Raw genomic sequence first — 112500 nt, forward strand, 5'->3', positions numbered from 1 at the left:
GTGGTGTTAGAGTAAAAGTTGAAGCTTTGGAAGCTGATGTGTTTGAGCAGAGCGTACACACGAGAAGGTCAAAAAGACTAAAGCGCCGCTGCATCGCTCTCTCTCTCTAGGGCTCGAATGGCATTGTGGGTAACGTAGGAAACTGTTAATCAAAGTGAAAATAGACTAATGAAAGAAGTTTAACCTGAAAAAAAATTCATAATTTTACTCCACAATAAATCTTGTACGCAGTTGAACAACACGTGATCATTTTAAAGCTAAAGATGCGAGGTGATCAGGGTGGATTTTATTTATTATTTTTAAAAATTTTTATTTTATTTTTTTTCCCTCTTTTAAAAACAAAGCTTCTGTGATGGTTCATTAAGAGTTCAGGGCTGAAATGGAGAGAAATGAACCTTGAAACTGCAGATGAAAGTCTGTATTGGCCATCTTCAGTGTCTAAAGCTGATTAAAACAGACACAAACTCAGGTGATGACGTATAATACATGCGCAAACATTTCACTACTGTTATTATTATTACTTTTTTGTTAATCAAATTAAATGTACGTATTATTTAACTCTTCTGTTAAGACTTACCCTTTGTTTAATCTCCAGCTGTAATGTTTAAATCGTTTGTAGAAGTCCTGCTTCAAACAAAAACTTACGCGCATATCAACAGAGCCGGAACTTACTTCCGCAATCAGATTACGTCACACGGATACCGGAAGTAAATTCTTTAAAGAAGTGAACAAAATTTTATAGATGGACGCTGATTTATGGTTATAAACTATAGTAGTCTTTATGTACTGTACACTTTATTTGCGATATGTATTTTTTTAATTAAATTCTTTTAACCATATTCGCTGTATTATGTTTATCGCTGTGTGAAGAAAAAAACTACATTTCCCATAAGCCACCTGTTGAAAACTCTAGCTAGCGCGTGCCGGAGAGTCGCGAGCCAGTACCGTGCTGCTATGTTATTCTGCTAATATAACCAAATGTAGCTGTTTTATTGTGATGAAATCTTTATTTGCTAGAATGGATAAGTGTTTCGTTAATGTAGAATGTTTTGCTAAAGATTTTCTGCTATGCTAGCGATTAGCATCGAGTACATTGTTTACATTTAACGTCAAACTGTTCCCTGGAAACAACCGGGTCAAACACTTTGGTTCCGCACATCCGATCGATTTGATAAACGAACTTAATATTCTTAAAAGTTTGTGATTTAGATAGTTTTTTTAAAAGTCATTTATTTAGATACACAGAAACAACAAACTTGTAGCGTAGAACGGAGTACATTTTATTTTAAAAAAAGGACTGTTTGGATTTTCTCACGCTTTTCACATGCATGTGAATGGCCAGAGTTTACTTTAGTCAGTTAATAATCTATTAACAATTAATAATTTGTCAATAAGAAGCATTGTAACTAAATTATCATGTATTCAAGTAGGTTAAATGCTCCCGAATATGACTATGGGAGCGTGTATGTTCGTGAAAAAGGAGAACTGCGCTTTGTAAACCCCACAGGAAATGTGCCTCAGTACTCCAGACCTAAATCATCGTATAAATTATTCGATAAAGATTTTTCAGTCCGACTCTGTATTGACAGTTTCCCACCCGCCAAATGTAGAAAGAGAAACGATCACTTCGTCTTCACCTACAACCACGAAGGGAGTCTGCGCTACACGGCCAAATCGCTGCTCGATATATCGTTACTGTTTATCGCCGATAATATTGAACATGTCGATTCCCTGATCGGTTTCCCCGAGCAAATGGCTGACAAGTTGTTCACAGCGGCTGAGGCGAAACAGAAATTTGTAGAGCCTTCTACCTCTGCAAGGGGGTTACAGGTCTTTAGCGAGGCCTACGGAGAACTTGTGTTAAAGTCGCTGTGTTTGAGAGACAGGTGAGAACAACAACAAAAAAAACTTGCGACAGGAAGTTCACTTTATTTACAGTTTGTTAAACCAGGCATCATCGTTGCGCTTTCAGGTCTCTCTTGCTGTCAGAAAGGATGGAAGAGATTCGAATATTTCATTGTTTGGAAACTCTGGATCTTCACGGATGCAGGTTAGGAGACAGCCATGACTTTTTCAGTCACCTAACATCAGAGGCTTGTTCCAGGTGGGTTATAAAAAACTGTAAATCTGATAAATTTGTAAAAATAAATGAAAGTGTGAATGATTAGCCCTCTTGTACGTTTTTTTTTTCCTGACTGAAGGCTTGTAAAGTTGTTCTTGGGAGCAAACTGTCTGTCGGATAAAGGCCTGCAGAGACTGACGGCGCCGATCAGAGTGATGAAAAGAGGGCTGGAGAATCTGCAACACTTGGACCTGTCGAGTACGTTCAGCTTTCACACGGCTGAATTTCTCTCAGTCTGAGTCAAAACACTAATAACGCAGTACGGGAGAGCTGGCACCATCGCAACATGTTTATCATCTCCAAATTAATTCTATATAATGTACAAGTGCGTCACTGTATCTTGCAAAGAAAAACAGCTGGATTTGTTCACCTTTGCTGGAGATATTTGGGGGAAAAAAAAAAACATTTTGTGCAAGTAAAAAAGGAAACTGGAAAGTATTTTTTTCCTTCTATGAAACTGAATACTCGTTTTTACGTCATTATAGAACTGATGCTGAAATGAATCCAAAATGCGACGCCTGTCCAGATATCTTTCTGGGACATAAATGGAAACAGCTGTTTTTAAAATTATTTTTAATGTTGATAAAAATCTATCTCAGGATAAAAACTGAATATCAGCACATGTCCATACTCAAAACTGTCCAAAGACAAGACAGTAACTACAGCTATCTTACGCTGTCGGAGTGTTAAACATTTAAAACCACTTGTGCTGACTTAATTTTTCCCCAACAGGTAATCCACTGACGGAGAAAGGACTCGGATATTTAACATGTTTCCAGAAACTGCGTGAGCTGAACATCTCTGACACGAATGCCAAGGTGACCTCTTTCAGACTGCAGAAAGTCATGCAGATTTCAGTGCTGACTCTAAAAGGCTGGAACGCAGGATTCTGTAACCAGTCATCAGGTTCACTGCAAAAAAAAAAAAAAAAAAGGGTTGTGAGTCGTATGTTTTGAAGTTCAAGACAATTCGTGAGTCATAAACTTTGATGTTCGAATCAAATTGTCAATCAAATGCTTCGAAGTCTCATTCAATTACGAGTAATAAACCTCAAAGTCCCAGATGAGTCAGTCATGTGTTTTGGAGTCTGAGTCAAGCTATGAATCATAAGCTTTGAAGTCAGAATCGGGTTATGAGCTTGAAGTCTGAAGTCATTATCTTCGAAGTCCAAAAAACAAAGATATCTTTTTATCTATAGCAAGTGAAAATATCTTAAATAGGAGCATATTTATGTAATATTTCTTATTAAGACATTATTATAAATCTCAGGCTGTTTTACATTTTCTTATTCTATTGACAGATCATTTTGCTTCTTTCTAGAAATACATACTTAAAATTGCAACAACAAAAAAAATCTGCCAATCGTACAAGACTATTTCAAGCTGGACATTATGAAAAAATACTCTCAAAACAGATGTGGCCTGTGCTAATAATTCTACTGTAATGTTTAACACAATGTCGCTGTTTTACACAGTGTATAATGTGATAATATTAACCAGTGGAGTTTCAATCATGATGTAACTATAAATTTATTTTAAATATAGTTTTGACTGGAATATAATAGTAAATAATAATTCTCTTTCAGGTGGACACACTGCTGAAGAGTTTCTTCAGGAATAAGATGTCGATGGTCTTTTCAGCGTCACCGCTACAGACGTTCACACACTCGGAGTGTAAAACTGAGGGCTGGGCCGAGGAGGTAACGCTGAGGACGTCGAACTTTTCATTCAAAATGCCAGAATGAATTAATCCAGAAAGTCCCCAAACACTGAGTTCTGACAGAAGAATGTGTTATTCGAATGAATTCTAGCGAGTAACTTTGGGTTGATGGATGAAAATACAAAACTGTGCGGTTATGGAGGTGAACATGAACCAGGAGATGTTGAAAACGCTGATTAACACGCTGCATCTTCTGCTTTTCCACAAAATTAACTATATTCTGTCCGAACTTCACCATGTCTTCATAGCCCATGTTTCTGGAAATTGATTCCATTTAATTCCAGTGATTTGCTTTAAAACAAGATCTTGGCGGCCCGGAGTGTTTATAAACGAGCTCAAAACACATCGACCTGCAAACTTGCTTTTTCCACTCGCAACCTCCTTCCAAAACTAGATCCATTTTGCATAAAAACCGCAACCTTGGCAGCCCTGGTTAATCAGGACATCCATGATGATTGTGTTTGACCAATCGATGGACTGCATTATATTTAGCTCCGCCCACACATCCTGATTTGGCTTGCGTGGTACCTGAGAAAGAAGCATAACCAAATTCAGCACAGGTACATACGTATGGAAACAGCAATTATGGATTGGAATAGAGGATTATGGGTAATTTTTCCAAGCTGAATAAAAGGCTAAAAAGTGCTAATACAATAATTATAATATATAAATATAATAATTATAATTCTGCTCCTAAAATCACTAAAAACATCCCTCCTTTATGACATTTCACTCACATCCGTGGCCATTAAAACAGAAATGTTTTCTTTATTTGTTATTTCCTTGTGACTTTTTTATTGATTTGTTGCTCAGGTAATAAACCAGTGGGAAACAAAAGCTGCAGAATTGCCCAAGAAAAACCCAAAGCCAAGAACAAACGCACTCCAGTTCTGTGAGTCGAATCCGTTCCACTTTTTTATTTATTTACATCCTAGTTTTTTTCTCAATTTGTTTACACGGTAGCGGTTACTAGCCTGAAAATGTCCACACAGAAAGATTTTCTTTATTTTTACTATTTTTATTTTAGAATGACAGTGAAAAACTTGGAAATGCCCCTCTCTCTCTCTCTCTCTCTCTCTCTCTCTCTCTCTTTTTCTGATTTCTACCATTTTACTTCTTTAATAGTTTCTCTTTTTTCCTGATTTAAATATCATTTTACTGGCTTTATAGAGAATCATCACTTTTGCACTTTAAACAAAAAAATAAATAAATGTAAGCAAAAGTCCCTCTACCTCGTGCTCGGTGTCTAAACTTCATGTTCTACTGGAGTTTTAATGGAACTAACAAAATAACGGGAGATCTTTCAGATTTAAACTAAAGGTAAAGACTTCCTCTACTGTTCCTGCTGCAGATTTCTGGATTCTGATTGGTCGGAAGGTGTTGATTAATTTACTGCTATAATGTAGCCGATAATTGTTGATAAATCGCTGTGGTGTAAGAGGAATAAAACACTCAGGGGACGTGCTGTTAGTGGAAAATAATCAACTTCATCACAACACACTGTCACTCAGTGTTTTACTACTTATTTAACACCACACACACACACACACACACACACACACTATATGAAGTACATACTTTGTGCGTTGTACAGTAGATATATTGAATAAATATAAAGATTAACGTGATTGTTTTGATCTTTTCTCTCGCTAGACGGAAGGGAGAAGTTTGTGCGAGAGAGTTTACGCTCTGCGTGTAACGATTCCCAGCGTGAAGACAAGACGAGCGTCATCCACTTTCACAAGCTGGACCGTCACACTCCGTCTCAACACAGCACGGATACACACACACGCCTGAACACACCGTCTGGAAAGAAGAGGAAGTTCTCCACGGAAGAGGAGGAACACATGAACACACACTCGGCATCCAAGCGCTCTGCGTCTGTGTGTCCTTTATCAGCTGAGGACTTGGACCTTCTCAACAGTTACTGACCAGCGTCTCTGCATCAACACACACCGATACACAATGCAATACGTGAAACGGGACGACTGGAGTTTTATAAGTATAATAAATAAATGTTATAACTGTAATAAATGTCTGAGGTTCTCACTAGGGCTTGTTAGAGAGGTGATGTTAGTGGTGTCACTTTGCTTCCTGCTATCTTCTTCCACTTTAGACTCTGCTGCCATCAGAATGTTACGTCAGAGACACATCGCTGCTTTAAAATACGAACGATGCGGCGCGTAACGCTGAACATGGCGGCTCTCAAGACGTTTCTACAACACACAATGTTTATCACAATATATAGCTTTGCTCTCAAACTGAGCAAAACAGTAGTGTTACATTTTATTAAAAACAAAACAAACCTGTTTGAGGATTTATATAATGTCTACAAAATTAAGATTTTTTAAAAAATAGTTTTATTTATAGGAAACTTTAAAAACACTGAAAAGGAGAAAAATAAAAAAACAAATCTGTAACTTTTTAAAATAAAATTTTACAATTTTAAGTATTAAATATGCAAAAAATTACATAAAATCACCTGCTTCTACTCAGTTTTTAATTTAATTCATGAAAAAAATTAATCATAAAAAGATATCATAACTTAGAAAAGCATTTTATGACAATATCAATATTATAATCATTATATCATCCAGCGCTAAGCCCCGCCCCTTAGTCATGACAGCATCTCACATCCTTTTGCTAATGCTTTAAATAAAAAAATTATTTAATCATCTAAAAATGTATGAACTCTACCTAAATTATAAGATGCTAAAGCTTTGATTAATTGGAAGACTCAGTAACAATTATATGACATTGATTTAGCGATGCATTGTCTAATCGCCAATTGTCTAATGTTTCTATGATTTTTTAAACCAAACAGCTTTGAAGAACAGACATTTCTCGGATCAGGTCAAATCATCAACAGTCTGATCAGTAATCAGTTCAATCCTGCTAATGATGTAATTCACGTATGAAGAACGAGCCCCAGGTTCATCAACACCCCCTGGGGGCAATTTGGCTCTTTTGTTTGTCTCCCTATACTCTTCTAATAAATGGATTAAAATGGATTGTCCTGCAAATCTGGTCACATGACCTTTCAGGAATAACACAGACCAAGATTCTTTTTGGGTGGAGCAATTATTACAAATTTATTTGTATACGCCTTTATTACAAAAACGGCACGCAGGAATTGCTCGTTAAACTCGACCAATGCAAAAATGCAAAGTTTACTGCATAAAAATAATTACACCCCTGATGCTACATCTTAGTGTGCTACATAACGCGCTAGGTAACAACTGATGCGCTAGGTGGACAGCAGTACGATGGACGGTACCATATTATTGTTTAAGCAAAGTGGAACCATGACGTCACATGGCTAAGGTCAGAGCAAGTTTATCTAAAAGTATGCTTAGGATTTGCTTCAATGCAGAAGTGATAAAAAAACTAGCTGAGCTAACTCAAATGGTACTGTCGCTTGATAGAACATCATCCCAGAAGGTCGAGTCCTACGAGTTTAATTTCTCAGACGTTGTCTTTGTGCCAGAGCTCGAAACACTTTCTGGTCAGCTGGAGGCAAAGTGGGACGTCACACTCTTTCCACTTCCACAGAGTGCTTGACAACTTCTTGCCTAAATTCTTACTGCAAAGAATGCAGCTTCTGCGTCCGGACGTTGCTACCTCACTGATGTCCGAATTCAACATGGCCGCCACCGGAACAGGTTCGTGGTCGCAGCGTTCACGTTCTGTAGGAGGCTTCTGTGTCATACCACCACACAGCTGTGCGATCAGCTCCTCCATAAACGCTTTGTGGCTCATGGTGTTGTAACGCAAGCTCTTTGTGTAAGACGTAGGCATTGGAGGTTGCGATGTCCAGAAAATGCAGAAACATGTTGCAGTACCACTTGATCGTCTTGTGCTGCATCGTGTACTATTGGCTATACGGCTGGTCAGAAAGGTCCAAGTTTAAACTTGATTAAGGACGCTGAGATAGGGCCATAAAACACCTAATAATATATTTTCACAAGACTTTTGAGTACTGGATTATATAAACCAGAGTCTTTGTTACAACTTGTTGTGAAAACCATCCCATTCATTCATTCATTCATTCATTCACATAAAACAATACGTTTGTGTGACACATCTTGTTTTAGAAAGGCTGTATGCGAGGGAGCGTCAGTGGCCATGAATATTGATGTCTTTCACACCTGGGGAGATAACGACCCGCCCCTAATGAGTCCATCGAGGTGGAATTACACTGAGGACGTGAAACGAAAGAATTTGGGGAGACTAAAAGAAAGAATGTTTTTTAGGTTGTAGTTTATTTACAACATTGTGCACCATATAATCACAATATAAAAAATGACACCTTTCCTGGAAACGGTTCCTGGTTAATCCTCAACTGCTCGGTTGTATAAATGAGATAAATGGAAGTCACTCTGGATAAGGCCGTCTGCCAAACGCCGTAAATGTAAAATATAAATGTTTAGTTTTGTTTTTTGCAAAAAAATTTAGCAAGAATATAAAAGCAAAAATTTAGAAGTGGAAGAAAAATTTGTATATTTTTTAGAACCTTAAATAAAAACCAGACATGAAACTACACTTTCGACTCTCAAACAATCAAATCAAACAATCAAATATGATAAATATATTATAATAATATCTTAAATCTCTATTTTTCTTTTACCAAGATGACAATCAGGTCATTTTAAAACATTTTAATCAGAAAGGTTTTGCATTTAGGGCTCCTTTCCATCAGGATTTTCAAAATGATCAGTAAAAAGTGTACCTTTGGGGGATATAATAATAAATATCACAACTGTATTGCTAAAAAAATGAATTAGACAGTTTGGGACATAATGAGGAATAACATTAGGATCAGGATGCTTAGTGGGGTTTTAATTTTAGGTTTTGGGGCAGATGTATTCATCAGACCAGTCGAAGCAGTGCTGTCTTCCATCGTTACAGAAATGTCGAGGGACGCAGGTACAGAACTGAAATTCAGTGGGCACGCAGGACCACCAGTCTCCACCGCAGGGGGCGCAGCTCGCGTCTGCACAGGACACACCAGATTCCGGATAAATATACTGACTTTATCCTCAGTTTTAATAAATATTAATAATAAATCAGAGCTGCTAAAAGCAATAAGAATTACAGAAACTTACTATTACTCACTATTAGGCTTTATAATTAGGCCTACAGCTGTTCAAACATCGGTTCGATGATAATTTATTGTGTTAGAAATTAAACTAACACTGAAAAGGAGGAAAATTAAGTCAGTAATTTTTCCAGTTTTGGATTTTGTACAACAGTTGATTTTTGTAATTGTTACTAAACTGTTATATCTGTTGTGACGGCTTATCTCAAAAGCGTACTGAAATAATTTAGCACGTTATTGATATATATTACCCAACTCTATTTATTATGTGTATGTAAAGTTACAGCACACTCATCTGGATGGATGGATGGATGGATGGTGTACCATATTTTCTTCATTTCTGCATTTCAGTGTGAATGAAAGCAGCAGTTTCAAGGCTTTGTATGCAAACACACTTATGATGATCACAGTCACAGTAGATGATCCAGAATTAAAACCATTAACCATGTTACATGTACTTGTCAGAGTGATGAGGGCAGCGGAGAAGACCATCAGGACTTCTCTCTCCTGCATCACACACGTCTACAAGCAGCGATGCAGGACCAGGGCCAGGAGGATCGTAAAAAGCCTTTTAGCTTCTTTGCACCTTTTGCATCTTTTGCACAGTACGTCCTCAAAAAGCTGCCAAGATTCCTCTTTTCAAGCTGCTAAACACATTTTTACATATTTTTACATTTAACATCTATATTTTGTCTAATAGGGTGTATTTTATTTTTCTATTTTATTCATTGTATTCTATTTATTATATTCTGTTTTATGATGTATCACAGTTGCACTGTGGGACGAGGCACTAAGGAAAAACATTTTATACATTAATACATCACATGTATGTAACATAATGTATGTTACATACATAATAAAGAACCTTGAACCTTGCCAGGTTTAGGAATACAAATTCACTGAGTGTGTACCATCAGCTTAATGATTATGATGGACAAAGTTTCTAGCAGGAGGTTTCCGCCAGTTCCTGTTCTCTTTATTGTGCGTGAAACGAGCATTGTAACTGAGACTATTACCTTTTGTCTGTGATGGCTCTCGGTGCCTCTGCACCATTCTCTGAATTGGTGGCCATTGTTCATGATCATCAATACCTGAGGTGTGGCCTTTTCTTTATCTCTGTGATAATGAGGTGTCTGAGTGGTATAGTTATGGCTGCTGGCTGGATTAGAGCTGGTGAAACTCCAGAGTCTGGCGCGGTTTCCTATAACTGCGTACTTCCTTTGCATGCTTTGTTTAAGGTTGTCACCTGACCTGAGTGCTTTAGTCTCCACCTCTACGCACTGCCCCCTAAAATGCACATAAAACTATAACATACAGTGTACAGATCCCTTGTTTAGATTTGATGACTGCAGCGTCAGACAGCACGTTCTCAATAAAGAATCCTGCTGAAGATATACAGGTCTTCACTTCTGAGTTTCCACCACGTTAACAATCAATAACTATGAAACTAAACCACTGAAATAAACTTACAAACCCCGGTTTCGTCAGAGCAATCTCCACAGTCGTTCATGTTGTTGCATTTCTTGTCAGCGAAGATCCAGAAGCGAGGATTTCCACACCGAAAGATCAGGTGACTCGGAAGGTTGTTTGGTAGATCACCTGGAATGAGTGAGTCGGCTTTAAACACATCCATCCATCACTGCAAAAATAATCAACGTGACAGAAAAGGGTGGAGGTGAAGGTTTTAATTAAGTGGAAAGCTGCGTACTGCATGTGATTCTGTTCTCGTCGGCGCCGTCGGGACAGTTGGAGACACCGTTACACAGATCCGAAGGTGGGATGCAGGTCACTTTGTCATCACACAGAAATCCTGACGCGTTCTCAGCCGTCCTACAGTCACGAAGAGCTGAGGATGCACATGTTTATACAGAGTATTGAAGTAAGCAAAGTTCTTGAAAAGCAGCGTACAGGTTTTACACGCACATTAGGAACTCTAATTCTATTTAAATTTAAAACCCACTCTCACGACTACAACTCGACAGTCATAAACTCCTAACTCATAACTTACGACTCAGGATGATTTACACCAGAGTCTGTGATTGGTCAGAAGATGTTGATTAGTTTTCTATAACAGCAGCTCTGACAGTAGCGCAGGTTTATATTAACACGCTCATTTTAATACGTTATGGTTTCTATAGTAACAGCTCATTCACAGGGACGCGTACAGCGGACGCTCCGCTGATAATAAACAGATTTAAAATGTGTGTAATCGTTAATGTGGTGAAATTTTCTGTAAGTAGATGTTTATGTAACTGAGCTGGTCTCTACTTTCTCTACCTAGCACCTGTATATACATAAACATATCTATTTATAGACATATGGCTATTTGCATTTCTGGTTAGATGCTAAACAGCATTTCGTTAGCTCTGTACGCGTACTCTGTACAGTGACAATAAAGTTGAATCAAATCTAATGTAACATTTATGGAAGGAGTCTCCAGTGTCAGTGCTTTGTAACAGTCAGAGGTAAAGCTGTAGCTTTAAGTTTTCTGACATCTTCAGGACAGAGGAGATTACACTTATTTGCGGTTTCTCAGTAATGTGACAAGCTGCGTTTTTTTTTTGTCTTATTAACTTTTATAAAGCTATATATATATATATATATATATATATATATATATATATATATATATATATATATATATATATATATATATAAACATATTATAGCTGCTTAAGCGAGAACAGGAAGTAACTTGTTCCACGGACATTCCACATCATTAAATGGATAAAAAGTATCGTGTTGTTCATTAATAAATAAAAAAATTGTAATCTTTGTGCAAATCGCTGTGGTATAAGAGGAATAAAACACTTTGGGACTTGCTGTTATAGGAAATTAATCGACTTTAAGGTGGTAACAGGAACTGATTATTTTTCTTTAGCAGCACGGCACAGAGTTTTTTATTCGTTACTTACCGTACACTTTACTCACTAAACACATAAAAGGTAATAAAGTGCAGTAAGTGTTCAACGCTTTAATGAAACACGACACTGAAGATGACTTGTGAGGAGAATAACACACATGCAGGAGTTTTAGAGACGCTGAGCATTAAGGAGATGCCGACTCCGAGAGCGCCGAGGCCGATACAGCAGAGCAAAATGGCTGAAACGCACAGAGCTCTTCTGCTGCAGCATCGACGACCAGAACAACCTGAGGACATGAAAACCAATATCAACAGATACGCAAACTCTTCAGCAACTCTTCCTGCACTGAGACACCCCGATTTTACACAAGATTACACAAAACCGTGTGTTTCAACAGCAGGTGTGTATCTGTAACGTTTGCTAAAAGATTAGATAGCATGTGTTTGTGGAGGCGTGTCCAGTCTTGTGGATCTAAAAATGAAGATATTGTATATTAAATACACGAAATCTTAATTTTAGATCCACAAGACTGGACACACCTCCACAAACAGCTTTCAAAATACACCTCAGCTTTCAAAATGTTGTTAATAAGCTGTCTTTGTCAGTTTGCATTAAGTAAAATTAGCCTAAACTAGGTTAATTTTTAAAGAAGAAAATAACATAATGTGTAAATAAATAAAGTTAAGGCTAGCTTTTTATGTGCTATAAAAAGCTTAAAATAAAAATCAACCTTTCTCAGCAACTCTCTAGTAGTAGAGATTTGTATTAAATAAGAAATTATGAGGATAAACGTATACCAGAAAAAAAAATCCATTCAAATGTAAGAAAAAAAAAAGTGTGTTAGTATTAACACATATTAATATTAATAAACTGTATTTGTTATATTTATGCATATTTTATGTTTTGTATTCATGTTTCTTACCATTATTTGATATTTCAGATGACTCAAATGTACTAGAGCTGGCGTGTCCCTGAGATAAAATAATTATTATTAATAATGACCATAATTATCATTCAGCTTAAGTTGACATTATTCATCTTTATCATGCTAATTATATCCAAAACGGTTGCAGTTCCCACTCACCTGTGGATGCGTCCTGTTAAATTTCATATTCTATAAAGCGGATCAGATCAGCGGCTCATTTTCTGACACACAGAGTTGATAGAGCTCCTGTTTCTTGGTAACATCATTAGTGCTTTACTGTGGTTTCTCTGGCGCTGGCTCTGTTATGCCTACACAAATAAAAATCAGCACACCTAAATGTTACGCGCCACACAAACCAGCTGCCACTGAGACTGCACAGACACACACACACACACACACACACACACAAATAACAACTCGTACATGTAACACCGAACCCTAACCATCAGTACACCACAACCTTAACCATTACCTTACAGTTAAGGCTGCCTAGGTCGCTACGGTTTCTTGCACATCATCGATGTTGTTTCTAATCTGTTTTTACTTTTTGTGCCAGCAAGCAGTTCTGTAGATCTGAAAGATGTTAAACTAACAGTCTTTCTTCACATAATCATAAAATTGATACTCTATAAACTGATCTAGAGGCACATCAAGGCTCCATATCAACCTGGGAATTTCCGTCTGCCGCATCACCACTGCATTTTTGGACCTCAGGTTTTTAGACCTGAGCAAACAAGTTGCACGTGCACTATATGGCCAAAACTACAGCACTGTGCAAAAGTCTTTTTTAGTACAAACTTTGTTATAGATGTTTATTTTCTGACTTCTACATTATTGATTCAGTACAAAAACATTTTAGATTCCAAACATTAGTTTTCCAGCACAAAATGAAATGTTACAGAAAAATGTTTGTACGTCAGTAAAGAAAGCAGCAGATTCCATAAGAGACACTTTTCAGATAAAAACAGAATGAAGGCTGCTGGGTTTCGCTGCAGAAATAAGAAGCGAGTCGACAGTCAAAGTCTCCAGAAGAACTGTGGCTGCTTCTGCAAGATGCTCAGTAACACTTCCAGCTCATTTCCTTATAAAACTGCACACACTGCACCTCAGATACTGCTTTATTTATTTAAAGCGAAGGATCGTCACATTAAATACTGACTTTGTTTCATTTATTACTGTTTACTGCTCTTTATAGGATTTTTTTTATGTAAAAACATTTAATTTCATTATTTTTGAAGGCATTTTTGCTCTACAGCATTTCTTTGCATGTGAATTAGACTTTTGCACAGAACTGTATGTGCACTCCTGACCATCACACCCACAAATTCTTGTTGAACATCCCATTCCAGATTTATTCCCGCTTTCCACTAAGGCTGCACAATATACAGAAATGATCGAAATATCGCAAATGTAAATACCACGATATGCATATCGCAAGGGCTTGTGATAACAGAATGAATTTAATACTTTAAAAAGTTACGAAAAGTCAAAGTTTTAGGGCGACGCACATAGCAGAGAGTGCTTTCTTCTCCTCAAAAGAACATGAAATGTATGCTGATTGTCATTTTCAGTTTTTAAAATATAAATCTATATAAATTAAATTGATTTTACACCCTTCTAGCATTATTGTACCGCATTATATTATATATTATAATATTATATCACGTTATTTAAAAAGTTATTGCATTTTTCTTCCATATCATCAGCCCTATTTTCCACTAGATTTTGGAGCGTCGCTGTGAGGATTTGTCCATTCAAGGGAATATGCCGTACAAAAGGAATAATTTCCTATAAAATATACTTGTATATACATTTATATACAATAATGACAGATATAATGGTGCTATTATTATAACTATTTAAACAGAATCACAGTGAAAGAGTACATTCTTTTTCTTTATTTTTACCTTCAACATGAATTAAACAGCAATAGGTAAATATATAAACCGTACTTCAATGTTTTCCCAAATTAACACTGAACACTTTAGTGAAGATCATGTTTGTTGATTTAAAGTTAAAGTGTCACATGGAGATAGTTCCATGGTAGTGCACTTGTGCGCCTTAAACGGACCCAAGTAAGTGAATCTCCTTCTGCACTGCGAGCACTGATACGGCTTCTCTCCCGTGTGAATGCGCTGGTGTATTTTGAAAGCGCTCTGCTGCGTATAACTCTTCCCGCACTGTGAGCAGTGATACAGTTTCTCTCCGGTGTGAATGCGCTGGTGTATTTGGAGAGTACTCTTCTGAGTAAAAAACTTCCCGCACTCTGAGCACCGATACGGCTTCTCTCCTGTGTGAACACGCTGGTGCGTTTGGAGATAACTCTGGTAAGTAAAGGTCTTTCCGCACTGTGAGCAGTGATACGGTTTCTCTCCTGTGTGAATACGCTGGTGTTTTTGGAGAGTAGTCTGTCGAGTAAAACTCTTCCCGCACTGTGAGCAGCAAAATGGCTTCTCTCCTGTATGAGTGCTCTGGTGGAGCTGAAGGGCACGCTGTTGTGTGAAACTCCTCCCGCACTCTGAGCACTGATACGGCTTCTCTCCGGTGTGAATGCGCTGATGCTGTTGCAGAGTACTCAGGTGTGTAAAACTCTTTCTGCACTCTGAACACTGATACGGCTTCTCTCCTGTATGAATGCGCTTGTGTTGTTGGAGATCACTTAGGTTAGTAAAACTCTTCCCACACTCTGAGCAGTGGTACGGCTTCTCCCCCGTGTGAATGCGCTCATGTAGCTGGAGATTACTTTGTCGAGTAAAACTCTTCCCACACGCTGAGCACTGATACGGCTTCTCTCCTGTGTGAATGCGCTGATGCAGTTGGAAATTACTCTGTCGAGTAAAATCCTTTCCGCACTGTGAGCAGTGATACAGTTTCTCTCCTGTGTGAATGCGCTGATGTATTTGGAGATTAACGGGTCTTGTAAAACTCTTCCCACACTCCGAGCAGTGATACGGTCTCTCTCTCGTATGACTCTGCTGGTGCTGTAGGAGATAACTCGAATGAGAAAAACTCTTCCCACAGTCTGAGCAGTGATAGATTTCTTTCTGTATTTGTCCGGTGTCACTGCAGAGATTACCAGAGGACATTTGCGAGCTGCTGAGGCTTTTTGTTGACATTCGATTATCATATTTAACTTCTCCAGATTTCAGCAATCTTACATATTCTTCATAATGGCATCTTTTCATGTGTTTGTGGAGGTAAATTTGAGATGTGTAGGAAAATGGACACAAAGAGCAGGAAAAGACTTGCAAAGGGGCACTCTTCATTTCTGGAGAAGAAAATTAAAAGAAGTTTTAGATATCAATGGAACAAAATATGTGACACAACCAGTAATCATGCAGAAACAAGATGGTCCAATGGCAGAGACTGTTGGAATAAGGAAGGGAGGGGGACACAGTGTAATTCTAGCCTCATTCCTGTCACTATGATAAGTTACATAGCTGCCCGTGTGGTAAAAGGTTGGCCATGGAACATTTTTCTTTGCTCTCTCCACCATTATTTCCAGAGAGCCATAAGAAGCCTAAACTTTGAATAAGCTGTAAACACCAGTGCCTGAGAATGCAGAGGCACAAAGTCCAAAGGTCCAGTGAAAGAAGACCACTTCTTCTTACCCCTTGGAAAGAAGTTACTGCTCATAGAGAGGCAACAATGTGGAATGTGGATCACCAGTGCAAAGCCACTTCACAGATTCACAGAATACAGTCCCAGTCCAAACAGCAAACAAATACCAACCCTTTATGGTGTTACAGTGACACTTCCACACAGCTTTACTACCTAGACTGCTGTGGAGATCTCCTGTAGCTTTACTTGTTAACTCAGGAGGGAGTATCAATGCTCCTCGTGTCAGAGAACTGGATTAAATCAAGTTATAGTTCACCATGCTGGAGTTCTTAGGTTTGGTCTCCATGGGACATCATCATCGGCAGGCCATTGTTACACTGCTTACTTGGATGATGTTCTCCACTCAGAGTTCAAGGCTCTTCTAACTGGAGAGCTGCCAGCTTTTAGCCTCTGCTCGATTATTTGGCCATCAGAAAAGCTGTACTCGAGAAAGATGGTCTGTCCCTGGAAGGGTACCCCTTGGGGTACGGCTAGAAGGGGACAGACCATTAACCTTTAGCCTGAGGTTCTTTGACTCCTGTAGGTGCTGGCTGAGCCCTGAACCAAAGCAGCTACACACACCAAGAGAGCTGGACTGGTGCCTGGGCAGGTCTGCAGTGAATCAGACACTTCCGGCCAGACTGTCCCAGCAAGGAGGTGATCAATACTCTAGGAGATCTATATCAGGTCTTGATGGATTCAGGCTGCACGCAGACCCTGATGCATCAAAGCCTGATTCAAGACAAGGTATTGGAATCAACCCTGGATTTGATTAAGGACTATTGACAGATCCACTAGTTGCCAATGTCCAATGAAAAACATGACTCTGGGACACTGGCTATGTTTCAATGACAAATCGATTGTGTCCTACAGCCCCACAGTGCATATGTCGCTGATCATAATCTATAGTAATGACTATAAATGTGAAAGCAGTTGTAAAAGCATTAAGATGAGCTCAAGCTGATGATAAATTTGGCAATGTGTGAAATAGATAGGTGGAGGTACAGTATGTGGCCTTCCACTTGAGACATTGGCAAGTATGTCCCCAGATTGATAAGACTACTGTACTTCTGGCCTGCCGGCAACCTGAGATAAAAAACAAAAACACAGATACTGGGGCTGACAGGATATTACTGAAGGTTTGTGTCTAATTATTCAAACCTCATGAGCCCAGTGACTGATTTCACTAAAAAGGGAGTGGCAGATCCGCTGTAGATGTTGGAGAAGTGCCAGTAGATATTTTGTAAGTGTTAAAATGTCTCTCTTTGGGGGCCCCCTGCTTCACTCCCGACTTTTCTTTCCCTTATTTTTCACAGACCGATGTGTCGGCTGGGGGTCGTCCTGTCCCAAGTGGCAGAGGGGGAGCGCTGCCCTGTATTGTGCATCAGCTGGAAGCACTTTCTTACCAAATGCGTTAACAAATACACTATGTGGCCAAAGGTATGTGGACACCTGACCATCACACCCGTATATGCCCATTCCAATGCCCATTCCAATACCATGGGCATTAACACAGTTTTGGTTCCTCCATTGTTTCCACTCTTCTGGGAAGGCTTTCCACTAGACTTATCCCAAAGGTGTTCAGTGGGGTTGACGTCAGAGCCCGGGCCACTCCACAGTTCGTCCAGAGCAACCTTGGGAAACTATGTCTTTATGGACCGCGATTTGTGCACAAGTGCACTGTCATGATGAAACAGATTTGGGCCCTTTAGTTCCAGTGAAGGAAATCTTAATAGTTCAGCATGCAAAGACATTCTAGACAACTGTGCGCTTACAAAAACAGTCTAGGGAAGAACCACATATGAGCGTAATGGTCAGGTGTCCACAAACGTTTGGCAATATAGTGTAACGAGACTAAAACGATGCACTATATTCTGTGTACTATATATCTACAATACATAGTACGGTTAGGCCTTTAGGAAGGACCAGTATCAGAACATTCTCACAGGAATAAGAAATGATTTTAAGACCCAAAGTGTCCAGTCTAAATTCTGCTTCTAAACCGCTTCATGCAATGCACTGGTGTTGCACAGTGTGTCAGCTATTCACCAAAATTCAACCCACAGTGCCTGATGTCTTTTCCCTAATATCTGAAATCAAAATATCTTGGCCAAAACTGTTGGGTTTGTCCAGATCCCAGATATTTTGTGCAGCAAATCCATCTCTACATCCAGGTAAATATTAAAATAAACCAGATGTAGTATTCAGTGCTAGCCAAGGATACTACGCAGTGAAAATGAAATGATCACCATTTGTTGACTTTTTGTTCCAGAGGTAGTCAAATGTAAGGCTGAGATGTTTGGTGTACTCCTCTTCACACCACACCAAGAGCTCCTGCCCTGGTTTGATGGGTTTACAAGAACGATAAAGAATCCCCCCTTGATACTGGAACACAATGAGATTCTTCTCTTCACCACTACGAGCACAATTCACGTACCTGAACAGATGACGGGAGGATACAGTAAAGAAAAAGAGGAAGGGGACAGATCTATTAGTGGCAGGAGAAAGACCACAGTTTTCTAACAAAATAAAATCAATACCTAGACAAAGACCCAACCTCTGTATTGCTCACCTCATCCAGTTAGCGTGTGTCTCTTTCTTGGCATCTATGTATTCCTCACCCTGCCTCTTGTATATCTGAAAGAAATGTTAAGATACAATAAAGAATTATATAAAAACAACGAAGACACCTGAAATGCTAAGTGTCTTTAAATTTCACTGCCTTTTCAAATGCATGATGCACAGCGGTCTTGGTGTCAGAATCAGTGCTTTAAAATCTGTACATCTCAGTGAGGGATCAATGTTGCATCTGGGAAAAATACATGCTGTGCTTTCTTTGCATTAGTGGGAATGTTTTCATGAGTGTTGGAGGTGATGGAAGGCCAGAATTTGTACATCAAGGGCTCTCTGGATAAACACAGCTGTGTGGTTTACCTGTGCTGAAAGGACTGAAAGTTGAGGCCCTATCCCATACGCAATATTGATAATCAGTTTATAATTAACCATTGGAAAGTGTTACCATGTTGTGAAACTCACCACCCAAGAGTAGACACTGTTCATGGCTTCTTCTCGGGCTACCAGATCTCCCTGGTAGGGTCCAAAGTGCGCATCAGCTGGAACAGTCTCTCCTTTATTAAACACTCCCAGGCCAGCGTTAGGAATACCAGACTTCCGAATCTCTAGACCAGGAGGAAGGGTTTGTCTGGCTCTGTCATTGACCCCCATGGGAACAAGAGTATCATGGATGAACAGAGCTGGACCATGAACCTCACATTCACTGATGAAGAATGATCTGCAATCCTCACAGTCTGGAAGGAGAAGATGAAACTACGTCCATATCGATCAGATTTTAAAATGTAAGCAAAACTTGTTAAAGCACTAGTGCATATATGAGTGTTTCCTTTATTCCTAGGCTTCTAAAACTGTAATTACAAGGAAGAGTCACATTTCTTCATGACTTCCTAAGCTTCTCGTGATATGTCACCATATGGCAGGTACAGCAAAGTTTTATGCATAATTTGAGTCATCCGTGTGACACTTCTCCTTGATGCCAGTTTACTGTGATCACACTGTAGGCTACAAACTGGGTAGTGTGGACAGACAGGACTCTGTGACCAAGTTACTGATTCCTGTGCAATGCGGGAAGAATCAGGGGTTGGGCAGACATGAGATGGTGAGGCCAGTTGTGGACCAGTTCATCCTGCAGCATAAGGCTGTCCAGGTTCACCAAGGAGAACCACAATCAGCAATGCAGCATCAATGAAGAGGTCCATCTGCTCCCTGTCTAGCCTTTCTGAGAACCCACTTCTGGTTGTAGCTGCCACTCTTCTAAGCCTAGACAATTTGCTGCACCACTGTATAGCCTTTGCAAGTGAGTCACTTTTAAAGAGGCTAACCATGAATGGGCCAACATGAGGAGCTTCCATGCAAGGTGAGTCTGATGACTGATACAGTATATCCTTCATGTTATCCAGAGCAGACCAACAGATCCTGATGTCTCACAACCAGGCTGATAACCCACATCTAAGAAGCTCATATTTCCACCAAACCCATGAGGATTACTGCTGCAGCTTCAAGCAACAATACTAGGAATCAGAACCACACATAACGGCCTGGTTGGATCTGACTGCCATGCTTAATAACACTTGGTACATGTTGGGGTGAGAGGGTGACTAGCATTTTTAATGAATTTAGCATAAATTTAAATAACTGTCATTGGAAGGAAAACCTTAAAAATGGTGTTTGACAGTATTGCTAATATTATATCATACTTCACTTTACAACTTATGTCTCAGCATGGGTGTGTTTGTGCACTCCTGACAGGGGTGAAACGGAAAAAATAATACTCTGAGACCTTCTGAGAAAGGGAGAGATGTGGTCTGGGTCTGCTTCCACGTGCAATGCAATTGCAGTGACAAAGCAATTCAACTCTGAATCGAATCAACTACAGGAAGTGAAACAAAAAATGATGTGCATTTTGGGAAGCATTTTTTTAAACAAGCTCCTAAACCGACCCACAAGCTGCAAAAACTGAACCTAAGGACAGTTTGAAGCGTTCAGGATATCTTGAGCTGATTTCAGTAATTTCTACTCACACTTGCCTTTTTCATGGCTGTTTTTCTGAGTAATAACTAAGACTCCACAAGTATTCAACCCTATCCTTCCCATTCGCCCCCTCAGCAAATGTTTTTGGCATGTTTAATTATTGTGAAAGCAAATTAAATAATAAACAAAACATACATGATTAATTTCACTCTAATTTTGACTTGGCAAATGGAGTAATGTATGTAAAAACACCCTTAGGGTCTTCTTGGGTTCAGATTGGACTCTAATGTATCCCTGTTGTCTTACAAAGATAGTCGTCATCTTCAGGTTCTTCATCTTTTATTACAGGCTGCTTGTGTTCGTCCGTAATGATGACCCGTCTCACAGAGCTCGATGTTTCTCCACCTGAAAATTCATAATCAGAATTTAAATCCAGGCACATCAAGAAAAGTTTTGAAACACAAAATGTAAAAAACGAGGGGGAAGAGACTATTTTGGGACTGACCCTGTCACATTTAAGCCTGATCAGACCGGTGGGATTGAGACACGAAACTTACAGAGGTACTCATCTTCTTCAGGTTCTTCATCTTCTTCTTCTTTTACAGGCTTCAGGAGTTCTTCATCCTGTTGATCCACAGGACTGATGTGTGTTACAGATTGTGATGTTTCTCCACTTGGCGTTTTATTCGAATTAAACACTGTCGAGTAAAAAAAAAAAATAACAAAAAAAAGAGGAAAAGTGACTGTGAGTAAAAGTTTTCCAGTCAGAAATCAAGCCTAGTAACACTGAAAGGTGGACTCTAATGCGCCTTGTTTTCTTACAGAGAAAGTCTTCATCTTCAAGTTCCTCTTTCTTTACAAACTTCTGTTGGTCCATGTTGATGGCGTGTCCCCCAGAGCTTAATGTCCCTCCAGAGGAAATTGTCCAAGTCTCTGTTTGCACATCGTCACATAGCTAATGACCAAAAAAAACCCAAAAAAACAAAAAACAAAAACTATTAACTAATATTACTTAGCAAATTCAGCAAACAGTGTCAGCAAAGAGACTGAAAACAGACTCGAAGTATGCACTGGCTTTTTCTATCTTTTATCTTTTCTCTGCTTTGTAAAGTAGGTGTGTGTTTTATAAAGTACTATCCACTTTGGACTCTCATAATTCATCAGCTGTCATGTGCATCAGATCCCTTAATCCATTTTAACATCCATCTATTTGTACAGGAAGACGAGAGTGAAATGTAAACACAATAATAGCCTCACGCAATACTGCTTCGCCCATACTCACAATTTTTAATTTTAAAATATTGAGGTAAACAATTTAAGCTTCCAGAACATAAAAAAGTAATAAGCATTTCCAACATTTCAGGTTTAAGGAGAGAAGGAGAGGAAGAAATAATCTCACCAGTCGTGCAGTCAGAAACTGCAGCAATCACAAAAACTCAGACAGACAGTGGATAAACTATAAAATAATAATTTTATATTTAATAAACTATTAAACTGCACATAACATAGCAGTACATTTTCAATGTGATCTATAAACAAATTGGTTGTCTAATGTTCACACTGCAAATATTTTCTCTGATCTGCAGTGACTGGTGCAGGAGAGCACCGGAGAGTGCCATAAACAAACAAACAAACAAACAAATACTTCATGATCATCATTAACATTAGTTATAAAGTGTTATATCAGACACTTACTTTGCTTTCTTTCTCTTTTTTTTTGCTTTCACCTGAAACCAAAAAAAAGTTGTTTGAAGCTGAAATTTCTTCAGTGGCTTCTCTAATAAATATAATTAAATGATGTTTACTAAATATTTGTCTAATGTTAGCTAAATCAAACACATATTTTCAACCAACAGAGTTTTTTTTTTTAAATAACTGTGAATTGATGTTATTAATTAACAACTAATATTATTAATTATTGTACTAACATCTTTTTATCATTTTACACTGTGACTGTTTTGTTTTTAATGTTAATTTTTTCTTTTATATATTCCTTTTTTTTTTATTTCTTCTATTCTTATTCAACTGTTTTACTCCTTGTCTAGGTTTTACACTTCTAATTTTTTAAAATTACATATGTGTATTTGATTTGCACCCCAAGTGGACAGATATTTATTTGTTTATGTCAAAATTAAACATTTCATTCAACTCAAACCCCTGAATGCAGTAGAGTAATTTAAACTGAATTTAACAATAATGATTAAAATGATTTTGGGGGAAAATGAATAAAATTAGCTGGTGATGGAGTTGGGACACCATTTTCCCCCCCAAATTCTTGAACAATCTGCTTTTCTAGTTTAATTTATAATACTGACAACTGTTTTATTATTATTATTATTATTAAAACATATACTATCCAAAATAAACCAATTCATTATTAAATAATTAGGCTTAGCAAATGATAGCTAACAATTCAGGTTTCTAATTATAAGCAATTATTAATGATCTACTCAAACAGTAGGAAAAAACAAAAAACAAAAACTAAGTTATGAAAGAAGTGAATTCACTAGAAATCAGTATTAATTGACTGTAACGTTCCAAGGCTGAATCCCAAACGGCTTCCCATTGGCTAGTCAAGTGCACTTAAAATGGCGGCGATGCCGTTACGTCATACCCTACGTAGTGCACTTCATAGGGAAGCGGAACTCCGTTTAGGATTCAGCCACCGATTGTTAGCCGAGCAGCTCAGCTAGCGCAGTCCGGTTCAAACTCACCTGGATTTTTTAAAGCAGAACTCAAACATTAACTAATTTATAGATTTAAATCGATCACATCTTCTGTGAAATGCTTTTAGAAATATTTTCATGCATAAATGAGCAGCATTAGCTGTAACAAAAAGCAGCTTGCTAATAGAGAAACAGCAGCGCTGCTTCTACGCGGTTGCGTTTATGGTGCACTACCGCCACCTACTGTACTGGAGGGTGGAGAGAGTGGCAATACAAATACACAAATAAATAAACAAAATAAAATAAAATAAAACCATCTACTGTACTGGAGTGTGAAGACAGTGGAAAAACAAATAACTAAATAAATTTAAAAAATAAAATAAAATAATACAATCTACTGTACTGGAGGGTGGAGAGAGTGGAAAAACAAATAACTAAATAAATTTTAAAAATAAAATAAAACAATCTACTGTACTGGAGGGTGGAGAGAGTGGAAAAACAAATAACTAAATAAATTTTAAAAATAAAATAAAACAATCTACTGTACTGGAGGGTGGAGAGAGTGGAAAAACAAACTAAAAAAAAATAAATGTTAAAAAATAAAATAATACCATCTACTGAACTGGAGGGCAGAGAGAGTGGAAAAAACAAACAAATAAATAAATAAATAAAAATAAATAAAAAATAATAATAATAATAATACCATCTACTGTACTGGAATGTGGAGAGAATGGAAAAACAAACTAAAAAAAAATAAATGTAAAAAATAAAATAAAATAATACCATCTACTGTACTGTAGGGCAGAGAGAGTGGAAAAACAAATATATAAATAAATTTTAAAAATAAAATAAAATAATACCATCTACTGTACTGTAGGGCAGAGAGAGTGGAAAAAACAAACAAATAAATAAATTAAAAAATAATAATAATAATACCATCTACTGTACTGGAATGTGGAGAGAATGGAAAAACAAATAAACAAATTAAAAAAATAAAATAAAATAAAAATACCATCTACTGTACTGTAGTGTGGAGAGAGTGAAATAAAATAAAATAAATAAATTTACCTACTGTGCTGGAGTGTGGACAGCGTGAAAAACAAATAATAATAATAATAATAATAATAATAATAATAATAATAAAAATTCTGCCTCTAAATCTATGCTATGAATTACTGTTCAAAACATTTTCATCCACAATAGCTTTTATTACAGTGTTTGTATGTTTTGTCTTGAATTTTTCCTAAAATCCTGCCTCCACTCTGTGTGCGTGGAGTCTGCATGTTCTCCCCAGGCTTCGGGGGTTTCCTCAGGGTACTCCAGTTTCCTCACCCAGTCCAAAGACGTGCGCTGGAGGCTGACTGGCATTTCCAAATTGTCCATAGTGTGTGTGTGTGTGTGTGTGTGTGTGTGTGTGATTGTGCCCTGTGATGGGTTGACACCCCGTCCAGAGTGTCCTCTGGGATACACTCCAGGCTCGCTGCGACCCTGTGTAGGATAAGCAGTACGGAAAATGGATGGATAGATGGAATGAATCTTATGAAAAAGAGCATTTTTCAAATTTTCTTTTTCAGATTAGTTCCTGATTTATTTCTGTAGGATAAGCGGATAAGCTGTATGGAAAATGAACGGATGGATGGATGGATGTTGACGCATTCAGCTGACACATTCCTACTCCCACATGATATTGTTCATTTCTATATCCATTTCCAGAGAAGCTGAACACATAAATGTCACTCGTAGCATTTTTTTTTATTTAAAGAATATTATTTTCTTACCTTCTGACCAGCTACCACCTTCCAAAAAACAAGCCGATAGACCATCTTTTGCCAGCTGGAAAGTGCCAATAGAAATGGAACCATTTCCAAATTATCACTACTAATGCTGCATCATAGACATTATTATTAAAAACAAGCAAACAAGAAAATATACTGATCCATTAGGCAAGTCTAACAAAAGGAAGTTGGAAAATAAGTGTTTTCACAATTGGGTCCTCTTTAAAAGAACCGAACTCAGACCCCTTGAAGTGGACCAAGTGAAGAAGGATCCAGTTCTCTTTACGTTCACATTGTCCCTGAAAGAGGACTCGGATCCTTTTTTTGGTCCACTTAAGCAGACCTCTGTGTGTTCATACTGTTGCTTTTTGGGTCCTAGTCCTCCTGCAATGCTGTGCAATGCAGAAATATTGTGCAAGATGGCTGACCCAAAACATAATATTGCTGTACAACATGATTTTAAAGTGACAAAAGACAAATAGAGAACACAATTAAAAAAAAAAAAGACAAAGAAATCAAGCCATATACAGTTGAGGTCAAAAGTTTACATCCTCCTTTCAGAATCTGCAAAATGTTTATTATTTTACCAAAATAAGAGGATCATACAAAATGCATGTTATTGTTTATTTAGTGCTGACCTGAATAAGATATTTCACATAAAAGATGTTTACATATCGTCCACAAGAACATCACTGATGCTCCAGAAGGAAAAAACATGCATTAAGAGCCGGGGGGTGAAAACTTTTTGAATTTGAAGATCAGGGTAAATTTAACTTATTTTGTCTTCTGGGAAACATGTAACTATCTTCTGTAGCCTCTGAAGGGCAGTACTAAATGAGAAAAATACGATATTTAGGCAAAATAAGAAAAATGTACACATCTCCATTCTGTTCAAAAGTTTTCACCCCCCGGCTCTTAATGCATGTTTTTTCCTTCTGGAGCATCAGTGAGCGTTTGAACCTTCTGTAATAGTTGCATATGAGTCCCTCAGTTGTCCTCAGTGTGAAAAGATGGATCTCAAAATCATACAGTCATTGATGGAAAGGGTTCAAATACACAAAAAATGCTGGAAAAGCAAAGAATTTGTGGGACCTGAAGGATTTTTCTGAAGAACAGCAGGCAGTTTAACTGTTCAGGACAAACAAGAGACTCTTGAACAACTATCAGTAAACAAAAAAACACAGCTGTGGATCATTCAGGTAACAACACAGTATTAAGAATCAAGGGGATGTAAACGTTTGAACGGAGTCATTTTTATAAATTCAGCTATTATTTTCTCTTGTGGACTTTATGTAAACATCTTTTATGTGAAATATCTTATTCAGGTCAGCACTAAATAAACAATAACATGCATTTTGTATGATCCCTCTTATTTTGGTAAAATAATAAACATTTTGCAGATTCTGAAAGGGGGGATGTAAACTTTTGACCTCAACTGTATTTCTGGCGTAATTTTTTTCACTTTAACCCCGCACTGCAAGGTGTTCCTTTTAAATCCTCTGTCATTCAGTTTTGCTGAAAACTGAAGAAACAGGTCTGAATTTCTGTGGGTGGTTGACAGTTGTTCTTAATATAGTCCTCCTTCTAAATTTGGAGAAGTGCAGCCATTTCCTCATCTGTCCATAACATCTCTCTTCCAGCAGAAGCAGCCATGTCCAATAGCGAGATTTGTACGGAGGCCTGTATGAGAATTTGTGAATGGACAAATCAAGTGAGCCCGGAGTGATTTGGGTTCACAATGCATGTTTTTAGCGAACCGTACTCAGACCACATCCCAAGATGATCTCGGTTCTGTTTATAAGGGTCTGAGATCGTTTGAAGTGTACATACATGGGTCAAAAATCCAGCGAACCGCGCTCAGACCCCTGAAAAGGGACCAAGTGTGAAAACACACCAACTTATCAGCTGGCAAAGATGGTCTACCAGACCTGTGAGCTGACAGCTGGTCAGACTAAGCTGGATTTTCTGCAGGGCTAGCATTTATGCAGCTTTTAAATATTCACTTTCTTATCATTGTGAGATTAAAGAATGAATAATGTTGACAAAATAAGTGGTGGAAAAAAAAAAAAATCAGTGCAGTATTCAAATTACAGAGGATCTGAGAGGAGCTGCCAAGCGCCTTTGAAAAAACAATTAGTAGAAATAAGAAATTTTCTCATTTAACAATTATTTTTACTCTAGCAATGGTTTATACAATATTTAAAAAAAGCTAACTGAACAACAGAAAGCATCTCTCAATGCATGTCTTTTTGAGTTCAGCTATAATCCCGCAGAAGAGACCTCTACAAGGCAAAACCTCAGATTAGGTCAGAAGTATAAGCGAAAACAAAAAAGTGGAACTGCAAACACACAGGAATGGAGAAGGGAAACGATTAAATGGTCATCAGCATTCAGAAACCTGTTAACTAGCTAATTCTTTGCTACAACAAGCTATCGTATCTCGTAGTTAGCAAATATTAACTGTCTATTAATATTAACCTGCAATAATTTATAAATTTGTTGAATCAGCTTTGAACTGTGCTCTCAGTACCATTTCACCTGAGTGTACCTCACACAAAATGGTTTCTGTACATTTCAGAGAAAAAAGGAGAAAGAACCTAAGAAAAGATTTAGATACTTTCTTTAGATTCTTTCTTTCTATTTTCTCCTCAAACACAAACCAGTCCCAGGATATGAAGAGAGAAAAGGGAAGAAGAATCCTACTTTCAGTACTAAATTATTCTTTTTATTACCTTTATTAACCTTACATCAAGCAGATACACTATATGACCAAAATTCTGGACATCTGACCATCACACCCACATATCCTTGTTGAATATCCCATTCCAGATTTATTCTTATTAGCCAGAATAAGCTCCACTCCTCTGCGAAGTCTTTCCACTAGATGTTGGAGCGTGGCTGTGGGGATTTGTGTTCAATCGGCTACAAGAGCATTAGTGAGGTCAGGCGCTGATGTTGGGATGTCGAGGAGGTCTGGGGTTCAGTCGGTGTTCCAGTTCATCCCAAATGTGTTCAGTGGGGTTGAGGTCAGGGCTCTGTGCAGGACACTCGAGTTCTTCCACTCCAACCTTCACACACCATGTCTTCATGGAGCTCGCTTTGTGCACAGGGGCATTGTCATGCTGAAACAGGTTTGAGCCTCTTAGTTCCAGTGAAGGGAAACTGTAATGCTACAGCACACAGAGACATTCTATACAATTGTGTGTGTCCAACTTTCTGGTAACAGTTTGGGAAGAACCACATATGGGTGCGATGGTCAGGTTTCACAAACTTTCGGCCATGTAGTATAGCTTCATATGGTGTACAAGGTGAAAAGACGAAAAGGGAAAAGAGGCTGTATGACAGCCATATTTATTGCAAAGTCTAATACAACACTACGTGACTTTGTTGGATCACAGCATGCAAGTGCACAAGAAGGTATCCAGGTGATTTTTTTTTTTCCATCTCAAGAAAACAAATATAATGTCATTACACAATGCAGAAAAAACTAGTTCATGCTTTAACAACATCTAGGTTGAACTATTTTAACATCTTGTTGTCTGGATGAACTATCAGACCCATAAACAAGCTCATTTAGTCCAGAATGCAGCAGTCAGAGTACTGTGTGCCCTACAAAGTTTGATTATATCACTCCTACAGTATCCACACTATATTGGCTCCCTGTAAAGTTTCACATTGATTATAAAATACTACTCTTACCCACAGTACCTAAGCAAAATTTTGGTCTATTTTAATCCAAAACTTCTGTTACAATGAAAAGGCGCAGGATCTTTATCAGTACCTAGAATACTGAAACCTACAGCAGGAGGAGGAGCTACAAAGCCCTGCCTAAAGCTATGGAACAGTCTTCTAATTAGTGTTTGGAACTCAGACCTAATCAAGTCTAGGTTGAAAACCTGTTTGTGTTTACTCAGACATTGTTAAATAGCTGTTCTCTTAGGTAAAGATGCAGCTCTGGGTGTTCACGGATGAAGAGTTATTGTAAACTGGGATGTTTTGATGCTGTTGCCCCCAAATACTCATGGTTTCTTGACATTGTAATAGCAATACACTGTTGTCCCAGGCTTCAATATGACTCTTATTTTAGATAATACACAGTATGTGTCAAATCCATAAGAACCACTGAGCGTTTCAAGGTCATCCATGTGCAATGTATCCTCAGCTTTCTTGCTTAAGGCAATGGCTTTGCGCCTATATTATTTACCCAAAGGTAATCTATTGTTGTCTCTGAGATTCACATACTGAATTGTAAATAAAATGGTAGATTTGAAAAAACAAATACATACATCAATGAATACAAATGTTTAAACCTTAAGATTTTGTGTAAAAGTCCTCCCATGCTATGAGCTGTAATATGGTTTTTCTTTTGTGTGAATGTGCTGGTGTTTTTGGAGAGTACTCAGCTGAGTAAAACTTTTTCCACATTGTATGCATTGATAAGGTTTCTCTCCTGTGTGGATGAGCTGGTGTCTCTGGAGAGTGCTCAAGTGAGTAAAACTCTTCCCGCACTGTGAGCACTGATACGGCTTCTCTCCTGTGTGAATGCGCTGGTGTCTTTGAAGAGTACTCAGGTGAGTAAAACTCTTCTGACACTGTGAGCAGTGAAACGGCTTCTCTCCTGTGTGAACCCGTTGGTGTAATCGGAGATTAACCTGTTGTGTAAAACACTTTCCACACTCCGAGCAGTGATACAGCTTCTCACCTGTGTGAACACGCTGGTGTCTTTGGAGAGTACTCAGCCGAGTAAAACTCTTCCCACACTGTGTACAGTGACACGGTTTTTCTCCCGTGTGAAGACGCTGGTGAAGTTGGAGATTAACTTGTTGTGTAAAACTCTTCCCACACTCTGAGCACTGATATGGTTTCTCTCCGGTGTGAACGAGCTGGTGTCTTTGGAGAGTACTCAGCCGAGTAAAACTCTTCTCACACTGTGAGCAGTAGAATGGCTTCTCTCCTGTGTGAATGCGCTGGTGAAGTTGGAAACTTGTCTGTTGTGTGAAACTCCTTCCACACTGTATGCAGTGATATGGCTTCTCCCCCGTGTGAATGCGCTTGTGTAGCTGGAGATTACCTGGTCGAGTAAAACTCTTCCCACACTCAGTGCACTGATATGGCTTCTCCCCTGTGTGCATGTGCTGGTGTAACTGGAAATGATTTTGTCGAGTAAAATCCTTTCCGCACTGTGAGCAGTGATACAGTTTCTCTCCTGTGTGAATGCGCTGATGTATTTGGAGATTAACGGGTCTTGTAAAACTTTTCCCACACTCCGAGCAGTGATACGGTCTCTCTCTCGTATGAATGTGCTGGTGTTGTAGGAGATAACTCGAATGAGAAAAACTCTTCCCACAGTCTGAGCAGTGATAGATTTCCTTCTGCATTTGTCCGGTTTTACTGTAGAGAGTACCAGAGGACATTTGCTGACTGCTGGAGCTGTTTGTAGACATTTGATTATTAAGTTTAATCACTCCGCATTTCAGGAGTCTCACATATTCTTCATAATGGCATCTTTTGATGTGTTTGTGGAGGTAAATTTGAGACGTGTAGGACAACGAACACAATGAACAGGAGAAGACTTGCAATGGAAAGCTCTTCAATTCTGGAGAAGGAAATTAAAAGAGGTTTTAGAACTTGGAGTGAAATTGAACAAAAATATAACTGTGAGAACCAGTAATCATGAACGCCTGAAAAAACTGTCAACCTCACTGAAAAGCAAACGCTCCAAATCCAGGGCCAGCGAAAGGAGACCACTGCTCACCTGCCAATGCAAAGGAGCAACTGCTCCCGGAGAGACGATTTGGAAACATTACCATTGCAACGGTACACAGGATGCCTTTTCAAATGACAAACAAGTGCCCACCAACCCTGGACTCCACTATGCTGCTTCAATACTTCAATTCTGCCAATTCCTCATACTTTTGTGTCAGAATCTCCTGGACTTTGGCCTTCAACTGATGGGATCCAGCACAGGCAGATGCCACTATAGGATGCCCAGTTGCACACACCTATACTAGCACCCATAAACTATCATTATTTGCGTTTACAGCATTTAGCAGATGCCCTTATCCACAGCAAAATACAAAAGTGAATTATAGTTTCTATTAAAAAAAAATCCATCTTGTTAAAAACCCTGATGGTACAACAGGAGGTTGGTACAACATGAAAGAAAGCACACAAGATGTATTTTTTTAATAAATAGAAATGTTAATGAACAGAGAAGGGTCTTGATGCATGTCTTACTTGAGAGATGGTGGGTTGAGTTGAGCTGGGCTAGAGAGTTTTAAAATCTGATGCAGTGATCTATAGAAAGCCAGTGGAGGGAATGTGGCAATGGGGTTGTGTGGGAGAACTTGGGGCGATTGAAAACAATTCTTGACTCAGCTGCAAGAGTTGTATATAATGCAGGGGCAGATCTGCCAGGAACTTTGAAGAGAGATGTGCCAAGTGCGGTTTGTAAACTGCTGCCGAATCCCCACAAAGATATACCACCAGAGGTACACCTGGCAAGGTGGTGGTATATCACATTCACTAGGGAGTAATGACCAGTGCGCCGGGCCCCATAGGACAGGATTAAGACATCACACCCTGTTGGGGTTCTTAGGTGCCAAAAGGTTGAACAAAGTTTGGTCTCCATGGGACATCATCCTTCTCAGGTCCCACCATTAGGGCCTTTCGCACCGCAGGAACCATTTCATAGTACCTGAACTAATTGTGGAACTACCCAATTTTTAGCGTTTTCGCACCTCCGGAACTGGGTGCGATTTTAGAACCGGACTGCCTTTTTTGAGAACCAAATGAGCTCCTACTCTGGAGCAGAGTCTAACCAGCACAACTGGTACTATCCGTGACGTAAGTAGACGCTGATTGGCCAAACACGTACGAAAACGCCCTCACCCGCCATGATTTAAAACGCCATGTAAACATACTGTAGTGTCGACTTATTTCGCAAGTATGGAGAACAGCGATAGATGGACGCGAGACACAACAAAAACACAGCTCCGATCACAGCGTCCTCCATCCTCCGGTTGTTTACGCTGTTCTTCTTTGTTTCCGTTGTTGAACGCCGCGCACAAATGACGTCACTGTTGACCGGCTTACATCACTTCCTAGTGCCCACTGTCGGTGCGAATGTAACCTTTAAACGGTACTGGGAAATAGTTCACGCAAAATTGTCCAGTACTTTAGTACCATAAATTTAGTTCTGGAACTAAAGCAGTGCGAAAGGCCGTATTGTTATACTGCTTACCTGTATGATGTTATCCACTCTGAGAATTACAGGCTAAATATCTGATCGTGAGAAAGACTGTAATCAGGCAAGATGGTCTACACCCAAAGGGGCTCCACCAGTGATTCTGCTCACTGGTGTTAGAGAAGCACAACAGGCCATTACCTTTTGTTCAGAGGCTTCCCGACTTCTGCAGGCACTGACTGAGGCCTGACCCAAAGCAGTCAGAGAAAGTCAGTCCCCAAGAGAGTTGAAATAGGGCCTGGGCAGGTCTTTAGGGAGCCACAAACTGCCTCAATATAGAGGTAATCAACACTCAAGGGGGTCTTGGTGGATTGAGGCTGTGCGTGGTCCATGAAGCACCAAAGCCTGATTCATGACGAGGTATTGGGAAAGTGTTGGGAGAGATGAGTTGGCACTGTAGTGTTCAAAAACCTCAAATCCCATTCTGATCTGACTTGGAGACTATTTCTCCCCATCACAAAGACAGAAGTTGCAAGCATAATTTTCAGGCACATTTTTTCCCCCCATGAAACACCACACTGAAACTTCCCCTGGCATGATTGTGAGCAGCAGTACAACTTGCTTGAGCACAATGGAAAAGTGGTTCAGGAGAAATTAGGTAAGAATTAGAAACAGAAGTAATTGAGAAGTCACACAGTGACTGGAACAGCCATACTATGCTTGTGCTCAAGCCAGTCCTTTCCTGCATGGACTTCCACTAGGATTGTTGATAGTAATGACCACCAGAAGCATATGCGTGCAAGTAATAAGGTCATTAATATAAGCCAACCTCACCATTACCATTTGTTGACTTTTTGCTCCATAGGTAGTCGAATGTAACACCGAGATGTTTGGCGTACTCCTCTTCGTACCACACCAAGAGCTCCTGCCCTGGTTTGATGGGTTGACAACAACGGTAGAGAATCCCTCCTTGATACTGGAATGCCATGAGATTCTTCTCCTCACTGTTACGAGCACAATTCACATACCTAAAAGGTAATACACAAATGACAAGGACATAGAATGGGATAAATCTTTCAGTGGCAGGGGGAAACAAGAGTTTTCTACCAAATAAAATCGATAACTAGACGCAAGACCCAACAGCTGACAGAAATCAACAGTGAATTCTTCACCTCATCCAGTTAGCATGTGTCTCTCTCTTGGCATCTATGTATTCCTCACACTGCATGCTCTTGTATATCTGAAAAAATGTTAGCACATATTATTTATTTATATAAAACAAAGAAGACAGCTGAAATGCATAATGCTTGTTAAATGTCTCTACATTTTACTGCCTTTACAAATAGGTGATATGTGAATGATATTTGTAGGATCTGCAGCGGTTTTGGTGGAAAGAACTATATTGCAAAAAAACTCACCACCCAAGAGTAGACACTGTTCATGGCTTCCTCTCGGTCCACCAGATCTCCCTGGTAGGGTCCAAAGTGCATGCCAACTGGAATAGTCTCTCCTTTATTAAACACTCCCAGGCCCGAGTCAGAAATACTAGACTTCAGAATCTCTAGACCAAGTGGTAGGGTTTGTTTGGCTCGGTCATTGACCCCCATGGGAACAAGAGTATCATGGATAAAGACAGCTGGGCCGTGAACCTCACACTCACTGATGAAGAAGGATCTGCAATTCTCACAGTCTGGAAGGAGATGATACAAAAGTAAGAAACTAAGCCAATTTCACTCAAATTTTAAAATGCAAAACTTTTTTGAGATATTTCTTTATTTCTAGGCTTCTAAACTGTAATGACAAGAGGCAATCACACATCATCGCAACTCTCTAAGCTTCCCGTGATAGGACAACATACGACCTATACCAGGGGTGACCAATCTTATATGCAAAGGGCCGGTGTGGGTGCAGGGTTTTCATTCCAGTCAAGCAGGAGCCACACTTCTGGAGCCACCAAGCAAGAGCCACTTCTGATAGACCATTGAAAGCTGAGATCAATTGATTGATCTCAGCTTTCAATAGTCTATCAGCCATGGCTTCTGCTTGGATGGAATGAAAACCTGCACCCACACCGGCCCCTTCTGGATAAAACTGGATACTCCTGGCCTATACAGTACAGTAAAGTGCAGAACAAACTGAGATTGCCACATTTATGATGGTAGAGTCATCCACGTTGTTATGACATCACATAATTGATGCATGATGATTAGTTAAACGTGATCACGCTGTAGCCTACAAACTGGGTGATTGGGAACGACTCTGTGACCAAGGACTAATATGTGAGAAAGCACCCTTAAAGTCTTATGGGGTACTAATGCATCCCTGTTGTCTTACAGAGATAGTCATCATCTTCAGGTTCTTCCTCTTTTATAGGCTTCTTCTGAAATACTTCATTGTCTTCGTCCACAATGATGACCCGTCTCACAGACGGTGTTCCTCCACCTAAAATTTTATAATTGGAATTTAAATCCAGTCACTTCAAGTAAAATTGTGAAGCACAAAACACAAAAATGAGACTACTCATACCAGTGTGATTGATGCCCCAAACTTACAGAGGTAGTCGTCTTCTTCAGGTTCTTCTTCTTCTTTTACAGCCTTCGTGAATTCTTCGTCTGATTGGTCAACAGGGGTGACATTTGCCTCAGATCTTTCTCCATCTCCGTCTGAAATTTTGTTTCAATTAAATATTGTCAAGTAAACATAAAAATAGAGAAATGGCATTTCTGAACATGGTCCAGTCAGAAAATAAGCCCAGTAACCACTGAGCCCCACTCTAATGCACCCTGCAGTCTTACAGAAGTAGCCTTCATCTTCAGGTTCCTCCTTCTTTACAACCTTCTCTTGGTCCATGATGGTGTCACATCCCCCAGAGTTTAATGTCTCTCCAGCAGAAGTTGTACAAGTCTGCATGTCTTCACATAGCTAAGGACCAAAAAACAATAACACTTACTCACCACAGAGTCTCAAACCACAATCAAAGTATGCACTTGCGTTTTCTTTTATTTTGTATCTATTCTCAGCATGGTAATTTAGATTTCTGGTTTTTAGTGTACTGTCTCTGTTGTGGGCTCTGATGACTTTAGTATTGTTTCAGTGCATCTGTTGGTAAATTGCTAATTAGTTTTCTCAGGTGTGTAGTCAAAAGGGGTTTCAGGCCCTCCAAGGTGTGAGTTGTGAGCAGGGCTTACTCTGAGATTCTCTCAAACTATCCTCGCTCCTAACTGGACTTCTGTCTGGCTCCACTCTTCCTCTTTTTTGCTAAGAACATGCTGTATACAATTAGTTTTGACCATTAAGATGCTAACCAGCACACTCCATATCAAAGGCCCTTTTCACTGTTACTGTGAGTTTCATACTACTAGATCAGTCGAAACGAAATCATTGGTCCTCATCCTCCTTGACCTCTGAGCAGCCATTGGAACTGTCAATCACAATACTCTCCTGTCCATGCTCATGAGTCTTATGATCAAGTCTGGTGATTTGCTTCTTACTTGTAATATATATCGGGTGACATGGAGGGGATCGATATCTGCTCCATGCAGTCTTTCAAATGGTGTCCCATAAAACTCAATGTTGACCCTCCATCAATGTATTCTCCCTCTATATGAGGTCATCCTCAGTAAGACTGTGTATATCCCTGGAGATCCATCACCATGTCAAGGTCTTGTGATCTCCCTGGACACCGCACGCAACCTTGAAGCAGTTCTGGATATCCAACTATCCTTCTTGCCTCATACTGCTAACCTGACAAAGCAATGCAGGGTTCTCCTTTACAAGATCAGGAGGATCTGGCTATTTCTATCCACGGAGGTCACTCAGGTGCTTGTTCAGTCGCCTGTCAGCTCAAGATTGGACTACTTCAACTTGCCAACTGTGCCAGGTGGTAGAATGTTCCTCTGCCTGTTTGAACAGCCAGGTCACTGGCTGACTTCAAACAAAAACTGAAGACCTACCTCTTCACTGAGCACTTAAATGAGCCCAATTATAAAAGAAATCCCCGTTTTTGCTGCTTTGCCAACTCATTATACTAAACTGCATTCTAACAGGGATTTAGCCTGATAGTATTTTAGACCCTGAATTATCTAAAATAAGCGTATATACCCTGACTGTCCAATATAATAGAAAAACCTCTACACCTGCTCATTTATTGGCAGCAGCACAATGCATAAAATCATGCAGATGAAGGTCAAGAGCTTCAGTTAATGTTCACATCAAACATCAGAATGAAGAAAAAGTGTGATCTCTGTGAATTTAACCGTGGCGTGGATGTTGGTGCCAGATGGGCTGGTTTGAGTATTTCAGAAACTGCTGATCTCCTGGGATTTTCGCCCCCAACAGTCTCCAGAGTTTACTCAGAATGGTGCGAAAAACAAAAAACATCCTGTGTGCAGAGGATTTGCAGGCTGAAACACCTTGTTGTTTAAAGAAATCAGAGGAGAATAACCAGACAGCTTTGAGCTGACAGGCAGTCTATAGTAACTCAAATAATCACTCTGTACAACCGTGGTGAGCAGAAAAGCATCTCAGAACACACAACACATCCAACCTTGAGGTGGATGATTTTATGCATTGTGCTGCTGCCACATGCTTGGCTGATTAGATATCTGCATTAACATGCAGGTGTACAGGTGTTCCTATTAAACTGGATGGTGAGTGTATATTTGATGGAGTCTAAAAAGCATTCCTGTATGTCAGTCAGTATATGCTGTAAATATTCAAGTCAGTAAAATGTGGTTTATTGGTCTGAAACTTCTGAAAAGTCTAAACATTATCACCTGTTAATGATTACCAGGATAAACTGCAAGCTAGCAAAGAGGCCTAGTATTGTTTAATGTGATGTACTATACTGTGTTTAGTGGTTCAATTAATGGCTTAATGTGTTCTTTATTCATTATTAGTACATGAAATGTTTATAAATGTCTTAGAATTAAAATAGTCTCTTTCCATTATTTAAGTTAACAAATAGAAATGAAACATGTAACTGAACCAGTTAAATCTGTTCCTCCGTAAACACTGATCAATCTGTTCAAATATTTAGTTCAAAAGGGGATAAATATTTTTTTGTTTACCTGTGAGCCAGCAGGAGCCGGATTGTGTGCCATTTTTCGGAAACAGCTACGTTTGACATCTTCTGATTCCATTATGAGAGGTCTAAAAGTGTTGATATCGGTGATATTGACAAAAAGAGTGAACTAAGACACTTCATGCAAATCGTGAGAATACACAGTATTGTGCAAAAGTCTTAGGCACGTGTAAAGAAATGCTGCAAAGCAAAGACGCCTTTAAAAATGATAAAATTTAACATAAAATTTTCTACATAAAAAGCTTCTATAAACAGAGGTAAACTACGGAGCCCCGCACATGACATGTGGGAAAAAAAATTATATCATGGCCATGAATTAAGAATTCGTTCCCATGACTTATTAATACGTGAGCATGTTTTATAATTTCGTTCCCTTGTTTTAGGTAAATCGTGGCCATGTTTACCAATTCGTGCCCGCAATTTCCTAAATCCATCGTCCTTTTAAAACAAGGGAATAAATTAGTAAAACGTGCTCACGTTAACGTCTATTAATAAGTCATGGGAACGAATTCTTAATTCGTGTTCACGATATATATATATATATATATATTTTAACCTGCATGTCATGTGCGGGGCTCCGTAGCAAACAACACTAAACTAAAATGAAATATCTGGCGTGACAACCGTTTGCTTCAATATTCTCAGGTACACTTTGTGCAGTTTTATTAAAATATTTGCTATTAAGTTTTCTTAAGTTAATCTTGGAGAATCTGTCACTTCTTCTGGAGGCTGCTTCTGTTTTTTTTTTTTTTTTTTTTTTTTTTGCCCTCCAGGTAATCCTTAAGAGCCAGCATTAATTTTTTAGTCTAAAAAGTGATCTATTACGTAATACGTTACCTTCTTTAGTAACATACAAACATTTGTCGGTAACATATAATTTTTTTTTGTTGGAAAAGTGATGTTTGGATATCTTAAATGTTTTTTTTTTTTTAAATATACTCAATATACCTGAGAATTCTGAAGCAAATGGTTGTCACAGCAGATATTGTATTTTAGTTTAGTGCTGTTTACTACAGAGCCTCGCACATGACATGCAGGTAAACAAAGACAATATATCCTGGCCACGAATTAATAATTCGTTCCCATGACTTATTAATCGACGTTAACGTGAGCACGTTTTCCAAATTCATTCCCTCGTTTTAAAAGGACGATGGATTTAGGAAATTGCAGGCATGACATTTTTTTAACTGACTCAATAATGCAGAAGTCATAAAAACAAGCTAAGACAAAATTAGTATTAAAAAAAATTAGGTTGTATAACAGTCTTGCACAGCACTGTAATTTAAAAAGAAAGAGGGAGAACCACTATTCCAGTCAACTATCAGTAAAAAAAACATGATAGTGACAGGAATTTCAGTTCTTTCCAAAAAGTTCAGCAATTAGATCGGACTCTTTCAGCTCCCAAACAGTTCACTCCCATTGTTTCTTTTCCTCTTTCCAAAATCAGACTGTCTTTGTCTTTGCCAATCTACTGCAACAAAACGTCATTATGCTTCTTTGAAACTCTATCTAGATCATCGCAAACCCAGCAAGATGTTACATACTTGCACTCACAAACATAGTAAACATTTCTACATACATATTATTTTATTAAAGACCTTCTGAAAATGTTAAGATATTCAGCCTTAAAGTTACAGATGCTTATAAGAAGTTTTCCTGGATGTTTTACTAATCGATCTGCACAGTGTGTTTAATGACATGAGATGTACAGAACGCTAATTAATTACTATTTACACCACAGCGCTGCTGAATTCTGGACTCTGATTGGTCAGAAGGTGTTGATTAATTTTCTGTAACAGCAGCTCTGACAGTAGTGCAGGTTTATATTAATGAACTCGTTCTAATACGTTATCGTTTCTATAGTAACAGCTCGCTCGCAGGGACGCGTACGGCAGACGCTGGACATAAAAACCTGCATAATCGTTGATATGGCGAAGTTTTCTGTAACGTTTATGGAAGGAGTCTCCAGTGTCAGTGCTTTGTAATAGTCAAGTTTATGGACTCCTTCTTCGGGACAGAGTTGTTTACGCTTTTTTGTGGTTTCTCACTAACATGACCGGCTGTGATTTTCTTCGACTTATCAACATCAAGAGAGAGAGACAGAGAATGACGTGAGGTTGCTGTGACAGGGAATGACTGTTTATAGCTGCATTAACACAAGTGAGAAAAGGAACTAACTAATTTCAGAGACATAAACTAGTTTCACATAAAACACTTGAGGACATGCCGTTATAAGAAACAAATCAACTTTGGGATGGTTCATTAGGGACTCCTAATGAAGTCCTAAAGACCATATACATACGAGGGAGAACTCAAAAATTCCCAGAATTGTTAGAAAAAAACACTAGTGTTGTAAATCTTACAGCATTTCTCCTTTAATTCCCTTCAAAGTTCTCTCCTTGTGATGCGATACACTTTTCCCAGCATTCATTGTTATTGTCTTGATGTGCGATTTTTTTTTTTTGGATTTGGAGACATTGGCGTCTTCCACTGACTGAACCGTTGCTCGGTTTCAGGGTCATACCCGTAGATCCAAGTCTCGTCATCCATTATGACCTTTGACAGGAATCTCTCCGATGTTCTTTCAAGTCCTCACACACGAATTGTCTTTTTGATCGTTTGTCAGAAGGCGGGGAACGAATTTTCGCAGAGATTCGGCACATGCCAAGATCTTGCGTTAAAATCCGTCGTTCTGAACTCCAGGAAATGCCAGTGATCTTGTCTAACTCATCAACGCCACGACGACGATCCATTAAGACCGCTTCTCGAATTTTCTCAACTTTTTCCTGTGTTCAAGGATGGCCAGGACGCCGTGAATCTTCAATCTTCAAATGTTGCACGTATTAAAACACCTGTACCTCTTGTAGACTTTTTTTTTTTTCCTCCATAGTCTGTTCTTGAAAAGCTTGCTGTAGCATAGTCACTGCTTCGGCTGCAGTTTTATTGAGCGAAAGACAAAATTTCACACAAATTCTTTGCTCTTTAACGTCTGCCATGGAGAACAAAAATCGTCAAATTCATGTGCACAAACACCACACGCATCCACAAGGTATGACGCTACTCAGGAGACCGAACGCCACATTTCAAATTCCGGGAATTTCTGGGTCGCCCCTCGTACATACATCAACAACAGATCACTACCGATAAAAGTCTGAACTCTTAAATCATTCCTATAAAAAGGTTTCCTGTTCCTACGATATACAACGATATATTTTCCCATAATAATGACATGATATGTCGTAAAAACATTTTATTTTTGCCGTAATAATGAGATATTACACCACTAAAACGACATTTCTCCCCGTAATAACAATATATTATATCGTAAAAACGACATATTTTGTACGTGACAATGTATTTCTTAGTTTTTGTTTCATTCATCTACATTAATCAACCATATATATGGACTGGAACAGATGCTGTTGTGGAACGGTAAATGAAATCAGCTTTTCATGGCACGTTTAACCAAAATTTTAATTTTAATTTTATTAGCATTAAGCCATGTTGACAGGATTATTATTATTATTAATATGCAGACACTGCGTATTACGAATCAAACAGACCTATTGGAAGTGGCATTAATCCTTGTAGATGAACCAGACCGTTATGTAGCTTCCCATAACAGTATCTCATTATTATGAGAAAATATATCATTTTAATGATATAATATCTCAATTTTATGGGGAAAATATGTTGTTTTTACGTCATAATACGTCGTCATGACAAGATAACGTCGTTTTAAAGACATAATATCTTGTTATTTCTGTAACCATCAGTCTGAAAATACTTTCTAGACAGACAGAAATATGATTTGAGATCCTGTATTTCGGGATGTTAACTACCTCAGAAAACCCCCAGTCCAATTTTGGATTTAGTTCCTCAAATTTATATCAGATTCTTTACCTATTATTAATATTTTAATTCCATTTATGTCTGACATTGACACAAGAAGTCATCTTGGGCATATTTTGATTTCTTTGTCTCAAACCTAAACTTTACAATTTCACTTACACCACCTGAGGAGGTGTTTATGCTGAAACGCATGTTTGTTTGTTTTTATTTTGATTTACTAAGGATTTTTTTTTTTTAATTAATTCAATCATCAACTTTTAGTTCGTCATGGTGATGGAGTTAGAAAGCTATTTTCCAAATGACTGAATAATGAACTTCTCTAGTTTTGTTTACATGATTGAGTGTCGAGTTTGTTTTTAATGTATAAAAATATTCGTTAATAATAATATTAATAACGCTCAGCAATGTCAGCTAACTAAACAACTCAGCTACCTAATCATTAGCACTTGCTAAAAATCTACTCAAATTGTAGAAAAAAACCTAAATGCAACTAAAATTATATATTCAGCATTCATTTATATCTAAACAAGACGTTTCATCAAGGCTGAATCCCAAATAGCTTCCCATTGGCTATCAAGTGCACTTAATATGGCGTAGATGCCGTTACGTCATACCCTATGTAGTGCACTTCGACAGGAAGTAGAACTCCGTTTAGGATTCAGCCACCGATTGTTAGCCGAGTAGCAAAGCTAGCGCGGTTCGGTTTAACTCACCTGGATTTTTAAAGCAGAAGTCAAACATGAACTAGTTTCTACATTTAACTCGATCACATCTTATATTTTTTGTGACATGCTTTCAAAAATATTTTCATGCAGAAATAAGTACCATTAGCTGTGAGAAAAGCAGCTGGCTAATACACTCTAAAAAATGCAGCTCTTCTTCTTTGTGTTGGTTGGCATGGCAACTTTACGACTCATTACTGCCACCTACTGCGCTGGAGGTTTTAATAACAAAAATAAAAGTAAAGAAGATTAAAGTAAAGAAATAAAGTAAAATAACCCTAAAGCCCCTTACTCTAACAGTCTGTCTTATTCAATGCGCTAAAAATACTTAAAATACTTTTACTTCTATTGCTATAGAAGCTACGCTGTTAGTTTGCTTGTATGATTATAGCTTTTGTACTCAACTTTGATTTTTGATTTTTAATTTTTAATATTTAATGTATTCAGCTGACATTATTCCTGCTCCCACAGGATAATCATGTAGTGTTTTAATTACAGAATATTGTTCACTCAGGTTTTTAGCATTTACCCATTTATTTTTCATATCCATCTTCAATAGACGCTTTATCCTGGTCGATCCGAGTCAATCCCAGAAATGCTGGATATGAGGTGTAGTATTTTCATTATTAGTTAATGTTAACTAATATTAACTAACGTAAACTATTGAATCGTGGGAGCGAGAGACACATTCAGGAATTAAAGCTCGCACGACTTGAGTGTTAAGGGTGGCGCAAGAGCATAAAGGAGTCTTCAAACAAGAGAGCGCCCCGCAAAGTGGGTTGCTGAGATGTTGCTGCACATTATTTTAAGATGATTTCTGATTATTTAATCAGCCCTGATCAGCCCTCGGGAGCCCTCTCTGAATAAGGGCCTTGCCTTGCCTGCCCTGTAGCTACGCCTCTGACTGCAGGGAGCTCCAGAGGACATTTGCTGACTGCTAGAGCTTTTTGTGGACATCTGAATTTGATATTTAAACTCTCTGCATTTCAGGAGTCTCACATGTTGTTTATAGTGGCATCTTTTGATGCATTTGTGGATGCAAATTTGTCGATGTAACCCTAACTCTAACTCTAACCCTAACCCTAACCCTAGATCATTTCTGGAAAAAGAAATTAAAGGACATTTTAGAAATTACAGTGAAATGAAACAAAAACACAACTATGACACAACCAGTTATCATGCAGGTATCTGAAGGAAACCAACAAGGTCAAACAGCAGGAATGTTTGGAATAAGGTGTAGCGAGGACCCAGTGGAATATTTTCTCAGGCAGTCCAGAGTACATTGCTTTAATACTGCTTTTAACAACAAGTGTGAAATCTAACAGAGGAGCCCCTTATTTCAATCAAATGAATAATTAATAAAAGTCCAGAACCAGCAAACGGTGGCTGCTTCTCACTGCTTCTCAGCTCCCGGAAAGAGGCAACAATCCCCACCAGTGCAAGCGCATCTCACAGAGAGAATATCAAGCCCCAGCCCAAACAACAAACCACTATCCAAACTAACCCTGGACTCCAATGAGCTGCTGGAGACAGGCCAGAATTGGCATGCTTCAGTGTACATAATGTTAATTAATCCATTGGCACTGGCTTCTGCAGTCCAGATCACTGGGACTCTTCAGGTGTACATGTCCCCACAGCTTTACTACTACACTGTGGTGGTGGTAGTCACTTCAAATCTGCTAATTCACAGTACTCTAATGTCAGATCCCACAGAGTTTGGCAGCTTACTGATGGAAAATCCAGGACTTGCAAGATGCCACTTCATCATGCTCATTAATTACAGACTTTGTAAGTATTTCTGGCTGAGCATAATAAGGAACAGGAGGTTGACACATGAGCACTAAGAGCATCATAGCAAAGCCACCAGAGTGATTTCACATGCCATCATTAAAATGAAAACAGAGGCTCACTTCTGCCACAGGTGTGCCACTTGCCAACAAACTGCACCCTGTAAACTGCAGGAGGGCTGCGTGAGGCCTGACCCAAAGCTAGAGAAAGCCAATGTACAAGGGAGTAGGAATGGGGTCTGGGCAGCTCTGTAGTGAGGACGCACTTCCAACCAGACTGCCCCAATATGGAAGAGTTCAATACTCAAGGGGGTATATATTTGGCCTTAGCGGATTCATGCTGCATGCACACCTTGATGCACCAAAGCCTGATTCAAGACAAGAAATTGGAAAGTTGTTGGGAGGGATGAGTTCGGACCAGACTCTGACCCCACTTAGAGACCATTTCTCCCTGTTCCAAAGAGCAGAAGTTGAAGAATTTTCAGGGGATCTCTCTCATGCCAGGTGTACACCCTTTATGGAATACCAAACTTAGTTTCCCCCTAGCTTGGTCATGTGCACCCAGCCATATGCTTGCCTGAACACAATGAAAAGGTAGTTCGGCAGGAATTAGGGAGGAATTACAGATGAAAGTAATATACTACAGGATGGGAGTCGCACAGTGACTGGCACAGCTGTATTGTACTTGTGGGACAATCCATTTCAGAATCAGTAAGAACATTTTGCAGGCCAGATCACACCAAGGAGCCTACAGTGTGTAATGGAGTTATACGGTGGCCAGCATTATCAGTGAATTTAGCTCGGGTTGAAATGCCTGTCCTTGGAAGGCTATCTTAAAAAACCTCAGCCAAAAGACAGTTGAAGTGGTTGAAGCACTACAGAATGATGATACGATTCAGCTTATCTCAACCTAAGTTCCGTATTTACTATTACTTTTTTAATCGATGTATCTCTGATCAACAAATAAGATTTCACGAGTATGTTTTCAGCCCATGCCCTCCCACTCCCACCTCCGCAAGTATTTTTTTTCCTTTTAGGTATGTTTGGTTATGTGCGGTGTGAAACCAATGATGGGGCTGCAAATCACCCCTGTTGTCTTACAGAGATAGTCATCATCTTCAGATTCTTCCTCTTTTATAGGCTTCTTCAGGAATATTTCATTGTGTTCATCCACAATGATGACCTGTCTCACAGAGCTTGATGTTTCTCCACCTAAAATTTAATTACAGGTATTTTAAATAAAACCACATCAAGTAAAACTGTGAAGCAAAGCACAAAAATGAGGGGGAAGTAGTCGTTTTGGGAAAGACCCTGTCACAATTCTGCCTGGTGTGACTGAGACACCAAACCTACAGAGGTAGTCGAATTCTTCAGTGTTCTTCTTTTATAGACTTTTTCAGGAGATCTTCATCCTGTTTGTCCACAGGAGTGATGTCTGTCTGAGATTTTGATGTTTCTTCACCTGAAAATTGATTTGAATTTAAATACCATCAAGTAAAAAATGTGAAGTACAAAACATAAAATAGAGGTGTGAATTGTGAAAGCTGTCCAGTCACAAACTAAGACTAAAAAGACTAAAAGGTGTGATTTAGTCCACCCACTAATCTGCCCTTTTGTCTTACAGAGATAGTCTTCTTCAAGTTCCTCTTTCGTTACAGCCTTCTGTTGGTCCATGTTGATGAAGCCTCCACTAAAGCTTAATGTCGTTCCAGATGAAATGGTATAATTCTGCCTTCACACACAAAAAATTATAATACTTATTCAACAAAGAGTCTCAAAGCATGCTCAAAGTATGCATTGGGCTTCTTGTATCTATTCTTGGCTTGGTAAGGTGGACTTCTGGGTCTTAGTGTACTCTCTGCTTGGCTCTGATGACTTCAGCATTGTTTAGTGTGTATGTTTGTAAATTGCCAATTAATTCTCTCAAGTGTGTAGTCAAGAATGGTTCAGGTTTCCCCAAGGTCTGAGTTGTGTGTAGGTCTTACTCTGATATATTGAGAAAATATCCACTAGAGGCACCTGAGATTATGGTTATCCTTTCTATCATAACCCTGTTCAACCTATGGTTGCCACAGACTGGACTTCTGTCTGGCTCCGTTCTTATTTCTTTTGGCTAAGAATATGCTGCATGCAACAAGTTGTCTCTCTTTCTGACCAAAAGAGACCATCAAGATCATAACCAGGATGGCTTTTAAACAGCATATACCATACAAAAGATCCTTTTCGCTGCTACTGAGAAGTTTCAACATCTGATTGGTCCTCAACCTCCTTGACCTCTCAGCAGCCTTCATTACTGTCAGTCACAAGACTCTCCTGTCCATCCTCATGAGTCTTGTGGATTGATTCGTTCCTTGTCTAATTTTTATTCTTTTACATAAAGACCTTAGAGATTTTGAGTCAAAATGGACAGTGCTATATTATTATTATTGTTGTTGTTGTGTGTACAGGTATGTTTGTGATTTACACACCAAGTGGACAGGTATTGATTTCTTTATGTCAAATCTAAACATCTCAATCAAACCTGTACCCGCTGAGCTGGTTAAGTTTTTGCACCAGTATGCAGTGGAGTAATTTAAATTGTATTTATTTAAATTGTATTTGCGCATGGTGAGGGAATTTGTAAGAAAATCTACACAGACTACACAGACAAATCTACACAACTCCACACAGTTCATGTTACCATACATGATGTTCTTTAGGCAAGTCAATTAGCACATCTACTTTGTTCACCTCAGAGCTAATTTCAAAACAATCAGTTAGAGACAGATTTATTTCATCTTTAATTCACTGTATCAGAACACCAAGCTGTCTGTCTCTTTAAACAGTTTGGTAGATTACAGAAATTTATGTAATGACTTTTAAAAGCTTCTGATTGGCCAGTAGTCATAATTAGGAGTTAACAGGAGCGCACCTGTGGCTGTAAAAGGGCCTATATTTAGAGTCAGTGCCTTTTTGCCCTTGATGACATGGGAACATCCAACCAACTCATCTAAGATCTCAGTAAAGAAAACTGTGGAAAAAAAATTGTGGACTTCCACAAATCTGGTTTCTACTTAGAAGCAATTACCAAACAACTGAAGGCACCAGGAATATCTGTATAAACAATTGCATGCAAATATAAAAAAACTTGGGAGCACATAGACACTGCATCATACAGGAAGGAGGCACAAATTAACTTAGATGGATGAATGAACTTTGGCCTGAAAGGTTCAAATGACCCCCAAGACAACAACAAAGGATCTGAAGAAGTTGGAGGCAAGTAGGTACATCCACCATTAAGTGAGTCCTACATCGCCATGGCCTGAAAGGCTGTCACATAAAAAAGCCAGCCCTTTGGAGGAGTGTATTCAGGTCTGATGAAACAAAAATATAACTGTTTGGCCTTAATGATCAGCGCTATGTATAAAGGGAAAAAGGGTGAGGCTTTTCATCCCAACTGTGAAGCATGGGGGTGGCAGCATCATGTTGTGGGAATGTTCTGCTGGAAACGGGACCAATGTACTTCAGAAAACAGATGGCATGATGAGGATGAATGACTATCTGGCGGCAACGATAGCTCAGTGATTAAGATGTTGGCCTACTGATTGGAAGGTAATGAGTTCAAATTCCAGCACTACCAAGCTGCTACTGCTGGGCCCTTGAGCAAGGTCCTTAACCCTCAACTACTCAGTTGTATAAATGAGATAAATGTAAGTCGCTCTGGATAAGGGCATCTGCCAAAAGCCATAAATGTAAATCTAGAAATACTGAAGCAACGCCTCAAGACATCAGCCAGAAAGTTAAAAGCTAAAACTTGGTTGCAATTGGTTCTTCCAGCACTACAATGATCCTAAGCAAACCACCAAAGTTGTAACAAAATTACTTAAAGACAAAGTGAACATATTGTAGTGATCATCACAAACCCTGACCTGAATCCCACAGAAGATTTGTGGACTGAACTGGAAAGTGTGTCTGAATAAGACAACCCACATACCTGACTGTTGTGAGAAGGTTGTGGAAGGCTACCTCAAGGAATTGACCTCAAGCAATTAAAAGGCAATGCCACCAAATAATAAAGTGTATGTAAACTTCTGACCCACTGAAAATCTGATACACTAAACAAAACCTGAAATAAATCTGTAATATCTCTCTAATATGAAATGTGTGGAGTTGTGGAAAAATTTAGATTTTTTCATGTCTTTAGGTATATGTAAAATCTTTAATATAAATTTAATGTTAATTAGCTAGATAGCTAAAAGCTAGACATAGTAGCTATCAAGTAATGCTACTTAGAAAACATTAATGGTCAATCTTGACATAATTCTGAAATTTGTCAAATCAGATTTGAACTGTGGTCTTGCTACCATTTCACCATGCTACATGAAAATGTGCACCATGGATTTTTTTAAAACCAGCAGAAATAATGATAAAAGGGAAAAACTTTATTTATTTATTTTTTGTTTGTATTGCCATCTTCTCACCCACTTCTCACTTAGCTTTTTGTTCTTCTGTTATTACTTCCACTTAGCTTTTCTATTTTGCCTCAAACTATTCCAGAAACTTCCTTTTTAGTACTAAATGTATTCTGATTATTCTGTTTGCTCCATAGAACTATGCTTAATTGCATTCAATTAAATACAAAATAAATAAAACCTTAACAGTGCTCATTAGTCCACAATATAGCAGTTAGAGTCCTCTAAAGTCCTCTCAAGAGATGTCCTGGCATGGTAAACAAAGTTTCCAGAGTAACGGGACGTGCAGAGAAATGGGGTGGTGAAAATCACCTGGATACTTTCTTGTGAGCAGTCATGCTGAGACCTTCTAACAATGTCGCATAGTGATGCAATATTTTGGAGTAAACATCACAGTCATACAGCCATCTTTCCCTACAACGTTCTCACTGAGTCAGTGAGAGATCCGAATGACAAGGAATGCTGGTGCTTATCTGGGGTTCATAGAATAGAGACGACTGCTGCACCCACACCACTGGGAAGGGCAAGGAACCCTCACTCTCTGTCGAGCTACACATGCTACTTCTGAGATGCCAGTGATCCTGATGCCCCTTCTGCTCCTCCTTGCTGCTTGACCCATCCTGATGCCCTACTTCCGGTTGAGTTCGCTCACTGTTGCTGGGGCCCCATATGAATGGTCTGAAGAACCATTTGGTTTGCTGGGGATAGTGCCACCTGGGGGCTGTGGAGATGGCTTGGGGATCTCGTATGGGGAGCTGTACTGTAATGGCTTGGGACTGCGATTGCTGTAGTGGCTTTGGGGCTGCGGTTGCCACGAACACTTTTGTACTGAGGACTCCATCAGTGGACGGTGGATAGATTTTAACCAACCGGACTTCTTGCAAAAACTGTGATGAATTTATTGGTTGCACAATTGCACTATTTGTCCATATAGTACACAATAATAGAAGGGATTTATTTATAACCGCACTATCCGTTGCACCCAGATGAGGATGGGTTCCCTTTTGAGCCTGGTTCCTCTCAAGGTTTCTTCCTCATATCATCTCAGGGAGTTTTTCCTTGCCACCGTCACCTCTGGCTTGCTCATTAGGGATAAATTCACATATTTACAATATATTTTTTGTGAATCCATTTATTTCTGTAAAGCTGCTTTGTGACAATGTCCATTGTTAAACGCGCTATACAAATAAAATTGAATTGAATTGAATAGAACCTTGAGAAGGTACTGTAATGCCCATGTAACAGCAGCACAGACTGCCTGGAGAGGAACACCTCTAAATAATATCCAGTAGGTGGAAATGCTCCTCGTCAAGTGGGACATCACAGTAGACTATGCGTCTAGCCCACCTAGAGGCTATGATGTCCACCACCCATTGGGCCAGTACTGGATTCAACCAGAAGATCACCTCAGAGTGGTCTAGCCACGAAGGAAGCTTACTGCCACAACATATCCCCACTCTTTTTCCTGAAGTGAACGCTAGAAAAAAAGCAGCTTTCAGTCTGTATCTTGCATAGGCAGGTAATGAAGGACCTTAAGGGACTGTAGCACAAGGGGTAGATCCCAAGTCAAGTGCTTAGGGAATCATGGTGGATGGAGGCACACTGCCCCTTTAAGAAGTGCTGTAGTTAGTTTATGAGCCCCAGAAATATGCCATCTAGTAGGTGCTATGGTGCACTGTGGTGGCTTTCACATACTTTTTCACATGCTGTTAGGATAAATGGGGACTTGCAGCTCTCTTGCAGTCTCTGAAGAAAAGTTTAATTTGTGCTGGTTGCACTGGCTCTAACCAATGAGGTGCACAACATTCATGAAACAGCTTTTATCCCTGTAGAGTCTCTTGCATTCAGGAGTGTTTTGGACTGCAAGTTCCTGAGCTGGCAAATCCCAACAAGGGGCCAAACCATTAAGCACAGGGTTCTAAATCACTCTGTCCATATGGGACAGTAGCTCTGCTCAGAGACTAAGCTGCCATGGTACTCCAACCAAAAGCAAAGGCACTCGTGTTAACCAAGGTCTCTGCCCACCTCTGGAATTAGAGGAGAAAAAGTATATAGTAAATGGTAAGGCCGTTCATGGGGCAGTATATCCTGTCCCGGAGGACCATCTGGCTTTGCAAAGGTGAACCACAACAGTCAATGTGTTGATCTGGCTTTAGAGAAGAGTTCGACCTGCTCTTTATCAAAACCTTACCCAGGTATGGGTTACCATTTCTGGGAGCAGGCACCACTGAATGTACCATTTTACAGCCCTGGCAGATGAGTTTCTCTCAATGTGGCTAACCAGGGAAACCAGCTGTCTAAGTACAATAGTACTCTGATGCCACAGGTCAGCTAGATGGCAGGGGATGTGGAATATTCCTACAAAACATGCTGATAAAAAAAAAATCAGTCCGTTGGGAAGATGAAGAAAGATACGCTCAGCAGAAAGTAAAAATAGTCTCTCGGCACAAGTTTGTGGGGAACAGTATGGTGAGTGAGGAGCTCAGAATAAGGCAAGCATCATTACAGTTGAAGCTAACAGAAGCACTGTGGCATTCTATGAAAAAAGGCATTCGTAGTGTATAAAAAATACACTAACTGCAGTAGAAGAGATAAGAGGAGGCTATCCCTAGCTATGGAGGACAAGCTACTCATAGCTCCAACCAAAGTTACAAAGTGCTAAGCAGATAAAATAACTCAACATGGTATACATGTGCGCAGACATAAAAAAAAATGGCTGTATGACCATCATGTTTATTGCAAATATTGCATCATATGCCACAACTTTTTAACTTTGTAATATCTTTACCTAATGCAGAAAGTAACTGTACCTGTCTATTATGGTCAGTTTTGGTCTATTATGATCTTCCACACCTGCAATCAAAAAGTACAGGTTCTTTATCAGTCTAGAGAATAATTAAGAGTATAGCAGAAGGCAGATCTTTTTCCTAGAAAGCTCTCTCAGCTATGGAACAGCCTTCCAATGAGTGAGACACAATCTCAATTAAGTCTGGGTTGTTTATTCAGTCAGGCATATTCAGAATATTGGGTTATCTAAAATATATAGTATGAAAAATGGTAGATTTGAAGGGAAAGTGAGGGTCTATCAATGTATCAAATTGTTTAACCTTAAGTCTCTTGTATAAAACCCTCCCCACACTCTGAGCTGTAGTATGGCTTTTCTCTTGTGTGAGTGTGCTGGTGTTTTTGGAGAGTACTCAGCTGTGTAAAACTCTTCCCACACCATGAGCACTGATATGGCTTCTCTCCTGTGTGAATACGCTGATGTGATTGGAGAGTACTCAGGTGAGTAAAACTCTTCCCACACTGTTCGCAGTGGCACAGCTTCTCACCTGTATGAACACGCTGGTGTAGATGGAGATTAACCTGTTGTGTGAAACTCTTCCCGCACTGTGAGCACTGATACGGCTTCTCTCCTGTGTGAATGAGCTGGTGTCTTTGGAGAATGCTGAGCCGTGTAAAACTCTTCCCACACTGTGTGCAGTGACACGGCTTCTCTCCTGTGTGGACACGTTCATGCAGCTGGAGATTAACCTGCTGTGTGAAACTCTTCCCACACTTTGAGCACTGATACGGCTTCTCTCCTGTGTGAATGCGCTGGTGTATTTGAAGGGTACTCAGCCGGGTAAAACTCTTCCCACACTGTTCACAGCGACACGGCTTCTCTCCTGTGTGAACGCGCTGGTGTAGTCGGAGATTAACCTGTTGTGTAAAACTCTTTCCGCACTGTGAGCATTGATACGGTTTCTCTCCTGTATGAATACGCTGGTGTCTTTGCAGAGTACTCAGTCGAGTAAAACTCTTTCCACACTGTGAGCAGTAAAATGGCTTCTCTCCTGTGTGATTGCGCTGGTGTAGCTGGAGACTAGTCTGTTGTGTAAAACTCTTCCCACACTCTGAGCACTGATACGGTTTCTCTCCTGTATGAATGTGCAGGTGTCTTTGGAAACTAGTCTGTTGTGTAAAACTCTTCCCACACTCTGAGCACTGATATGGCTTCTCCCCCTTGTGAATGCGCTCGTGTAGCTGGAGATTAGTCTGTCGGGTAAAACTCTTCCCACACTCTGAGCAGTGATACAGCTTCTCTCCTGTGTGAATGCGCTGATGTATTTGGAGATTAATCAGTCTACTAAAACTCTTCCTACACTGTGAGCACTGATACTGCTTTCCTGTTGTGCGAGTCTGCTGGCATTGTAGTGAGTAACTTGTGTGAGTAAAACTCATCCCCCAGTCTGAGCAGTCATGGATTTCTTTCTGCCCATAAGAGGTGTTAGTACAGGGAATATCAGAGGACATTTGCTCACTAATGGAGCTTCTCTTGGACATCAGTTTATCGATTTTAATCCCTCCAGATTTCAGCAATCTCACATATTCTTCAGAGTGGCATCTTCTGATGTGTTTGTAGAGATAAATTTGAGATGTATAAGAAAATGGACACAAAGAGCAGGAGAATGCTTGCAATGGTGCACTGTTCATTTCTGGAGGATAAAATTGAAAGAAGCGTTAGAAATCAAAGTAGATTGGAACAATATATGAAACAATTTTCTTAGGAACTATGGATAATTTATTATTTTCCCAGAAAGCCCCACCCAAACAGAGTGTCTTTAAGGGAAATGAATAATTGACTAAAGTTAATAGATAAATCCTTCATTGCAAACTGCCATCTGCTCCCATCGTACCCCACCCCGTCGACAAGTGTCCTGTGAGTGCGCCCTCATGGATCTGGTGGGGCTGCTACCACATTTGGCCAGAGGGCATGAATACAAATTGGTGCTTCTCGACTACGACACCTGCTACCCCCAGGTCAGAGCTCCTCTTCAGCTGGGCAGGCATTCCTTGTAAGGGGCAATGCCTGTGATTAAACCATCTCCCTTCTTGTGGGTCACTGAGCATATGTGGCAAATAGAACAGCACACAGTGAGGATAGGTCCCCCATTAGATGTCGGAATTTGATACCTACCCCGTGGTCAGGATGGATAAACTCATAGAACACCTGGCAAGGTTGCGGTGATATCTTAACTCTTACTTCAGTGGTATTGGCCAGATTAAGACAATGTTTAGAAACTCTGGAGCTGGACTACCCACCAACCTAGGAAAATTCCTCTGGGCTTATTACCTGGGGAATTAGATGGACCCCCTCAAGACAACTGGAAAAAGAAACAGGTTTCCCATAAACAAGAACTAAAAAAAAGAGGTACATGCTTTGGTGGTTTGTGCCTAATTTCTTCCCTCTCTACTGTGCCCCTGGTTAGAACTCCATAAGAAAGAACAACCGGAAAAACTAAAGTGGAGTCCTGTAGCTTATCCTGCCCTCAGAAGTTTAAAAGAAGCCCTGATATCAGACCTAGTGCTCATTAAACCCGACTTCAGACGAACATGTCGGAAACAGATGTGGGGGCCATTTTTTCACAACACAGTAAGGGCACCCAAGGTCTTTATTAGTCATAAACTGTCACCCACAGAACAGAATTGTGGAGCTGATAAGGGGAGGTTCATTCAATAAAGTGGACAGTCGAGTATCTGCGTTACTATCCCACCAGAAGACCCTTTATCCTCGGCAGTGCCTGCTTATTTAGTCAGGGAACACCAACCCCCCAAATCATCAAGTGGTACTTGGCACTACAGGTTTTTTGCATCCAGGGTCAGGTACCATTGTGGCTGTGCAGAGGAAGGGTACCACTGCCCAAGGAAGCCGTCACCATGAGTACATCACATGGGACTGATGCTCAATCAGCATCTCAAACGACACCTTGTCTGTGAAGGACTGATTTTGTGAAGGTGAGTAGAATATAAAGGATCTGTAATGCCAGTAAGAGACATAACTGCACTTATCTTGTGTGTTTTCTCACTCATCCATTGAACAGAGCCTGCTGAAGAGAACATCTCTTCGGCCTGACACTGGAAACATAGCCAGGCCAAGCATGATCGAACACTGCACAATTCAGCACGTCGTGAACATCAGTTATAAAACTATATCCTAGAAAATAACTGTAGAGCCACCAGAAGGACATGGTGGTTGCAGCTAAGAACTGTGTCAACTATTTCCAAGATGATGTAAAACAAGAGAATTGCACGAGTTAGCTGGTTCAGGAAGGTGTATGACAATGAATCCAACCCAGAGGACTGGGTGGATTTGATGGTAACATCCAGAGGAGAGTGGACTCAACATGGAGTCCTGGTAAACAGATCACCAAGCCAACACTCTGTCTGATGAAGTGAAATGCTCAAACATAGGTACAGTTAACATCCCCCTGAAGAAAGTGCCTTCCTCAACAGGACAAATAAGAAGCATAGAAGGCCACAAAGCAGGGATGCACCTATGGGAATAGGTGGCAAACAAAACCCTACAGATTACAGATCGGGAAGAAATTTGCATATACTGTATATACCTATATATACACCTAACTGCATGTAGTACCTGATTTCATAGGATAATAACATGGCACATAACACATTCATGTCTTGCAGTAACTGGAAAGTAATGTGTGGTAGTTCATTGATTGGTACAAGAACAGCCTTAACAAGAACAAGCGATGATTTTGAAACCCAAAATGTCCAGTCTACATTTTTGTTCCTAAACTTCGAATCTGGTGTAGTAGTGTTTTTGCTCAGTACGTCAGTCTGCTACTGTATCTTGGTCAAAAACATTTGGTGAAACATTTTGTTCTGATCCTAATCTTTAGTTCTAGTTAAATATTTTTTAAAAATAGCTTGCTAGATTGGAATACTGTGCAGTGAATATGAAATGATCACCAATTGTGGACTTTTTGTTCCATATGTAGTCAAACGTAGGGTCGAGATGTTTGGCGTACTCCTCTTCATACCACACCAAGAGCTCCTGCCCTGGTTTGATGGGTTTACAAGAACGGTAGAGAATCCCTCCTTGATACTGGAATGCCACTAGATTGTTCTCTTCACCATTAGTAGAGCAATTCACATACCTGAAACCATGAGAGAAAGATACAAGCACATGTTAAAGAGACAAAAAAGGTTATGTGAGGGGGAGAGAGATTTATTTGTGGCATGGGGAAGACTATGACAATGACTAGACCACGATCCATGCAGGTAGATTTCAACATGGCATTCCTCACCTCATCCAGTTAGCATGTGTGTCTCTCTTGGCATCTATGTATTCCTCACACTGTCTGCTCTTGTATATCTGTGGAAAAAAATGTTAATATACTTTATACGCTTACGATTCATCTATTAATACAATAGATGCCTTCAAATTATAAAAGAATAACTTTATGGGCTGAAGGACAAGCCCTGCAATAACCTGTTACTACTTGAGGGCTAGGTGTGTGTGTGTTGATGTAAGCCCGTCATTACACACAGCTAAGAAGCTGCCCATGTTTATGAAGCAGAGTGTTTTTTTCTTTCTGTTTCATTTCCCTTGTATTAACATGCTATGACATGAGCTGCAAACAAAGCTCACATGCAATCTCAACCTGAGTCCACTGTGTTCCTGAGCAGAGTCTGCTGTCATTTTCACATATCTACAACCCATTTAATTTTCTTTAAATGTTGTAATACTCACCACCCAAGAGTAGACACTGTTCAAGGCTTCTTCTCGGTCTACCAGATCTCCCTGGTAGGGTCCAAAGTGCACACCAGCTGGAATAGTCTCTCCTTTATTAAACACTCCCAGGCCTGCGTCAGGAATGTCAGACTTCTGAACCACTAGACCGGGAGGAAGGGTTTGTCTGGCTCGGTCAGTGACCCCCATAGGAACAGGGGTATCAGGGATGAAGAAAGCTGGACCGTGAACTTCACACTCATTAATGAAGAAGCATCTGCAGTCCTCACAGTCTGGAAGGAGATGATGCAACAGTAAGGTAAGAAAGCCAAGAACCCATGCCCATATTGATCAAACATCCTTTATTTTTACATATAATTTAGATTTCTAAAATTGTCATTGTTTACCACAATCACAACAGGAGACTCATTCATGTTCTGACATCACATTCTGTGGGTGTGTTCCATATACCTGGAATCCCTCTGCTGCATGGTTCTATTTTAACCCTTTAACAGGCAAATAATGAAACACTTTTTTATTACATTATGTTAATTCTTATGTCAACATTTCATTTAATTTTTCACTCATTAGATTAGGAGTTGTAGGACATCTACAGGCCGGTTGAGCAGACTGTTTAAGGTAGCAGTTGAAGAATATATTGAAAACAATAGACCAGTAATACAGCTTTACTTTTGCAACTATATATTTAATGAATTTTGAATGTAAACTTCAAACTTCAAAACAAGCAAAGCAAAATGCAACTTCAAATACAGCAGTATAAAACATAATCCATACCCTAAACATAGCTGGACTCTTCATTCTACATATTTTACATTCCGCATGTTACAGAGAAAAACATAAAATACATAGTGCTTGTGAATTTTTAAATCAGAAGATGCAGATTAATTTTCAATAACAGCATGAGTCTGATGATAATCCTGGCTGTAACATAAATGACAGATTTATATGTTTCTATTGCAACAGCTCATTCAGAGGGCCTTATATTACTTTCAGGTTTCTCAGTAAAATGACAACCTGCATTTATTTTCCCTTCAAGAGAGAAAGTGGTGACAGAATGACTGTTTATAGCTGCTATAACATAAGTGAGAACATGAATTAACTTGGCTTGCAGATGTTCCATAACATTTAATGTAATAAGTGGCAAATCGCTGTGGTATAAGCGGAATAACACACTTCTGACTGTTCGGTTATACAAAAATAATCAACTCTAGGGTGGTGACAGTCCCAAGTAACACCATTGCAGCACGGATTATTTTCGTATAACAGTACGGTCTGTCTTGCGTTATTCCTTAGGTAATAAATCTGAAAAGATAACATGCAACTTTTTAAAAATATAGGATATGTGCTTATAGAATAATCTGAATTTCATTCATTCATTCATATATACAAATTAATTTTGTGAAAAACATTTAAACATATTTGAAAACAACTGGCAATTTAAATATAAAAAAAAAAAAAAAAAACAAGAACAATAACATACAAATTAGCTCCGTATACAATCCCTTTCACTTCTGATGGAATGCAGCAAAGCAGTTGTTCATGCTGTTCAGGCACAGGAACACCTGTCCACCACAGCACTTTATACACTTCCAGCGTGACATACCTTTGGGACACAATTTGCATCTCCCCCGCTGGTAAGTATACACAGGCCAGTGACCGTAGCCATCATAGCGGACATCGGGTGGGGGCTGAGATGATCTTGCCTTCGGTCTGTTGCTTAGACTGGTACTGACACTCAGTGGTTGGCCAACCTTTGAGGGTTTGTTGACGGACTTCAGCGTGTTGGCCACAGACAATCGAAATTTCTTCAGAGGAAGAGGATTTGCTTCAAGGAGGGTGCAGTCCCTTTTGTACACTAGCCATGCATTGCATATGCTGAGGTCAAGAATATAGCCAAACAGGGGAAGATACCACCGCTTGGACTTCATTGGCGATTTGTACAGGTTGATCAGCATGTCCGAGAGGTCAGCGCCGCCCGTGGACTTGCTGTAAGTTGATATCACGGCTGGGCAAGGGACATCACACTTGCGCTTGGACCCCTTGTTGAACTTTCTGATGTTTTCCAAAGGCTTCACTCCACATGCATTGCTGAGCAACGTGACACACTTGCTGTTGAACCATTTTACTGCAATTATGCCATCTGAAGAGCAGAATGAGTACGTGCCACATCCCTCGTTCTTAAGATCACGGTCAGAGGCCAAGTTTGCGCCACCTTCAAGGAAGCATGATAACAATAAAAATGATTCCAAAAGCATAAGACTGTTATTAAGAATTTATTTTGAATCATTTTGACAATTCTACATATGTTAACTATGTACTAAGGTATGGAGAACATGTTGCATAATACATGCACAAATAGCATTACCTGTGTGTTTTTCATGGACTACTCCCACACACCTCACTCCAAGATTGTCTTTTAGGGATTTCACCAAGTCATAGCTGGTGAAGAAACTGTCACAGAAGACAACTGTGGACTCCGGTTCTTTGATGGTTTTGCAGAGCATGGAAACAACCCTGGCCCCAAAAAGGTCCGTGTCATCATCTGTGGTCACATTGAAGAAGGTTGTGCTCCCTTGATAGAGAAGGAAGTCATGGATGATTCCTGATGAGCTAGCCCGGCAAAACAACTTAAAACCCCACCGGTCAGGTTTGTTCGCAATGTGCTGGCGTAGGTTGCCTGCTTGGGTGCCTTTGTATGTCACCGTAACTTCATCTACATTTTGTGTGTTTGTGGCTGGAATACGCAAACACTGCTCACGTAACATGTCAAAGAGAGGCCTGATCTTGTGGAAGCGGTCAGGGCTGCTGTTTGTGTGGGAGTTATCATTGAAATGGAGCCACCTGCGAATGATCTTGAATCTCTTCATATGCATTGTGTCGGCCACAGCGGGAAAACGAGAATCAGCGTGCCAGTAGTCATCGAGAGTAGGGAATGCAAAAACTCCCATGAAAAGAAGCATCGACAGAAACTCTTCCATTTCATGCAAGGTTGTGTTAATGGAGGACCCATTACACTGAGCTGAATAAAGATTTGTCTGTTCCACAATGTGTGACACCATCTGGTCTGTGAAGAACATCTTAAAATACTGATAAGGGGAAAGAATTTTTTCAGGAGTCGGGAAGACGGGTTCAGGAACTTCAAAGGATGATATGTCTTTCTTCTTCCAGATTCTTCGTTCTTCTTTAGAGGCCAAGGGAAGGGAGACAGAATCATCAGGACTAGGAAGATCAACAGTCACTTTTGAAGGTGTTGACGTACTTAGTTCCACATTGGAAGGGACAACTAGAAGAGTATTCCTGCAAATTCGTTTTTTTGGACGTCCAGAAGACCTAGGTGGAGAGTTCTCCAAAAAGAATTCTGCTTTCCGCTTCCCTTGTTGTGGGACAAAATCTGGGTCATCATCATCATCATCACCTGAGTCCCTGATACTGTCTACCTCAGATTCATATGGATCTGCTGGCAGTAAAGAAACTTCAGCTTTTTTCCTTTTGCCATACAATAAGCTCATATCCATTGTACCTGAGAGGAGAGTAAGTTTTACATTAATGCTACATTACAAATTGATACTGAACTTCCTACTTTCAATATACTGTACTGAATCTACATCTGGATTTGATAACCAATAAAATGATAGAAAAGCAAGCGTTCACAACCTAACTACGGCTTTACAAAAGCCTAACGGGATCAAACAATAATAAGTGATCAAAAAAGAGAACAAATGATGTCTTACAAGTAACTTCAAGTAAACATACCAAACATCATTGATCAAAAAAAAAAAAGCGATGGATCAAAAATATCAAAAATGATAAGTCCACATGTAGGGACTGCAGTTCTGAGGGTTAATTTGCCTGATGCCTTTATACAAAGCGACTTAAAATTTAGACAACTTTTTAGATATATTTTTGGCCCCTTTTTAGATAATCACTGTAAAACAACGAGTGAATTAAATTTTATGTTTGTGGACTTACTAATAAATCACAGCTCACAGCTGACTGACAGCTAGCAGTGAACTCCTGATAAATCACATCAGTTTAGCAACTTATCAACCAACTAATCAATACATTTTAACACAACTCATAGCTATATACGGGGGCATGGCTGTACAAATCATACTTTCATAATGTCAAAACAAGGCTTGTTATATTATTACTTACCTTTAACATTTTACCTCAGTAACTTGATTGCTGAGGAGTAGCTCTAGTGATAAACATACGGTCTTCATTCCGGTTTCAAAGTCCCATTTTAAAAACCTGAAAGTGCCCCTCTTGTGGATATATGATACAAAAAAAAAAAAAACCACTCACTACAATCCCTTTCGAGACGAATTTAGGAACACTACATGTCTGAAATTCCAGCGATAGATGCATGTAACCAGTTGTTTGAGCAGCATCTCTCTCTCTCTCTTATAAACTTCAAGTCAAAAATGACACACATATTCTCATCCTGAACAGTTGTTTGGATGGTTAAATCTTTTAGCTTACCTTTAATAAAAAAGATTCTACTTAGAAGCCCTGTGCTCTAGGGTTCCCCTCAAAAGAATAAACCCAATAAATCCTTTAGGGTACTAGATAGAAGTATTTTCTGTAAGTGTAGACAGAATCTCAGTGATTTAAACCCTAATCTAAAGCATTAGACATATTACATAGAGGGCTTTCTCTCAAACCCTGCTGTATTTGCCTCATTTTTTAGTTCAACTGGGGAGTTGAGAACACATCTAATACATACTCTGGTGTGAATGTAACTGTGGTTCTATGAACCATGGATAACCACCAGGGCAGAAAGAATATCCTGTAAGAATTTTAACCCTGTAAAACCTGGACAAAGTGCATTGTGACATCCAGGTAACAGCTCCATAGACTTCCTGGGCATGCATTTAAGTAATGCTTATGAAGATGAGATGGCTTGTGGAGTAGCATATCACATTAGTGTCTGTTTTGATAAGGTAGCCCCTCACGTTTTTCCTCTGTGACGAATGAAGTTGGTCTGATCGAGCTTATCAAGAGAGCACCACATATTCCAATAGTTTTACTGAAGTACCTGCTAGAAAATAATAAGCATCTGCTCGAAATCAGAACCATGGAGTATGAAGGTACACTATATGGACCTCTGACCATTACGCCCATGTGTGTTTCTTCTCCAAACTATTACCACAAAGTTGGAAGCACACAACTGTATAGAATGTCTTTGTGTGCTGTAGCATTACAATTTCCCTTCACTGCAACTTAGAGGCCCAAACCTGTTCCAGCATGACAATGCCCCTGTGCACAAAGTGAGCTCCATGAAGACATGGTGTGTGAAGGTTGGAGTGGAAGAACTCGAGTGTCCTGCACAGAGCCCTGACCTCAACCCCACTGAACACCTTTGGGATGAACTGGAACACCGACTGAACCCCAGACCTCCTCGACATCCCAACATCAGCGCCTGACCTCACTAATGCTCTTGTAGCTGAATGAACACCGGGGATGCACATAACGTTGCCTGTATTGCGTACCTCGCCACTTCAGAAAGGTTGTAATCTTACTGGCTACCTCAGGGTCAAAGGCAGGACTTGTGGCATACTCGCTTGAATTCTGTGCAACGTAGGAAGAATAGGTAGTTAGTAAGGAAACGCAAATAATAGATGGTGAGGCCAGTCATGGGTCAGCGTATCCTGTCCCAGCAGGCAAAAACCACAAGTGGTAATGTTTTGATTTGGCAAAGTTAAAGAGGACCACTTCTCTGCAGCACCTCTGTAGAGCCCTGGCATGGAGTTGCTCTTAGAGAAGCTAACTGTGGATGGCTCCAGAGATCCACAAAGGAATCAATTCAGTAAGGCATTCACTTGGGCAGCGCATATGACAAGCAAATTCAAGCTGCAGGCTTTGGGTCGGATTTGATTCTGAATCAGGGTCACGATCTGTCAGCAAGGCATGGCATATCAGCTCAGGGGATGTCTGAACTGTACACTGCATCTCTAAGCTCAATGCCAAGGCAGTGAGCACATAAGGGGCAGTGAGCTTCCAGGGGATTCAGACCCACCATCAAGGGGTTCATTACGTGGTGGAAAATCCAACTCCAGCGCCAGAGCTGTGAATTAACAGATCCGACTAATGTAGCAGACTCTGCAATGAACACCAATAACGCGAGGGATTTAACCGTTTGTGCCAGAGCTCCACCAGTCAACAGATGGTAGGGAATGTGGGCAAAACTCTGAGGAGATACAACTCCAAGATACAATCTGACCAGGTGGAGAGATGAGGGAAGAATGGAATGGATGGACATCCTACTTCAGTTCCTGTATGCACGTTACAGGAACCCCACTGAGAAAAAGAGAGATTTCCAAGAGAACTCTAGTGCGGTGTGATTGCAGTGAGAAAGGCAATTGATGCTGAATGAAACCATCTGCAAGAAGTAAACAGCTATTCGTTTTTTTGGTTTATTTTTTACACAAGCTCCTAAACTGAACTACTCGGTGCAAACTGAGCCAAAGGACAGAGCTGTAGAAATACGATTTAGGATATCCAGACTGGACTGTAATTTCTACGTGCACTTGCCCAAACTTTGTTTACCTTTTCACATTGCAGTGAATAAGAGTTCAACGGAATATGTTCAGCCCTGCCATTGCCACACCCCTAGGCAAATGCTTTTTTGGTTTGTTAAATTATGCAATTAGCAAACAAACCAAAAGTATAAAATTCACTTTGATGCACAATTAGAAGTCTTACAGGGTCCACACTGGAATCTAATGCACCCCTTGTTGTCTTACAGAGATAGTTGTCATCTTCAGGTTCTTCCTTTTTTACAGGCTGCATCAGTAACACTTTGTCGGGTTCGTCCACAATGATGACTCGTCTCACAGAGCCCGATGTTTCTCCACCTGTAAGTTCATTATTGGAATATAAATACAGTAACCTCGAGTAAATTTTAAAGGACAAAATGCAAAACTCAAACTTACAAGGGTAGCCGTCTTCTTCAGGTTCTTCTTTTATAGGATTCACGAGTTCTTCATCCTGTTGGTCCACAGGAGTGACGTATGTCTCAGCTCTTGACGTTTCTCCATCTTAAATTTTAATTTATCAAAATTTTAATAATGAAATGAGCCTCATTAGGCTAACACATTTCAACACAAGCATCGCCACAGATTCTTACAGAGGTAGTCATCTCCGTCGGGTTCTTCTTTTTTTACAGACGCTCTGTAGACAGGTCTTGATGTTTCTCCACCTGAAATTTAATTAGGATTTAAATGCTGTAAAAATGTGAAGTATAAAACACAAAAAAAAGTAGAAGTGATTGTAAAAGTGGTCCAGTCACAAATTCCACGAGCCCCAGACTGGACTCTAATGAGACTAGTGGTCTTACAGAGATCATTTTCATCTTCAGGTTCTTCTTTCTTTACAGCATTCTGTTGGTCCACGTTGGTGTCGAGTCCCCCAGAGCTTAACGTCTCTCCGTATGAAGTTCTACAAGTCTGCAATTCTTCGCATAGCTAATGAATGACCGAAAAGCAGTAATACTTATTCAGCAAAAAAGACAGTCTGGTCTGAAGTCTTTAACAGCTTTATGTTCTTTTACACTCCTCATCACACAGATCTGTACAAATTACCAGCTATTAATGATTGCGAAATAGGCAGCAAATCAAAAATCACATCTCTCACGCATCGCATGAGAAACCCACGCACTTAAAACCCAAAAAGTATTGGATATATGCTTGTTGTAAGAACTTATAATACACATACACATACATAATACATAATATACATCACTGTTGTTTACCTGTGAGCCAGCAGGAGCAGGAGTGTGTGCCAGCTGCAGGAAAGAGCTGTGTTTGACCTCTTCTGTTTCCATTATAACAGCTCTATAATATCATATCTGTGATTTAGGGGGAAAAAGGGGCACAAATAATGATCAGCTTTAAGCCCAGACACTTCACTTCACCCAAGAAAAGTTTATTTTGGATTATTACAACAGAATAAATGTTGGTCTTTTTCTATCTATGACTTAAAATAGTTCTAATGTTCATTAGAAGGTAGACTGTGCAATGCCTTTTTTTTTTTAAAATATAACATCTTAAATAAGCATAAAGACCACAAGGCACTATTAATTTGCACTGAAAACAAAGTAAACATTTCCACATTCATGTTCAGCTTGCAAGCCTGGCTTTAACTCACCCTGATTTTTAAAGCAGAACACAAACATTAACTAGTTTTTATATTTAAATCGATCACATCCTATTGTTTTGTTTAAAAAAAGAGAAATCTTTCCATGTACAGGTGATTAACATTAACTAGAGTGTAAAGTAAAAAAAAAGACCTGCTGCTATTGCTGCTTCTTCTTCTTCTTCTTCTTCTTCTTCTTCGTCTTCTTCTTCTCGTTATTTTTGTGGTTGGCATGGCAACTTTATGGCGCATTACCGCCACCTGCTGTGCTGGAGTGTGGAGGATGTGTATATGTGTGTGTACTATCCGTAATTTTGATTAAAAATATTCTAAAAAATCACTAACAAATGAACAACAACAACAAAAAATTAACCTACACTACATTCTAGCATTCTGTCATTTCCTAAATGAGATTAAAAAACAAAATACTTGAAAGAAAGAAACCTTTTATTTGTCATATTGCACAATATCTAAGTGCCTTGTTTACGAGTTTACAATTTTCCTCTCTCTCTCTCTCTCTCTCTCTCTCTCTCTCTCTCTTTCTGTCTCTCTCTCTCTTTCTCTCTTTCAGTGAACTGTGCTATCTATCTGAATGTTTGTCTTTTTACCACGACTGTAATGCTGCAATTTCCCTCGGGATCAGAAGTTTCTATCTATCTATCTCTCTCTCTCTCTCTATCTATCTACCTATTAATTAATTACAACAGTGAAATCTTTTTCTTTGCACACCTCAGCTTGTTAGAAAGTTGAAGATACAGCCCACTGAGCAGAACCTCCAGAACTTCCAGTACGCTGTGCTGATGTATTTACCTCTGTGTTACTGTTTAAAAATATTGTTTATTAACATTTTTTTTTTTTTTAACCATAGCCTCCATATTTATGACCATGGGCAGGAAAGCAAAGGTGGTTTGGTTCATAGATAGTGCATAAATCCCTACATGCCACATTGTTTTATTTATCTTTATATACTTAAATCATTAACAGATTAACATTTAACAATGCAACAGTTAACACTCGGCGCCAGGGGAAGCAGATCTCAGACAACACAATACAACACAAGCAACAGGAAAAGCAAAACAAATAAACAACAATGGAATTACATAAAACCACCAAACGTAGCACAAACATCCCAGTTTTTTTAGCGTTCTTGTTCTATAGAGTGGATACATTTTACTATATTGTTTCGGAAAATAAGGGCTTAATTTGGAAGACTTTGCACCCACGGATAAAGTATTTTATCATTAACATAATTGAATTACATAAAAAATTTACATCTTTGCTTTCTTTTACAAAGGAAATGAAGCCAAACAAAACATTCTCAAAGTAGAGCTTAAAGTCTCTGTCAACAAAATACACAATGAAACCAGAGCTGCCAAAATCTCTCCGTGTTTGATCGCAATCCCAAAAAAACAAAACAAAAAAAATGGATGGAAGTCTCTGGGTGTGAGTCACAAAATGTGCGGTTTATGTTGATGTCCAGTTTAAATCTTGAGGAATGTAATTTTTAACTGGATCAAAACCATGTACAAGCTTCATTCAGCAGAAAATTTGTTCGGTAGAGTCTAAACTTTTTTCAAACAGATGTTCTGTACAGATTTGTTCCATTTTGGACTACATTTTGTGGGAAGTAGAATTGAAGTCCCTTTGGAATAAAACTCAAACATTTCTATTATTACTTTTTTTTTTAACATATTTTTCCAGTTGATGTTTCTATCTATATCGCACAATCGCTATTGATCGCTGTTTACGAGATACATGGCTCAATTGCTGAGTCATATTGGGGCGATATTCAGCCAAAAGTTTGTCCTTGTTGAAGATCTCATTCCAGATTTATTCCCCTGTGTTTGCTGTTATAATAAGCTCCACTCTTCTGCGAAGTCTTTCCACTAGATGTTGGAGCGTGGCTGTGGGGATTTGTGTTCATTCAGCTACAAGAGCATTAGTGAGGTCAGGCGCTGATGTTGGGATGTCAAGGAGATCTGGGGTTCAGTCGGTGTTCCAGTTCATCCCAAAGGTGTTCAGTGGGGTTGAGGTCAGGGCTCTGTGCAGGACACTCGAGTTCTTCCACTCCAACCTTCACACACCATGTCTTCATGGAGCCTCTTAGTTCCAGTGAAGGGGAACTGTAATGCTACAGCATGCAAGACTTTCTATACAATATATACATATGTAATTTATTTGCCCTATAGCACAAGCCATAACTTACATATACTGTACATTATAGGTTTGTTAGTATTTTCAAATGTTAGCATTCAGCAATAAAAAAGTCAGATGTTTAAGACTGATGATTATTACAAATTATTGCGATATGAATATCAGTTCATTTCCAGAAATGATTAAATATCTTTTCATAAAAAAACAAATACAAAAACAATGCATCATTCACACTATATACCATCCGATCCGCATCACTGAGGAACTGCGGCTGAATTGTTTAGAGTTTCGCTGAATATGTGCATGCTTGTTCTCCGTCATTGTGTGTGTTCGGCTCTGTTACTCTCTGCGTTGTCCTCTGCAGGTAGATGTGTGTGTACGCACCTCTTGCGAAGAAGATCAGAGCAATAAGGCAGAAATATGAGCCGTAGATAATAAACTGTAAGACAAAAAACAACAGAGAATTATTATTACAGTTATCACAGCTTTGCTTCAACCTAAATACTCATCTGAGGAGGCTTCTTCTCCACTTCACATGCTTTGTGTCCTAACATGATTGGTCTATCCAGCATGCATGGTTGCATAAAGATTACTCATGAGCAAATATTAGTTAACTGCTATCTAGACAGCTGCCTATAGGCTAAAGAACACAAAACTACAGTGTTTAAGACTACTTAAGTACTCATTATCAGTACATATCAAGTATCGGATAAGAACTATGGGAAGAATCCATCAATTTAGTGAGCCAGTTTCGTTCTTCAGATAAGTCTTCATGGTTTCCACGTATGGTAATTGCTCTCCTTCTCAGATGGCCTCACATCTGTCCACTTCTCCCTTGGTGTCCACTACTGCCCATTTAGTGTCTCTCTCTCTCTCTCTCTCTCTCTCTCTCTCCACCCTTTGGTCTGGAGCTCGAACCATCTACAAAGGTTGATGTCCTCCAGGAGTAGCATGCTTCGGATGCTGTGGTTTTCTTCTCTTTCAGTCAGGTAAGACAGCAGTGTGCAGTGCTTTTTTGCTTGTGGTCAGGTAGGCTGGTTAGAAGGAAGAGTTTGAAGGAGAGTTTTGTTTTTATTTGCAGCTTCAAAATGAGGTCAGTTCCTAGGATGGTTCCTTTGAAGTACAGATGCAAATCCAAACATATCTTGACATAGTGGTAAACACATATTTACCACAAGGGGCACAGGTCACTTTCTTGACAGTCGGCACAGTTCGAGGTTACTTCTAGGTCAAGGTTATGGACCCCATCGCATTTGTGTCCATTATGGCATTAGTTATCCATAGCTCCAGAGGCTGATGCTACCTAGTCCACCATTTCCTGATCCACCTTCTGTATAATTGCAGCCAATGTTCTCACTGGGCTGATTCTGTCTTCTGCAAACTGGCCAGTGAACCTTCTCCTTATTTCCCTCAGTTAGATAAAATCATTAGCATTCAGCTCTTTAGTTTGCTTGTATTTGAATTATTTTAATGTACCACACCTGTGTTATGATATCCAGGCCGAGTCCTCTGCTGTCCACAACGATGGATGTGAGGATCGTCTGCAGAATGAGTGCAATGAAGGTGTTGACTCCAAAGACAAGTGCATAGCGCTCTACAGACAAACCAGCAGCAATCTGGAACCTAACACACACACACACACACACACACAAACACACACAGATGATTACAGAAATACGCCAATAAATTCAGGAATTAAACCAAAGAACCCATTTAATAATCGACAGCGTCAGATGTGGCTGTGTTCTAGCACAATAATAAAAACTGACCATGGAATATTTTACAACAGGTCGATTAAAAGTTAGACATGAGTGTTTCTCTGCAATAAAACTGTTTACCTCAATTCCGTTAATTTCTTTAAAAACTCCAATCTACTTCCTGCAGCCAAGTATTATTTTAATTTAAGTACCATAGTCTGCTTCTGAAGATATACAGCTCCTGACTGAAGATACAAATACATACAAAATGTATTTGTTTATGATATGACTATAATTAACAAAAACCTATAATGGATTTTAATGGTAATATTAGCATAAGTTTTTTTTTTTTGGTGTGTAGTTGTGGCACAAGTTCAGTGTTCTTCACGTTATTTATAAGTATTTATTTTTAAAAAATCTACCCCTACTTACATGGCGATGGTAATGAGCAGCATATAGAGACTCTTAAAGACGATGTAGCCTCCATAACAGATCCAGATGTTGGAAATGAAGACCATGACGTACAGCGCTGCACTACTGAGGGCGGAGAGAGAGCCGAGAGCCAGTTCACCCCAGCGAGACCAATTAACATGGCTAAAGCCAACACCATATGCTGAAGCTGCACCTATAAACACAACATAATGATATTTAGCATGATGTAAATTAATTATGTAAATGATCTTTCAGAGCAGAAGTTAACAGAATAGTCAGTCTGTAATTTAGTTTCTACTGCAACTTCAACAACACTTGAGCATGTACTCATTGTCTGACAGAGCTCCATGACCATGTTCCTGGTCCTGTACACAGGAGAATAGGATACTGATGCTCACCGAACAGGTTGGAAACAGCTTCTACTCCTCCGTTGTACAGTGTGTCGTTTTTGCTCGGCTCCACGGTTTCCCACAGCGCTTGAACGTAGTTCACAGTCTGATTGTAGCCACAGGTCGCCATTGCCCACCACACGGACCAGATCAGCATTTCAGTGGAGGAGAAGCAATGTCGGAAATCCAACCAGAGTTGCAGGATAGTTTCACTACAACCTACCGGAGAAGTGGGTGATTAATGTGAACAGTTATGATTAACAAGTGCTTTGACTCTGTACATGTCTCACCTGTTTTCTCTGCTTCAGATTTTTCCAGATTCCCCTCCTGAGCTACCTGTGAGTCCTGCTGCTTATCCTCCATAAACTCTACAATGCCATTGTTACAGTCTGTTTCAAGTTTTCCTGTTTCTACTGTTTTTCCTTCCTCACTGCAGTCTTCCACCTGCTTCAAATCTCCTCCTTTCTCACCACTTTTACTCTGGTGGAAGAACATGCTGGTGCTGGGCATTGGGAGGAGGACTGCGGCAATGAAGGAAACGGAGATGAGCACTAATGTGAACACCAGTATGTAGTAGTATGACATTAATTTGAGCGAAAGCAGGATTTGTCCGGCGACAGAACCGACAGTGTAGCCGATGAGCTGAGCGGCGCGACAGAAGGACGTGGCTTTTAGGTAAAACTGCGAATCCACCACACTGTAAATGTAGGAGAAATATGCCACCTCACAGGCCGTCACCACGCTGTAGGAGAACTGCATTGCTTGCATCGCCCCCACGCTCTGTAACCATAGCAACATTGCTGTGGTTAAGAAAAGGGCGCAGCATTGGATCACAATCACGGGTTTGTAGCGCAGCCAGTCTGTGAGCAGGAACACAGGAAGTAGCATGGCCAGGTATGAGTACGTCCACACTGGGAAAATTTGATTGGCCACCTGAGTGAGAGGAATTAAAGGGGTTCAGGATTAAATTAATAACCAAATAAGACCTGTTTTTTTAAATAAAAAATTGAAATTAAAAGAAATGACCTAATAGCCCCCCTCCCCACCCCAACCATCACAGCAAATCAAACCAATTCAATATGAACAAATCACATTTTACATTTTAACACCGTCTGATCAAAGCGTTCGGTTGGCTTAGAAATGTGAACTTTTTTGAAAGTATGTTCCCCACCATGTACTATGCATCCATAAGCCAAACTTCCTCACTGGCATTTCCAAATGTGTGTACTCTATCCCTGATCCCGGTGTCAGTACCCAGCCCTGATCCTTGTCAGTTCTATCCATCCCTGGAATTGACCCTTGTCCCTAGTGTTTGTCCATGGCCCTGATCCTTGTCCACCATGTCAATCGCTGATTCTTTTCTTCCATGTTAGTCCTTCTCTGGCCTCTGATCCTTGTCAGTTCTATTAATCCGTAGCCTTGACCCTTGTCCCCAGTGTTTGTTGCAGGCCATAATCCTTGTTGCCTGTGTCAGTACATGGTCCTGCTCTCTGTCCACTGTCTCAGCCCCTGGTGCTCATTCTTTTCCTCCATATGAGTCAGCCACTGCCCTTTGATCCTTGTCTGCTCTACCAGTCCCTGGCCTTGACCCTTGTCCCCCATGGTGGTCCCTGGCCCTGATCCTCATTGCAAACGTCAGTCTGTGGTCCTGATCCTTCTCTCCCATGTCATCTCCTGGCCCTAATCATTGTCCCCTCTGTTGGCTCCTGGCCCCTGATTCTTTTCCTCTATATCAGTGTGTGGCTGTCATCCATTTCTGCTGTATTGGTTCGTAGCCCTGACCTTTCTCCCATGTTTGTGTGGCCCTGACCTTGTACCTAGCCCTAACATAATCCTGACCATCAGTGATTATGTGGTTCCTAACTTAATGGACTTATTTCATCTATGACAGCCTTTCTCTGGAACCTTTCTTATGCACAAGAGATGCTATACCATTTCCCATGCTCAAAAGTATCTATATAAATAAGATGTTTTATAACTACACAATTATTCTGTAATCTCTGTATTCCTTATATAAACATTTTCAGCAACTTTACATGATTAAAAGCAGTCTACATTCAATTTTTTTTATTACTTTTAACCTCTGGACCAGGGTGTTTTTCTTACAGTAATGAATTGAACTTTCTCTTAACATATCTAAATTATCAGTTGTTTAAAATAAAAAAAAAAATAAAAAACTGCCCAAAGTTCAGAAGGTGCTGAATAACCTCAACTAAATAAAAGTCCATCCAGAATTATTAATATTATAATTATTAATAGTGTTAGCATTAATAGGTCTCTTTTATCAATCTTTTAATAAAATTGTGTGTAAACGTTTGCGTAAGCCAAAACGTACTAAATATTTCTGCCGGAGTTACAAAAGTTTCAGAAAAGTTTCAGAAACGCTGATTTTCTTTGTACTCATGTGTGTATGTTGATGAATGCCAGTCTCTCGTACATTATTAGGCAAGTGTACGCACAGCTGATATGCATATGGTGAAGGTAACAAAACTCCAAAAACACCAACACTCCCAGAGATAAAATGACGAGTCAATGGCAAAACAATGGACACCAAGCACATCACGGAAACTGCTATTTTTCAGAGTGTCTTAGCAACTGTCGAACAAAAATTTCTTGCACACCATTGCGCCCTCCCTGATGCTGTGTTGGAGAAGCAGTAGGGTGTCAAAGGACGTCGAGGTTGACACACAGGACACTGGGGAGTAAACTGCATGTGTATATATATCGCAACTTGAGACATACCAGATCGGTCACTTATCAGTAACTTAGTGCTGGCTCTAATGAAGTGTTGCACAGCATTAAAAGTAGATGCCATGGAAACAGACCCAAATTACACACCACCTGTGGCATTCTTAATTAAATGACTGGTTTTATTTGTCTTAATTTATGGATTTATGTTGGCTTGGCTTACTTTTTTATTTTTGTGTGTGTGTGTGTAAAACTGAAATACACAACCTGTTTAAACTTGACGCCATAATCCGTATCTAAAAGTGCAATAACTCATAGCAAATTACATGATTTGAATCCGAACAATCAAACATTTTTTGTGAAAATGCTCATATGATTTACAAATAAATCTGCTTGCATTCAGCTTGATCAATGCAGCCCAATGTTAACAATGTTACTTGTGACGTACCTGCTCGATGGTGAGGTTTTTATCAGGTCCGGTCATGTAGCTGATGAGAAACGGTTCTATCGGTTTCACCGAGCTGAAAAATCCATAAAAACACAACAGTGTAGTGGGAAAACACCAACCTGCCCTCCATCTCCTAAAAACATCCATTGTACACATGCTTTCTCAGTGTTCCTTTGTTCTAACAGCAGTTGGTATGTAGCGTCATCATTGTGTGTGTGTGTGTGTGTGTGTGTGTGTCTTTTAGCATGCATACTACTACAAACTGTCAGAGTTTCAACAGCAACTGGTTCAAAGGTCTGCACAGATTACACACACACACACACACACACACACAAAATTAATCTTCAGTCCTCCTCAGATAAACAGAGGCACAGTTTAATAATTGAAACATACTACAGTACATAATCTATACATTAATGTGATTCTATAACTATTCCTTAATCAAAAGAACATCAATGTTTAATCTTAAAGTGAATTAGTTTATAAAATGCTCAGTGGACCCCCAGCTTGGATGGAAGAACCCTCTAAGGACACAGAGTTTGGATGGTACAACCCTGAGTTTGGGTGAAAGAACCCTTGATGAAAAAAGCTTCACAGAAAGAACCATGATTTGGGCTCAGACAATCCTTAGCTAAGGTGGAAGCACCTTCAGACTGGGTGAAAGAACCCTCATCTTGGGTGAAAGAACTCTCATCTTGGGCAGAAGAACACCCAGTTTGACCAGAAAGCCCCGCAGTTTGGCGCATGGACCTTCAGCATGGGTGTAAAAACCCTTGGTTTGTGCTGACGGACTCTCAGGTTAGGCAGAATAACACTGAGCTCAGCTTCACACAAAGAACCCTGATTATATTGGGAGTTGGGAGTTAGGAGACTCCTCTGCTACCATGGAAGAACCTTCACACTGAGTAAAAGAACTAGCATTTTGGGCAGAAGAACAATAGTTTGGCCAGAAAGTCTCTCTATTTGGGCAAATGGAACTAAAGAGAAACCCTTGTTGTGCTTCGGTAGAAATAAACCATATAAATAAACTAAACATCACAATGAACCCTTAATGCATTCTAAAGTTGCTGATCCTTTACACTTGTGTAAATGGAGGCATCAGTTTGTTGTTCAGGGCAACTTTTAATTTGTATTTTTGTCTCGCTTCACCCTTGTGATTGTAGCAACACTGATACTCTACAAGGAATAAACCTGTCAAAATAAAAGTAAACTAAGCAACATGCAGCTTTTCAGTCAACACTAAAAAAATATATTATATATAATTTTTTTTTTTTTTAAAATGACATTGTTTTGAAAAATATACATTTACTTGGTATGTGGATATTGAGAAAAAAATTTAATGTCTGCACTGGCAATTTTAAAACCAAGTCACTTTTAAAAAGTAGAAAAAATTATGAAAAAATGAAGTGTTTTGTTTTACACAAACAAAGTAAAATGAAGTGTGTGTGTGTGTGTGTGTGTGTGACGTCTCTGATGAGCAAGCAGGGCGACGGTGGCAAGGAAAAACTCCCTGAGATGGTGATAGGAAGAAACCTTGAGAGGAACCAGACTCAACAGAGAACCCATCCTCATATGGGTTTACACTGTACACACACACACGCACTACAATGTGTGTTGGTGTAGTCCATAGAAAACAGCTGAAGCGTCTTCATGGCAGTGTGAAGCATTGCTGGTGGACAGGTCCAGAGTGAAGGGGGGGGGAGGTCTGGATTACCAGCAGCTCAGGAGTGATGCTCATCTGGTCCAGAGCATAGGGGGGTCTGGATCACCGGCAGCTCAGGAGTGTAGCTCGGCAGAAAGAGAAGGAAAGTGGTTAGGTACACTCACAGTCACCGTGTGGAGATAAAACTTAATGAGGAGTGCAGGGGACTCCGGCAGGACTAGCTCAAACAGCATAACTAAAAGGAGAACCAGGGGGAAACACAGACGTGAGATCCCGATATGTAAGGCATACAGTCACTCTGCCGTCACAAACCTGAGTGACTAACGAGAGTGAGGTCTACTCTGAGCCCCAGATCTACTCCTTTGATAAAAACACTAGTCGCTAAATGCTAAGTTAAATAAATAAGTCTTCAACCTCGACTTAAACACTGAGACCGTGTCTGCTTCACGTACATTAACTGGGAGGCTATTCCATAATTTTGGGGCTTGGTAAGAGAAAGCTCTGCCCCCTGCTGTGGTTTTGGCAATGCGTGGTACTGATAGACAGCCTGCATCCTTAGAGCGAAGTAGGCGCGGCGGAACGTAAGGTACTAACATATCGCTTAAATACTGCGGAGCGAGACCGTTTAATGCTTTATAGGTTAGGAGTAATATTTTAAAATCGATGCGGAATCTTACTGGGAGCCAGTGTAATGTAGATAAGACTGGCGTGATATGCTCATACTTCCTAGTCCTAGTAAGGACCCTCGCTGCTGCGTTCTGAACTATCTGAAGCTTATTTATGCATCTAGACGAGCATCCAGATAGTAAAGCATTACAGTAATCTAATCTGGACATGATAAATGCATGGACTAGTTTTTCAGCATCACTTAGCGAAAGTATATTTCTAATCTTAGCGATATTTCTGAGGTGGAAAAATGCTAACCTGCTTACATTATCTACATGCGCCTCAAATGAGAGATTAGAGTCTATAATCACACCGAGATCTTTTACTGTTAGACTACTTGAAACAGAGAGACCGTCTAAAGTAACAGTGTGATCTTTAAACTTACTTCTAGCGGCTTGTGGTCCCAGTACCAGAACCTCTGTTTTTTCTGGGTTTAGTAGGAGAAAGTTGCTTAGCATCCAGTCTCTTACGTCTATCGCATGTGCCTCAACTTTCTTTAACTGGCTATTCTCATCTGGCCTAGCTGAGACGTATAACTGTGTGTCATCAGCATAACAATGGAAGCTAATATTATGTTTATGGATTATATTACCTAAAGGGAGCATGTATAACGTGAAAAGTAGTGGGCCTAAGACTGAACCCTGCGGAACTACGGAAATTCTACTTGATAACGTGCTAAGTGGTCACCGTTTAAATCTACAAACTGATAACGATCAGTTAAATAATATCTAAACCAGTCGAGGGCTGAGCCCTTAAAATGATGTTTTTTTCCCCCCTGTTGATTAGCTGCCATGGCTCAGGCTTGCAACTGTTGGCATTACACTACTCTCACAGCCAATTAACATGACAAGTAGCTGAACAAATATCTATTTCAAACACCTCTCAGAATGACTGCTAATCCATGAGCGCAGTGATTAATGCAGTTAATGATGACACACGGCTGGAACACTATTAATGACTAGTTGAGTAGGAGGAGACTCCAGAGACAATTAGGACGAAAGACACAATAAAAGGCCACTGTTGCTACTTGTCTAACTATGGGTGTGTGCACTTTGGGAATAATGGCAAATACAAGGGTAAGCTTAGCACTTGTGGGGCTTTTTGTTGCCTTCAACTATGTGAGTAGTATACCTGCATCCTTGCAAATTGAGAGAAAGCTAGTGCGAGACCCTCAGCTTCCTCTGAAGCCCACTTGGCAGCCACAGACATCTGGCCAGACTTGCCAAGTGCAAGAATTTGAAAGGGTTCCTTGTGGAGAACCTGGCATAAAGGCTGCTCAGTGTAACACTATAAACTGCTGTTTTGATGGCCAACAGTGCTATTATGGGAAAACTGGTAAGTTGGGAGTCCTTTTTAACTTTTTGATTGTGGTACAAATGTTAAACTGACTCCTTTCTCTTCCTTGGTGTTGCCAGTGACTGTCCAGTGTACCCTTGATGGCCAGTTTGTGTTGGTGGTGGCCAGAGATGCAACAGTTCCCAGGATAAGCCTGGATTCCATCAGCATGTTGGGAGGAAACACGGGACCCTGTGGTCCTGTTGACTCAAATACAGCCTTTGCTATATACCAGTTTCCTGTAACTGCTTGTGGGACGACCATGATGGTTTGTGTAATTCTATTTTCCCCAAATGGATGGTGTTACCTCTAAGCTGTTAAGTGTGCTCTCTACTCTTCCACCCAGGTACAAGGTGGTTATGTGGTCTATGAGAACAGGATGTTCTCTTCCTATGAAGTTGGTGTTGGACCCCGTGGCTCAATCACAAGAGACACTCACTTTGAGTAAGTTAACTAAATCTCATGGCAGAGGATTTTTGAAGGCTTTTACTAAACTTCTGTATTTCCTTTTGTAGGCTTTACTTCCAGTGTAAATATTCAGCTGTTCGGTTTGCATTTGTGGCTATTGAACCTGCAGCCAATGTTGATCCTCTGCCTATTGTTGCTTCTGGACCTCTCCAAGTACAACTAAGACTAGGAAAAGGTCAATGTGTCACAAAGGGGTGTGTAGAAGGTGAGCAACTCATCTGGTTATTAGCATGAGTCTGATTATTGTAAATGGCTCCAACAGGAACTGATTTTTGCTCCCAACAGAACAAGTAGCCTATACCTCATACTACAGTGCTACTGAATACCCTGTGACTAAGATTCTGAGGGAACCAGTGTACGTTGAAGTGAGCATCGTGGGGAGAACGGATCCGAATATTGTCCTGGTTTTGGGTGGCTGCTGGGCGACGGCTTCCCCTAACCCCTACAGCCTTCCCCAGTGGGACCTTCTGGTGAACGGGTAAGTTCGTGTCTTCCATTTGTGTAGTCCAGTAACCTCACTGAACAGGAAGTGATGACCTTGTGTACTCTGAAGGTGCCCATACAAGGATGACCGCTATCTGACCAAGCTGATACCAGTTAATGGAACGTCTGGACTTGCATACCCTACCCATTACAGACGCTTTGTCCTGAAGATGTTTACATTTGTGGATCCAACCTCTATGGCTCCACTGCAAGAGACGGTAAAGGCTTGATTTCTCCTCATGCTCTTGTACATGTTTTTGTACACAATGGGTTCTATTGCTTAGTTTTGTTTTCCCCTCAGCTCTACATCCACTGCAGTACAGCTGTATGTCTCCCAACTGCACGGGACTCCTGTGAGCCAAGGTGCATCAGAAGAAGTAAGTAGACCCCTTAACACTGTCTTTTGCTTCTTTCCTTGACCTGTATATGGATCTGGTTCTTTCCTTCTTTCTCATTAGGAAGAGACCTTGCTGCTGTGGAAGGAAGCTCTCCTAACACATCAGGAATAGTGTCTAGTGGAGGAGTGATCTTTACCCAAAGTTCCTCACCTCAGTTTGTTTAAAGCTGTGCAGAATAAAAGTCTTTTGCCTTCAAACTGGCTGTTTGAGTCAATTGTAATGTGCAAGTTGTCAGTTGTGTACATCATGTTGCCCACCACTAGGAGTCTAGCAAGCCTGCTAATCTGGAGCCAATAACTATGGGTCTGATGGTCAGTCATCACTGGAGTAACTTCTTGACACATGCTGAGATTACATTGGAGTAGAACTTTTAAACAATGGCATTTAGTCACTTTGCAGTTGCTTTTATTCAAAGTGACTTGGGGGGGGGGCTCCTTGCTCAAGCACTGGAAGTTAGGCTTGGCAAAATGTTTGCTAGCAAGTTGTATAGATTTTCAGCTTAGAGCTAGTTATTGGCTCCTGGTTAGCAGGCTTGGACAAGAGCCTTTGAGTTTCTGGCCTTTTCTGCTTTAGGAAGGCTCATAGGTGTTTCCCAGAACTATCATAAAGTAAATTTTGATCTAGCAGGAGGTCTGACTTTGCTATTGCAGACAAACTTCAAATTGTAAGAGTTCTTAGAGTTGAAATCAACAGGCTTGGACATACTACTATGAGCAAAGTTGTGCCAGTGTAGAATGTTTTACTAAAACTTGGAGTGAGTGTTTATCTAAAAACAAATAGGAGGCTGGTATAAGAAACTTGCTGTCCAGCTCCACATACAGTAAATAAAATCTAACCTCAGAAGGCAGAGTGGATTTTCTTTAGCATACTATGACACTGAGGGCTTATTTCTGTTTGTGAGCCTGAATGACACTAATGATGTAGATGGACCATAATTTGTCTACTTGCAGATCTGTTGCTAAAGCCTTTTTGTCATAGTGTGTGATGTGACATGGAGAAAACACAATATTGCAAAGTCTGTTCTAGAATAATGACCAAGATTTTACGGGGATCTTGTACAGTTTGACATGTTTACAATTTCCTTAGTATGATTTAAGTATGATCATTATCCATCAGGTCTAATCAAGAGTTAATCAGAAGTGATAAATGATGCAGTACATTTTAATCATGGAGAGAGTGTGACTTTTGTTAAATCAGTGTTTAAGCATAAAATAATTTGATGGAGAATATTTGTGTATGTGACTCAAGAAAACTAAGAGAAACTGATGTGACTCCCGCTTGTGGGAAATCACTAAACACACAGTTCTCATTCATAAACTGTATCTTTTCAGTCCAGGCTTGTTCTGTCCTTTCTCGTGGGAAAGTACTCTTTCTTTAAAGGAGGACCTGAAGTTTGTATCTTTTTCATCAGTTTGACGTTTGTGATTTCTTACAGTTAACATTTTCAAAATAAATAAATAAACTGAGTGAATTCGTGCCACAGTTAAAACGAAGATAGAGGGACAATGAGAGATCAGGTGTGTGATTAAAAGAAAAATGGAAAAAAAACTCCACCTAATGAGATCATTGTTTTAGATTTGTACAAAAGCATGAGCCACGACTGTGTAAATCAGATGATCTAGACATCTCGGCTTTATTGGTTGTTTCAATAAAGTCTGATATTTGGCATCCAAACCCCTTTGATTTTGGAAAGTTATTTTTCGTTATTTTTCTTTATTCTGAACTGATAGTTTTTTCCACGACACACGTTACTCTTAAAAGAACAGCGGAGTCACACTGTCTAAATCTGGCTCTCGCCGATCAAAAGAGAAAAGACATCGTCACTTAATCTGGAGTTAAGTGTTTGGTGTCACTTCATCGAGTCGGTGTTCTGTGGCATGAACTGTCTTGGTTCTCAGATTTAGTGTGATCTTCAATGACATGAAGAATCACTAATTGATTCAGAGTCAGTTAGTGTCAGTACACAGTACACTGACTTTAGCTTCAGTGAGGTCATGAAGAAACACTAATTGATTCACTTAACACACTGAAAACACTACTTGTGTCTCTTGTTTTTGGGAATATTTAGCTTGCTGGTATATTTAGATCAATTAAACAAAATCAAAAGAGGACAGTTTCACTCAATACACATTCCTAAAATATTTATTCAATCAAACTGTAAAGCTGTATTTCTATACCAAAAAATCTCAGAAAATTTATGGCTAATTAAGTCTATTTTTTAATACTTCATCATGTCAGTCAGACTAACGAGCTAATAAAACCAACTAATAAAGCATAAGGTGCTCTTCTCAACAATATTTTCACTCTACACACACAAACAAAGGGTTTAATACTTCTCGGTAAACTAGTAAATTTATTTTTCGTTTGCCCTCCAAATTTAACACGCCCGCAAGGCGACTTTTATTTTGACGGAGAAGTCACGTGACGTATCACTGTAGCCGGCTTCACGCATGTCACATGATAAGCCACGTGATCCAAGGTGTCGCTCCGGAAATCTGAATGTAAGCAAATATATAGGATTTATTTTTGGTTTTTTTCTGAAATTTATTATTTCAGGTCGAGTTTTAATAAGAGCAACATTTTAATCTTTTAGTACTTTAGTAACATTATTGTTTAACTGTAATCTGTCGGTACAGTAAATATAAAAACTATAATGAAATGTAAGTGCAGTTAGATCAAAGTGTATGAGCGGCAAGATCAAAGTGGTTAATATGATAATACTGTATGGTTATAAATGATCTTCCTGTAAACATTTTTTAAATAATTATTTACATTTTATGTGTTTTATCTTCAGTCACTTTGTTAGCAAACTTTACCAAAATTTATTCAAGTATTGTCATAATTTTTTAAACCTAAAAGATTAATACACCTTTCAAAACAAACAAACAACAACAACAACAAAAATAAATAAATAAATAGACTACAATTACAAATAAATGTGTATGAAGGTACTTACTTTATTTATTTGTTTGCTTTTTTATGAAAAATACATTGGGAAAAAAAAAGAAAAGATTATTTTTATTTTAAAAAATCTGTGCGCAGATCAGACATGTGAAGCAGCTGGTTTATTTGTTTGTTTGTTTGTTTATTTGTTTGTTTGTTTGTTCCAGCGTCATGGCCGACAGGAAGTCGCAGATCGTGGTGGAAGGAGAGGCGTCCGAGTCGGACACGGATGACGAGCTCTACATGTCGTCTGGACTCACGGTTCCGGGTGAAGCCTCCGAGACGGAAAGTGAGGACGAGGAAGTAAAAAAACCCACCGCCTTCCACCATCACTTACCGCCTCTCACTGTCGATCGCCATGACAACATGCCCATCACTCAGCAGAGCCCGACCACGCCCACGCACGGCAGCCATGTTACCTCACTGCTGCAGCAGAAGCTGCAGGAGAGCAACGCGCGTCTGTGCGCCGACGTGAGCCAGAGCGTGAGACAGGTTTATCACGGAGCCACGAGGGACATTAAAGCAGCCACGGCGCACCTGAGTCACTCGCAGGGCGTGATCATCGCCACCTCGCACGCCGTCCGCGTCGCCATGGACGACCTCCGAGCTGTGTGCGACAAGATCGACATCATCACCAGCTGTCGGCTGCTGCCTGACATCGCCATGACGACGGCTTCATCACCCACAGTGCCTTGCGCCGCTCCTCATTAACCTGAATCATGCTCCAGTGTTCAGCGCTCAGTAGTTCTGTGCTAAGCTCCATAAGGTTGATGGGTTGAATCTTAGGACTGTTAGAAAACCAGCAGCCACAAGGTTGTGAGTTCATATCCCAGGACTGATACAGAGCCAGTGGCACTGAGGTTTCAGGTTCGAATCCCAGGACTGATACAGAGCCAGTGGCACTGAGGTTTCGGGTTCGAATCCCAGGACTGATACAGAGCCAGTGGCACTGAGGTTTCGGGTTCGAATCCCAGGACTGATACAGAGCCAGTGGCACTGAGGTTTCGGGTTCGAATCCCAGGACTGATACAGAGCCAGTGGCACTGAGGTTTCGGGTTCGAATCCCAGGACTGATACAGAGCCGGCCACCATGAAGCTTCCCAGGACTGGCAGAGAGCGAGCAGCCAGAAGGTTATGGGTTTAAACCCCGTTATTGACAGAAGGCCAGCAGCCATGAAATTGTGTTTGAGTTCCAGTACTGTCAGAAGACCAGCAACCATGAAGTTATGAGTTCAAATCCCAACACTGATTAAGAGATAAAAACCTGGCAACCATGAACACTGATTAACACATAAAGACCTGGCAACCATTAGACCATGATTTCAAATCCCAACACTGATTAAGACATATAGACCTGGCAACCATTAGGCCATGAGATCAAATTCCAGCGCTGATTAAGAGATAAAAAGCTTGCAACCATGAAGTTATGAGTTCAAATCCCAACACTGATTAAGACATATAGACCTGGCAACCATTAGTCCATGAGTTCAAATCCCAGCGCTGATTAAGAGATAAAAAGCTGGCAACCATTAGGCCATGAGTTCAAATCCCAACACTGATAGACAGCTGATGACTCTGAGGTTGTGATTTCGAATCCCAGAACTGATCGAGACCCAGTGGCCATAAGGTTGTGAGTTTGGATTGGTCAGCCAGATGTTTGTGAGTTCGAACCTTGGCACACAGAGCCAGCAGCTGGAACGTTGTGGTTTTCAAACCTCAGCACTGATAGAACCGTGTGTCTGGCCATCCTGGGATTCAAACTCACAACGTTCTGGTGACTTGCACAGAACTTTGACCAGTATGTATTAATTTTTGTGTTGTTTATGGAAATAAACGTGTTTCTCTTTGCTTTATTCTATAAGATGTGTGAGTACGTGGAGATTTCACTTTAATAAAATCACGGCTTTATGAATCATCATCATGCGATCAAGTGTGTGACTTAACACTCTATCCTGTCCAACTGTCTGCTAGTGTGTGTGTGTGTGTGTGTGTGTGTGTTCCATTTCTTCTTTTTATGCACTTTAAATAAAATGCATCCTTATTAAACACTGATATGAGCTCGAGGTGTGTGTGAGAGAAACACACCGTAACACTGACGTTACAGTTAACACCATCTGTGATGACGCCTGAAAGCGAAATTACACACTCAGTAAACAAGTGTGAAAAGAGGAAGTGTTCATGATCACACACTGCAGCGTCTGTATGTGTGTGTGTGTGTGTGTGTGTGCATACACATGCTCTATACAACATCCTCATGCTGCTTCCTGTTTTTAATGGAAATTAAATAAACACAGCTGCTCAGTGCACAAAGCATGTAGACGTTCATTCAAAAGGAAAAGGAAGGCTGTTATAACATATATAGTCAATGCTATATATAAGTATTGGCACCCTTTATGAAAATGAGCACAAATAAATATAGTGATGTTTTAGGCATCTCACTCTTTCGTTTTGATATTTTTCAGTGCTTAAGCGTATCGTATAGTATAACAGTATAGTACAGTTCTGTGTATTCTGATTCGAACATGTACAGTTAGATGTTAGTCACTGAATAACTGTGTAAAAAAATATAAAAATTCTCAACCAGTGAGTCAGGGCTGGATTGGGCATGCAGTCAAAATGTCCAGTGGGCATCTTTAATAATCATGTTTGCCCATGAAATATAATGCTTGTATCATAATGGAGAACATCTTAAGCACAATCAGAGCTATCATTTAAAAAAACAAAACCGTGAGACGTCTAAAATATCACTACGTGTGGAATGTATGATTTATGTTATATAGTTATTTGCATTAATTTTCATCAAGGGTGCCAATACTTATTCACCTGCCGTATATCCGCCCAGAACCGTTGTAGTCTTTCACAGTCTTTTCACTTCCTCCTCAAAGGTGTGTAATGTGTAGAGAGATTCAAAAATCTCACTCTAGAGACAGCTGTGTCATTAAATAGGATGAATATTCAGGTTTATAACTGATGTATCAATGATTAAATTTTTTATTTTAGCTGGAGTTTCCCTTTAAATAATTCTCTCTCTCTCACACACACACACACACAACTGATTGAGAAACAGAAGGAGGATGAACAAAGAAAACTTTACCAAAGCACTTGCTATTGCAAAACATTTAAAAAACAAGAGCTCTAGGCTTTAAAGCCTACAAGAAATATTAAAAACAACGCTTCCATAACGCTCAGACTTCCTCAGAGGGAACCTCAGGACCTCAGGCCCATATGTAAATCAGTTCAAAAGCCACGCCCCCATCGTTAGCAGGGTACAGACTTTATTCATTTCAACATTAATTTCAACTTTGCTATTAAACATACACGAAGGAAACATAGAAGAATAACTTGTGTGCAACAGCGTCATATTTACTGACCTGCTGAATCATTTTTCAGTGTTTACGCCGTGTTATAATTCCTCTCTCCACCACACTCCTGCAAAAGCACACACGAAATTGTTAAAATTAAATATTTCCTTTTTTAAATCAGATTCAACTCCACGATTGCCTTTGCCTATCCCTGAGTAGCTCAGATGTTTCAGATAATTCAGTTCAGTGCTCATATGTTCAGAAATCTGTTTTCAGGTTGCTCAGATAATTCAGCACCAATGAATTTTACTGTTTGAATCTGAGCAACCTGAAAACAGATTTCTGAACGTATGAACACTGAACTGCCCCTTGAAAAGCCTCAAGGTTCGACGTGTTGTGTGTTCTGAGATGCTTTTCTGCTCACCACAAATGTACAGAGTGGTTATCTGAGTTCCTGGAGCCTTTCTGTCAGCTCGAACCTGTCTGACTGTTGCTCTCTCTCATCAACAAGATGAGATGAGATATCTCTCGCTGGATGTTTTTTGTTTTTCGCACCATTCTGTGTAAACTCTAGAGACTGTTGTGTGTGAAAATCCATGCAGGAGATCAGCAGTTTCTGAAAAACTCAAACCAGACCATCTGGCACCAGCAACCATGCCACGGTTAAAGTCACAGAGATCACACTTTTTCTTCATTCTGATGTTTGAAGTGAACATTAACTGAAGCTCTTGACCTGCATCTGCATGATGAGTTTATGCATTGTGCTGCTCAGGTGTTCCTAATAAAGTGCACGATGAGTATATATACTTGATTTTCTTTCTGTCTTTATGACGTTTGCATGTTTGTACTTGTTTGCTTCCATATTCAGATTACAGCATGAGCGTCTCAGGAGCCAATTGCATCACAACATGAGGAAGTGTGTAAAATAAAAGCAACAGCATGAGTCACTCAACACACACTCTTCTACTTCTTCTTTTTCTTCTTCTTCTTGTTCTTCAGACATACTTGCTGCAGTGATGTGTGTGTTGAAGTTCATGTTCACCTGCCTCGCGGTGTTGGTGTACGAGTGCACAAGCTCACCGGCCGACAAATGCGGGGTGAGAAAACACTCTCTCTCTCTCTCTCTCTTTCTCTCTCTGTTCAATATGAGTACAAGTTAGTGTGTTAATAGTGACAAACATTACATGTGCTATGAATACTGTAGAGTGTGTATGAAGCCGCTGATTGGTCAGCTGTTCTAATGCGTGTTGTGACGTAATTATTTCCACACTACATTATTTCCAGCCCGATTTTTGCTGTTGTGGAAACTCTTTGGTGGTGAATTGAGTCTAATGGAGCAAATGTAGTGAGTAATTTCTGCTTAAAATGTCAGAATGTGACCCCACGCTAAAATATGGTAGAGGAGAAATGTAAACAAAACATGGCGGGGGAGCGTAACAGAAAAGTGACAGAGCATGAGTTCGAATCCCAGATGATGTCAGAGTGATTCGTAACCACGATCCAGGAGAGCAAAATTGTGCTGCAGCGTGAGAAACAGTTCAGAGGTTGGTTTCGCGAGTCTCAGAGGAAGCATGTGCTAGTTTTCACCCTTGTATGATACGAGAGAGCTGGCGGGTGAGGGGGAATCGGCAAGAAATAAACCAAAACATGCTAATGGACCAAAAAAAAAATAAATATCGCCTTATTACCTCAAGCTCACTTTGTGTAATGTGTGTTTTTATTCGAGCCCCTTTTCGGCATGAGCTGATTTCCAGATTACGCTAAAGAGGAGTCATTTTCATATTTTAATCGCAGGTCTATCGTTAGAGGATCTTCACTGTATAATCTGACATTGAGAACACACAGTCTGTTATAGATTTCAGCCCGGAGTTAACCGGGATCTCGTACAGTGTAATCAATTAACAGATCAATTAATGCAGCAATCAGGTGCGGTTTAATTATTCAATCTTCCTGTACGTCATATTGGATTGGATGTGTTTAGGAACATATGAAGATTAGCTATATTACCTATAAAATAAATATAATATTAGCTATTAGTACTATTTATAGCAAGGGATTAGCTATAAAATAAAAATAATTCCGTATCAGCATGATTTTAACGGCTTATTATAGGAGTTATCTGTATTAAGGCACATTTTTTACATCACCAGGTGACACAGAGGGATTCACTGCTCTCGTTGGGAAAGTTAACACACACATTTCCATTAGTCATACTCTTAATTTCCACAGATAGTATCTGTCTCTTTGTCGGCCTCATTTATGGAGCGGGATATGAACGGATTTATTGGTAAATTATTCAAGTCAAGTCAAGTGGAGTTTATTGTCATTTCAGCCGTATACAGCCAGTTAGTACACAGTGAAACGAAACAACGTTCTCCAGGACCAAGGTGCTACATAAGACCAACACCGAACTACACAGAACTAAAAGGGACATAAATTTATACATAAAGTGCACAAGTGCAAACAGACAGCATAAGACACTACAACGACTACTGGGATAGACACAGTAATGGGCGCAGTGAGTCCCAGTGCAGCGCCGACCAGCACACAGTTCTGTTAGGAAGTGAATCCTGTGACAATAGTGCAAAGAGTACAATATAAGTAGCTGAAATATGAGATATGAGTGTTTACACAAGTAATTTGGTATTAATGAAAACAAATGAAAAAAAAGTTCGTATCCTACTCGTGCTCCTGAGTGAGTGTAAATTTACGAATTGAAAGACTGACTAATGTAAACCTCGACCTGATGGACTTCAGATCCTATAATCTGCAGGGATTACTGCACTTTTCTCTCTGGAATATTCTGTGGAGTTTAAACTGTTTGTGTTTATGACGTTTGCAGCGTTTAGCAGACGCCCTTATCCAGAGCGACTGATAGAAGAGCTTTAGAGTCTCGATCAGAAACACGTCCTCATGCTAGTTCACTCGCTCAGGGACTCAGAGCTCCATCCACAACATTTAGTCCAAACCAGTCGCTTTATTTTAGTGGCTTTAATTAAAGAATAAAAATAAAGAAAGTGAATCAACACACACCAATAAATTAAGACAAATAAAACTAATCATTCAGTTATGATAAAGAAATGGTGGTGTATAAACGGAGGACGAGCCGCTCTGTCTGCGCAGAGCCGTAAGCCGTAAACAAACGCCTCAGCTGATGGAGGATTTAGCACCCGATTATTATTATTATATATATATATATATTATTAAATATAAAAGTGGATCAAAATAACTACCACTTCTGTTTTTCAGCCTTTACCCTGATCGCTCATTCCGTGCTCACAGCTGCCTGTGCACTTTACCTTTTATGGAGTTCTGTGGGCGTCGCTAAATGCAAATAAGCTGTGTCGGAAACACGCTTTGCACTTTACACATCATCAGCTTACGCACACGACCACGAAGAACATCAGCATTTCCGAAACTTTTGTAAATCCAGAGGAAACGTTTTATTTTGGGCTTACACAAACATTTACACACAACTTTACTAAAAGATTGATAAACGAGTTCCAGTGTAATTTTAACTTTACACTACTTTTCCTTACACACGCATGTGAACGTTTCATTTGCAGACTGACTTGCCGCTCACAGTGCATTATGGGTAATGCACAAACTCCCTCACACACATTCACACTAGCAAGCAACAAGTCACTTGTGTCCCTTTGTAGCTTAAATGATGCACTAATTAGTGTGAAAATCGTTTGTTTGATTTACATTATGTGCTCGGCTTCGTACTAGCTTTGTTTTCAGATTAGATTAGCAAAGCGAGCTACCTGTACTAGCTATCAGAGCAAGCTCTGCTACTTCCTTCCAACCTTTATTTTATTTGTGTTGTCTCTATACACATTTTTCTTCTATGTTGTACGACAAAAAGAGAACTAATTGCAATACTAATAGTGTTATAGGTTCCGGTCATTTCAAGGTTCAAGGTTTAACGTGTATTCTTGTTGTCAAGGGCAATGAAATTGTAGTTGCATCTCACATCCCACTCTCCCTGCATGCCCTTTCATCCACCCACTTAGAAACATTTAACATACTATATACTAATAATATGCAACGAAAGATAAGCGTTCCCACCCATCCCTAGTGCGCATATTAGTTATTGCGCATGCAGTTTTTTTTTTGTTATTTCACATACTGTATTATTGCACTATTCCAGTTATTGCAAATATTCCCTAAATATATCACATAGTTATTGCAACAGTTGTAGTGTTGCGCAGATTTTCTTATTATTGCATATCATACTTCTTAGTTCTGCATCTATTGCTATGTAGTTCTTGCACTAATCACTCTTACATATATTATAATATTGCACACATTCTTAGTTATTGTTCATACTGAAGTGATTGATATGCCCTGTAGTCGTTGTTAGTGTCCGTGAGAAGACCTGTGCAATTCATTCAGAGGTACTGCTGTGTGGTGCGAGACAGTCCGTGAGGGTGACTGCCTTTCTACTACTCCTGATCCTAGACGTGCAAGCAGCTATTGTCCTGAACCTTACCTGATGGGAGGAGACTGAAGAGGTGTGTGGGCTCCTTGATGAAGTTGGGTGCTCTTCTTAGACAGTGAGAGGTATAGATGCTGTCAGTGTCTGTTACTTGGGTACCAGTGATGTCCTGTGGAGCTTGATGACCACACCATACACCAGTATGTGATGATGCTTTCGAGCTTTAGAACAGTGGTAGAAATTGGACAGCAACTGACGGCGTATGTCTGATACTTTTCAGATTAGTTGCTTTAATGCATCATACCTGATTTGTATAGAATTGGGAAAATCTTGATTAAAATGTTTCTGAAATTAAAACGTCGCGGTGTACGTAGAAGACGAATTGTCGCCTGTTGCTTTGTTGTTTGCTATTGTGAACGTAGGATAAACACTAAAGCACGTAGAAGACGAATTGTCGCCTGTTGCTTTGTTGTTTGCTATTGTGAACGTAGGATAAACACTAAAGCATCAAATAATCATCAATAAGGTGTCTTACTGAAGTAATGAGTCAGGATGGAGCCTTAAAAAGGCCAGTATTGTAGTAATGCCTAATAATTAACGTCTATAATCACACATAATTCCCTCTGTGTGTGTGTGTGTGTGTGTGTGTAGGTGCTGGGGCAGTGTGCGCAGGTGAACTCCAGCAGGAGCGCTGATTTAGTGAAAGTGACTCTGTATTATGAGTCTCTGTGTCCCGATTGTCAGATGTATATGGTGTTACAGCTCATGCCGACCTTCATCATGCTGAGAGACATCATGAGTTTGGAGCTCGTCCCATACGGCAACGCAGAGGTACACACACCATGTTCATTACTGTAATTAACCCTAAAGTTGATTAGTTTCCTATAACAGCACATCCGAAGTGTTTTATTCATCTTATACCACACCAATTTTCCAATGATTACAATTTTTATTTAGTAAAAAAATGACGCATCATACTTTTCAGGTTTTAAGGTTATGGAACATCCTTGAAACAAGTTCCTTCCTGTTCTCACTTACGGTAAACTCCTCTGTCCTGAAGATGCTGGAAAACTTAAAGTTACAGCTTTACCTACGACTGTCACAAAGTGCTGACACTGGAGACTCCTTCCTGAACATCTGACAGAAAGCTTCACCATATCAATGATTACGCATGTTTTTGATCCATCGTCCGCTGTACACGTCCCTGTGAATGAGCTGTTACTATAGAAACGATAACGTATCAGAACGAGCGCATTGATATAAACCTGCACTACTGTCAGAGCTGCTGTTCTAGAAAATTAATCAACACTTTCTGACCAATCAGAATGCAGGATTTAAAAGTGCTGAATTCTCTCTAACCCCCTGGTTCTGTGTGCTGCAGGAGAAGCAGGTCGGAGACAAGTACGAGTTCACCTGTCAGCACGGACCGACCGAGTGTCTGGGCAACATGATCGAGGTGAGACTATAGGAAATAATCAGGATGGTAGAAGGCGGGGTCAGTGATGTCATTACTGCACCTGGCTCAGGTGTGTTCAGCTGTATGAACAGTAATGTAGAGTGTGTGTGTTGTGGCGTGATGTTAGGAAGTGAGTGGTAGATCACATTAACAGCTGGTCCACAGTGTAAATAAATGAATTACATTGATGAATGTTTTATTTGTGTGTGTTCAGACGTGTGTGCTGAAAAAACTGGGCGTTGTTGCGTATCCAGTGATTTACTGCATGGAAGCGGCTGCGGATGTGGTGAAGGCAGCGGAATCTGTAAGTGTTCATTATCACTGATTTTACACCTCTACTCTGACCTGGGACTGGCCTGGTATTTAATCTGAAATAAATTTATCCGCCTCGGATTGACCTCAATCTGACTCGAACTGATTTCCTTTAACCTGGACTTGCATCTGTTGGACCAACACTAGCTTTAGACTTAATCTGGAACAACTAACTTGACCATAACTGACCCCTGTCTAACCCAGATTAACTTAATTTAAACCGAGACTAGCTTCAGAGGGTCAATACTGGCCTTAATTTAATTTAATCTAAATAAAACTAAGCTGACGGAGACTGGCCTAAATCTGATTTGGACTAATGGACTAACCTTGGACGGATTCTGCCTTACCAAGACTGGCATCTGTTGGACCCAGACTAGCCTCAAATTTAATCTGGAATAAATTTACCTGACCCTGTCTGGCCCTCAATCAAATCCAGACTGACATCAAATTTATCCTGAAGTAAAATGAACTGACCGGCACTGGCCTTAATCTGACTCGGACTGAGTTAATGTTACCTGGGATGGCATTAGCTTGACCCAAATTGGCATCTGTTGTACCCAGGCTAGCCTAAGTGGGACACAGAATGAACTCTAAAATAATTTAATCTGGAATAAACTAACCCAAATAGGACTGGCCTCAATCATACTCAGACTACCTTGATGTAACCAGGCCTGGCATTGCATTGGCCCAAACTAAACTCAGTGGGACACAGACTAGACTTTAACCTGAAATAAAGTAACCCAACTGGTATAACCCAACAGACTAGTCTAAATTTGCCTGGCTTCAGGCTGACCCAGATTAACTTCATTTGACCCCAATTTGCCTCATTTGGACCCTGGCTAGCCTGAAATATAACCCGAAATAATGTACCCCAAGCCAGACATGGTCTCTAGTTATCCCAGGCTAAATTAATCTGACCTGGACCTAACCCATTTTAGACTAGCTTAACACTACCTGAAATTGCCTTGATCGAGATTGGGCTAGCGTTTGCCTGAACCTTACTAGCCTCAGTACACACACTAGTGTCAAACCTGCAGTTCATGTATACGAGTCAGAATAACAGGAATGGCAAGTTTCCGATGTGTAAAAATGATTCTCATTTTCTTTGTTGAATTAGGTAGAATTTTCTGGAAGCTCTGACTTTCAACTCCGTATACATCTATCACACATCTATCACACATCCCCATCATCCTCTGCTAATGACCCTACTGTCAGTAGTGTAGTGTAGCTTCCCCTTTTAGTCTGCAGAGTTCATCTTTCTATTTAACGACAAGCGAGTTAAAATGACATTAAACTATGGTTTAGCTAAAGGTTATCTATCATAGCGGTCAGTTCCTCATTGCAGTGTATTGATGGTGTATTGTTTGTCCTCAGTGTCTTGCCCTGTTCAGCCCAGATACGCGCTTCGGTGACATCATGGCGTGTGCGAACGGTGACGAGGGAAATCAGTTGATGCACGAGAACGCCAAGAAAACCGGAGCTTTACAGCCACCGCATCAATACGTGCCGTGGATCACCATCAACGGAGTGAGAACAATTATTCACATCATCCAACACCGTTTATTCTCAAACCTTTCATCTATAATCTGTCTCTTAACTTCCTGCATCATGATTATTATCTGTGTGATTACAGGAGCACACTGATGACCTGCAAAAGAAAGCAACGAGCTCGCTCTTCCTACTCGTCTGCAGTCTGTACAAGGTCAGTGAGCTCAGAGAGACAGACAGGTGGAGAGAGAGAGATGGACAGACAGATAGAGGAATGGCAGGACCAACAAAGTAAAAAGGATGAGAGTTACAGAGAGACAGACAGATGGGGGGAGAGAGAGAAAGAAAAATGGTGGAACAGACAGACAGATAAAGGTACAGACAGATGGAGAGAGAGACTGGGGGCAGACAGAGGGACAGACAAATGGAGGGACGGACAGATAGATGGACAGAGAGACAGATGGAGGGACTGACAAAGTAAAAGGGACAGAGTGACAGAGAGGCAGATGGGTTGATGAAGAGGTAGATGGAGGGATGGACAGAGAGAGACACAAATAGATGGACAGAAAGACTGATAGTAACAGAGAGATGGAGGAAAGAACGAAGAGACTGACAGAGGAACAGAGACAGAGAGGGGCAAAGAGAGATTGAGGGACATAGAGAGATGGAGTCAGGGACAGAGAGACAGCAGGACAGAGCGACAGAGTGATGGAAGATCAAAGAGATAGATGAAGAGAGACTGAGGGATGGAGAGAAAGACAGAGTGATGGACAAAGTGATGGACACAGGGATGGAGAGAGAGAGAGAGAGAGACTGAGCGACAGAGAGAGATGGACATGTTTAAGGTCATTTTGCTGCTGGATGATGAGTGTTACTTGCTGGGCTGTGGAGTTTATTAATGCCTGTGTGTGTGTGTGTGTGTGTGTGTGTTTGCATGCGTTTGTGTGTGTGTGTGTGTTACAGGGGAAGGCTCCTGCAGCGTGCGCTCTCGGACAGAAGGTGGTGAAGACAAATTACTGCTGAAGATGTTTAACTCTGACTGTAAACCTGAATCATTAAATCATTAAATGGTGAATGCACTGCAGTGGTGATTTTTATACACGCTGTTCAGGAATGCTGTACGAGTGTGAACACTAGAGCGTTCAGCCAGAATGACTTCAATAAAACAATTTTTTAAATCTGTAATGTCTCCATATCATTATTATATAAAGAGGTTTAATCAGAGGCGGGAGTGTGGATGCAGAAAATCATCCTGCTGAGCTTTTAACTCTAGGAACATGCTGAATGTACAGAAAAAAAACCCACATTTCCATGTAGGTACAGTTCTGCTTTTGAGATTTTACATGAAGAGAGAGAGAGAGAGAGAGAAAGCGAGAGAGAGAGAGAGAGAGAGAGAGAAAGAATCTTCCATTATGCTCAGTTCAGGATGTGTTCACCATCTTTCCTTTTAGGGCTTTAATTTCTGCTGAAATGAAGCTGATAGATTCCTTCAGTTTGTCAGTTGATTTCGTGATCAGTGCGCTCACCTTGCCTCACAGCTCCAGAAAGTCCAGGTTTAATCCTGAGCTTGGTTTTCTCCTATCCGGGGTGAATTCTCCTGAGCTGAGTTTAACAGTCTCACAGCTCAGGGGAAGAAGCTGTAACGTATTGCTGTTGGCAGGGGGATGAAGAGAACATGGCTGGCGTAAATGGTGTCTTTAATAATCCCTCTGTGCCCTCTTTAGACATCTCCTCTCTCCAATACTCTTCATATCAGTGAGCACAGTACCAGTGATGGTCTCACTGGTTTAAATCAACTCTCTATACAGAAAAGGATAAAAAAAAAACAGTGTCCTGTTGCCGAGCAGCTCCCTTTTTTCATCTGATTCTATTTCTAATTTTGGGAGAAACTTTTGTGACGAGGTTTATACCTAAATAAAACACGAGACATGACAATCCACATCAAATCCTCCTCAGATATCAAAGAGAAACTTTACTACTTACAGCGTCCGAATGATTGATGTAAGGAGAAGAAATCATAAAATGTAACGTAAAAGCGTTCATTTTTAATTTAAGTACAATCATCAGGACTGGCATCCAAAAAAAAAAGTCATGTGAGAGTGCAGTTTTTACTTTTATCCTACATTCATGTTAGCGAGCATCAAGCAAAGGTTCGTTTTCTAGGTATGTGTGTGACAAGGAGCCACATCACAGACACATGAACATCACAGACCCACTTTCTGCACTTACACTTTCCCTTTGTTCGTGAAAACTGATTAGATTTCATTTCAAGTACAGTGCTGTGCAAAAGTCTTATTCACACGCAAATAAATGCTGTAGAGCAAAGATGCTTTCAAAAATAATGAAATTAAATGTTTCTACATTTTAAAAAATTCTATAAAGAGCAGTAAATAGTAATAAATGAAACAAAGTCAATATCTGGTGTGACGATCCTTCGCTTTAAAAATAAAAACAGTATCTGAGGTGCAGTGTGTGCAGTTTTATAAGGAAATGAGCTGGAAGTGTTACTGAGCATCTTGCAGAAGCAGCCACAGTTCTTCTGGAGACTTTGACTGTCGACTCGCTTCTTATTTCTGCAGCGAAACCCAGCAGCCTTCATTATGTTTTTATCTGAAAAGTGTCTCTTATGGAATCTGCTGCTTTCTTTAATGACATAAAAACATTTTTCTGTAACATTTGTGCTGGAAAACTAATGTTTGGAATCTAAAATGTTTTTGTACTGAATCACGATGTGATCAAAGCGTAGACTTTCAGCTTTATTTAAGAGGTTCCAAAAAAATATGGCATTTACCATTTAGGAATTACAACCATTTTAAGCAAAGTACTTCCATTTTCAGGGGCTCAAAGGTATTTGAACAATTGACTGACAGGAAGTTAATTGACCAGGTGCGGTCCATTCCCTCGTTACTTCAAGACAAATGAAGCAGACAAAAGGTCTGGAGTTGATATCAGGTATTGAGTTGGCATTTGGCAGCTGTTCGACTGGAGCTACCAATATGAAGTCCAAGGAGATCTCAATGCAAGTGAAGGAGGCCATCATTAGACTGAAAAAACAACATAAATCTATAAAAGAGATAGCAAAAGCCTTAGGTGTGGCTAAAACAATAGTAGGGTACATTCTTAAAAAGAATGAAAGCACTGGTGAGCTCAACAACATCGAAAGGCCTGGAAGACCACGGAAGACAACTAAAGTGGATGATCGCAGAATTCTTTCCTTGATGAAGAAAAACCCCTTCACAACATCAACAGAAGTCAAGAATACTCTGGAGAAGGTAGGGGTATCATTGTCAAAATCTACAATCAAGAGATGCCTTCGTGAATGTAAATACAGAGGGTTTACCACAAGGTGCAAACCACTGGTAACATTCAAGAACAGGAAAGCCAGATTAGACTTTGCCAGAAACATCTAAAAAAGCCTCCCATGTTCTGGAATAAGATTCTTTGGACTGATGAAACCAAGATTAACTTGTACCAGAATGATGGGAAGAGAAAAGTATGGCGAAAGAAAGGAACAGCTCTAGATCCAAAGTATACCACATCATGTGTCAAACATGGTAGAGGCAGTGTTATTCAATTCAATTCAATTTTATTTGTATAGCGCTTTTAACAATGGACATTGTCACAAAGCAGCTTTACAGAAATAAATGGATTCACAAAAAATATATTGTAAATATGTGAATTTATCCCTAATGAGCAAGCCAGAGGCGACGGTGGCAAGGAAAAACTCCCTGAGACGATATGAGGAAGAAACCTTGAGAGGAACCAGGCTCAAAAGGGAACCCATCCTCATCTGGGTGCAACGGATAGTGCGATTATAAATAAATCCCTTCTATTACTGTGTACTATATGGACAAATAGTGCATTTGTGCAACCAGTAAATTCATTACAGTTTTTGTAAGAAGTCCGGTTGGTTAAAATCTATCCACTGTCCACTGATGGAGTCCTGACTGCGAAGGTGCTCGTGGCAACTGCAGCCCCAAAGCCACTACAGCAATCGCAGTCCCAAGTCATTACAGTACAGTACAGTACAGCTCCCCATATGAGATCCCCAAGCCATCTCCACAGCCCCCAGGTGGCACCACCCCCAGCAATCCAAATGGTTCTTCAGACCATCCATATGGGGCCCCAGCAGCAGCGAGCAACTCAACCGATGAGAACTCCAACCAGAAGTAGGGCATCAGGATGGGTCAGGCAGCGAGGAGGAGCAGAAGGGGTCAGGATCACTGGCATCTCAGAAGTAGCATGTGTAGCTCGACAGAGAGTGAGGGGGAGAGAGAGATGGAGAGAGAGGGAGAGATTATTAGGTAAGCTTTTGTCCTCAAATGTTAAGGACAATGTACTTTGCGTGCAGATTGCAAGCAGGGACTCCGGCAAGACTAGCTATGAAAGGGAGAGCCAGAAGCTAACACAGACATGAGGGCACCCTGGGACATAAAGCAGCAGCCACTCCACCGTCAACAAACCTGAGTGAACGCGTGAGAGTAGGGGAGCGACAGCATCCAAACATCCCAGTTCACCACAACACTCTATGCCTGTGAACCTACTACTATTGTAAGTCGCTCTGGATAAGGGCGTCTGCCAAATGCCATAAATGTAAATGTAAATGAACCCTCCAGACCTGCTCCTTTACCTAAGAAAAACTATTCACAAAAGGCTTGACTAAACAAATATGTTTCCAGCCGAGACTTAAACACTGAGACTGTGTCTGAGCCCCGAACACTAAGTGGAAGGCTGTTCCATAACTGTGGGGCTTTGTAAGAGAAAGCTCTACCCCCAGCTGTAGCACGCACTATTCGAGGTACCAACAAATAGCCTGCACCTTTTGATCTAAGTAGGCGTGTTATGGCATGGGTATGTATGGCTGCCAATGGAACGGGCTCACTGGTGTTTACTGCTGATGATGTGACTGCTGACAGAAGTAGCAAGATGAATTCTGAGGTGTATAGGGTGATACTCTCTGCTCACATTCAGCCAAATGCTACAAAACTGATAGGACGCCGCTTCACAGTGCAGGTGGATAATGACCATAAACGTACTGCGAAAGCAACTCAAGCCTTTTTGAAGGCAAAGAAATGGAATATTCTTCAATGGCCGAGTCAGTTGCCTGATCTCAACCCAATAGAGCTTGCTTTTCACTTACTGAAGACAAGACTGAAGGCAGAAAGACCCACAAACAAGCAGCAACTGAAGGTGGCTGCAGTGAAGGCCTGGCAAAGCATCTCCAGGGAGGAAACTCAGAATTTGAGTTTTGAGAACATGGGCTCCAGACTTCAGGCAGTCAGTGACTGCAAAGGATTTTCATCCAAGTATTAAAATTATGGTTATATTTACAATTATGTCACTTTGTCCAAATACCTTTGAGCCCCTGAAAATGGAGGTATTTTGTTGAAAATGGCTGTAATTCCTAAATGGTAAATGCCATATTTTTGTGGAACCTCTTAAAATAAAGCTGAAAGTCTACACTTCCATCACATCTTGATTGTTTTATTTCAGATCCATTGTGGTGGTGTATAAAGACAAAATCACAAAAACTCTGTCACTGTCCAAATACTTCTGGACCTGACTGTAAAAATCTATAACAAAGTTTGTACTAAAAAAAATAGGGTGCCTAAGATGTTTGCACAGTACTGTATTTGCTTTAAAGTAAGATCACAGACTATTTTTAAACTAGTCCTCCCCAAAAAAAAAAAAAAAACTAGCCGACCCACAGACTTGCTTTTTTCCACATGCACCTTTGTTCTAAATCTAGCTCAGTTAGGTGTAAAGAGACATTTCCGTTGGGTCCAGCGGGATCCCGGTTCCGATGCAAATCTCTAACTCAGAGTAAAAGTTCATTTATAGTACATCGTTACAGATTCAGGAGAAGATTTACACACGTATGAAACATTTCATGATGGGAATGAGGAAGTCACATGGTCCTGGAAAGATACACTGTTCATACATCAGTAACTTTTCACTGTCACTCAACAAAATGATGATGATGATTATTATTAGTTGTAGTAGTAGTAGTATTTTTATTTACTTACTTACATATTTATTTTACTGTGTGTGTGAATGCATTAATTCCAATCTAATCAAAATAATGTACAGAAGGAACACAAACACACACACACACACACACACTGTCTCCTCCTCCGTGTGTCAGTGCCAGCCGGTGTTCAGGTGATGATGTCACGGGTAAATCACGGCTCTGCAGATGACAATCATGTGATCTGGTGTGTGTGTGTGTGTGTGTGTGTGTATGTCATCACCCAGATAGCTGTGAAATATTTACAGTGTAAACACATTCATACTCAAGTTACTAGTGTGTCCTGTTACTAAAGGTTTCATTTGTTCTACAGCAGATGCATTAGTGTGATTTTTTTTTTTTTTGCAGCTCAGACTATTGAGCATCCGCCCCAATCTGTGATGCAACACACCAATTTTAGAGAAAATTTACATTTCAGTGACATTTTTAAAGTTTTTTTTTCTCCACGTTCATTGGATAGTTAAGGGTTCTCAGCTTCCTAATGAGGTTCTACCTGGAACCCTATCAGACTCTTTTAAAGGAAGTTTTACAGGTTTCATAAACAGGTTTTCATAAAATCCTGTAAAAACAGAGTGTACCCATTAACACACACACACACACACACACACACACACACACACACACTGCACATCTTCCTCATTCTGTTCCACATGTCCAGTTTCCTGTTTTCATCAGTTGACTGACTAATAAATCAGACTGGAATGTATTTATTTGTTTAACAATTAATTTATTAAATGATTTATTTGTTTAATAATTATTTATGTTTAATATTAATATTAAAAATGTCATTGCATAAGGCAGGTTTATATATATAGCACATTTCATACACAAAGGCTTAATTCTCAGAAGTTCCATGATGCTTTGACCACAGAATATGTAGCTTAAAAAATTCAAGAGAAAATTGCGTAATCTTGCATCAATACCCTGAAATTCCCCTTTTTTTTTTGACTTTTGCAGATTTTATCTTTAAAACATTTTAGACATTTTATAACTCAGTGCCAGAAACCTCTGTGTGTGTAAAGTGGATTTTCTGATCAGATGAAATGCTTTAACAATAGGAACAGAAAGAAAGAACACACCATGCTGTTTCTTCTCTCTTTATTTTATTCACTATTTTCATAACCTTTTGTGTGTATTGTTGTTTAAACACCTTTTTTAGTAATCAGTATTCTGGTCTGTCATGAAAGATTAAGAGGAGCTGTTTTATTCTTTTTTTTTTTGTTAGGAATAATAAAATCTTTAAAATATAAAAAGGGAAAACAGTCTTGTCTGGATTTCCCCTAAACTCCCCCTGAGTGAATAAAATGCTCTGCGCGCTGCCGCTGGTGTTCCTGCTCTGTGCTCAGGTAAACGAGGAAATGAAAGCAATGGCTATAAAGTGAGGCAAAGTTTTCATGCCATCTTTCTCTTTTTAATAATTTTAACTAATCATAAGTTGATTTGTCTGATTCATCAGCGGGTAAAAGAAAGTGAGACAAAACCTTCTCTGTATCAATATATCCAGTATAAATTATTGTTTTTTTACACTACAGTGCTGTAGAATTCTGGATTCTGATTGGTCAGAAGATGTTGATTAATTTTCTATAACAGCAGCTCTGATAGTAGCGCAGGTTTATATTAATGCGCTCGTTCTGATACGTTATTGTTTCCATAGCAACAGCTCATTCACAGGGACGTGTACAGCAAACGCTCCACTGATAATAAACAGATTTTAAAAATCGAGTGAAGTTTTCTTAAAGTAAGGAGATGTTTATGTAACATTGATGGAAGGAGTCTCCAGTGTCAGCGCTTTGTAACAGTCAGAGGTAAAGCTGGAACTTTAAGTTTTCCGATGTCTTCAGGACAGAGGAGTTTACGCTTCTTTATGCGGTTTCTCACGCACCAACAACGTCAAGCTGCGTTTTTTTTTCTTTGTCTTATCTTAACTTTAGGAGAGAGAAGAAAGAGAGGCTGGTGAGGGAACGAGCGTTTATAGCTGCTATAACGTAAGAGACAACAGGAACTAGCTCTACAACATTAAATGTAACTCTAAAGAGATAAAATGTACAATGTGTAGAGTTGTGCTCGTTGGAAGATTGCTGTGGTGTAAGAGGAATAAAACACTCAGGGACGTGCTGTTGTAGGAAAATAATCAACTTCGGGGTGGTAACAGTAACTCCGCGTCGTCACGCCATCACCATGTAACAGCAGATCTGAATAATTATAATCAGTTTTGAACCTTTTTCTTTTTGATACCAGCAAATAAACTAAACATCTCTGCTGAAAAAAACAACAGAAACCCTCACAGAATCTGTAGTGGTTTTAATGGTTATAATGGAAGCTGTAATGGTCCCTGTGGGTCTCTACTGGTAATCTGTTGCTGAGGACCAACATCCTTAATACGTACTACTACGTAATGGAAACCGTTCAGTAGTGGTGTTAATGGTTAACAGCTGATGGTTTGTGATGGTATTTGTAGTGGAAACCATTAGATTTTGAGCAGAAAATGAGCGCAGATCAGGGTTCATGGAAGGTTAATGAATGTCAGAGCGCGTGAGGTGTGTGTGTGTGTGTGTGTGTGTGTGTGACTTAAAGCTTTTTCATGTTACTGCCATTCAATCTGAGTGTGTCAGTGTGTGTGTGTTCACTTTTGGAGTGTGTTAAACCATGTGTGTGTGTGTGTGTGTGTGTGTGTGTGTGACTTGCAGCTTTTTAATGTTAGTTCATTTCAGTGTGTGTGTGTCCTGTTGGAGTGTGTTAAACCATGTGTGTGTGTGTGTGTGTGTGTGTGTATGTGAGACTTAAAGCTTTTTAATGTTACTGCCATTCAATCTGAGTGTGTCAGTGTGTGTGTTCACTTTTGGAGTGTGTTAAACCATGTGTGTGTGTGTGTGTGTGTGTGTGTGTGTGACTTAAAGCTTTTTCATGTTACTGCCATTCAATCTGAGTGTGTCAGTGTGTGTGTGTTCACTTTTGGAGTGTGTTAAACCATGTGTGTGTGTGTGTGTGTGTGTGTGTGTGTGTGTGTGTGTGTGTGACTTGCAGCTTTTTAATGTTAGTTCATTTCAGTGTGTGTGTGTCCTGTTGGAGTGTGTTAAACCATGTGTGTGTGTGTGTGTGTGTGTATGTGAGACTTAAAGCTTTTTAATGTTACTTCATTTCATTGTGTGTGTCCTGTGGGAGTGTGTTAAACCATGTGTGTGTGTGTGTGTGAGGCTTGCAGCTTTTTAATGCTACTACAATTCAATCTGAGTGTGTGTGTGTGTGTGTGTGTGTGTGTGTGAGACTTGCAGCTTTTTAATGCTACTACAATTCAATCTGAGTGTGTGTGTGTGTGTGTGTGTGTGTGACTTACAGCATTTTAATTTTAATGCTACTACAATTCAATCTGAGTGTGTGTGTGTGTGTGACTTGCAGCTTTTTAATGTTACTTCATTTCATTGTGTGTGTGTGTGTGTGTGTGTGTCCTGTGGGAGTGTGTTAAACCGTGTGTGTGTGTGTGTGTGTGTGTGACTTGCAGCTTTTTAATGTTACTTCATTTCATTGTGTGTGTGTGTGTGTGTGTGTGTCCTGTGGGAGTGTGTTAAACCGTGTGTGTGTGTGTGTGTGTCCTGTTGGAGTGTGTTAAACCGTGTGTGTGTGTGTGTTGTGTGTGTTAAAGTAGTGCACTTTGTGCTCCTCTCTGCTTCTATAGCCGCCATAGTTCTGCCGGTGTTTAATGACGCTGCTCCGCGTGACTCTCAGCCAATCAGATTAAAGCACGAGCGTCTCCGGAGCCAATCGCGTCGCAGCATGAGGAAGTGTGTATAAAATAAAAGCTGTAGTTTGAGTCCCTCACCGCACACTCTGCTTCCTTTTCTTCTTCTTCTTCCTCCTCCTCCTCCTCCTCTTCTTCCTCAGACAGACCCGCTGCAGAGATGCGTGTCCTGAAGTCCGCGCTCGCGCTCGCCTGCCTCGCGGTGCTGGTGTACGGGTGCGCGAGCTCACCGGCCGACAGATGCGGGGTAAGTGCACGCACACGCACACGCGCGCGCGCACAAACATAAACACATAAAAACACACACACACACACACACACAGGAATCACGGTAGACTGTATTTATAGTTCTAGTTAATGACTTACTTCAAATCTAATCATTATTATTATTATTATTATTATTATTATTATTATTATAACGCACTTGAATAAAGCAGCTGTTGCTTTAGTAACGACTCACAGCATGAGTGAAAGTAAAAGTAGTCATCAAGATAATGACTCAAGTAAGAGTAGAGTCTGGAGAAAAACTACTTGAGGAATTTCTATACAAAGATTTTTTTATGCACACACACCAACTAATTATTATTGCAATGATCCAATCAAATCTAATCATTCAGGCAGCAGCTCATGTAGGTATGGCTTCAGAGCTTCAGATAATGATCTCGTGAAACATCAGAACAGGGGAAAAAGTGTGATCTCACTGACTTTAACCAGATGTTCTGGGTGGAGTATTTTAGAAACAGCTGATCTTTTGGGAATTTCCACACGCAAAGGTCTCAGAGGTTATACAGAACAGTGTGGAAATAAATAGAAAAAAAAACCCAAAACACCTACTGAGGGTCAGTTCTGCAAGAGGAAACACCTTGTTTAAGTACTAAAAAGTCAGAGTCAAGTCTCGAGTCTTTAACTTAGACTCCAAGTCAAGTCTCGAGTCTTTAACTTAGACTCCAAGTCAAGTCTCGAGTCTTTAACTTAGACTCCAAGTCAAGTCTCGAGTCTTTAACTTAGACTCCAAGTCAATTCTCGAGTCTTTAACTTAGACTCCAAGTCAAGTCTCGGGTCTTTAACTTAGACTCCAAGTCAAGTCTCGAGTCTTTAACTTAGACTCCAAATCAAGTCCCGAATCTTTAAATTAGACTCCAAGTCAAGTCTCGAGTCTTTAACTTAGACTCCAAGTCAAGTCTCGAGTCTTTAACTTAGACTCCAGGTCAGGTCTCGGGTCTTTAACTTAGACTCCAAGTCAAGTCTCGGGTCTTTAACTTAGACTCCAAGTCAAGTCTCGGGTCTTTAACTTAGACTCCAAGTCAAGTCTCGGGTCTTTAACTTAGACTCCAAGTCAAGTCTCGGGTCTTTAACTTAGACTCCTAGTCAAGTCTCGGGTCTTTAACTTAGACTCCAAGTCAAGTCTCGGGTCTTTAACTTAGACTCTAAGTCAAGTCTCGAGTCTTTAACTTAGACTCCAAGTCAAGTCTCGAGTCTTTAACTTAGACTCCAAGTCAAGTCTCGAGTCTTTAACTTAGACTCCAAGTCAAGTCTCGAGTCTTTAACTTAGACTCCAAGTCAAGTCTCGAGTCTTTAACTTAGACTCCAAATCAAGTCTCGAGTCTTTAACTTAGACTCCAGGTCAGGTCTCGAGTCTTTAACTTAGACTCCAGGTCAGGTCTCGGGTCTTTAACTTAGACTCCAAGTCAAGTCTCGGGTCTTTAACTTAGACTCCAAGTCAAGTCTCGAGTCTTTAACTTAGACTCCAAGTCAAGTCTCGAGTCTTTAACTTAGACTCCAAGTCAAGTCTCGAGTCTTTAACTTAGACTCCAAGTCAAGTCTCGAGTCTTTAACTTAGACTCCAAATCAAGTCTAGAGTCTTTAAATTAGACTCCAAGTCAAGTCCCGAATCTTTAAATTAGACTCCAAGTCAAGTCTCGAGTCTTTAACTTAGACTTTAACTGATTTGATAATTGCATGAATGAGTAAGTGTACAGGTGTTCCTAATAAAGTGCTCAGTGACTGTGTGTGTAGAAATTGTGAACTGGTTTCTAAAATGCTAGCTTTACTAAAATGAACGGTTGATGTAAATGTTTAGTTTTAGTGTTACCAAACATAGCAGGTAGGTCAAATGCCTTTGATAATTATGCCATGAATATTTCATGGTAATTGCTAATATTTGCTGATGTGAACAGAAGTATGTCTCGTTAACAGCAGTAACATCGCTCTGACGATAGTGTAAACTAAACGAACCTGTCTGGAGGTGTTTTCAGGTGGCTTACGAAGTTCAGTGTAACCAATCCAGTGTGTTTAATTTTCTTCCCACATTCTTTACATGTTGCAATACCTCAGTCACCTGCTTCCTGGCTTCCTGCCAAAGCCATGATGCGCTGCTCTGTTTACATTGGTGCCAGCAATGGCATGTTGAGATGCGTCACTAGGGATAAATAAACGAAATAAAGCAATTACACATGCGCAAATAAAAATTCCTTTTCTGTAACTTTCACACACACTGTGTCCAGGAAAACATGGAAAGACTTATTGTGACTCAGATTCGAGTTGCAAACTCGAGCGCCTATCTCTGGTCTTTACCACAGTTGTGAGAAGGAAAGCATCTCAGGACTCACAGTTTTACTCAGCTTTAGAATGTTGGTGAGTCAGTTGCATTAATTTTAACAGTAATAAAATCAATCGTGTTTAAAACTTCTTGGAAGTGCAGGATTTGACAGCCACTTGGTGGCATCGCAGGCAGAAAAAGCCATCAGTCACAAAACAACCCAGAACACTGGGATTTCTCCTGAATCTCCTGATGACCATTCCCGGGCCTGAACACTTTATAAAGAAACTGTTAGCTTTAGCTAGCTAGTTAAATTAGCCAAATGCTGTTTGGGTAGCTCTCTAGCAAAGATGCCACTTACACACACTCCTGAGTGTTACCTATAGGCTGTAGCAGTGCTGAGATATACACTATACAGCCAAAAGGTTCTGGACACCTGACCAGGTATAGCATTACAGTTTCCCTTCACTGGAACTAAGAGACTCAAACCTGTTCCAGCATGACAATGCCCCTGTGCACAAAGCGAGCTCCATGAAGACATGGTGTGTGAAGGTTGGAGTGGAAGAACTCGAGTGTCCTGCACAGAGCCCTGACCTCAACCCCACTGAACACCTTTGGGATGAACTGGAACACCGACTGAACCCCAGATCTCCTTGACATCCCAACATCAGCGCCTGACCTCACTAATGCTCTTGTAGCTGAATGAACACAAATCCCCACAGCCACGCTCCAACATCTAGTGGAAAGACTTCGCAGAAGAGTGGAGCTCATTATAACAGCAAAGGGGAAATAAATCTGGAATGAGAAGTTCAACAAGCACATATGGGTGTGATGGTCAAGGGTGCACATACTTTTGACCTTATAGTGTATATTTAACACAATTGGCAATTGCCACTGAACATCTGCCACAAGTGACATCTGAAGTTTAGTACAGAGGTTTCACTGGCTAGCGCTAGTCTGAATCACTCAGCTAGCTAACGGCTTACACGTTGTACACATAGGTTGGATGATATCCTGTAAAATCCTGATATCGCCATCATTTGCAGATCATTATCACACTGTTTCCTTTAAAATAAATTGAGTCAGGGATGCTCATCTGTTTCCACTGAAACAGACATCGCGGTTAAACATTTTGCCTTATTGATGCAGACTGACATTCTGCTCAAAACGTGCAAGTCAGCGTGTTATTAACGATAAATGTGGTGTTAATAATGTAGAGTGTGTGTAGTGTGCGAGTTGAATCGAAGCTGCTGATAGGTCTTCTGCTCTAAAGTGCTTTATGATGTCATCAACCCATTTTCTACACAAGCCTGGATCAAGCAGAAGAGTAACTCTTTAATCTCAGGTCTGTCATTAGAGGATCTTAATCTCAGCTGGTTTAGCGGTTTGGAATTATTACAATTAGTAAATCTGCCATAGGTTATACTGGATATATTAAGTGACATATGGAGAATGGGATCCTCGTCTATCTGTCCATCAATCTGTATATCTATCTCTCTGCAAGTCTGTAGTGTTTGAGTGTAAACACCTGGATTAGCGAACAGAATAATACAGAAGACTCGAATAAATAGAAAAATAATAATGGAATAAAAATCACTGAGTCTGATTTTAACAGTGTATTATATAAGTTGTCTATAAAGAAAGTTCTTTATTAAGCAATGTTTTTATGCCACTTGGTGACTCAGAGGGACTCATCACTCACATTCGGGAAGTTAACACACACCCACACACACCAACACACTTCCTTCAATCTTACCCTTTATTTTCCCAGAACCTGAGTAATGTTGAATGTTGTCGCTTGTGGGCGTGGAATGTTTTTACTTTACATGTTACATGCTCATCTCCGTACTAGCTTGCTTCTCCGAATAAATTAGCAAAGTGATCTACACACACTCACCAGAGGGACCAACCATCTTTACTCCTTCCTTCCTAGCTTTATTTTTTCTTCCTAACATCTCTATGTACATTTAAGGACAGGAGAAGATGAACCCATAATGAGGTTATGTGTTTTTCTTGCATCAAACAGTAAATGGGAACTAACTGCAGGTAGGAAGTAATGTTGTGAGTGGGGAAGTGGGAACCATCAGACCACACGATGATCGTGCCATAGGATTGGTGTGAATGTAGGATAAACACTGAAGCATCAAATAATCATCAGTGAGGTGTCTTTGCTGAAGTAAAGTGTTGTAGTGTTTGGGATGGAGCCTTAAAATGGCCAGTATTGTAATAATCACATGTAATGTAATTGTGGTGTGTGTGTGTGTGTGTGTGTGTGTGTAGGTGCTGGGGCAGTGTGCGCAGGTGAACTCCAGCAGGAGCGCTGATCTTGTGAACGTGTCTCTGTATTATGAGTCTCTGTGTCCCGGCTGTCGGCAGTTTCTGGTGTTACAGCTCATGCCGACCTTCATCATGCTGAGAGACATCATGAATGTGGAGCTCGTCCCGTACGGCAACGCAGAGGTACACACACCATGTTCATTACTGTAATTAACCCTGAAGTTGATTAGTGTCCTATAACAGCATACCCCAAATGTTTTATTCCTCTTATACCTATAATGACACGTCATACTTTTTATCAGTTACACTAAATGTACATGAAACAAATTAGTTCCCGTTCTGCATTATTGCAGCTGTACACAGTCATTCCCTTTTTCTCTCTCTTGAAATTAACGTGATAAAAAAAGCGCAGTTTGTTACGCATGTTACCAAGAAACCGCAAAGAAGCATAAAACCCTCTGTCCTGAAGATGTTGAACTTAGTTACAGCTTTACCTCTGACTGTCACAAAGCATTGAAACTGGAGACTCCTTCCATAAATATCTCCTTACTTTAAGAAAACGTCTCCACATCCACGATTTATAAAATCCGTTTTTTATTATTAGTGCAGTGTTCTCCGTACACGTCCCTGTGAATGAGCTGTTACTATAGAAACAATAACTTATTAGAACGAGCGTGTTAATATTAACCCGCGCTCCTGTCAGAGGTTATAGAGTTATAGAAAATTAATCAACACCTTCTGACCAATCAGAATGCAGGATTTAAAAGTGCTGAATTCTCACTAACCCCCTGGTTCTGTGTGCTGCAGGAGAAGCAGGTCGGAGACAAGTACGAGTTCACCTGTCAGCACGGACCAACCGAGTGTCTGGGCAACATGATCGAGGTGAGACTATAGGAAATAATCAGGATGGTAGAAGGCGGGGTCAGTGATGTCATTACTGCACCTGGCTCAGGTGTGTTCAGCTGTATGAACAGTAATGTAGAGTGTGTGTGTTGTGGCGTGATGTTAGGAAGTGAGTGGTAGATCACATTAACAGCTGGTCCACAGTGTAAAGAAATGAATTACATTGATGAATGTTTTATTTGTGTGTGTTCAGACGTGTGTGCTGAAAAAACTGGGCGGTGTTGCGTATCCAGTGATTTACTGCATGGAAGCGGCTGCGGATGTGGTGAAGGCAGCGGAATCTGTAAGTGTTCATTATCACTGATTTTACACCTCTACTCTGACCTGGGACTGGCCTGGTATTTAATCTGAAATAAACTATCCTGACTGAGATTGGCCTCAATCTGACTCAGACTGACTTCCTGTAGCCCGGACTTGCATCTGCTGGACCCACACTAGCCTCACATTAGCCTGAAATGTAACCTGGAATAAACTAACCTGACTTCACCAGCCTCAGTCTGACCCAGATTAATTTACTGTCCTCAGTTGGACCCAGAGTAGCCTCAAAAAGTCCAGACTAGTCTCAGATTTAATCTGGAATAAACTAATCCAAATGGGGCTGGCCTCAATCTGACTCAGGCTCATTTAATGTAATCTGGGGCAAGCCTCGAGCTGACCCTGTCTGACCGGACGACCCTGAGAATGCGGATTGGACTCAAATTTAACCTGGAATAAATGAACCTGTCTCAGGCTGGCTTTCGATTCGAAGCAAACTATCCTCTGATTTATTCTGGAATAAACTAACTGTCCTCGACTAGCCTCATTCAGACCCCGACCATCTTTGAAATTAAACCTGATATACAGCTGTGGTCATAAGTTTACATACACCTTGCAAAATCTGCAAAATGTTAAGAAAGCAAATAAGAAGGATCATAAAATTCTTTTTTGTTTTTTATTAATGCTGCCCTGAATAAGCTATTTCACACAGCAGATGTTTTGTAAACGTTTGAACAGGATGATCGGTGTAAATTGTTATAATCTTGCTTAAAGATCTTATTTTTTTTTGTTTACTACTACCCTTCAGAAGCTTCATAAGATTTTTACATGTTTCCCAGAAGACAAAAATAATAAGTTTACACTCCCTGGCTCTTAATGTATCGTGCTTCCTTCTTGAGCATCAGTGAATGTTTGCAGCTTTTGTAATAGTCGTGTTCGAGTCCCTCAGCTGTCCTCAGTGTGAAAAGATGGAGCTCAGCATCATATAGCTGCTGATGGAAGGGTTTAAATGTGCAGAAGATGCTGGAAAAGCAGAGAAGGTGCAGGACCTGGAGGATTTTTCTGAAGAACAGTGTGCAGTTTAACTGCTCAGGACAAACAAGAGACTCATGAACAACTTTCACAAAACATAAAAACAGTCGCTGATCATCAGGTAACACACACAGGATTAAGAATCGAGTGTATGGAAACTTCTGAACTGGTTCATTTGTGTAGATTCAGTTATTATTGTGTCTCGTGGACTAGATGTAAACATCTGCTGTGTGAAATCGCTTATTCAGAGCAGAACTAAATAAAAACACAATGCTATTTTTATGATCCCTCTTATTTTTTAAATTATTTATGTTTTGCAGATTCCGCAAGGCGTATGTAAACTTATGACCACGACTGTAACATATCGCAAGCTGGATCCGGCCTCATTTTGACCCAGACTAACTTAATCTGACCTGGACTCGACACAATCTTTCCAATTTTTCTATCTAGCTATTTCTGTCTAAACATGAGCTGAACATTGACTGAGGCTTCTGTGACTCCGTATACATCTATCACACATCTATCACACATTCCCATCATCCTCTGCTAGTGACCTCACCGTCAGTAGTGTAGTGTAGCTTCCCCTTTTAGTCTGCAGAGTTCATCTTTCTATTTAACGACAAGCGAGTTAAAACTACATTAAACTATGGTTTAGCTAAAGGTTAGCTATCGTAGCGGTCAGTTCCTCATTGCAGTGTATTGATGGTGTATTGTTTGTCCTCAGTGTCTTGCCCTGTTCAGCCCAGATACGCGCTTCGGTGACATCATGGCGTGTGCGAACGGTGACGAGGGAAATCAGTTGATGCACGAGAACGCCAAGAAAACCGGAGCTTTACAGCCACCGCATCAATACGTGCCGTGGATCACCATCAACGGAGTGAGAACAATCATTCACATCATCCAACACCGTTTATTCTCAAACCTTTCATCTATAATATTAACTTCCTGCGTCATGATTATTATCTGTGTGTTTACAGGAGCACACTGATGACCTGGAGGAGAAAGCAACGAGCTCGCTCTTCCTACTCGTCTGCAGTCTGTACAAGGTCAGTGAGCTCAGAGAGACAGACAGATGGAGAGAGTTGGACAGACAGATAGAGGGATGGCGGGACCAACAAAGTAAAAAGGATGAGAGTTACAGACAGATGGGGAGAGAGAGAGAGAGGGAGAGAGAAATGGGGACAGAGGCTTGGAGAGACGAGAATGAAATGAAAGCAGCACAGAGGGACAGGCAGATTGATGGAGAGACAGAGGGATGGTCGGCGGGAAATACAGACAGATGAAAGGAAAGTGGGAAGGACAGAGGGACAGAAGGAAAGACAGAAGGCAGAAGGAGAGACAGACAGATGGAGTGACTAAGAGACAGATAGAGGGGCAGACAGTTGGAGGGATAAACAAAAGGATGGACACAGCCGGTCAGATAGACAGAGGTAGACAGAAGGACACAAACAAATGGACAGAAAGACAGATGGAAGAATGAAGAGACCGACAGAGGGACAGACAGAGAGAGACAAATGGAGTGGCAGACAGGGACAGAGAGAGATAGAGTGATGGAGTGATAGACAGAGTGATGGAGGAACAAAGAGATGGAGAGAGAGAGACAGAGAGAGAGACAGAACGTTAAAGTTTAAGGTTAATTTGCTGCTGGATGATGAGTGTTACTTGCTGGGCTGTGGAGTTTATTAATGTGTGTCTCTGTGTGTGTCTGTGTGTGTGTGTTTGCATGCGTTTGTGTGTGTGTGTGTGTGTGTGTGTGTGTGTGTGTGTGTGCGTGCGTGCGTGTGTGTGTGTGTGTGTGTGTGTGTGTGTGTGTGTTACAGGGGAAGGCTCCTGCAGCGTGCGCTCTCGGACAGAAGGTGGTGAAGACAAATTACTGCTGAAGATGTTTAACTCTGACTGTAAACCTGAATCATTAAATCATTAAATGGTGAATGCACTGCAGTGGTGATTTTTATACACGCTGTTCAGGAATGCTGTACGAGTGTGAACACTAGAGCGTTCAGCCAGAATTACTTCAATAAAACAATTTTTTTAATCTGTAATGTCTCCATATTGTTATTATATAAAGTGGTTTAATCAGAGGCGGGAGTGTGGATGCAGAAAATCATCCTGCTGAGCTTTTAACTCTAGGAACATGCTGAATGTACAGAAAAAAACCCACATTTCCATGTAGGTACAGTTCTGCTTTTGAGATTTTACAGGAAGAGAAAGAGAGGGAGAGAGAGACAGAGAGAGAGAGAGAGAAAAAGAGAGAGAGAGACAGAGAGAGAAAGCAAGAGAGAGAGAGAAAGCTAGAGAGAGAGAGAGAGAAAGTGAGAGAGAATGAGAGAGAGAGAAAGTGAGAGAGTGAGAGAGAGAGAAAGAAAGAGAGAAAGTGTGTGAGAGAGAGAGAGAGAGAGGTTAAATGAAGCCACAGGAATCCTCTAATTAAAAAAAAACTTCTGCAAACATCTTCTGGAAAATACTTTTGTATAAATAATAAATTATATTTTTCTATGCATTTTATTTTTATTATTCCTGAAATGCATTATTATTATTATTATTATTATTATTATTATTATTATTATATAACAAACTCGGTGAATAAAGAAATGGAATTGAATGAAAGAAACAATAATGAATAAATAAATTGAAGCTGAAATTTGCTTTTCTTTCTTTTAAACTTTCTTTAAGAGGAAGGGACACGGGTGAGAGGAGGAACAACAGGATTGTGAAATAAAGAGATATTTAATAATTTAATGTGTTATGATTAGGTCTACTAGAACACTAATATTAGAATAATGGTTTAATGGTTTAAATTAAAATAATGTCGTTTAATGCACAAAAATGCACAATTTCTATTTAAACCCTGTAGTTTTATAGGCTATAACCTGATATTTGTATTTATGGAGCTTCACTGTGTGTAAATTAAGTACACAAATATGAAATAAACAATCAGAGATATTCTGAAATGTTTATAAATCAAAACTTGATTAGAAATGACAGTCGGTTAATTCATTTAATTGTGAGTGAAATTGAGCGCGAGTGCGCATGCGCAGAGCTGTGAGGGATTAATAGCGCGCTAATAACTCTGAGCTCTTCACACGGAGGCCAGGAGAAACACTGCTAATGAAAAAGTAAGAGAAAATACCCTTATTTATGGAGTAAACTCTTCTTCTTATCCTTCTGGTGAATCTTTAATTCATCTGTCAGCTGATTGGAGTAAAAGCTGTGCTGTTATTATTAATCTTTTTATTATTTTTATTATTATTATTATTATTCTCACAGCTGATGGATTTAATGTCGTTTGTTATAGAGGTGTTATTTATGAATGAAGTGAATGCAGGGTAAAGTTATTGTTTAATGTGTGTGTGTGTGTGTGTGTGTGTGTGTGTGTGTGTGTGCTTCTGGAATAATCTAAATCTGACTGAGCTGATTAAGGAGAGGGATAAAGTGCTTTAAAGTGAGGACATGGAGGACATCTAGTGACCAACAATATTTATACTAACCACAGTTTTCCTGCTGCAGGGAATAAATGTGACTTTTAATCATTTATACATGAAGCCAGAGCAGTGAAATAGTTTATTTTTACTTTGCTTAAGAAATGTATCTGTAATTAATCTGTATTTAATTGAGACACTCTCCTCAGAACTAAAGGTACTAAACTTCTGGACTCCTTGTCCTACCATCAAGGGGACATGTTTTGTGATTTGTAGTGTGCATATCGTACGTAGAAAAGCTCATGAGGTGTTTATTTACCTAGCTTTTAGAGTATTATCTACCTGGAGTGAACATTATGACAAAAAATCACACAAATCATACTTGAAGACATTTTTACGATACGCAATATACTGTATATCATGATGTGTAGGTTTGTTAACCAGCTGCCAGAGAAACTGCTGTGTTTTTAAAAGATTATGAAAAACTTTTCGAAGAAAAAAAATACTAAGCTTAAAAAACAATAAATAAATAAATAAATTCCAGTAATACATTTAAACTTCTTCTAATCAGAGTTTGTAATTGCTATTTAAGAAAATTAGAAAGAGATATCACAAAGATATAATATTTGCAAAAAGTGTACTGTGAAACAATTTATCATTTCTTAATATCTTAATATATTCAAATATCTTTTGTTGATTACTGAGACTGTATATTATCTGTATATAATCCAAATTTATCCATAAAATATAAATAATAAATAACAATAAATATACAACTGTTTTAAAATAACAGTTGCTTCTAATAATGTAGAAAAAATGATCCACTGTAACATTACATTATAATTAACATTATAAATTTTTAAATAAAATAAACATGATAGCTTGACTGAAAAGGATGCTATTAAACTAATAAAAATAATTTATTTTTTAATTTATTAAGGATGGTTATGAAATCCATATTCCAAAATTTCCTGCATTTTGGAGGATCCTGACTTTTTTTTTTAAAGAAAATTAAATAAAAGTAAATGTGTACAGATATTTCTAGGCTGTTTTTAGTTTAGTTTTTTTTTTAACTATTTTTATTTTACACTGATTATTTTTTAATTGTTTAAAACTCAAAAACTATTTTAGGTAACAAGCCACATTACCAAAAAAATCTGTTAGTGTATCTACACACCTACACATCTACACCAAGTTTTACAACCTGGAACTGAAATGGACTTAATCAGGATTATTTGTCATGAATCTGCAAAATCAATCAATATACATTCACTGTCCACTTTATTAGGAACACCTGCACTTTTATGCAGTTATGCGTCTAATCAGCCAATCATGTGGCAGCAGCACAATGGCAGATGCAGGTCAAGAGCTTCAGTTAATGTTCACATCAAACATCAGAATGAAGAAAACGTGTGATCTCTGTGACTTTAACTGTGGCATGGATGTTGGTACCAGATGGGCTGGTTTGAGTTTTTCAGAA

The 112500-nt window shown here is 39.8% G+C and overlaps 10 protein-coding genes across 21 annotated transcripts in view; 6 read left to right on the top strand and 4 right to left on the bottom strand.

Annotated features, from left to right (window-relative positions):
- The window catches only part of yipf1 (Yip1 domain family, member 1), a 10773-nt gene extending 9664 nt beyond the window's left edge, over positions 1-1109 (bottom strand). Inside the window, 2 exon segments of the mRNA XM_053239818.1 lie at positions 396-444; positions 578-1109. Of these exon segments, the coding sequence (XP_053095793.1) occupies positions 396-429 (34 nt within the window). The 5' untranslated portion in view covers positions 430-444; positions 578-1109.
- A 5-nt stretch (positions 1110-1114) lies between these two features.
- On the top strand, positions 1115-6241 carry lrrc42 (leucine rich repeat containing 42). The gene is made up of 7 exons (XM_026910655.3): positions 1115-1886; positions 1973-2104; positions 2202-2320; positions 2855-2940; positions 3708-3821; positions 4655-4733; positions 5495-6241. The coding sequence occupies exons 1-7, from the start codon at positions 1417-1419 to the stop codon at positions 5770-5772; spliced, it is 1278 nt and encodes a 425-aa protein (XP_026766456.3). The 5' UTR covers positions 1115-1416; the 3' UTR covers positions 5773-6241.
- An 8203-nt stretch (positions 6242-14444) lies between these two features.
- On the bottom strand, positions 14445-48199 carry LOC117595652 (zinc finger protein 420). 6 transcript variants are annotated; one of them, XM_034310580.2, is made up of 10 exons: positions 23588-23777; positions 22569-22600; positions 22273-22329; positions 21696-21828; positions 21431-21571; positions 21180-21278; positions 19365-19636; positions 18901-18965; positions 18578-18765; positions 14447-15996 (listed from the first exon to the last, which is right to left on the bottom strand). In XM_034310580.2, the coding sequence occupies exons 4-10, from the start codon at positions 21748-21750 to the stop codon at positions 14723-14725; spliced, it is 2094 nt and encodes a 697-aa protein (XP_034166471.2). In that variant the 5' UTR covers positions 21751-21828; positions 22273-22329; positions 22569-22600; positions 23588-23777; the 3' UTR covers positions 14447-14722. The 6 variants fall into 6 exon arrangements, with proteins under 6 accessions (XP_053095512.1, XP_053095510.1, XP_053095511.1 ...); XM_053239538.1 differs by lacking the exons at positions 18578-18765; positions 18901-18965; positions 19365-19636; ... (4 more) ...; positions 22569-22600; positions 23588-23777 and adding exons at positions 29663-30910; positions 33335-33528; positions 33673-33740; ... (4 more) ...; positions 37570-37651; positions 42149-48199 and having other exon boundaries at positions 14459-15768; XM_026910611.3 differs by lacking the exon at positions 22273-22329.
- Positions 48200-51374: 3175 nt separating this feature from the next.
- LOC113524395 (gastrula zinc finger protein XlCGF26.1) lies at positions 51375-64297 on the bottom strand. Of its 6 annotated transcripts, none has more exons than XM_026910601.3 (12): positions 64223-64296; positions 63686-63781; positions 63272-63398; positions 63062-63133; positions 62868-62972; positions 62679-62789; positions 58298-59452; positions 57536-58144; positions 55933-56204; positions 55487-55554; positions 55149-55336; positions 51375-52873 (listed from the first exon to the last, which is right to left on the bottom strand). In XM_026910601.3, the coding sequence occupies exons 2-12, from the start codon at positions 63755-63757 to the stop codon at positions 51504-51506; spliced, it is 4149 nt and encodes a 1382-aa protein (XP_026766402.3). In that variant the 5' UTR covers positions 63758-63781; positions 64223-64296; the 3' UTR covers positions 51375-51503. The 6 variants fall into 6 exon arrangements, with proteins under 6 accessions (XP_026766402.3, XP_026766403.3, XP_026766408.3 ...); XM_026910602.3 differs by having other exon boundaries at positions 64081-64224; XM_026910607.3 differs by lacking the exons at positions 57536-58144; positions 58298-59452 and having other exon boundaries at positions 64223-64297.
- Positions 64298-64999: 702 nt separating this feature from the next.
- Positions 65000-72117, bottom strand: slc19a3a (solute carrier family 19 member 3a). 2 transcript variants are annotated; one of them, XM_026910615.3, is made up of 7 exons: positions 71877-72117; positions 69031-69673; positions 68750-68959; positions 68352-68544; positions 67704-67845; positions 66464-66661; positions 65000-66199 (listed from the first exon to the last, which is right to left on the bottom strand). In XM_026910615.3, the coding sequence occupies exons 1-6, from the start codon at positions 72030-72032 to the stop codon at positions 66503-66505; spliced, it is 1503 nt and encodes a 500-aa protein (XP_026766416.3). In that variant the 5' UTR covers positions 72033-72117; the 3' UTR covers positions 65000-66199; positions 66464-66502. The 2 variants fall into 2 exon arrangements, with proteins under 2 accessions (XP_026766416.3, XP_026766415.3); XM_026910614.3 differs by having other exon boundaries at positions 65000-66661.
- A 3119-nt stretch (positions 72118-75236) lies between these two features.
- Positions 75237-77086, top strand: LOC113524422 (zona pellucida sperm-binding protein 4). Its single transcript, XM_026910651.3, has 8 exons — positions 75237-75540; positions 75621-75808; positions 75887-75984; positions 76056-76213; positions 76294-76486; positions 76562-76709; positions 76793-76868; positions 76950-77086. The coding sequence occupies exons 1-8, from the start codon at positions 75243-75245 to the stop codon at positions 77051-77053; spliced, it is 1263 nt and encodes a 420-aa protein (XP_026766452.2). The 5' UTR covers positions 75237-75242; the 3' UTR covers positions 77054-77086.
- A 2218-nt stretch (positions 77087-79304) lies between these two features.
- Positions 79305-81750, top strand: bloc1s3 (biogenesis of lysosomal organelles complex-1, subunit 3). Its single transcript, XM_026910591.3, has 2 exons — positions 79305-79390; positions 80000-81750. Exon 2 carries the CDS (start codon positions 80004-80006, stop codon positions 80541-80543), a length of 540 nt encoding a protein of 179 aa, XP_026766392.2. The 5' UTR covers positions 79305-79390; positions 80000-80003; the 3' UTR covers positions 80544-81750.
- Positions 81751-84080: 2330 nt separating this feature from the next.
- LOC113524413 (gamma-interferon-inducible lysosomal thiol reductase-like) lies at positions 84081-92016 on the top strand. The gene is made up of 7 exons (XM_026910634.3): positions 84081-84231; positions 88227-88406; positions 88957-89031; positions 89246-89335; positions 90718-90870; positions 90977-91045; positions 91795-92016. The coding sequence occupies exons 1-7, from the start codon at positions 84151-84153 to the stop codon at positions 91852-91854; spliced, it is 708 nt and encodes a 235-aa protein (XP_026766435.3). The 5' UTR covers positions 84081-84150; the 3' UTR covers positions 91855-92016.
- Positions 92017-100652: 8636 nt separating this feature from the next.
- Positions 100653-109643, top strand: LOC113524407 (gamma-interferon-inducible lysosomal thiol reductase). Its single transcript, XM_026910628.3, has 7 exons — positions 100653-100842; positions 105415-105594; positions 106219-106293; positions 106508-106597; positions 108326-108478; positions 108579-108647; positions 109422-109643. The coding sequence occupies exons 1-7, from the start codon at positions 100756-100758 to the stop codon at positions 109479-109481; spliced, it is 714 nt and encodes a 237-aa protein (XP_026766429.3). The 5' UTR covers positions 100653-100755; the 3' UTR covers positions 109482-109643.
- A 1032-nt stretch (positions 109644-110675) lies between these two features.
- Positions 110676-112500, top strand: part of LOC113524414 (ras-related protein Rab-3A) — a 7649-nt gene continuing 5824 nt past the window's right edge. The window contains exon 1 of the mRNA XM_026910635.3: positions 110676-110717. The gene's annotated coding sequence lies outside the window, so the exon portion shown is untranslated. The remainder of the gene's footprint in view (positions 110718-112500) is intronic.

Source organism: Pangasianodon hypophthalmus, chromosome 14 (genome assembly GCF_027358585.1).
Source record: "Pangasianodon hypophthalmus isolate fPanHyp1 chromosome 14, fPanHyp1.pri, whole genome shotgun sequence".
Lineage (NCBI taxonomy): Eukaryota > Metazoa > Chordata > Actinopteri > Siluriformes > Pangasiidae > Pangasianodon > Pangasianodon hypophthalmus.

Bases quoted from the DNA above. Each gene is read 5' to 3' on its own strand.
- LOC117595652 (XM_053239538.1), bottom strand. From the start codon at position 37,641: ATGGAATCAGAAGATGTCAAACGTAGCTGTTTCCGAAAAATGGCACAC. The intron at 33,529-33,672 runs GTGAAGAATTCA...ATTACCTTTTAG, and splicing joins ACACATGCTAACTGGATGAG to GTATGTGAATTGTGCTCGTA. The intron at 15,769-29,662 runs GCTCATAGCATG...AAATACAGAAAG, and splicing joins AAAAGAAAAACCATATTACA to AAATCTATCACTGCTCAGAC.
- bloc1s3 (XM_026910591.3), top strand. From the start codon at position 80,004: ATGGCCGACAGGAAGTCGCAGATCGTGGTGGAAGGAGAGGCGTCCGAG.
- lrrc42 (XM_026910655.3), top strand. From the start codon at position 1,417: ATGTATTCAAGTAGGTTAAATGCTCCCGAATATGACTATGGGAGCGTG. The intron at 1,887-1,972 runs GTGAGAACAACA...TTGCGCTTTCAG, and splicing joins TCGCTGTGTTTGAGAGACAG to GTCTCTCTTGCTGTCAGAAA. The intron at 2,105-2,201 runs GTGGGTTATAAA...TCCTGACTGAAG, and splicing joins ACATCAGAGGCTTGTTCCAG to GCTTGTAAAGTTGTTCTTGG.
- slc19a3a (XM_026910615.3), bottom strand. From the start codon at position 72,032: ATGTGTACAATGGATGTTTTTAGGAGATGGAGGGCAGGTTGGTGTTTT. The intron at 68,960-69,030 runs GTGAGACATGTA...CTTCTCCGGTAG, and splicing joins ATCTGAAGCAGAGAAAACAG to GTTGTAGTGAAACTATCCTG. The intron at 68,545-68,749 runs GTGAGCATCAGT...TTGTGTTTATAG, and splicing joins AGCTGTTTCCAACCTGTTCG to GTGCAGCTTCAGCATATGGT.
- LOC113524395 (XM_026910601.3), bottom strand. From the start codon at position 63,757: ATGGAAACAGAAGAGGTCAAACACAGCTCTTTCCTGCAGCTGGCACAC. The intron at 62,973-63,061 runs GTAAGAATCTGT...TTAAAATTTAAG, and splicing joins CGACGGAGATGACTACCTCT to ATGGAGAAACGTCAAGAGCT. The intron at 55,337-55,486 runs GTGAGGAATGCC...TCATGGTTTCAG, and splicing joins ACACATGCTAACTGGATGAG to GTATGTGAATTGCTCTACTA.
- LOC113524422 (XM_026910651.3), top strand. From the start codon at position 75,243: ATGGGTGTGTGCACTTTGGGAATAATGGCAAATACAAGGGTAAGCTTA. The intron at 75,985-76,055 runs GTAAGTTAACTA...TTCCTTTTGTAG, and splicing joins ACAAGAGACACTCACTTTGA to GCTTTACTTCCAGTGTAAAT. The intron at 76,869-76,949 runs GTAAGTAGACCC...CTTTCTCATTAG, and splicing joins GCCAAGGTGCATCAGAAGAA to GAAGAGACCTTGCTGCTGTG.
- LOC113524413 (XM_026910634.3), top strand. From the start codon at position 84,151: ATGTGTGTGTTGAAGTTCATGTTCACCTGCCTCGCGGTGTTGGTGTAC. The intron at 90,871-90,976 runs GTGAGAACAATT...GTGTGATTACAG, and splicing joins CGTGGATCACCATCAACGGA to GAGCACACTGATGACCTGCA. The intron at 91,046-91,794 runs GTCAGTGAGCTC...TGTGTGTTACAG, and splicing joins TCGTCTGCAGTCTGTACAAG to GGGAAGGCTCCTGCAGCGTG.
- LOC113524407 (XM_026910628.3), top strand. From the start codon at position 100,756: ATGCGTGTCCTGAAGTCCGCGCTCGCGCTCGCCTGCCTCGCGGTGCTG. The intron at 100,843-105,414 runs GTAAGTGCACGC...GTGTGTGTGTAG, and splicing joins CACCGGCCGACAGATGCGGG to GTGCTGGGGCAGTGTGCGCA. The intron at 106,294-106,507 runs GTGAGACTATAG...GTGTGTGTTCAG, and splicing joins GTCTGGGCAACATGATCGAG to ACGTGTGTGCTGAAAAAACT.